This window comes from Mchenga conophoros, linkage group LG15 (genome assembly GCF_057382185.1).
Source record: "Mchenga conophoros isolate Kocher_MC1m ecotype Shallow Benthic linkage group LG15, M_conophoros_male_GT1.1, whole genome shotgun sequence".
In the NCBI taxonomy this organism is placed as follows: Eukaryota; Metazoa; Chordata; class Actinopteri; order Cichliformes; family Cichlidae; genus Mchenga; species Mchenga conophoros.
Window position 1 is genome coordinate 13,694,736 of NC_140540.1, and position 141,440 is coordinate 13,836,175.

Genomic DNA, 141,440 nt, shown 5'->3' on the forward strand with positions numbered 1-141,440 from the left:
GTTGCCCAAGTGTGCCCCACAGTGGCGGAAGTAAATAACACAAATGTCACATGAGCAGCATGTGTCCTTAATGGCTTGTACAGAAGGCTAATATGGTGATAACAAAGATTGACATGTTAAATAAGGATTCTGGGAGCTAAAGGAAAAATTGTTGCCTTAAATCTTTATGGTTACATTTTTTTTTTTTGCCTTAAGTCAAAACAACTCTGCGGAGACTTCAGTTCGAGTAGCCTATAGTAAAAATTGGACTGCTTTACTGTGAAAACTGAATCTCAAAGTTTTGTTTATCATTCTTGAGAATCCCTAATTTGCTGAGAGCTGTCTAGCTTACTCAATGAAAGAATAACAAGATCATGTTTGTCCCTTCAATATCTAGTTGTAGCTAGCAAAAAAACCCCAATCTTCCTAGCCCAGGGTTAGAGCCAAAGGCTAACTGGGAGTGGCCATGCACAGACTAAAATGTGCCTACCCCTCTGTCCACTCTGCAAAATTCATAGTGAAACCAGTTAGGTTCCACACACTATTTTGTGTATGGAGCTGCCCTAGAAAAGACTATTTCTTAAAATGCTTAACATCTGCTTTCAGCTTTAAGGTACTATACTTTCAAACTAACCCAAATGACTTTTACAGGGGTTTATTAGCTTTTTCCCTTCTTTATTGGAATGTGAAGTTAGAAATTACACAATTTGGAGATTTAATGGCACCTTGCTGCTAATTCAGAACAGAATAGGCCAAGCTAATTCAGTATAATCGAAGAAAAAGTAAAGAGTGATGATATGATAAAATGACTTAAAAGAGACCTCCTTTTACTCACATGGCTCTAAGATCGATCTGAAAACCAAGAAGTTTATAGCCTAAACTGCTCCATTAAATCCATACAGCCTAGGCTGCAAGGTGAATTATTATTAATAATGCATCAGAAATCACTGAAGAAATATTGGATGTATGCCATGATCCTAGGCAGGGAAACCTCAGCAGAAACCTCGGTTCTCATATGGTGATTCTCGTATGGAGGTTACTGATGACAGAATGAAGTTCACATACCTCATGCTGCCTTTGAAGGCTGCTCTGTGCTTTGCCTTGACAGGAGAAACAATGTGCTGTAGGGGAAGATATCATTAATAATGATTTTTTTTTACTGAACTGTATCATGTCATACTGACAGATTGAACCACTCAAGGACCTATGAATTCAACCAAGGCAGTTTAATGTAGTTGTACTGATAGCTAATGTAACATTACACAAATCTGTTTGTGCTTTTTCATTTTACATCGTGGCCAGGGGAGTCTTCTGTGCTCTTTTCTCTGGAGCACCTAGAGAGCCGTGCACTGATAGCTTTTGAATGGGGAAAAAAACATTTTATGCGCATATCACTCATTATTGTAGCCCCAATATACTGTAAGTGTACTGCCTTTTTTTATTTTTATTTCTGTGAATCTTGGATTGGATTTTTAAATATGTCTTAAATGTTTCACTTGATTTGAAAATAAACGTATTATATTGGCATTAAAATATGTATAATTTTTACTTGATACTGTGGTGATTTAATGTTTGAATATTCTTATATGTAAAATCCACACTTACACAGTGAATGAGCTGTGGCTTAGCAAAAAGGTAAGTTTAACAAAACAATTGACAAAAACTTCCATTACAAACTAGATAAAATTACAACCCATTATATTTCATACAGGACACTTGTGTTTGTCATACACATACTTTAAAAATATATAAAATATTTAAATATTCTAATGTAATTATGTTTTCAATTATTTTATGCAAAAAGCAGGCTTTGCCTCACAGCTCCACCACATCTTTACAAAATCCAGCTGTTTTTCACGCACAGAGAGCTCAGCACCAGGGATATACTAATTGGGTAACTGAGCTACAAACATGGAAAACACAGCCATTTCATTAAGTACACCTGTTTAACTGCTCAGTAATGCAAACATCCAATCAGCCAGTCACATGGCAGCGCCTCAGTGCTTTTAGGCATGTAGACATGGTCAAGATGACCTGCTGAAGTTCAAACTTTTGAATGGCATCACATCAGAATGGGGATGAATGTAGATTTAAGTATTTCAGAAAGTGTTGATTCTATTGAGAGTTTTCCACACAACCATCCCCAGGGCTTACAGAGAATGGTCTGACAAAGAGAAAATATCCAGTGAATGTCAGTTCTCTGGGTGAAAATGTCATGTTGATGCCCGATTATGACACAGTAGCTCAAAAATCACTCATTACAACATGTTGAACCTTGTAGCAGATGGGCTACAGCGGTAGAGGAGCACACCAGGTGCTTGTCCTGTCAGTTAGAAACAGGAAACAGACGCTCACTAAAATTAGACAATAGAAGATTAGAAAAACATTTCCTGGACTGATGGGCCTCAATTTCCACTGCGATAATTAGATGATAGGCCAAACTTTAGGTGTAGACAACATAAAAGTAGTGATACATCCTATCTTGTAAACCAGCCAGTGGTGTAATGGTGTGGGGGATACTTTTTGGGGCTCTTAGTACAACCTGAATATTGTTTAAACACCATAACCTACATACATATATAACCTAAATGTACCTAAATCTTCTGATAGCTACTACCAGTTGGATAACGTGCCATTTCAGAAAGCTCAAATGACCTCAGACTAGTTTCCTGAACATGATATAAAGAACTTAAATGGCCTCCAGAGGCACCAGTTGGTCCAGTAGAGCTGGTGATGTGGGGGATTCACAACATGAATGTTCAGCCAACAAATCTATAGCAACTGTGTGATGCTGTCATGTCAACATGGATAAAAATAAATAAATAAGGAGTGTTTTCAGCACCTTGTTGGACCTATGGTATGAAGATTTAACATTTAATAGCTAATGGTGTACCTAATGAAGTGGTTGATGATAGTATATTTGGCTAGGCTGATAAGTAAACCCACGTGAAGGTAACAGCTGTGTTCAAAAGAAAAAACAAGGACAGAACAGAATCTGCTACTTTTAAAGCCTGATCCAAATTAAGTATCGCATATCAGGATACCTCTGATTGTACTTCCCTGACTTTGATCTTTGTATGTTAAAGGAAAATTTTCAACCGGATATGTATTAAACAGCAAATGTAATATTATTAAGATCAAGTCAACCGTCAGCTAGCTTACTGAGTGAACTGGTAGCTTCTCAATCCCAACTAGTAGTTCGTGCTTCGGGAAAATCTCTGTAGACTTTAAACATTGGTTCTAAAATAATTACTAGAAAAATGTATTTAATTTTGAAAGCTTTATGACATTTTCACTGCTTGCCTTTGCCACAGTCCCTCAGTCCTCTCCACGCTGTCTCACTTTTCTCTCTCTCTCTCCACCTTAGTGTTTGTGTTTCTTCTCCGCTGTCTGTGTGTGGTTGGATTTTACCTGTGTTCAGGGGCGGGACTCATTCAGGCTTCACGCGCCCGGAAGTGATCCACGCACTTGTTCCTGATAAGCTCGTTACCACCTCTTCTTAAGGTAGTGCTTCAGTCTTCTTTGAAATGTTGAATTAACTTGGTTAGTAAAGTCTGGCTGCTTGATTTCATGTGAATTATTTACCCAGTGTTTCCATCTGCACAGTATTCCCAAGTGTATTGTTCGTTTGGTGTGTGGTGAGCTGAAACTTGAGTTTTTTCGAGAATATTTTATATCTGTGGAGTTCCCTGCCTTCTCGAACTTCCTTAACAGCGGCTTTGTGTTTGGATTCTGACTGTCTGCAAATACACCTGTTGAACTTTTTAAGTCAGAGTCCTGCATTGTTTCTACAGTCATGCAGGACCGGATGGCTGTTGTCTACATCGGCTCACTCTCATACCCGATACCGATGCGTTGCAAGTCACGTGTTTTTATGTTGTATGGTGTGACGATTCATGTGCTTTTGTGCTGAGGTGTTTTTTTTCCTCGGTTCTCAAACTGCTCTTCTGTCAGGAGCTCAGTCTGGGTAGAGTTTTTTTTTTCTCCTCCTCTCCCCTCATGTATTGTGTATTTCATTGTTTCTCTTACCATCCTACCTCTCTCTGACCTGTCTTCCAAAAGGGGGTCTTTGTGTAATGTATGTATGGTCCGAAGGGGTCCCGTTTCGCTGCAGGTAACATGTACGTGTAACGTTGCAAGTGAAAATTAAAGGCATAATCAATCAATCATTGGTTTGCGTCCATCCTGCCAATTTTAAACCAGACCAAATACATTAGTTGAACTTTAGATGAGATGGGTGAATGCTAGAGAAAATGAGTGACAACATAAAAGATATAAGCAGCCACACTGCTGAATACTATGTAGCTAAACATAATCCAGGGTAAGCTGGTCTCCAGTAAGGTTATAGAGAAATAAAAAGTGGTTATGTGGCCAAAGCATTTTAAAAGTAAACGAACTTTCTGTATCTCCATAAGTTGATTAATGAAATACAGTGAGTGTGTTATAATGTGTATGTCTCCAACAATTCTGAAAACCATTTAGGTCTTTTTAATGCAGGATGATGAAATGAATAAATGCCCACGATCTACAAATCAGAGGTTAGCTGCTTTTGGATTGTTTTGTAAATTGAAAATCTTAGGTTTGGGATTAAAAAGCTGGATGGATGACAGTATGTCATGGCTATTATGTCTTAAGTTTTCACAATAGAATAGAATAGAGACAGCAGTAATGTGTTGTGTTTAAAGGGGCCTCAAATGTATGCCACAAGAATAACAAGAAGCTTAGCCTGTATTGGCTGCTGGCAAAAATATCATAGGATGAACTGAGTCCAAAAATAAAACACAAAACCAAATTCTAATTAACACAATTGACACAGAGCACACAATGGAAGCATAATACATTTCTTGACAATGGACAATGGGAAGATGAGACCATATAAACGCTGAGAGCTGACTGAGGAATAAAAACAGAAAGGGTGTGGTACACAAAGCCACAAAACAGACGGAGACAATCACAGAGGCAGGACGTAAAAACTGAAACCAAAAACTGAATCTGAACCAAAGCTCAAATAAAAGCCAGGAATCGAAAACTTAAACACAGGAATAGTAAAGCAATCCAAACAGGCAACAAAGCTTCAATAAAAACTGAACAGTAACCAAATAATACCACAAGAACTAAGGTTTAACATTACTGGAGTGAGCATAAAATCAAAATAGGAATCCAAACTTGAGATGCAAACCAAAGATTTCAAGTGTTAGATCAATAGAAACCAAAGGGAACCCTGGGGACTGTGACCAACAATGCACAATAGATAGACTGGCTATCCACTTAGAGGAGGGGAATAGAAAATAAGATGACATGCTCAATAACTAGCTAGATATTCTACAGTTATAGCACATGATACAGTAAAGAGGAGAAATTAATAATTCACAACAAGGTTTGGGGTGGACCAGAGGTTAACACTGTTATCTCACAGCAAGAAGATCCTGGGGTTGAATCCACTGGGCTGCAACCAAGCATTTGCAGCAATGAGTCTTTTACATCGCTGTAGAGGAATTTTGGCACACTCTTCTTTGCGGAATTGTTTTAAGTCAGCCACATTACAGGGTTTCTCAACATGAATGGCCTGTTCAAGGTCTTGTGAAAGCAACAGGATTCAGAGGTCGGCTTTTGTGTTTTGGATCGTTGTCCTGCTCCATAACCTGAGTCTGCTTGAGCTTCAGGATACAAACATTTTCTCTCAGGATTTTCTGGTAGAGGACAGAATTCATGGTTCCATCAATTACTGCAAGTCGTCCAGGGTCCCGATTGAGCAAAGCAGCTCCAGACCGTCACATTACCTCCACCATGTTTAACTGCAGTTTATAATAGTGTGATACTTTTACATGAACTCAAACCTTCCAAAAAGTTAAACTTTTGTCTCCTCAGTCCTCAGAATATTTCCCCCCAAATCTTGTGGAAATGAGCCTTTGTGTTGGTTTTGGTCAGCATGGTTTTCTCCTTAGAGATCTCCCTTCGATGCTATTTTTGCCTAGTCTTCCTTACTGTTAACTCATGAACATGGTCCTTCGCTAAGGAAAGGGAGGTCTGCAGTTCTTTAGATGTCGTTCTGAGTTCTTTTGTGACCATCTGGCTGAGTCGTTGATGTGCTCTTGGAGTGATTTTAGGTGTGACTAATGAAATTGAAATAAGCTTTTCAAAAGAATGTGTTAATCACAGTTAACTCGTGATATAACAAAAAACAAAAATTTAAATGTAAAAACTGCATTATATATTTAATTTGGTTATAATGATGTCAAATAGTCAAACAATCAAGAAATCAGGAAGAGTGCAAATGCCTTTTCACAGCACTCTAGGTTAGTCTAACTGATGGGTTTAAATGGTTGTCTTGTGTTAGCCTGGTGACCTGTCCAGTGTATACTGTGCATCTCACCTTATAATCGTTGGGATAGGCTCCAGCCCTAGAGTGATCCTGAACTGTATATATGGACAATGGATTGTCTGGAAATAATTATTAATAATAATGATAATAAAATTAACAGGAGTTGAGGATAATTAATTGGTAGTGAAAGAACATATTATATGCACCTCTTAAAAGTGAGTTCCTGCACTGCCTGTGTGCTCTTACAAGCTTTTTCCCCCCATCCACTTTCTTACTTCCTAAAATTTTTGACCTTGAATAAAGTCACTCGTTTATAGTTCTTCCGTTATCTGACAGGAGAAACATTTAAGAGCCATAAATCACAGATTGCACAAGGCACTGAAAGTGAGGGTCAGTGATGACAAAGTTTTATGTGAAAGAAAATGAGTTTCTTTATTCTACCAGTTCACCTAGGTCTCCACAAGGGGGCAACCCAGTGCTGCTGTATCCTTGTTCCCCCTCAGGCCTGAAGGACAGCCAAAGCAGATTAATCACCTCAACACATCTGACTCACCAAAGAGACTGGTGTTTCTTCACAGCCCTCTCTCTATTCTGCTGCTCTTCTTTAATGGTCTCGCGCCTTGCTTTTTTATAACCATCCGTCTCATTCGCTTTCTCTCTACTAAGCACATCCAGGCTTGAGGGGGTCCATTAAATGAATTGTCTTTGTTTACAGTTTCTCTTTGTTACCACCATCATTTTCCTACACAGCTCCCCTTTTTCAAACACTATCTCTTAGAGATGGCTTTGTCAAGGTCAGCTATTTTTATGGCGTGCAGTACTGGAGGTATCACGGCAAGGCGATGATAAGACGAAGAAGAAGCCAGGGGAGCAAGGATGGAGCGAACCAAAGGATAAATACTGCTGGGCCTTTGCTGCAGACACTATAGCGAATGTTTTCAGGATGTCAGATGCAGTATGCAGGTCGAAGAGAGGAGAAGAGTACATATCTTGTCTGTCTTTCTCTCTATTCCTCATTCTTAAACTGGATGTTGACCTTTGTAGTACTGCCTCCAGGCTGTATGCTTTAACCTTTCCAGTTAGATAGAGGGGGCTACTACATTGGGAATACAAGATAAATCACAACTGCTGTCTGTTAATGCAACAGACAACAATACACACTTGCACGCAGGCACTGTTGAAACCTTTGTCCCTTCTCACAAAGTCCTCCTTGTCCCTACACACACACACACACACACACACACACACACACACACACACACACACACACACACACACACACACACCACACACAGCTGGTAATTCCTCCATGAAGATGTTCACAGCATCAGTGCTCTGGACTATTACATCTACAAGCACACCCTAAATTATTCATCCTTTATTAAAATGCACTATGAGTAATGATAGCTATGAGTGTGTTTTTTGGGTATTCTTTTTACTGAGTAAAACACAGGGGTCATTAGAAGTCATTTCTGGTCAATTTTGTATGATCAACCATGCTCCAGAGAAAGACAAAAAATAGAAAAGAAAAAAAAATCCCATTTACTTTCTGTGCATTGGGAATTCATGTTGAAAGAGATCAAAGGGGACAGACAAAGAGATGAGAGAATCGACATCTTCTCGTCTCCATTTGGCTCCCTATGAGAGGAGGAAAATTACTTTAAAGCCGCTGCCTTGATGAAAGAAAAAGACGTTATGCCTGATGTATTCCTCCAGAGGTGGAATCAACAGTATGAATTACTCAAAGGCAGAGAAAAAGAGGGGGGAGTTGGGGGGACATTTGTCTGAGAGAACCTAATGGGGGATTTTGGAGAGGAATGAAAGTACTATTTGACAGCAGCGAACAAAACATGATTCCCCCGTCAGGAGATGTGACTGGTTCAACACTCGACACTGTTATTTCCGGGTGCGTGCATAAAAATGCAGCAGATGTCATCAGATAGAGAGCTCATTTGCAGTATCAATCTAGGGATTTTATCAGACCGAGCGCCATCAACGCATCCATCTCAAAGTGTGATTTGGTGGTACATTCAGCCACAGCTCCCCTCTGCCCCCACACCACATTCCCCAACCCCACCTTCCCCCCCCCCCCCTCCCCCCCGTTTTTTCCTGTAGAAGAGGTCACGAAGAGGAAGTAACCTCCAAACGTCCCATTAGTTTCTCTCACCCTTTCTCGAGCAGGCAACCAGCACTGTCATTTTTCTGACAGAGCTGTCAAAGCATCTAGCCCACCATCCCAGTTACAGATAAAGCAAATAGAAATGAAAACATTGTCAGGGAAAAGACTCATGGGGTAACAGAGATGCCAGGAGCAGGGTGAATCACTTAGCAAGCTGTGCTCCTCCATTCTGCAGCTGCCACCCACCGCAACACATCTGCCACTGGGAAAAAAACACTCAGATAGAAAACCGCATCCAAACGAATTGCTACATGACACAAAAGATCACTTCTTTAAATTGAAATTCATTTGGAGTCAAAACGGGGTTCATCCCCCCAGGGCGCACGTGTGTGACTGCAGAAACCCACACACAGGTGGCAAAAGTGGAGGCTACATACAAACACACACTTTCTCACAAAGAAAATACACTTTTTTTTTTTAAGGCAAGAGCATTCTTTGTGTGAGGCTAGTGAGTCTTCCAGCTCGCTGCCCAGGTGCTGTCTCTGGGCAGACACATGCCACTGGCTGGTCTTAATGCACATCAAATATCACTTTTCTACCAACAACGCCTGCCCAACTCTAGCTGCTGCAATTCCCCTTTTATTGCATTCCCCAGGATTTCATATTGTACATGCTGAACTCCACAGAAAGGAGTCAAAGCTCATTTCTAGACCTGAAATGGAATCATTCACTGCAGACCAAATATTGCAACAAAAATTGCCACTAGCTTTGTTGATATGAGTCACATGGTAACAAATCATTAAATTACTTACACAGATGGAGAACGAGGGATGATTTGACATTGGAGGAAAGGGAAATAAAACGATGTGAAATGATTGATCTTTTGGGGGTATTTTTTCACATGAGAGCAGCATTAAACGTTGATTCATTTTTACTTTAAACATTCGCACAAAGACCCTATTGTTGGAGCTTTGTGAGGCAGACGCAGCGGCACTTGGAGCTCAGTGTAAACATGTTTAGCACTTTCACCAACATTTTATCTTCACTCATAAGCACTCAACACAAAGTACAGCCAAGACTCACGAGGATGCTTTTAGTTTTGCAGGTATTTGGTCTTTAAAGTAGGTCAGAGCTCTACCCAGTAGTGTGGAGAAATGAAAAGTAAAGTATATACAAAAGTCTGGAGTGAAGCATAAATGTGGTGCCAAATATTATGGAAATCCATGGAACATGCACTCACCAGACACTTGATCAGTTAACCCAACTAGTACCATGTTGATTCCCCTTTTGTTTTCAGAACTGCTTTAATACAGATTCTACAAGGTGCTGGAAATTTTCCTCAGATATTTTGGGCAGTATTGATGTGTTAGCATCACACAGTTGCAACAGATTTGTCGACTGCACATCAATGATGCAAATCTCCTGTTCCACCGCATCCCAAAGGTGCTTTGCTGGCTTGAGATCTGGTGACTGTCGATGGCATTTGAGTACAGCGAACTGATTGTCAAACCAGTTTAAGATTATTTGAGCTCTGGGACATGGTGCATTATCTTGCTGGAAGCAATCATGAGAAAATGGGCACACTGTGGCCATAAAGGGATGGACATGGCCAGCAACAATGCCCAAGTAGACTGTGGTGTTTAAACAATGTTCGGGATATACTAAAGGGACCAAAGTCTGTCAAGAAAATATCTCCCATTAGACCAACAGCAGCCTAAACAATTGATACAAGGCAGAATGGATCGATGCTTTAAGGTTGTTTACTCATCAGACGAGGCAACATTTTTCCAGTCTTCTATTGTCCAATTCTGGTGAATTGTAGCCTAAGTTTCCTGTTCTTAGCTGACAGGATTGGCCCCCAGTGTGGTCTTCGACATTCAGAGATGCATACCTTGATTATAATGAGTGGTTGCCTTTCTATGAAGTCTCGCCATTCCTCTCTGACCAACAAAGCATTTTACACCCACAGAAGTGCCACTCGCTATTTTCTCTTTTTCAGACTGTTCTCCGTAAAACCTAGAGATGGTTATGTGGGAAAATCCCAGTAGATCAGCAGTTTCGAAAATACTCAGCTCATCTGGCACCAACAACCATGTCACATTCAGAGTTACTAAAATCTCATTTCTTCCCTATTCTAATGGTTGATTTGAACTTTAGCAGGTCATCATGAGTATGTGCACATTCCTAAATGTATTAAACTGCTGCCATATGATGGGCTGGTTAGATAGTTGCATTAGCAAGCAGTGACCGGTGAGTGTATATCATAACCACAAATGTTAAACCTGTGGTGGCACTCGAGGAAAAGAAATCATCTGGGAGCCATGATGAGAAGTCCATATTTACAGACGAACCATGTAACAGTTGATGAGATATTTAAATCTGGACCGACTAGGCTGTCTGACAACACTACCACCCCTGGAGCCGCTCTCTAATTAGCTAATAAAACTATGAATGCATTACTACTGCATTACCCTAGTGAAAACTTCTTTAGAAAAATCTCATTTTAACATGATGCAATGCTATTTTTGGCTTGTACCATTGCACACAGTTGCCTAATGCACCCATGCTCAGTGTAAACAATCTATTTAATTATCTCTCTGACAGAGGGCATATTCCGAACATCTTGTTGCCCCACGCCCACCATATCTAATAACTTTACACATACATGTGCTGCTAGTTAAAAAAAAAATAGATTTTTAATGATTCCTAATCTGGGATCCTGAATTATTAAAAATCACTTGGAAATGAGGTGAAGAATATTCCCTACCTTAAAAAAACCTTCCTTGGCAGGCTCTGTTAGGTCATAATATCTGCACGACAAACCAAAGTCACATTCAGAAAGCAATTTTCTGTTCACAATGCAATCTTGGCCATTAATTGGCTAATGAACAAGATGTTATTCAAGGATACCTTTCCAATGAGCACTTAGGAAAAGGAGGAAGAGGACTTAATATGATGGAATAAGTGTGACAGACTAAATGGTTCGTGCTGAACGCATTGATGCATGCTCTGACCTTCCCTGTCAATCTGGAGGGCAGACAGGGTGGCCATTTATGTTGTTATGGTAGAGCTCAGGCTGCAGAAACAGTTTTCATCATTACCCCCCCCCCCCCAAAAAAAAAAAAAAACCCAAAAAAAACCCTTGTCTGAAATCCAGAGCGGCCTCACTGTCCACTGCTGCCTGTGGGAAGGAAATAACAATAAACAATAAAAAACCAGAGTGTGTGCAGTGGAACATTCCTGGGCTATTTTGTTAGACTGTGCAGCCTCCTCATAAGCTGGAGATATTTTAGAATAGTAGAATAGTAGTCAGAGAAAATTGTAAACAGACAGGCAGATGCAGTAATAGCTGGTGAGCAAGCTGGAAAAATAATTGGTTAAGCCTCCCTACAGTCCTTGCTTTGATTTGATTTGATTACATAAATCAACCCTTTTCATATTTTATATTCAGATGTTTTATAACAATACAAGACATGGCTAGAGACACACTGGGCTAGATGGCATCTGGTTCACTTGGCATATCCTGTTGCTTCCTCATTTGGGTGGAAAAGAACTGCAAAGTCTGGAGTAAAGCTAAGAGGCAAATCTACAATTATGACCATTTTTAATGACATTATTTGTAAAACCTTGCATGGATGTCAGATTCCACGAGCACACATCAGTTTCCCACAGCAATGTTCCCAAACTATTCAACCACTTGAGCTCACACTGCTAGATTTAGCCGTGTGTAGAAAAAAAAAAAAGGAAAAAAAATGACAAGCCACACTGGTAGATAGCTGACAAGTTAAAGGAGCATGTCTTCCCTGTCATTTCTCATAAAAGCGTAGATGCGGTTGTTTTAAAGAAGTCATTAAATATAGGGGAGCCACTCGTGTACAACACAGGTGTGTGGGCGTATTTGATTTTTTTTTTTCATTTTTTTGTCTTTGAAATCATCCATGGAATATCAGATCAGATGATTAACCGAATAGTGTAGGAAGACAGGGCACTGGTGGAGTAACCTATCAGATATGCTTGTCATTTCACAACACGGAACAGAGTTAACAGACACAGAAGTGTTGTGGGGCCAAATGTGATGTGTCGCTTGGCGAAGAGAACACGCATCTGGAGACAATTAGTGGATAAATGATTCGCTCGGCCCACGAGTTATCCTCGAAAATTGCGCCCCAAGGTTGATCAAGTCCCTTTTAGGCACCGTGAGTGAAGCAACACCTGGCATTTGAGCAGAGGTGAGAGATTTACTATGTAGCACACGAGTGTCTCAAAGCTCTAATTACGCCAACATCAGAATTACTGCAAATGCACAGTTTTATACATTCAAAAGCTGCCCATCAGTGAGGTTCCCCTTTGACTGAGGTCATCTTTGTCTGTTAGCGAGTCCTAAAAGTAATATTTTCTGAAAGCACTGAAAAATATCCAACAGTGCCGTGAGATTACTTCGACCAGTTTCAAAATGCAAATGGACTCATTTCAATATTTTTTTCACCTTCTGGTGCAGGAATATGCATTAATAAATCAAACTTACTGATACCAACATGAAATATTAACAAACCCTTGGAACGAATTGGAAACATGGCCATACTGAGACTGAGAATGTCATTCACGCAGTGTCAGATTATTTATAGAGCAATCAATCAATCAATCAATCAGGCCAACTCAATCAGGTTTGTAGCAGATTTACCAGTATGGATCCATACTGATAAGCTGCAAGGATTCGCAGGGAGGGGGAAAAAAAAGCTATAGTCAGTGTGAGGTAATTTAGGAACAGTCATTCCACATTATACTGCATGTCTACCAGACAGCAAAGAAAAGTGGAATTTTCAACTGTAAAATGCCTCGGTTAGTGTACACATCCAAGAGATCAATATCAAGCTTGTTTGTTTATGTTAAAGAAATTACTGCAGGGTATTTTTTCCTTTGGCTCTTCAAGATCAATATCTGTGTTACTTTTGGCTGTAAATATTTCCCCTAGTTTTGAAATAATACTTTTAGGACTTGATTCTGGTAAAAGGAAAAACAAAACAAACAAAAATTAAACAACTCATAATAAAAATAACAATTTTGCTGTATATTGGTGCTACACAACCACAGTTATGAACACCTTCTAGACGTAGAGCATTTGCATGTTTTACTACGTCTTTCATGGTGACTCATTATGGTGACTACCCAACTCTCACTGACAGCAGAACGGTTGCATTTTCTGGTTTTATTGTTTCTTACCTGCCAAAATCCACTACATCGTCTCCAGATAGTATATACAGCTGGCCCCGTGAGACTGGCAAGACAAAAGACTGAATCTCTGAAAGATGAGAATGATGAACCCTACACAGCAGAGTTTGAAGCCCCATAGCCACCAGTTGTCAGAGTTTGAGGGCTGAGTTGGTATCTGCTACATATTTTGTCCACAGAAGGGGCTACCATGATACAAAGTACTACAAAACTTTTTGTTCTTGTACAAAAACAAACATTTTTGTAGAAATCCTGCATTTTAAACAACAACTGATACAGAGTGAAAACTGCAGACTGTGCGCAAGGACCGACATGGATAAGGACTCTGACAGTATACATTTCTTGTAGAGGCTTTGAACATAATAATAGGCATGGCAGAAAGTTCTTTACAATGGCAGAACTTTGGCACGAGAAAGGCATTATAGAAGAAAACGATGGATATTTGACAAAGTCGGCATAGATGGTTCTCAAAACTAAATATCACTTTTATACATCAGTTCATAACAAACCATTTGGCACTGACTACTGTTCCCTTTGTTGGTGTAAGATTAGTGTTTGTTCAAATTATCTGAGAGAAACTCAAGCCACCGAGGAGAGGGGACCGATCGGGTCACACACACATGGAGGTAAGACGAAAGGGTATTGACATCAACAGAAAAACTACATCTGGTGTAAGTGTCACAATAGTTTTCCCTTCTGCACAGTTGTCAAGTGTGTCAGATGAGAGTGTGTGTGTGTCAGTGTGTGTCAGTGTGTGTGCATACATTTTTTTTCATTAGTTTTTTTTGTGTGTATGCGTATGTTTAAGTCCACTTCTACTGTGGACTAATCAAATGTTGTGTCATAAAATTGCTCGGCTCTTCTGTCATTTTACATATATCACCAACCAAACCCATAAGTAAGTCCTTCGATTACATCTCCCTTCAAAAAGTGAATGTCACAGTGAGGTGACACTGCTCAGGTATCTATATTTCCACAGGAAACATCTGTCTACATAAGCAAGTGGGTTCGAAAGGAATCCTGTTTGTTTCTTTGTATTTTTTTTTAATTTTTGTCCCCCCCCCCCCTGCTAAACTCAGTCTGTAACTAAGCCAGCATTAATTCAACCCTGTCTCCCCACTCGTGGTTTTTACTGAGGGGTGTAGTCCAGGTGTATTCAGTGTTCATGCCATGGTTTCCTTTCCTGGGAGTCTCCTGTCGTTAAACGTGTGCATGTTAATAACCTCCTCTGTCTTAACGATGACAGGTGGCTGAGGCTTTTGTTTGAGACGGCGTTGGCACTTTAGAGACACGCGCAGCTCGTCCATCATGGCACTGCAGAATGATCGCTGCGAGAAGGAAATAGAAAAGAAGAAGGAAAAAAAAAAGTTCAACACATTCTTGAGATATACAGTCATAGTGGATCATTTGTTCTTACTGTCTAAAAGAAAGGGGAAAGTATTTGCATTAGGAGGCGGGCAGAGTGGTTTTGGCACAATGAAACCGCTGGCTTTTAGCCAGGAGACTTGAGCGTAAGCCTGGTGTGGCAAAACGCTGATGACACCAGTGCACATTTTACATGCATTTATTTACATGGGCGATAGAGGTTAGTTAACTTTAAAGTGCAGCTGCAGGTCATTTTAACAGCTTGCACAAATGACCTACAGGGTTGTTTAATGAGGGAGGGCTGGTGATGGTTTTTGTGCCGCGTATTCTCTTTTAACCAGTGTCTTCTTAATGGTGGCATGAGGTCCTTTCTGAGTATCTCCAAGGTATTGTTGTTGTTTTTTATTTTCCACTCATGTTTTTGTAATGGACCTGTCCATTACATTTCAGTATTCTTGGGTAATTGCCACAGTGTCCTTTTTTCACCACCAGGTGGCACCATCACTGGGATATTCTAAATTTAGTGACTTTAATTCTACCAGAATCAGTCGATGTCTACATAAATTCAATTTCACTGCTTTACCATGCGCATCCTCTCACCTTAATATGTTGTGTAACATGAAAATACTTTTTTATATGCTGTACAATATGTTTCCTTTTCTGCCTTTTTCTTACTTGTGGTTCCAAAAGTACAGCAGGAGGTCTGACCTTCAGATGTAAAACCAGCTTCCAGTTTGAGTTCAAAGTCACACAGCCTTTTTACACGATTAAAAAAAACAGGTCCTCCTTGATAAAGCTTATAGGTGGGGTTGGGTCAGGTGACCCTCGCTTAGTTATACTGCTGCAGACCCCAGGCTGCTCTTCCATCATCTACTGAACTCCTCCTTTCACTTTAACTCCCCATGCATATAGATGACAACTGCGTGTGATCAACTGTGTGTCTTTTTGCCCTGGTAGTTTACCCGCTCTCCTCTCTGTCTCTGTATCCTTCGCCATCTGTCTCTGGCATTCAGATTTTGGATCTGGGGTTACTAAACCCACCAAGCAGCAATTGTTATTATTGGTTGTTTCTCAGTGTTCATTTTTTCTCTTTTTTTTCCTTTCCACTGTCACCACATACACTCAAAGGGTAATTGCTGAGCTTCTCTATTCTATTTTAAGCTTGAAAAAATTAGCCAAACTGAACAGTTTCTCCTCCTTCTTTTGTATTTATTGGCTTTATGTTGGTTTTACGACAAGCATATGTATGTACAGTACTGCGCAAAAGTCTCAAGCTGCCCCTCATTTCTTCAAAGTTTGCTACGAAAATGGGAAATAGGTGCGGTGATTTATTGAAAAATGTGAAAGTCAATATTTGGTATGATCACCGTTATTCTTCACACAGCCTGAACTCTCTTAGGCAAGCTGTTTTGTAATTTCTTTATGCAGTCTTCATGTATAGCCTCTTGAAGGACATTCTTTTTCACCGTGTAGACTGTTATTGTTCTCTCTCTACCTACTGATGTCTGAACCAAAAATTTCAAATTTGTATTCATCACTCTGTAAGACCCGTTGCCACTGATTTTCAGTCGCATTGTGTGTAATTTGGCAAACCTCAACCTTTTCTCCTTGTTTTTCTTCTTTAAGAATGGCTTCTTGACAGCTGCCCATTTACTGTGACCATTTCTGATGAGGATTTAGTGCCACATACATCTCTTAGGTACTGGTGTAGATTTTGTCCTGTTTCCTTTGGACCTTCCTTTGATATGCCAAGTTTTCAGCTAACAGTTCTTTGGGAATAACCTCATTGGTGCAAAAATACTATTTTATGCCTGTCAGACTGTGTTACGTTTTGTATTTTTCATAAATTCAACTATAGAAATGCCAAAGTGCCTAAAGATGCAATTTAAATTTGGTTCTTTGCTAAGTTATCTGTTATATGTAGACACAACACTGGTTAGGTGCCTCTTTTCTGCTTGTAGGATTCATAAGTCAGTGTTAAGTGAAAAAGCAACCACTGTCGAAAGAAAAACTTGAAAGACCTTCAGAAAGCCCAGAGTGCTATTGTTCAAGATTACTTGGAAGCCACATGAAAGTCTGGCTTCTTAGAAGCAAACTATATAAAATAAGGGGGGACTCATGACTTTTGCACAGTACTGTAACATAATTTGTGAGGTTATAAATAAATAATAAAAAAGGATCTCGTGGTACTATTCTGGGAAAACAAAGGTCAACGTGTTCAGTTTTATTTTATGTGTACATGCGATAAAATAAACCATTGAGTCAGTTGATATCGTGTAACTGCGCAACAGCTACAGAACATGAAGCATCTATTCATTTGCTTTTTTCGACAGAATATTTTGAGAAAACAAGCCTTCATTTAAAGGGTTTGATATGTCCTAGATTCCCCCTTTAAATCGTCACTGTCACACAAACGTCTAAATAGCGTTTCACAGCCATTTGCACCCTGCCAAGAACGGGATTCTGGGAGAAACATTAAACACTTGTAATTTGGCATGAAAGTGAAAAACCTAAAGAGACAGCATAAAGGACAAAGCATCCACTTCGGCAGATTAAATCCAAATATACTGCTACCCACTTTAAAACATCACAGTCTTATGCAACTTGTGTAATGTGAGCTTCTGTTGTCCCTGCATTATGTATGTGGTGTAAAATCCTATAAAATGTCAATATGCCCGGGCACCAACTTTGCCAAGTCAAATTCTCATACATTCCTTTTCTGATTATGCAAAATGTAATTCAAATTCAAAGAGTGTAGGAGGGGAGAAGATAAAAAGAGGAGGGGGAGCATTAAAGTATGAAGCTATTATTTTTCTGTTTGTGTATGTGTGTAGGTGTGCGAGATGGATATCTGTAGGTGGCTTAGGGTGTGTTTTTTTTTAGCAACATTTTTTTACATATATTTGTCTGCCATATGAATGAAATATTTTCTAGAGTCTGAAGGAAGACTGATTACAAAAGCAGACAGGCAAGAAGGATAACAGAAAATAAATTTTGAAAAACAATGAGAAGGAGGGTTTTAAAAAAAAGAGAGAGAGAAAAAGCTCGTGATGTTAGGGTGGAGGACTCTGGCAGGGAGTAAAAAAAGGAGAGGCTTGCTGTCAGCATGCAAATTACTAGCACCTTGTCAGCCTAGAGACTCTGGCATTTGCAAATTATCTGAATATTGTGACCCAGTCTTGCAGCTCTTGATTAATGATAGCTAAGATGTGCTGTGAAACTTTTGCAGCCCTTAAAAAAAGCAAGAAACTAATTACTGTTGCAATAAAGTAACACGCTGCTGCGCTGTGCTAATTCTATAGACGTAAATAATTAACAGACGCTATCAAAAGGACTCTCACAATTATTGGGAAACATCACTGCACGAGTTAAAGTGCACTAAAATACATACTCCACACTGTGTGATGAATCATGTGCGCTCAGTACGAAAATAGAGCACAAACAGAACAGCCTGAAAAATATTCAGAAACGTAACCAGGGGGATAAAGAAGCTGTGGATACAGTGCACTCTATGTATACATGGTGAATTAAAATAGATTTGTATTTGTATAATACTATTATGCTGGTGTTTGTGATGAAGGAGTTGCTGTAATTGTTAATTTATTGAAATGATGATTCAATATAATATATGACTAAAAAACAACAAACAAGTAAAACATTTTTCCCCATTTAAAATCAGCAAGAAAATTATCCATGCGTAGACAGAAGTTAGTTTCGGAAAATGCTTGCTTGGTTTAGCAAATATTGACTGCTAAAAACTCACACAGGTTAAAGCACTGGGGGATTTCTGTCTCCACACCACAGGTCTATAGCCATTATGAAGAGTGAAAGCAATTTAAGTAGCCAATTGTTAAAATAAAAACAAGCTTGGTCTGTAAAAATGCACTTTAGGGCTATAAGACAAATTTTCATTTCACTTTCATTTGATGTCTCTTGGGTTTGGTGTCTTGTTTTTACAGTTTGATTTCTAAAATGGCAGAGCAAGAGAGGTAGACCGCTTTTGAGTTTTGGTTTTGTATTTTTCTTAAATTTTTCTTTATATTTAGATTCTCAGGTTTTAGTTTCCTATCTACTTCTGTTCGTGGTTATTATTTGGGTCGTATTTAATTCTGTGAGTTCCTGTGTATTCCTGCCTCCCTTGTGTTTCTGCATGTGTTACCTCCTGTTTTTAATTCGTTAATCTTTTGTCTCATGTGCTCTATTTTTCAGTTTTACTTCCTTTTAAGTGTTAGTTGTCCTCAGCTCTGTTTCCACCCGTTCCCCATTTCTATTCTTCTGGCGTATGTTGATCTTGTCTGAGCCTCCCTCTGTTCGTTTTTGCGTCACCCCTCATGCTTGTGCGTTTCCTTGGCTCTGTGTTCCATGAGATTTGGATCTTCTTCTCTTTCTTTGTAAATTACCAGCATTAAGACTGTGTTTTGAGATCACTTATGACTCCCCGAGTCCTTCATTTAGATCCCCATCCTGCCTGCCACACAGCCATACCTTGACACAAACACGCTACAGCAGAAGCCTAAAATCTCTTCTCTAATAGCGCCTGTACCTTTTCCAGCTGGGCGTTCTGCTTAGACTTGTAAAGGACCTCCCCCACAGCCACAAACACTGACAGCACAAGTCCCGCAGCCAGCACGATGAAGATCCCACCGATGTTCTGTACTCCCAGAGCGCTGGCCTCTTTGCTCTCCTCCTCGGGACACCCGTTGCCTCTCCACCACTTCTCCTTCATCATGTGCAGCTTGCCTTCCTCTTGCAGCTGCAGAATAGCTATCGTGATCTTGTCTCTGTATGGAGATCCTGCGAATACAAAAAGCGTATCGTGAAACTGGAAAACAGATAATACTCATGTGCCTAGGATCGTCATTGTTGTGTTAGTGGGTGTAAGAAACACATTCAGGCTTGCATGTGATCATATAACCTGTCATGTTATTGTTAGCCGCTTAGAGAGAGTTTTTTTGTAAGTCCTTCTTCAAATCCCACTAATCCGCCATATTCACAGAGCTATTCCAAAATTCTCACTCCTCTCTGCAGTGTGTTTATTATAATGCACAGGGAGTTGGCAACAATAACTTGGCTTGGGGGAGCAGAGCTGCTGTCGATTCTCACAATTTAGCTGCTGTTTGCACACGCTTTCATATGACAGAAATAGTCCCTATGAACAGAGGAGCCCAGTGAGGGGTACATTATATGGATGCATATGTGTTTGGGATTATACGTGTATATTGATGATTGGGTTTCTGCATTGCTGTTTTTTGATGCATGTTGAGCAAACTCAAATCCACAGAAAGTAGGAAGGCGCCAGAATTAGCGACGAGGCATTAAGGCGCAGCGGGCGCTGGCCTGATCAAAGCGGGAATAATCGTTGCAGGGTAGCCGAGTGGGGTCATGTTCCTCTCCCATCCACAGCGTGTGCGCCACAACACACGGCTGGGTTGATCCAGGAGCAGCGCACACACACTTTGCTTCAACCGGGCCAAGAAAGATTAATTCTTACTGTGAGCCTTCATGTTTCATGTTTTCACTGCTTTAAGAGCTTGTTAGTGTATTTATGCGATTATGGGACTCATGCATAATGAAGCCTGGGTGCACATATTCATTTCAGGCATTTGCCTCGTGTGCAAATTAAGAGTGACTTAAAAGAAACAAAAGAAATGTTAAAAAAATAAAAAAAAATAAAAAAATAATTCAAGGATAATAGAAATGGTTTTAAAAAGGAAGAGAACATTTTGTGCCAGAACTCCAAAGGAAATGAACGGAGTCAGGCTCCAGGTAACAAGTACCATCATGCTGTTTGTTGATCTCATACAGTTTTGCCTGTCAGCCCCGTTAGTTGAGTCTTCCTCTGTCTCATCTATCATTAATCTAATGCCATCCATCATCCTTTCATCTCCAAATCTCTGTGTTTAGACTAACAAAAGAGACATTACTAGAAAACTGAAAATTACACAATGCCACTGACTTTGGAGCAGCATCTGTTTTTTTTTTTCTTCTCTTATTTTGTAACCTTGTGTTTTTCTCCCCGTGCTGAGCTTATGAGTACACTGACATGATAAACCAGAGCAGACTTGCAACACACGGTATATTCCGTGCATTTCATACGGTCGATATGCAAAGCGTGTAAAGCACAGCCCCTTAGATGCAATTGACTATGTATGTGGGAAACATATGCCTGCTTCATTTGAAAAATCAGAGATCTCTCTAGTATCTGGGTCCCCTGATTCAGGCTCCTCTCATATTTCAAATGATTAATGATGGCTTAACAAAACAGGCCTTGGATAAATGCTAATAGGATGGGTCCTTAGAGAGGAGGATATGGAGAGCGGGGCCTGGGCGAATGGGAAAAGCGCCGTGCTTGACACACTGTGCATACACAACTACCTGACAGATGTTCAACACCAGAGATCATCCATCACTCCTACACTGTCTGGCCTCAAGTATTAATGCGATCACAGTTTAAGTCGATAGCAGTGGATGAAGCATTTGTGATTTGGGAAACCATCTAGCACTAAAAGGTTAAAATGTTATTATGTCTTGCTCTGCTTTATTGCTGTAAAAGCCCTATAGGGAATAAGCTGCTAAACATTGTTCAGGAGGCCAAAAGGTATGAGCCGGTGGCTAACGTGATAGCTGAAGAGCTCACATGGTTTTGAAAAAGGACACAAGGAGAGGGCCACCATCAAAAATAATAATAAAAAAAAAATACTAATTTTTATATTCTGCCAAAATTACTTCTGAACTAATAAAGTCATCGAGATTCCGATCTCAAGATCTTTTTGCAGGCCATAATCGGCTTCTGAGCAAATAATATAAGGATTAGACAGAAAGAAGAAAGTGGGAAGTAATATTCTTCAGAGTGAATATTTATCTCTATATAAATGCAGAACCATTTATTGCTGAATTAAAGTGATGTGTTCCTATTTTATATATCTATCCATCTATCTATCTATCTCTCTATCTATATATATATGATATATAAAATATAAAGTATACTACTGCGTGAATAAAAAAGAAAAAAGAAGTGATCCATGCTCCAGTCTCTATGTGTCCATTTCAAGGACATCAGTCTAAGTACTTCAGCACTTAGGGAGCCACAGTGGGCCTATATTTCACAGCAGCCCCTCAGCTTTGTTATAGCCACGGCAATCACGGCATCCCTGCAGATTCATAACCGCCCCATACTCATCAGCGGCAGCCCGGTCCAGATGCGGATGGCCAAAATTAATCCTCCGTATTTTGATGGCCTTCATATCATTCATGATAGATGTGACCATTACAGCTGGTAGCAGAGTTCTCTGTGGCCTCGTCAGGACCACTCTAACCTCTGTGACACTTGAATGGGAACCATCAACGGCTTTCAGTCAGGGTCCCTGGGAACGCTAGAGCTGTGAGCTGTGCATTGATTAACCCTGACAAACAATGCTTTTAATGCACCAAACCTCTTATGATTGTACTTGTTTTTGTGATACTTTTAGCTCATCTGCCTCATTCCTGGATAATGATGGTATAAAATGTCAGTATACAAAATTTTTGATGGGAGCTGGGTCAAAGCGGCTTCTGAAAACAAGCTCCTAGAGTTTGTTTTATACTCTCTGAAGTGCTTTTTAGTTGTGGTTTAGTGCTGAAATTAATGCCGGTGTCAAGTAAGTCAAAGGGAATTGCACTGAACCGACACTCACAGTGTTGCCTTACGTGAACATAAAATAAAATGAAAACAGACCATTAAAAGTATTTGTGAAGAGAGTTTGATACACCATTCCTGCCTCTGAAACAATCTTGTGAGAAAATCACCATGAATAGAAAGATCTTGCCGAAGCAGTGAGTCATTTTAACTTCATCCATAAACTCAACCTTCTAGGCATTTCACTTTTCATTAAGCTACACCTTTTACACCTCACTGTGTCTAACCATTATACCCGTGACCTCGCTGATAAAGATCAACCTTTCCCTTTTCAAAGCTTTCCATCATTCCCACAACACACCTTAATGCGTCACACAGTATCTGCAGTATCTGCAGACTTAATCCGAGTGGCTTATAACACAGGGGGATGCAGAGGTCGTTTACCCATAGGTGTTCCCACGCCGTAGGCTCTGGAATCTATGAGGCCTCCAATCTGCGTGAGGTTGCAGTTGCGCTGGGTGACAAACTCAATGGTAGTGGACTCCATGAGGAAGGCATAATCTGAGGTAAGGACACGCTGGATGCCTTCCTCCACGTTCTTTACCATCACAGATTGCCTCCTGCTGTTCATAAACTCCCACATCTTGTCATAGGTAGAGATTTTTGTCTTCTGCAAGTAACCAGAGAGTGGGATCTGAATGAGAATCTAAGAAGTATTAGGAGAAAATATCATATCATCGTTTGCACAGTGTTTGGGACCTATTATGTTCATTTTCAGCTGCACATTTTTTCTTATTCCTAGACTATAATAGCTTTGCATGACTCACAGTTCAAAAATATACCCTATTTATTTTCTTCTGAGGCTTTGAGGAGCTGCTAAGTTCTTACGGTCCTCCCCTTTTACGGCCACCTTCTGTTTAAGGTTTTTATTGGCTTCCCGTCACAAACAGAAGACTGCAAATTGATGAGGCTGCTGTGCTCGAAGCCGGGTGCCTGAAATGACCATCAAGGGTATCTCTTCTCTGAGACATTACGCATGTCCAAGATAAAAAAAAAAAACCCTGTCTGTAGCAAAGCATGAACCTTGAGCTTTTTAGCTGTTTGTGTACAATTTTGGCCATGTTACAATGATCATCCAACACTGTCACAGAAACTCAGGAAAAGCATCATAGGTCCATTTTAATGTCTGAAAAACGATATGATGAAATGATGATATTAATATTTCTATGATGAAAAGAACTCAAAGTTTAAATCCTGGTGATTTAGATGAGCCATAAATACGACTTTTCTTTTGTTATAAATCAAGCTCTGTTTTTTATAGCTTGTATTTGTCATTCTCACATTATATAAGTACCTTTCAGAGTGTTTTTTTTTTAATGGTGGAGGCTCTTCATGCTAAATTGAAATTGCCTAGCTTTGCACAAATGATTCACTGGAGGCAATTCATATAATCTGGTTTATGTTTAATTTATTGTTACCAGACACTTCCTAATGCTGCTGCATCAGGCACTTTCAACCAGGGAATTACTGTATGTTTTTTTGCTGTGAAGCAGTCACATCTTTTTGATGAATGTTGCATTTATAATTTAAAACAGATATATGTACGAAATGGGCACAAGGACTGGGCCAACTACATGTTACCTACTGCAATGGCTCAGCCTTGGAAACCCATGTCAAGAAGCTACCGGCACACAGTTTTTGTACTGATGTTATTGCCACAGGAGGTATGGAGCTCTGCCATTACTGAGTCAGCAGGGTGTTGGCAACTTTTAAGCACTATGCGTCTTAGCACTCTGCGAGCTGTAACTTTATGTGGTCTAACACTTTGTGGCTGAGTTGCTGTGGTTCCAGAGTGCTTCCACTTTGCAATAATGCCACTTACAGTTGAATGCTGAATGTCTAGGAGAAAAGAAATTTCACAAAGGCTACTAAAGGTGACATCCTATTACACTACCACAGTCGAATTCAGTGAGCTCTTAGAACGGACCATTCTTTCACAAATGTTTGCAACGGCAAACTGTATGGCTAGGAAAGTAATTTTCCTGCATTTTTACCAGCAAATCAGTTATAAATGTGGCACTACTTCTTAGGAAGACAATAAACTCCACTGTTCTCTGCAGTTGCAACCCATGCATGATGTTTGCAGGTGCAATATTCAGTGGATTACTTTGACTACTTTAAAAAAAAAATGGCTGCACTTTCAACACCAGTTGCTCTTCTGCATTTTTCTGACAAATTAACTGCACATGGAGTGTTTGCTATTTGCACAGCAAACACAGGTGTTGGAAAATCAACCAGGAGAGAAATCTTAAAAGGATTATAAATTTGATGTGTGAGAAAATAACATTATTCACAGAGCCACTGCACAAACATCGTCGTAGATCCAGCTACCTTGAAGAATGTCATTGTGGCACCGTCCTCCACCACCCCATATGGGATTTTAGTTTGTTTGGCCAGGTCATCGGCTGAATCTATGGGCGATTCCATCCTTTCCACAGTGAGAAAAGCAGCCAAATTGGCTGTATAGGAGGAAATGATGATGAGGGTGAAGAACCACCAGATGCCTCCCACTATTCGAGTCGACAGGGCCTTGGGCATGAGCTCTGACCCTGGGGTGAAGGAGGCGGCAAGAATGAAAGTTAAACAGCAAGATGCATTCATTTCAACAAGTCATTATCATTCCAATCTTCTCATTACGTTTATTTTTAACATGCAAAAACCAGAGAGGACTAACGCCTTTAGAAACGGGCTTGTTTCGAGAACTCATCAAGTTCTCAGCGCAGGCAGATGTGCCACTCGCATCAAGATTAAATCACTCGAGAGAGCTCTCAAAACAAGCAGATTGTTGGATCTCAAACAAGTGAAATTATCTCGTCTCAGTCACAAGGGAGTGCTTTAAATAATGCAAGAGTTACCGGAAAGTGCCATTCAAAGAGAACAAGGTGTTTGCATAAATCTCATATATCAAATTAAACACATCAACATCGATGGTGCAGTACTGTGTGGAGAGGTAACAGGCTGGTTAGGCCAGAGAGTCATGTACCCAAGGTAACCTCACATCCTGACTCCACACCCCACTGATCTCTAGGTGCTGATAGGCCAGAGGCAAGAGAAGAGGACACTCGGATATTAGTGGCATTGCTACAGTAACAAACATAGCTTTACTTTTAAGCGAATGTTATTTTTAAGTCTTTTTCAGCTAATGAGCTCAACAACACGTCTGTTCGCAAACAGAATCGCTTTATGCATTTTATACAAGAATCACTCTCACTCTCATTAATTTAACTCAAGTGGACTAAAGGCTGTAAAACTGTTGTTTTTAGAAACATGTTCCTAGTTTACATATTCGGGTTTAGCCCATGCTCCCATGAGCCTAAGTCTGTTACATTTATTTTAAAATATATGCACATTTATTCTAATTTCTGTGTGGTCTTTTAGAGGTCTCTCTCTATTGCCTCTGGCTTAGTTAAAAAAAAACAAACCCAACCCTTAGGGACAGTGGGGTGTAGAGAGCTCCAGCTCCACAAAGCAACTGTAGCCACAGGCTGAGGCAACTACCTTGCTGCATGAGTGCCCCAACTCCAAACCAGAAACTATTGAGCAGCGTAAAATTGTTTTCCACTACATCTGAGTCAGGGTTGCATGGATGCGGGTTGTACCACTCATAAGGACTAAACCTATAAGGGAAAGAGCAGAAAGACACACATGTCAGCACAAAAGGACAGAACAGTGTTTTCAGTGGTACAGATTAAATGGCTGATAAGACATGAATCTGAAAACATTATCAGCAGGAAGAAGGAGTGTGAATGTGTAGAAAACCTGTTTTGTGGATCAGCGCTTCTGCGGAGACGAAAGCAAATCGTTTCAGCTTTTGCTGAGATTTTGCCGAGACTTATTGGCATATTCAAGTGGTATCAGTTTATTGTAAGAATGGATCAATAGACTGGAATAACGCTGTCACTGGTGATAATGTCCCTGTGTGTAATGATCTTTGGAGCTCATTTCAATTCACTTAGTCAGGAGCCTTTAAGTGTTTCCCCCAGCAGCTACAATTATCGTTACTCTGCGGATACCATTTTATTTTAACACCCCAACGTGGGACTTGTGCTCTTCTTTTTTTCTTCTGGTTTCCCAACAGCAATCTCTGTTCTTCTCCTTTTCCCTTTTTCTCGCAATCCCCCACATCACATCCCCTCACATCCTCCTATACCATTCTCTTCCCAGCAACCCACGCTTCATTTTTTTTCCTCCAGATTGTTTTGCTTCCCCCATGAACCTCCTCCTGCTGAACACGCTGCCCGCCTTGGCTGATTGTCAGTGTCTTCGGGTCACTTGTGGACATTTCTCATTTATTATCCTAAGCAAAAGTGGCATGGCATTAGCACAAGGTGATTGGGTTAGTGTTAAGCATCAGGAACTGATTGAGTTTGTGCTGAAGTGGCTGATAGAGGGAACATTGCTTATGCAGAGTTGAGGGGCCTGACAGGTAATGGTGTTGAGAAGCCTTTCCCAGATATACTGCATGCTAATAAGCCTGTAGGCAGAGTCTTAAGGTTTTATACTGTGTGAACATGTGACGCCATTTGTCAGCTGTGCCTCTTAGACACAGAAAGGGAATAAATGTGTTTATATAGCATATATCGTATATGTGTCAGAACAGATTTGTATAGATTTAAAGTGACCATATGCTCTCAGGGGACCCAAACTGTGCCAAAAAAATATCCCACTGTAACAGCCAAAGACTTTGGTTTTCCTACAATTTGCTTTCCGTCTGTACATATGAGTGCCATTTGGAGCACGTTAATTACTGTTCTTATTTTACAAGCACTGGGAACATGGCAACATTTTTGTCACAATGCCCTTCCTTTACAGTTATTTTCCGTTCAGTGAAAATCATCTGTGTGGACATGGCTGTGATGGCACGCTATAATTCTTCATGTCAACACCATCAGGATGCCTGATTTATTGGAATGTCAACGAGCTCTGTCTCCTTGGTATCACAGGCAACTGAAACAACACAATGGCCTTGCAGAGCTGTTCAGAATGCAGTGAGCGCGCTCGCATGTTTTTATGTGGTCGCATGCACTTATGCCTGCGTGCATCAAGCGTCTGGCGCATAAATATGCCTTTACATCTGTGTGGGTGAGTTTTTCATGTGGTAGCAACTGGGTATTTGCATTGGCTGCACCGATTGCATCTCAAAGTCAAACGTGTTTTCTGATTATTTCGTTATGTTTTTGTACACAGACAATGCACGTAATTGCTGTAGCCCGCAGCCGATCGTAGAACACAACAGATGTATGTAGGTTGCTGGTGCAGATTTGATTGGACAGTGTTTGTTTCTCCCAGTGTCTACATGTGTATTCTGTATGTACCAGGTTTGATGGCTCCTCTGTATGACCTTTGTCTGCAGCTGGCCCGTATTCCTGCAGGCCGTGTTCTGCACACCGATCAGCAGGAGGAAGAGGATGTGGAACACGAGGACGTAAGGTCACCTCCTCACATCCAGCACAGGGGACATGTCGAATTGCACACGGAATTCTAAAAAGACGCTTTCCCTCTCTCTCCCTCTCCGTTCCCCTACTCCTGTCCCTCTTCCCCTTCGCTTGTCCCTGGCCACAATAACACAAAACGCACGCCCTCCATTAGCTGTCTGTTCAATTCAATTACTTTGCCCGGCTTTATAGATCTGTTGCCTTTCTTGTCTCAGGCCAAGTGAAGAGGTTGTGTTTGGTGTCTTAAAAAATCACAGACATCTGGAAGTTGGAATGTAAAATTACAAGAGCCTGCAATTCATGTAAACACGGTCTAATACAATTTATATAATGTATTCTTGTTTGCAAGTGGACATTTTCTACCATGAAAAAGGGTTTTGCGAGCTGAAATAATACCATTTGTTTTGTTAATAAAGGGAGAAATCAATTCAACCGCAAACAGAGCTGGGAGGATGCACTGAGTGATATGTATTTCTCTGGAGCCTGAAATCCGATAGCTTATTTAGGAAAAAGAAAAAAGTGTGTTAACGTGTGGGATGCAGTTCAACGATGTACTGTTTAGTGTTTTATTGTGCAAACTTGGACTTCATAAGCTCACAACTCCTGCTATATTTGAGAAAGAAAATAATATACTCTGCATTTGGAGGATCGGCCAATCATCCGGTGGCCGCGCAATCAATACTGTAATTATGAGGGAACCAGATCAGCAAGCTGTAGAGAACACCGTGCTTAAGATTTAAACTTTGCTGGATATTTTTGTCACATAGAGTGACGCAAAGGACTCTGTATTGCTATTGTGTGCAAAAATGGCATGATGCAGATATACGCATTATAATTTCATAGAAGCAAAATTAGAAATATCAGATCTCAAGGTCATTTTTATCGCAACCAGAATAATATCAATAGGATTGCATGCTTTTTACTTACCATGAATAAATGTGGGAGCAAATAACTATGGGTTTAATTTGCATATTCTGAACTAACTTAGGTGACAGTTGCTGCTTTCCTCTCATGTGATCATTTTGCCAGTAACATTTGATGAAATGTGTGTTAAACCAAAACCTCTCAGGATCAAAGAAGAAGAAGAAAAGCCCACACACACATCATAATGCGTTGGTCATGCATCTGGGTTTTTTTTTTCTTCGGGGGATAGGTCGATTAAAATATTGTAGGAAATGTATTTGTACAGTATCAGCAGTGTACCTTAGATTACTGCACATTTCTTACAATAAATATCAGTTTGCTGGTTTTACAGTTGCTGATGCTTGTGCAAATATGCCTGAAATATTGCTCTATACTTATCAGGACCATAGTAGGATGTGGACCATGTTTAAATCCATTATTGCAATTATATTTTGGTAAAATGTGAACTTTTCCAAAACATTCGAATGTTGGCAAAAATGCTGCCATGGTCCTTTCTTATATGTTTACTGCAGATTTCATATCCTTTTGTTTCAGCACACATCTTCATATCACAGAAGTCATCAACTGCTGCATGTTAGTCAAAGGAGGCAAGCAGGAGGGGGAGAGTGAAGTCAAGCAACGGAAGCAAACAGGGGGGTTGACATGTTACCTGGCTATGACAAACAGCACACAACTGACACCCAAGCAAGCCAGCAGAATATACATCCAGATATCAGGCGAGAGGGGGTTGAGGAAGGAGAAGACCCCAGGATTGGTGCCGTTGGGCTTGCGGTACAGGATACTTATCCCCAGCGTCATGAAGGGCTTGGAGAAGTCGATGACCTTCTCTCTGACGTAAGTGATGGCCAGAGGAGCAACTGCAAGGTCTGCTTTCTGCAATGAGAAAACAGCGGCGACGTCAAATAGGGGGATGGGTGTTTGTTCACCAGTAGAAAAAAAAAATCCCAGCCAATTCAATTAAGATCTGATTTCTGTCAGCAGCTGCTCTGCTCAATATGTACAGGAGGCAGAGACATGACATGAGGGAAAAAAACGTAGCTAGGATCATTACTTCGACTAGATTATTAGGTGGGAGGCTGAGTTGGTCTGGAAATTACAGGTTATATGTCTGATCCTTTTTTATAAGGGGCAACAATCTTAGGATTAGATTAATTTTCAACAATTCAACCTCAAGTTGCCTCAGAATAGAAAATTAGCCTTCTGCACAGTTCAGCACTTGCTCTGTAGTATTTTTGCATAATTGCTCCAAGCCGTAACTTGATGTAAAAAAAAAAAAAAAAAAAAATATATATATATATATATTTTTTTTTTTTTACAGTTTCTAGATTTTTTGAAGATTCTGTTTCAAGCAGCCAAAGTCGCTTTTGCAAACTAGCAAGCGACCAATCTCAGCAGGGGGAAAGATTTCAGGGCTTTTTGCTATAATTTTTCCTCATAAGAAGTCATCTATATATCTGAGGCTTAGAAAAGCTTCCTATACAGCACCAAATGTCATAATTGTCAGATAGCTTTCTATGGTAATACACAGTGTGGAAGCAGAACTGTAATAAATAATACAAACGGTCACAATAAATAAATAAACCGTAATAAACAATGAAAATCAAGCAAGTCAATTAAACCCCAACAACTGCTAAATTGCTTCTCTGTAAACACAGATATATTTGCATATGAGGACAAAGAATCTACAAGTGAGAGACACAATTTTTGGCGCTAAAAGGCTTCTGGTTTCCATTTGTAGTTCATTTGTAGTTCGATTAGCGCTGACCAATCACAGCTTTGGCTGTAGCCAGCCTGCTTTGGCTGCATGAAGGCAAACAAAAGGACTTGCCTGATAAAATGTTAAACTCACTGGTGATAATGACATAGTCTATTGCTGGATTTTAAAAATGCATTAAAATGCACATTCCCTGGTATCAGTTATCCCTTTTCCTAATTCTTGCAGGCTGCAGTGGAAGCCGGCAAACATTGATCACTGGACCCAGAAGTTTATTCATCAAACAATAGTAGTTAACTTGTGAATATGACCTAAGGGTAGCCACTGTAGGCTACTGGTCATATCAGGCCAAGTAAAACTTTATCTTTTTATACTCCCACTGTCTAGCCTACACAAAGAGCAGACAGCATTGGAAGCATACTTGTGTGCTGGTGCGTCTTCGCTTCTCTGACATTTCTTTTTACTGTGCTGAGCTACTTTGTGTGCTTAAACAGCTCTAAGTATGTTTAACTTAGAGCTAATAAATATTGATAGTTACTGAAAGGCAGGAAGGAAAGAAGATATACCAACTGAGTCTATAAAAGGATTGGCAGCACTCCGAAAACGAGAAAACGGCACATAGCTACATTGGCAGGTTACTTGCTTTTACAGCCTATTACATTTTGTTTCACAGAGCCTTTATCTGATCAATATCCTGTCTTTCCACTAAGCAGACCAAGCACGGTTGTCGAGGTCTGTGTCGACGCAACACGTAGTTGCATTTCTGAGGAGAAGCATTTTAAGCTGTGCTGTAGCTTTGATGCAAAAGTATAAATAAATCTTGAGGCTGTAGCACCAGCAAAACCCAGGAGTTAACCTTTTTTTTACCCTTATATTTGAAACTGAAAGACTACATAATTTGGTTTCTCAAAGTTTCAGATGCCACAAAGAAACTCGACACAGTAAGAGGTCCTTTTTTGTTAACACTGTAATCTCATATTAAAGACATATGCTTGTTCAGTAGCAATATTTCAGCCTGTTTCCATTTCAGTTCGGTATTGAAGAATTTCAAAGATTTATTCATTCAGACAAAGAAGGACAAGAAGGAATATGGCAGACTGCTCTGCCTAAGTGGAAAATAAATTTTGGCTTTTAGAAATAAAATATTCCGACTGTACCAGCAGATGAAGACACAAATGACTTAATAATGAGAAGATTTAAAAAAAAAAAAAAAGTCCCATTTGAGCATTTAGAGATGCAATTCTTATTGTTTTGAATCAGCTTGCAATGTAGAGTAGCTTTATTAAAATACATGAAGAAAAAATAGTGGACCATTATAAAATATGATTAATAGAAAGCAGAAAGTGTTTCGCTTTAATTATTATAATAGTTTTTTATTCTAATGACTGAGTGTTGTCTTCTCCCTGGTGAGTGCCGACTCACGTGGTCCATGAGCTCCCGCACCATGCCGTTCCACTGGCCTGTGCTCTCATCCAGCGCACCGTACTTCCCATCTTCAACTAATCGAACCTCATAGCGGAAGCCTAGGATGGAGGAGAGTTCCCTCAGCAGGTCGATACAGTAGCCCTCAAAGCGATCGTTCCCATATAGAGGCTTGTCTGACTTCTTAAACATCACATATGGCTCCTCCTGTACAGGGAAAACAAACTGCTGTAGGAGTGCAGAAGTCTGTGATTTTTGTATTATATATTTTTCAGGTGCAATTGAGACTGTGAATGTCTGCTGTTAGTGTTTTCATTCGGCCGTGTCTACCAGTATGGTGGATACACGCAGGGATTTGTTAGCCAGAGAATCAGTGATGTTGGACGTCTTGCTTTTGTGAGTCTCTGTCATATTTAAACCGCTGGGAGGATCCCATGTTCCAATCTGTTGAAACAATTCAGAGTCAAGTTTATATCCTCTTGTCTACAGATGGGAAATGAAACACTTCAAATCACCCCCACTTACATTTGATACTTAAGGTCATACTAAAAAGAAAGTACACCCTCTTTCAGTTCTAACTTTAAAAAAAAAAAAAATATATATATATATACAGGGAGTGCAGAATTATTAGGCAAATGAGTATTTTGTCCACATCATCCTCTTCATGCATGTTGTCTTACTCCAAGCTGTATAGGCTCGAAAACCTACTACCAATTAAGCATATTAGGTGATGTGCATCTCTGTAATGAGAAGGGGTGTGGTCTAATGACATCAACACGCTATATCAGGTGTGCATAATTATTAGGCAACGTCCTTTCCTTTGGCAAAATGGGTCAAAAGAAGGACTTGACAGGCTCAGAAAAGTCAAAAATAGTGAGATATCTTGCAGAGGGATGCAGCAGTCTCAAAATTGCAAAGCTTCTGAAGCGTGATCATCGAACAATCAAGCGTTTCATTCAAAATAGTCAACAGGGTCACAAGAAGCGTGTGGAAAAACCAAGGCGCAAAATAACTGCCCATGAACTGAGAAAAGTCAAGCGTGCAGCCGCCAAGATGCCACTTGCCACCAGTTTGGCCATATTTCAGAGCTGCAACATCACTGGAGTGCCCAAGAGCACAAGGTGTGCAATACTCAGAGACATGGCCAAGGTAAGAAAGGCTGAAAGACGACCACCACTGAACAAGACACACAAGCTGAAACGTCAAGACTGGGCCAAGAAATATCTCAAGACTGGTTTTTCTAAGGTTTTATGGACTGATGAAATGAGAGTGAGTCTTGATGGGCCAGATGGATGGGCCCGTGGCTGGATTGGTAAAGGGCAGAGAGCTCCAGTCCGACTCAGACGCCAGCAAGGTGGAGGTGGAGTACTGGTTTGGGCTGGTATCATCAAAGATGAGCTTGTGGGGCCTTTTCGGGTTGAGGATGGAGTCAAGCTCAACTCCCAGTCCTACTGCCAGTTTCTGGAAGACACCTTCTTCAAGCAGTGGTACAGGAAGAAGTCTGCATCCTTCAAGAAAAACATGATTTTCATGCAGGACAATGCTCCATCACACGCGTCCAAGTACTCCACAGCGTGGCTGGCAAGAAAGGGTATAAAAGAAGAAAAACTAATGACATGGCCTCCTTGTTCACCTGATCTGAACCCCATTGAGAACCTGTGGTCCATCATCAAATGTGAGATTTACAAGGAGGGAAAACAGTACACCTCTCTGAACAGTGTCTGGGAGGCTGTGGTTGCTGCTGCACGCAATGTTGATGGTGAACAGATCAAAACACTGACAGAATCCATGGATGGCAGGCTTTTGAGTGTCCTTGCAAAGAAAGGTGGCTATATTGGTCACTGATTTGTTTTTGTTTTGTTTTTGAATGACAGAAATGTATATTTGTGAATGTGGAGATGTTATATTGGTTTCACTGGTAAAAATAAGTAATTGAAATGGGTATATATTTGCTTTTTGTTAAGTTGCCTAATAATTATGCACAGTAATAGTCACCTGCACACACAGATATCCCCCTAAAATAGCTAAAACTAAAAACAAACTAAAAACTACTTCCAAAAACATTCAGCTTTGATATTAATGAGTTTTTTGGGTTCATTGAGAACATGGTTGTTGTTCAATAATAAAATTATTCCTCAAAAATACAAGTTGCCTAATAATTCTGCACTCCCTGTATATAAAAAGGACCGAGCTATTGCAAAACCTCAGTTCTTCTCTTTTTTAGCCACTCTGGTGTAGATCTGCAGCTGTGCTTGGGATATTGGCCTGTTGGATGACCCAATTTCAACCAAGCTTTAGCTGTTGGACAGATGGCCTCACATTTGACTCTAGAATAATTTGATACACAAGGGAACTCATGGTCGACTAAGTGACTGCAAAGTGCCCAGGTCCCGTGGCTGCAAAACAAGCCCAAATCATCACCCCTCCGCTACTGGACTCGACAGCTGGTGTGAGGTGTTTGTGCTGATATGCTGTGTTTGGTTTTCAACAAACATGGAGATCTACATTATGGCCAGACATCTCCACTTTTATCTTATCTGTCCGAAGGACATCGCTCCAAAAACCTTGCAGTTTGTTCAGATGCAACTTTGTAAACCTAAGCTGTGCTGCCATGTTAATTTTAGAAAGAGGAGACTTTCCCCTGAAATCCCTTTAAACCAAGCCATTTAGTCCGTTTAGTCTTTCTCTAATTGTAACGTCACGAACTTTAGGATTTAACATGATAACTGTGGTGTGTAGAGTCTGAGATGTAGCTCTTGGGTTTTTTTATTTTCTCTGAGCATTGCATGGCGCGATCTCTCTGTGTGGATTTGTTGGAACGTTCACTCCTGGGAAGACTGGCAACTGTTTTGAATGTTTTCCACTTGCAAATAATCTCTCTCATTCAAGAATGATAGACTCCAAATCGTTTGGAAATGGCCCAGATTGATGGGCAGCACCAACTGCTTCGTTAGGATTATTCCTAATGTCTTTTCTTCACGGCGAAAGCTCCAGAACAGCAAACAGCCAAAACTTCTTCTTTTATAGAGGTGCTCACACTTACTGATGATCAATCAATCAAGTCCATTTGATTATCAGCACTTGGCTGCTCCTTACCCTTTTAATCCCTGTGGAAGCAGTAACAATGTACTTAGTTTTTCACACACCACCTTTGCATTTTGGCTTAATTTTAAAAATAAATAATGACACTGTGTAATATTTAATGTTTTGTAGATCATCTGATGTTGTATCATTTTAAGACTTTTAAGTTATTTTTTTGTAACGCGATTCCTTAGAATCGAAAGAGGGCTTACTTAATTTTTGCCATGACTGCAAGCATGAGCTACACCAACGAGTGACACACCTTTTCCAGCCCCTCCTCCTTCAGACTGATGACATCTAGGTCAAAATCAGTTCTCAGTCCATTGGTCTTGTTAAAAAGGACACGTCCTGTCAAACCATCCCAGTGTGCCTAAAGATAGAAATACACAGCACGATGAACTAAAATCCTCAGCTCTGAACGCAGTCATTCCATTAACCTTAAGACATTGCCTTTCTCAGCAATATCAATCCAACCCCTAACCATAAAAGTTTTTCTTTCCCAATTATGAATTCCATCTGGCTCTCCCCTTACTGTCTATCTCAACAACATAACAAGAAACAATGAAGCAGCGAGAACAGAAGCAGGTTTGACAGGTAAGAGTTCATTATGCATGTGGTTCATTGTGCTTGAAGTTTCACTTCAAAGCCATTGGAGGAACAGACGGGCATGGGGAGTGATAGCAGACACAGGAGGGGGAGGAAGCACCAGCTACTACAATGGCTCATTCTGAAAATTACCTGCAATGATACCATCCAGAGAATGAAAGAGCTTTGTAGAACAAAGCAAATGGCTGACCCTGACTAGAGTTAAGGAGGCATGCAGAGCCTTTGATATAAACACGGGTGGAGATATGCACTGAGAAAGTGTGGTTGAAAGACAATGGCACAAACAACAAAAAATGTAGTTACTGTGGATAATGCTGCGGATTCATTTTTTTTATAAAGATTATTTAGAATTAATGATTAGATAATAAACTTATTTAAGATGCTTATATGGTTTCTGTGATAAATGACCACAGCTTTCTGGACCAATAAAGGCTGATTGGAAAGCTGCACTGAAACTGTATCACATGTGTTAACTAAATAATTCCAGAGATGCACACATAAAATGCTTGCAAACATGACTGCGCTAATCCATATAACACAATAAGAAAGGTACAATGTTCAGTAGATCCCACAGGTCAAAGGTCAAGCTGGAGTGCACACTGAAAACAGTGACCTTATACCTCTTTGATAAGGTTGATGAAACGCCCTCCAAAGCGCCACGGCTTGTGGCGATTACACTGCAGAGAGCTCACAGTGATCTGCTGCGACTGCTGCACTGCCACCGCCACCACATGCACGGCATCATACATCAGGGCTGCATCGGTCTGCAAACAGGAGGGTAATACTATTAGACATTTTATAAGACCACTTGATACTTCTGTCCACACAACCTTTCATCTCCCCATTAATTCACCTGTGCAGGGACATAAGAAACTGTGTGAAGTCTCAGATGACTTGCTTTAGTCATAAGTCACTACAACATGAATTAGGAGTAGAGCCAGCTGTAAATGCCCCACACAAATGGCACAATGTCTCAACTTGTTAGTAAAAATATCCAACCACTGTCTGAGGCAATCAGAAAGCTCTGCCAGGGAAAGTCTCTCAGTGGAAGGGCGCCACGTCAGTGTGAAGACTAATGGTTGCTGATGGGTGTGCCTGTTCCCCCAGAGAGGGGGAGCGCAAAACGGGCACCGGTGCAGACAGGACGACTCTCTCTCTGGCACACTCAGTGTAACATGCTAAGTACAAAGGACAAAGGGTTGCACTGAAAAACACCTAAGACAGCTATGCATATAACCCTCATAATAAGTCATCAAAGGGCGTAAACGCTGGAGCTGAAATTTCTCACACACTGACAAGCTGTGATTTATCTCCACCGCTCCAGTTGGCACACATGAATTCTTTTCATGCCGTCAGTCCACACAGTTTGACACACTCCACGCTCAGCTCATCGCAGATCCACTTTCCACGGTCCCACACAGGCTGAAATACACTATGGTGATCTTATTTGACAAGTCGTGGATGACCAAACTGCAAGGAAGTGAGAGGAGTTACTCTGAGACCGCAAAGTATTTGCAGCTATAGAATCTTTGTGAATGTGCTTGCTGCCAGAGAAAATGAGCTGGCCTTCAGTGCAGCTCGACACGTAGCAGGAGGCTGCCGAGCTGCTGGTTCCCTATATTTGCTCTATAGGCGCTGTGAAGCATCCACTTCATACATGAGGGCAAGAAGCAGGAGAAAGCGTGTGCTCTCTGTGCACTTTATACCAAGCCTTATAAATGATGAGAGGTCAGGTAAAGGAATGCATCTTACTTCTAACAGCAAAGAAAAAAAAAAGAGAGAGAGAGTTTCCTGGTAGCAGAAACGGAATGAAAAATAGACAGAGTTGATGGAGTTCATGTGTGGTTGCAGTGAAGGGAAGATTGATGATTTTTTTCTTTCCCCCCTTTTCTCCTCTTCTTTTGGAGTTGATGACTGCTGATGTCAAAGGCAGCAGTAGATCAGAGAATGGGAGACCTATCTCTGCGCTCTTTCATCCCCAATGCTTTCCTGGAAAAGGGAACAGCTAGGGCCATATCTGCTCTCCCAGTGGCAGCAGTGTGCGTGTGTGTGTGTGTGTGTGTGTGTGTGTGTGTGGTGTTCGTGACAAATACTCACTAGGAAAAGACTCTGTCACTGCACTACTCTATTTCTTGAATAGCGAGGAGGAGTTTTAAACACAGTCAGTACTATTTTCTTTCCTTTGAACGGAAAGTTTGTCACGTCCAATCATTCGTTTGCTGGCCGACTAAGACTTGCTGTTGGACTGAATCAAGTTATTTTAGCAATTTATGTAAAAAAAAAAAAAGAAGTTATATAAGTATTATTCACATTCAATCCCCGTCCACTGCACTGAATTTCAAAAGTATGTAACACATTCTGAATGCATTTATTCCATGGATAATATTCTTTGATTGATTTTAGTTTGGCTGTGGCATTGCAGAATTTATGAAATTCAAATTAAATCTCCGAGCCTGCTATTTCTTTTTTAAATACCTTTTCATTTAAATTTTGCCACTGACCTTTTAACTTTCCTCTAAACTACTTGATTTTTTCCCCCATTCCAAAATCAGTCAATATCACATTCCAACTCCTCCATTGACAAACTCTTTATTCTATTGGGTCAAACTGCGGTGCGCACTGTCTTTTCAGTTAATCGTCTTGGCTACAAAGATGTTCTGTGAAATACACTTCTGGGAATAACAGCCTTACATCTTGTTTACAAAAATCTATCAACATTCTCTACTTGGAAGTCTATTTTTAGTTCACTTTTCATAGCTTTGCATGTGAAGTGAAATTGGAGTGCTTAAGCACAAGCTTGATGTGTGACAGGAGAGTGATGATTCATTTTTAGAAAAGCTTAACAGATGAACTTGTGCCTTTACCTTCAAGAAATGCCAGATTTTGAGCTGTTTGTTTATTCCTAAGCTATTTGTAGCATAAAGAGGAAGACTTTTCTATTAGAGCTTGGTAATAATGTGGTAATATTGAATTAAGGACACAAGAAGGTACTATATGGAAACAGAATGTTATAACACTAAATTATGAAGTAATATCTAAATAATTACCAAATGACATCTTGACTCAACAATGGTTATAGCTAAGTAACATTGGACTATATTTAACTGTGCAATAAGGGCCAGAAAGTAGGCTTAATAATGATCAATAAAATTCAATTTAATTAAATTTTATTTAAATAGCACCAAATCACAACAGCAATTACCTCAAGGTGCTTTATATTGTAAGGCAAAGATCCCACAATTATACAAAGAACATTTCAACAATTAAACTTTGCGGAAGCACTTGATAACAATAGGAAGAAAAAAAAAAAGGCTCATTTAACAGGAAGAAGCCTCTGGCAGAAGCAGCCATCTGCCATGACCGGTTGGGGGTGACGGAAGGAAGGAAAACAGGCCTGGAAGAGAGCCAGAGATTAATAGTAACTAATGATTAAATGCAGAGTGGTGTGTAAGCACACAGTGATTACAAAAGGTGAGTGAAGAAGAAACACTCAATGCATCATGGGAAGGCCCTCAGCAGCCTAGACCTATCGCAGCACATCAGGTTACGACCACTTGAAAGTCAGTATATTTAAAAACAAGCCAACAAACAAACAAACAAACACGCAAGAAAACCCCCAGCTAGACATATATAACCACAATAGCCACTGTCGATACAAGCTATTACAGTACTTGGTTATTAGTACTTTGTAACTAAGTGGTAATAACACATTATTTCATTATTATTACCTTCTGTCCATCTGATTACCAAGCTGTCTTAGAAAGCGCTACCCATAAAGATTTTATTCTCGTCCAAATTATTTATTTCCTTTTAAAAAAATATGGAGAGTTTCTTAAGCACAAATACATAAATATGCACTGGAGACAAGCAGGGTATCTTCCTCAGTGGCAAATATTTTCTAAGCTTTGAAATATGAAAGGTTTTAAACCTGCATAAACAGTAAAAGACTCTTTGCTGACTTACGGGGCAGCTGAAATGAGCTGTGAAATTGTGCCCCATTTCCAGTTGATATCATAAACCTTTAGTAAACAGTTGCATTTTATACCTCCTGCTGATACAGAGCAGCAGTGTCAGTCAATGCTGCGACGAGGGGGGTGAGACTGAACCAAAAGAGTACAGTTGCTCTGTTTTGCTGTTTTACTGAGCTGAAACTCTCTATAAAGCTCCGCACAGCCGAGTGGAGTCGCACATTCACATGATAATTACTATGACTGACCTCTGAATTTACATAGGGCTTTTGATTGTTATTTGTGATGTTATTATGTCTGCTTTACAAGTAAATGTGATAATAGAGTGGCAAGGAAGACATGCTACGGTGAAATCCATGTAGTATGAGTACAATTGACAAACAGCAGCTAGGATAGTAGAATAAATGCCAGACTACTTTATGATGAGCTGTCTGTACACATCCATGGCAAAATTAGATTAAAAAAAAAAAACATTATCGGCAACAGGTATTTATTTGTGGTCACAGAAGACAGGTTTGTCTACATGAGGTATTGTTTAAGTAACAATGGGATATTTCATGTATTATAGTATAAACACAGTTCTGCATACTGCTGTGTTTGCACTTTTGACTTCTCCATCCACCCCTTTATTTGAACCACTTTATTAGGTAGATTTTTTCTAGTACCAGTTGGATCCCCTTTGCTTTCAGAACTCCCTTAATTCTTTGTGGCAACAGAATGCTTGAAACAGTCAGTGCCATGATAGCATCACACAGTTGCTGCAGATTTGTCCCCTGCACACCCGTGTCGTGAATCTTTTGTTCTTCTTCCCTGTTGGATTTAGGTCTGGTGACTGTGGAGGCTATTTGAGTACAGTGAAGTCATTGTCATGTTCGAGAAACCAGTTTGAGATGATTAGAGTTTTGTGCCATGGTACATTATCCTGCTGCAGGCAGCCATCAACATATAGATACACTGTGGTTATAAAGGGGTGGACACAGTAAGCAACAACACTCATGTAGGCTGTGGTGTTTAAACAGTGCTCAATTGGCCTGAGCCAAGGAAATATTCAACATACTATTACACCACCTCCAGCAGCCTGAAGTGTTGATTCAAGATGGATTGATGCTTTCATGTTGTTTAGACCAAATTCTGACGCTACTATCCGAATGCTGCAGCAGAAACTGAGACCAGGCAACATTTCTTTTCCCATGTTATCTAGTTTTGGTCCGTGTGAAGCCTTAGTTTAAAGCTCCTAAATGCCCAGAGTGACACCTAAGTGTGATCTTCTGCTGCTGTAGCCCATTAATGCTTCAGTGCTTCAACTCTTCTGCATACCTTGGTTGTAATGAGTGGTTATTTAAGTTGCTGTTGCCTTCAAGCAGTGAGAACTGCTGCTTCCAGGATATCTTCTATTTTTTAGACCATTCTCTGTTAACCCCGGAGATAGTTGTGTGGGAAAAAAATCCACTAGATCAGTAGTTCTGCAGATACTCAGATAAGCCCATCTGGCACCATCAACTATGCCATGTTCAAAGTCACTTTAATCGCCCCCTCCTCTTTTTTATTTTAGCTTGGACTTTAACAGGTCATCTTGACCATGTCTACAATCCTCAGTGTATTTAGTTGCTGCCAGATGATTGGCTAATTAGGTATTTGCACTAATGAGCAGTTGAATAGGTGTACCTAATGAATGGGTAGCATTCTTAAAATCATTTGTGGAGATATTTCCCACATCTCTTAACTTTTGATCTCTGTGATATATCAGATATTTTCTGGCTCAAATGATTTATAAGTCAAAGATCTTTTTCTGACTCTGAAACAGAACTATTCCTGAAAATCCCTTTATGATGGAAGCAAAACGAGGCTGGCATCAAGTGGAAGCAAAGATCAAGGAGGAAAAAATATGAAATGATGGCTCATAGTTCTGGCAGATTGCATTCAATTTAAAAACAATCCAAGAGCGATCTTGATATTTATTACAGAGCCAAGCACAGGTCCTGTGGGGTGTTTTAAGTGCTTTAAGTGGAACCAATCTCAAACCCCTGGGACACTCAGATACAGCAGAGAAAGGGTTTCAAAGAAGATGCCCAAAACCTTTGTTTCCTTGTCCTTCTCTTTTCTCTCCCCACTCCTCTCTCTCTCGCTCTCTTTCACTCAAACACCCACATAACCATTTGAAATCAAACACTGCTCATTACCATCACTAAATGTACCAGTCCAGAAACAATTGTCTTTCAATTTACAACTTGCATTTTACCTCTGCACAGTACATCTTCCTTTCCAGTCCTTTATATCTTAATTCATCTCTGCATATCCCCCCCTCTCAAACTTGATACGTGAGTAACATGCAAATATATTAAGATGCATGCGAGAACCAATTAGTGAGACGTGCGGACACTGAATACACGCACATGAAGGAGATCGCTCTCAGACAGTGACCGACCTCAATGTGCAAGCTTCCTACAGGCAAGCCTGGTTTGCCGTAGTTTCATGCAGTTTCCTCATTTCAATCAGGTGGACTGCAAACTCCACCGAGCAAGCTGCTGAGTGCATGTCTGTCTCTGTGTGTGTGTTTATACAAATATATTCATTTTCGCTGCATCAGTATTCACACCGGCTCTCCACCTGTGCATAATGCCATAATTCCTCTGATAATGTAGCGCCATGAAAAACGACATCTCTCTTTCTCTTCTCACCTCAGCTATCAGCTATCCTCTTTGCAGCATTCCTATAAACAAAACACACATAAACACACACACACGTGCTCACAATCACCACGGCTGCTTATGGACAGTGAAACTCCACTATTTATATATATCATATACATCTGATTAGGCTTAATGAGATTTGGAATGACCTGTTATTTATCATGCATCACTGCACTGCAGATGCCAGGTACAGATCAACAACACACACGCACACAACATGTAAAAATATGCACCCCAACAAACACACATCCCCACAGCATTGCCGTCAGCATCAGAGTCCCAATGTCAGCAGGAGAGAGGGAAGCTCTTTGTTTTCTTGGAGCTGAAGTCACTCTGCCCTCGGATCACACGCGGACCCATGGGGTTTGATGATTTGATAGAAGAAGGAGGTAATTATTCATTTCTTTCATTTTTTTATATGTATTTGTGCTGCTTGACTGCACCGTCTGTGGAAGCATTAGAGTCTCAGATTCTGCTGTCAGATAAATGGCGGCATTTCTAAACTTTTTAACAATTACGTCTCCACATCGTCTCTTGATTTTTCTTTTGTTATTAAAAAAATCCCCGGAATGGTTTATAATTTAAACTTCAATCAGGGCGTGCGATCTCACTCACAGGCCCGCTCACAGAGATATTGCATTTATTTTTAATCTGCCGAGATTTAAATTCTCGTGTAAAGTATGGACACTGATGGGAAATGTCTGTACATAATTGTTCGTTGAATTCCAACCAGTGTGGAAAACAAAAGCGAGCTGCCTGCTCAGACAAATATGAGCTCACTGACAATGGCTGAGCATCTCTGTCACTTCCAGCTCCATTACTTAGAATAACAATTTAGAAAAATATACTTAATTGCTCGATGTTTAATTACTCGATGAGACTCAGAAGATCAATACCACTTTCCACCGTTTGTTGATTGAAACACTGGAGCAAGCACTTTTCCTTTTCGAAAACAAGACACAAAAGGAGACTCCTCTAGGCATGTTTACTCAGAACCACGCAGTTAAACCCCGTAGCCACAATCTTTCAACATGTTCATGCTTAGTGGCTTAAACATACAAAGCGCTTTTTTAAGGTACACTTTGTACTGGATTGATCCCTCTTGTGCCTTCAGAGGAGATTAATTCTTCATGGCATAAATTCAGCAAGGTGCTACTAAGAAATCTTGTCCATATTGATATGACAGCATCACAGAGTTGTTGCAGATTTGTCAGCTGCACATCCATGAATTGAATTGTGGGTCCACCACAACCTAAAGCTGCCCTATTGGATTTAAATCTGGTGACTGTGGAGGCCATTTGAGTACAGTCAACTCACTGCCACAGTTTGAGATGATCCGAGCATTGTGACATGCCGTTTTATCCTTCTGGTAGCGGTCATCTGAAGATGGGTACACTGTGGTCGTAAAGGGATGCACGTGGTCAGCAACAACACCCAGGTAGGCTGTGGCATTTAACCACTGTTCAGTTGGTATTAAAGGGCCCAAACTCTGCCAAGAAAATACCCCCCACCAGCAGCAGCAGCAGACTGAAGCACTGAGGCAAGGCAGAATGGATCCATGCTTTCATGTTTGCCCAGAGAACTGGCACTTACTGGATTTTTTTCTTTTTCAGACTATTCTATCATTCCTAGAAATGGTTGTATGAGAAAATCCCAGTAGATCATTAGTTTCTAAAATAGTCAGACCAGCCCGTCTGGCACCAACACCTATGATGCATTCAGCTAGCAGATAGAAGAGGTAATAAAAACTGTGGTTTTGCACAAAAATAACCAACTGGTCATATTTTGACGAGCTGGTGTGAAGATAATGCTGGAGACGGGCTAACTAGATCTCCCTGTTAAAGCTAAAGTTTCATATTAGAAACTTTTTTGTTTTTACAAATTCTTTTTCTGTGTTTTTGCACAAAAGCAGAGACACATTAGCCAGATTTTGGAGTTAAAATAATGCAAATGTATTCCAACAAGTGACAAATAACAGACGATTCCAACATTTCCAAGAAGAAAACAGTTTACAGATGTTTCTGATGCCTAAGAAAATCTGTCTACATTGTCATGTTTTTGCTAGTTTTAGTACACTGACAAATAAATTGCAATATAGCATGTGCTGCAGTTCTGCTCTCATTCATCATGCGCTACCATTAGGTAGACGCCTGATATTAATTTAATATTATAACACTAAACATGCAGCCAGACTTGATGGGAGTATTTTCAGCAATAAGAATAACAAGGAATCCCAGAGCAGATGGTATGGGTCCCACAGAGCCCAGATTTCAGCATCTTTGAGTCAGCGTGAGACTGCATGAAGTGAGGAAAAAAGACACTAATGCTGCCTAAATCCACAAGAAACTGTGGTAAGTTGCTATTAACAACCTAAATGCCAAGTTCAGTGAGAAATTCTCAGCAAGTGTACTCGAGAAAGGTGATCCTGTGAAACAGTGGCCACTAAAACACTGAGTAAGTGTTTAGTGTTTTTGAATATGAAAAAATCCCAGTAGCATTTGAAACCAGCTTTCCAAAAGTTGGTGCCAAAAACTTTTGCACTGTGCTGTATTTCTTGCAGTGGCGTCTTACATGAGACCCTGGGTGATGAAAGTCACTGCACTGAGAATTGTGCAAATGTTCGGTTCTTGAAAGAAAAAGACTAGAGTGGAAAAAACACAGAAATGTGACATATGTGATTTATGGGGCATATTATGGCTTTTCTGGGTTTCCTAGCAGAGAGGGAAGAGCAGGCATTCACATCATTTTGGGAAGGAAAAAAAACCCTTGGGTGACTGCGACTCAGTGTACTGCCGTCGCTCTCTCCGTCCGTAACTTTTCCACTCCGTGTCTCTTCCTCGCTTTCTGCCTGCCTGTTCTCTGCCCCGATCCCTCCCCCCTTCAGCCTGGCTCTTCCTCCCTTTCATCCCCTTTGTCGTCCCTCTGCCTTCCCCAGTTGCTCTCTTAAGTATTTCACAGAGCCGTGTGTGAGTATTGCTCAGAGTATGAATGTATGAGGGCTTTGCCAGTGCCGTCACTGCTATTTTTTTCCCCCTTTTTCTTTTGTGCATTAGAGGTTTAATCCCTTTCTCACATTGCATTTCCACATGCTGAAGCAACAGAGCAGCAGCCGTGTGGAATTTTTTTTTTTTTAAATGAGGTTTTTGTCACAGGGAAGTAAAACTCGCTTCTTCCAACAAGGACCCCTGGGTAACTGATTCATTGATGGTGGCTGGATTTATGTGAAAGCACATTCATGGTTTTATTGTAGATTTAAGCACACTTTAAAGGGGAATAAAGGACTACACTGCAGAGGTTTTTGGTTTGAAAGAGAGGGTCCACTGGGAATCATGAGAATGCGAGCAGAACTCTGTTTGATGTCTATATATATTGATTTAGTACTGATGTAAAATTATTAAGGTGCCCTTATCATACATTGACAGATGCTTTAATGTTGACAAAACCTCCATTTTGACCTTACATAGTGCTTTTATTAATGTCTAAGTGATCTTTTTGCTTCAAATACTTCTTTTATTGCTAACCTCCGCTCATGCTATTTTCTTGTTTAACCCTTTAATGCTGATGAATTGTAATCTCAAGGCAGAAGGGGAGAGAGCAAGAGGTTTATATCTCAGTCAGATTTTGTAAACAGTTGGTTTACACAGCTAAATTGGTGAAGCAGTTCAAATATGCCCAGGCAGCGCGTGCCAACTATCTAGTCCATCTTCTGTTTGCTCCAAACAAACTACTGGTGTTGCTGCCAGAATGCTAGGGTTTACCTACAAAGATTTGTTTTACTTTCCCCTCCATTTTTAAAAATTCAGCACATAACAAGACCAAGAACCTAAATTGGAAATGACTGTAGCAAAAAATGTCTGACAGTCCCATCCAAAAAAATGTTCACTCAAAACCACAACGCGACATACCAGCCAAGTGACACACTGCCCGCCATCTCTGGAGCCAAGATACGAGCATGGTTAAAAATATCACAGCTTGCGACTGCACGAAATATCAAATATGATGCCGTGCCTGACTACTTTATCAAGTCTGACAAAAAGAGACCGTGATTGCTCAGAGCAGTGGTGTCCCACCAGACCCTTCAGGCAACAGCATGCTTCTGGCAGCACGGTCCATTTCAGAGTCCGCCTTAATTAACACCATGCAGCCTAACCCTCACCTGATTAAGTGCCTGTTTAATATGATGGCCTTTTCTCGTATTTAATCAGCATCCAGCCAGGTTTTGCTAAAGAGGCTAGTAGGTGCCTGTTCTGAAGATTTTTATCTCCCTCAGTTCATGTCAAATGCCTTCCAAAATTTCCAGAGTGACAAAGCTTTTACTATTCAACCTCTCGGAAAGAAGAAAAAACATGTTTTATGATTAAATGAGGGGGTCATTTAAAGCTGCGCTTCAGCTATGACAGAATGCTAGATCTAAACGGCAGTGTGGTGAAGGAGGAGAGGAGGGTTGTTAAAGGACTGAACAGTCCTTCTTAATTCCCTACCATCTGTTGGACTCGCATGCCCAGAGAGGAGAGAAGAGTGAAAATGGAGGATGTAGGAGTCCACACTTGATCCACTGTCTAAACAACACAGGCAGTGTTAATTACATCTGGGTTAATGCTAACAGTGGCCATTTTACTGTTAGGGGGTCTTTCCCCAGATTACCAGAGTAGCAAGATGGTATCAATTAAAAAAAAAACAACAACAACAACAAGAAACTCTGTTGTTTATGCGATGCAGTTTTTTTGTGTATGAACTGCAATAACTGGTTTGCAGAATGACATGAAATACTCCTTGGTTTTCATGGGTGCATACGAGAGACATACTTTTATCAAAAGTTTTCACACGCATTATATTTACACAAGAATTTTAATCGTCTGGACAAACATTAAAAGTTGTCCAATTATGCACATTGGAAATTAGAAACTAAATTAGTAACTGGTATTTGGAAATAAAGTAAAGTAGAAGTAAACAGCACAACATCCAAAATATGTTCATATTTAATGAAAGAAAAAACCTGAGCCTTTTTCAGGTTCTTACCCTGCACTCGGGGTTGCCAGAATGCTGTGGGTTATTTTTCTCGCGTCACTGCAAATCAATACGAAATCTGAGTGATCAGCTTTATCCTGAGGAGGTCTTTGAATGTTATGATTAGAATGAAAATGATCTGAATCATATTCTTTGTTAGTAGTCAACCAAATAAACAGCTATGTGTCAGAATCATTGCTGACGCTACAGTGACCTGTGGTCGATGTTTTTTCTTTAGTTTTTTTCTTTAATATCTCATTTGTATACATCTGTGTATGTTTGTGTGTTTATGTGTCTGAAAGCTCTTGCTTATAGAAGATTACTGGATTCCTCTCTTATTTTTTAGGATATTTATTTTTACCTTAATATAGTTATTAGTAAGAAATGGCAATTTATACATTTTTGCAAAAGAATTATGTATATATGTATATTGAGTATCCATGTGATTGTGATTGTGAGTGTAGGTGGGTGGGATGGCTTCTTGAAAGATGATAGCTTGCCAAGTGATCCCAAGGCCACCCAATATTCCTGAGCTTAAGTGCAACCATAATACACAGCTTCTTTTGCTTGCACTGGCCTCCAGGGGCTATTTGGATGATAGGGATCTGATGATGGTTGCAGTCTCTGATTGCAAATTCCCTTATTGTCCTATACATAACACCAGCGGGGGTGTGCTTACATTACTGCAGAGGAATCTCTGCCTTGCATGTGTAGTGTGGTCTGCGTTTAATCTTTACGCATGTATATAAAGGTAAAAACGTGTCCGTACTGTGCTTAATTTGATTTGCTTTATTAACACAAAGGTAAACACAACAAGCAAACAAGACAGTGAAGTAAAATGTGTTTGAGAAAGTAAAACCAAAGGAAAGCAGGATAATAAATCTGCCTTTTAATTCCCCCTGGCTGTTCTCACTCACAAAAGGCTTCTATGGACCAAGGGAGCACTGGTGCTAATAATGTTGATACTGTGCCAAGCCCAGCTGGTGGTGCCCGGCACAGGGCATCGAGTGTCTGCTCTCCACAGTCGCTGTCTTTAAAAGGCTCTCTCCTCTGCCAACCGGGATCAGAGGAAGGGGGATCACATTGCTCTAATGGACGCAACCAACCTGCGAACCTATGTGGCATTTGTTCTGCTAGCTCTGTCTGTACTATATCAAATACAATAACTAAGCGCCTTGTGATTCCGCGCAAAGAAAAGCGGTTTGTCGATATAAAGCAGACCAGGTTGTAATGACGACTGATTAGAAAATGACTGATACTGGAGGAGGTTTGAGAAAATCTATAAATGCTGTTATCAGAGATGGTAAGAAGGAGATATTTTACATTTCAAAATAATATGTATCAGCTGAATTCTGTACAAAACAGAATTCTAAAAAAAATCCCACTAAATAATAAACGATGAAACAAATATGTGAATATTTATGCTACTGCTGAACTTTCAGCTGTGGGGTAGAAGTCAGTTTGAACAAATAAAAGGATTCCCTCAACTGCTCAGTTTAATTTCAAGCAAGTTTTTTTTGTGTGTGACTCATATCAAGCAAAATTACAGTATGCATTCAATAGTATTCTCACTGGGGAGCACCACATTTGGCTCAACACCCACACCAAGGACCTTCATTTGGCTGGAATATTGTATGAATGAAGCTCACTGGGAGAGGGATTCGTGTGTCAATATTGTCTTCCTATTGTCAGTTTCCAGGCAGTCATGCTCTGTATCAAACCCAGTAGTGATGCCAAATCTGAGCCAAGTCCTCCCCTCTTGGAACAGGCAACCGAATCCTCCTGTAGGTGTTTCGAACATACATGCTGTGCGCCACAAACACACATTTAAATGTAAACATCCATGGTAAACCCATTGTTAATGGCATGTAGCAGCCACCTAGCAAGCTCCTTCATTCTGCTCTCGCTGTGTGGGTGTCTCCCACTTTACTCCCAGCAGTGCTCGTTAATGCAGCTAGGTATCTGTTCTCATCTCTCTCCCTGCTGCTCTTTACCCCCTGTGCACCATTTCTGGGCAAAACTGCTTCCTCCTCTTTCTCTTCCTAATTCATTTTCTGCTCCCATTATCCCTAATTTGAACCCAAACAGAAATGAAGTATACTTATCACAAATTATTTTAAAAGGCACAATCTGTGACACACACAAACACTGCATTTAAATCCGCTGATAGAATTTGAGTCGTTGTTGATCTGGTAGTTACTGGTGGTAATGACGAGATCATTCCAATAATACGCATGCAATTATTTCGTTTAAACGCGTTAACCACCGGAGAAAGCAAACACGTCTCGACTGGAACTGGGGCACAGAGGATTCATCGTGTCATGCGGCATTAAGAGAGAAGTCTAATGAAGAAAACGATTAAATGTTGCATTTCGCATTGTTTAAATGCATGCGTGCTCCAGATTTGCTTTTCAGAATAGCATCCAGAGGCACGTGTTACAAAAACAACTGGTGTGTGCACTTGGCAGCGCCGCGTTTCACAAGTCAATTTTACTCACTAGTACATGTGCGAGTGCTAAAGGGCTCTCACATGCTCAGGCACGACGTGCGAGCCGTTTGTTTAGCCTAATGAAATGTGTTAAAATTAGGATGCAGGAGATCATCTCATATTACAAATCACAGCTTGCAAGTTGCAAATCTGGCAAATGGGACCCGGTATATGCATGTAACGTTTTCTGTTAGGCGTGTAATTTTTATCCCACGGGGGAACACCAGGCTGCCACTAACAATTACACATCAAAGCAGTAATGCAATGCAATTACACTGAATAGCTAAAAATGATCACCATATACACTGTTAAATATGAACAGCTTCAGGATTTCCAAAGATTTAGCACTTTCTTGTGTACTACCTACCTAAAAGGTAGCTATCCAACAACTCTGTGCATATTAATTACAAATCTAACTCTAACACCTTTATCCTTATTATTATTATTATTATTATAATGGTTACAGTGGCCTTTGTTGAGGAGCATTTCTGTGTAGTGTTTGTTGTTTTCAATTAATTTCACCCATGTGTCTTATTTTTGTCCCATGTGATCGAAAGGAGCAGCAACACCCATGTCATAGCCAACATATTATCCAAACAACTGCTCTCTACTAATAAGAGAGTGATAATTATGAGCTATTACACCAGAATTTTCAATTGTTTTGATGACACTGGAGAACATCCAGCTCTCTGTGGTGGTAATTATAGCTCAATGAAATGCAGACATAAATGAAATGGTGGAGATGCAGAAAATATCCAGGCCTAAAACCTCAGCGAGGCGTACAACTGGGAAGATCTTTTTTTTCCCTCTTTTCCTTCTCCTTAGTTAAATTCTGGTATATACTTAGCTCAGCGATCGGGGATTTAAAATAATTCAAATTAAAACAAAGCATTAAAAGCAAATATCTCATTAGCTGAAGGCAATAATTAGAAACAGATGGGACAAAATAATAATCAGATTAGACACGAGATATCTAATAAATCTGCTGGGTGCATTTCTCAGTACACGGGCTGCGGGTCTTTAGTTGCTGTAAATTCACCTCACGACGCAGGGTTAAAACAACTTGAGCTTCACTTTACTTGGGGGATATTGTCAAAGAGTCAACACAAACAAGCAAGATCAACAGCGCACGCACACACGCACGCAAAAATAACTGGACTAATTAGCCCTGCTACTTTGATTATGTGTCCTTCCATGTCAGAGATACCTCTGCCAAACAGGGTTAGGAGGCAGGGGCTCAGTGTGTCTGCGGCTTCGAGCTTGCCTAGTCTGAGGAAGGGCTTCTCATTATGCGTCCTTTCCTCAGACACTTGGCCTCACCCAAAGCACCAAGTGTCTGTGTGATTATTCACTACCCTGCAACACCGGGCTAGTGGCGTAAGCAAACATCAGATGCACCTCTCAATATTTGTAACACCCTCTCCCCCATCTTTCCTGTCCAATCTTCTCTCGCCCCTCCTCCTCATCACCCCCCCCCCCCCACCACCACCACCCCCTTTTGCCGCAACCCATTTCACCTCACCCCTCCCCTTCCCTACCTCCTCTCATCTCAGTCAATCACAAGGTGACACAGATGGCGTTGTCCTGGTAACCATCTCTACACAACTGTTGCCTGGTCACCGAGCACAAACAAGCCCAGAGCCCAGCAAGGCTTCTGTACTGCACAGAAAAGGAACACGGCACCAGAGAGGAGAAATAAAAGGCTAGAGGCAAGGTCGGGGGCGGAAGGTCACACGCTGGCCGCTGCAGCACTCTACCACTTTATTTAATGACACCCTTATAGGTGTCACCTTTAACCCGAGGCGGTATAGCTGAAGTATCAGGAAAATCTATGGAATGACTTAAAAAAAAGAAAAAAAGAATTGTATTTGCGTTACGGAAAAGCAGATTGTTATTTAAAACGCGTTCATATTCCGTCTAAGTACAGAATCATTTTATATGAGCAGCAAAACCGTTTCTCCATTATGTATTTAATATAACATCAAAATGGCAGTGTTTGTACATTCAGGCTGCACTCTCTGCATTCGCTCATTACAAAGACCTGTCTTAAGGTGAAACGAAAATACCCAAGACTAGCATGCACTCCGTCAAGCATGCTATTGGATGCATTATTTATTATTCAGCCCAGTGATTCTAATCCAATGAGATACGTCAATACATAGGATAGAATCTGACAAAATGATTCATGCAATGCTAATTAATCACTTCAGCCATCTCCACTGAAATCAATTAATTTCCATTGGTGTAAAAAAACAAAAAAAAAAAAATCAAGTGCATCATGCCGATGCTTGAGGGAAATAGAATATTACATTTCTGTTTTAAAGCCGTGCATGCTGAATGTTTCTGACACAACTTAGGCTGTAATATATGTAGATACATAAAAAAACCCCACACATTTAAATTCATCACAAACTGTGTGTGTTCATATTTGATCATGTGTAAGCTTGAATTAAGGCTGTGATTGATATGAATAGACACCATGCACTGTGGCTAATTCAAAGGCTTGTCTTTAAAGTCTCTAATGAAAAGATTCTTCTTTCATTGCACAGATTTTAGAAACCATATCTTAAGTCTGCCAAGAACAAAGAGAGGCAGGCTAAAAGAAGAAAAAAAAAGGTGTTTGTCTCAAAGGAAGGTGTTGTGAGGGAGGTGGAGTAAATTGACTGTTTACAACAACAGACCCAGAAAGGGACCTTGAATGTCCATGACGAGCTCCATTCCCGTTTTCACTTTCAAATCACCTTATCCCATGCTTTTTTGGATGCCATCCTAAAAAACCAGGGCCATAATTTCCATCCAATTTGCTCCCTCTCTCTGCATGAACACTGACAGATTGTCATATTTTGGCCACGCTCCCAGAGGAGAGTTGTGAGAGGCAGGAGGGCAGATAAACGGCTATTACCATTCACACCAGCTCATTACGGAGCATTTAGACCCAGGAGCACCAACGCAAAAGCTCCACGTGGTACCCACCCCAGGAGCCCCTCACAATTGAGTTTGTGATTGACAACTGGTACTCAGTTACAGTTCTTTTCCTCCACAGCTACGCTCTATTTCAAAACACTCATTTTGTTTCATCAATCAAAAAAAACCAACAAAAAACAAAAACAAAAAACTTTATGTATGACATCCAAATTATTTGGGCAGTTTTTATTTTTATGTGGACAGTAAGATGTACACATCTTAGATAAAAAGGTTTGGGCCTACCGTCATGAATCCATCCAGCAGGCCCGAGTCTGGCTTGGGTGGGGCTTGTAATCTCTCCATTGACCACTTCTCGATGATCGACGACACCTGAGAGTTTTCTGTGTTGAGTATGCGGAAACCGGTCATGTTGACTCCACTGTAGCGATATGGTTCCATGTTAAGGGCGAAAAGGTCCTAGAGGCACAAAGATCAAAATGTAACTGAAAAAAAAAATCATGATTTCCTCATCTTCCCTCCTCCACTGCTATACATCGCTCATTTTCATAATTACAAGTCGACGTTTGAGCGGCAGCCACTGCCAAATGAGGGAGCGCAAAAGGGTGCAGTTGAAGGGATTTCAGGAGCTATTTCATCTTACGCTGAGACAGTAGCCTTGATAAAGGCAAGCCTTTCAAGGTTACCGGCATGCTTTTGGTGGACTGCCATCTATCATGTGGACGGAAAAGGACGACTCAATTGTCCCGCATGCAGCATGTCTGGCATCTCACCAGGCAGATGTCTCTGGGATGCAACAACACAGTTGACAGAGAAACAGCGGGTGATGGACGCAGAATGGGGCTGCCGTGGTCAATGTTTGCTGTCCTATTCCGAGAGCAGCATGAATGGCTTGGTACCAGTGTGCAGCATCTCGGGCCAGCACACTGGCTTCCAATTCTGCCAAACACTGACTGATGTTAAAGTAGGCATGCTTCCATCCCGGCAAGAAACAGCATGCCACCGAAAGAGGCCTATAATCACTATTCTCTTCCCTTTCCCAATGACATACCTGCTGTCACTCACTCCCCTTTCATCTAGTCAGGTTCTTACTGTATGTGGATGCACTAGGGATAGTTACATGTCCTCTGCAATGGTAAATGTCTTTTCAGGTCAGTTTTCTCTAACCTTTTCTTCACCCTTTCCAACTGTGTTCCAAACAACACAGCGGGCTATTTGTTTGTTAGAGCTATAATGGACCAAATGGGTGACAGTCTCATCTGCTCAGGGCTATTATCTAAGCTCTCAGTCTTCTGTTCTCTGGGCTCAGTGAAGATGTGCTGCTTTTCATCTGGAGTGTGAGAAGCAATCTTTGTAGTGGCTAGATCAAAGAAATTTAGCAAACTTCAATCGCTGCTGGAGTGAGAATAAAATACCTCCAACTGCTTTTGTTTCCTAAACTCTGGGTAGTGGTCAGCCAGGTGAGGTGAGAAGGTTGTTCAGAATTTAGAAAATAAATTCAAGTTAAACTTTCTCAGCAGACGCAGTGGAATGCAAAGGGTATATTTATAATAGACTGCATAACAATGACTCAGCCTTTCAAGGGCATCGGTTTCTGTGATCGCAAAGTCAGCTTGCACTTCGGGTTCAAAACACCTCACATAAAATGAAAATAATGGGATGTTTTTCTTTGACTAGTTCTCGGTTAGCGGTATTAAATTGTATTCTCAGAAATGAAAAAGTGACAGGTAATTTTTCATTGCAACAAGGAAAAAAAAAACAGATTAATGTTTGCACTACAATAGGCTCAGAAGACGAAATATCTCCAAACAGCATGTTATCAAGTGGACGGGGCTGTGCAAAAAGAAAAAAAGTAACAAAACACAGTCTATCATCACATCTTGTCAACAACAAAAAAGTCCCAGGGTACTCACCAGGGTTGTAAATATATAATGATAGTACTCCGTCATCATACCCATTGCCAGGGCCTACAGGGAGAAATAAAAAGCAAGCAGTAACTAAAAGTCAATTACAAATAGCTTAATGAATTGTGGTATTAGAATTACTAATTGACCTGTTATTTAATACATATTGCCACCCTGACACCTGTCAGAAAGGCACCTGAGACTGGAAAAAATGTGAAAGCGGGGGCCTGCCAAGGCATTTTTAATTGTCCTGATGACTGATGAACAGACTTATTCGGTTATTATTACACTCAGAGCCGAGACGGTATCATGACACTGACAGTAATTTTGCTTGAAAAAATCAGTCTATGCGTCCACATTGCTCACGTTTCTCCCAATACGTTGTACATTATATCCTAAGTCCATGCGGGCTCGGCACTGCATTGTGCATGCAACGATAAATAGCAAACAAAATATGCGCCACAATAAAGAATCATTAGTTTTGACACACAGCTATAGAGAGAACTCCAACTGTGCAATATGCTTGTGAGAAGACTTGAGCTCAACAACAACCCCCACGGTTCTCATTAATAATGCGCCTCTGCTAAATGAATTGAACATGCCTGTGAGCAGAATTAGACTTTATAATTTAAAAGAAAAAAAATATGTACAATGGAAAGCATCCATTATGACGGGCCACGAGTAGATATCTAACACACAAGGATTAAAGATGTACAGATCTGCAGCAGTTCTTAAAGAGAGAAAGAATAAGATAGGGATCACGAATGGACTTATGTTGATTATTTAGCACATATATATGTGTATATATATGAGTCTGGGTACTCAGTAACATGTGAACATTTCTTTAAGGGGAAATTATGTAAATTTTATACAGTAGCTAACTTACTTTTAACTAAATTCAGGAAACAGTGTGATAAAATTACTTATGCTGTTCACAAATGCTGCAGACATCTGTGAGTCTAAGAGAGTATCAGGGCTCATTAAGGTGAGTTGATACCTGTTTCAGGATCCAGGCAGCCATCTCATGTCCACAATCAAATATGACATGGAACTCCTTTGCCTTCTTCATCTCCTTCAGAAGTGGCTTGGCGTCCTTGGTCTCTGTGGGCAGCTGTCGGATCTTCAAACGAATGTTGTATCGTGAAGGTGCCTTGATCAGCTCCTGCAGTCGAATGAGACCTGCAGACAAAGAGGATACATATATAGTGTGAAAGGACCATTTTAAAGATGCAGCAATATGGTGTGTTTGATGTGCCACCATTTTGAAGTAACTCTGATTCTAAGGAGGCCATGAAGACCAATTGGAGTCATGTATTCTCAGCAGAAAAAATATGCTCATATGCATGTCTTCTTAATCCGCAGTCTATTGATCCTCCTACTCATGCTTGGCAAGCAAACAGACAGCTACAGACTTATCAAGAGAATGTTACACCAAGCCAGCACATTGCACTCTTTCATAACAAAAACCACAATACAGAGAGCGCCTCATTTTGCAACCTCCTACAGAAAGTCCCATCCTGAAAGAAGCTTCCCAAATGGTGATTTGCTCTTGTCTTCCATGATACCATAGAATAGCGCGGAATAGGTTCAATTTTTATCCAGATGGAAAGCCGTGGTCAATCCTGCCTCTTCTGCCTCTCTCACATACACTTCAGACGTGTTCTGATGAGAGAGGCTCTGTTTGCCCAGCTTGTACTTGCCCCCAGGGAGCCCGGCGCCTTCGTCACACATTGAGCTACAATCTTCACCTTTCATTTCTCGACCACACGCTCAGGTAGAAAGCTCTCCGGGAGATACTGTGATGAGATTACAATGAGTTTCTCCCTCAGTAAAGAACTTCAGAGTCCAGGGATGAAAGAGGCTGGATTGATGGGAGAGATGATTACTTGTCATGGGTATAAAAATGGATGGAGCAGCAAGGATAGTTTGAGAGGGAACTGGAGAGAGATAGGATTTTTTTTTTCAACCACTTTAAGATAGCTCAGCCTATTTTTTATTTTGAAATGAAGTGCTGTGTGAGCAGTTTAATGGTCTTACTGTGAGTGGGGCTGGGTCTCCCTGAGGCCTATAGAAAGATTGGTGTGAAATAGGAACATGCAGGTCTCGCCTTGAAAAGTACCATTGTAGGGAGGAATACTGAACCTATACAGCTTTCCTCAGGTAATCCCAATAGATCCCTACTCTAGGGCATGTCTGCGTCTCCCTGTTTTTGTTCGAACTGACACTTTGGGAGGTGTTAAGCTAGGAAAAAAAATCTGTCAAGGGAGCTCAACGTTTGGGAAACACTGTCATTGTAGATGTTTGTGGGCTCTGGCTAATTCCTTCAGACTTTCCCCCTGGATCTTCTAACGGCTGTGTGTGAATATTTTATCCCCTCTGATAGTTTTTCCTGTCAGCCGTCAGATAGGCTCCAATCAGCAGCGCGGGGCTCTGGAGCATGAAGCTGTGTGATTACAGCCTGAGACCGGGTGGAAACGGAGGGGGTAAACAACATGGCTGTGCAGCTGTCACACTTTTCAGGGCGTCAGGTGCGTTACAGCCTATACGTACCACAGAGGAGGCCCAAGCAGCTCCTATCTGATGCAGAGAGAGGTGAGAGATCACCCCGTTTGGCATCTCTCCGGGACAGTTTGCAGGAGAGTGAGGGTGTTAACATACTGAGCTCCAAGGTAGGAAGAGAGGGGAGGTCAAGGAGATGAGTCAAAATAATGTGGCAAGCGGGACGAGCCAATGGGATATCAGCTGAGGTTAATGTATGAGTGCTAGAACGCTGCAGGATTGGCTATTTACAATATATCACAGATGTGGAAGAAGAGACACTTGAAGAAGTCAAATGGCTGTAAAGGTGATGCTTTCAAAAGGAACAAAAGGGCTCTCGTATCTATTTAGAGGCGCTGCATAGGATGTCAACTACAAGACTATATAGACTGGTGGAGAGAAGAAATTGAATTCATTAGGCAACCTGAAAATTTAATCCTCCTCTCTGCTCTGTAATTTACTTACATTTACTTGTCAACCACGTCATGCCAAAAAGCTCATAACTTGTGAATACGCATTTGAATATTGTTATCTTCTCTAGAGTGATTATACTTTACCTTGTAAAACTCTCACTGTACTCCAGCTAAAATACGACTCGCCTTTTAAAAAGCACGTTACGAGGCACTCCGCAAAGTCACAGGATAGACAAAATGGCTCAGAGACTCATTTGATTGCCACCCTCAGAGATCAAGTGTCTCTGTGTGTTATTAATGGCTGTTGTCAGCGCCCACATACTACAATTCTGCATTGCATTAATCTGAAGAGACACAGGGTCATTCTGGGTAATGTGGTTCTCGTTTTTTTTCTGTGCTGCTGCTCACTCTCCTGGAAGACTGACACGGGCAGCACCTGGAGGACTAAGGCAGAACAGTAAGCTATTGATTTCTGAATTAACTTGACAGGTTACAAAGCACTCTCTGAACTCTGAGCAGCACTGCTGCTTTTTGTAGATCACCTGGTACTTCTTTCTTACTGGACATTGTTTTTTGGTTGGTTTTAAGAATTGTCACATCCATCATCACACAAAACACGCACCAGTGGAAAATGAAGACAGACACCGACTGTACCTGTACCTGTGCTGTCGTCATAGACCACGGTGACTGTTCTCCACTTGAAGAAGTGCACCAGGTCGAGAATGGCTCTGCTAAGGGAGGAGAAGTCAGGGTATAGGCTGACATAGTACGAGTCCCTGTTGTCTGACACCTGATGCTTCCACTTGGTCTGGATGTGGGGCACTCCCAAAGCATTGCAGATGGACTGGACCGCGTTAGCTGACGAGCTGTGTGAGGGGCCAAAAATGGCCGCCACACCTAAGGAAAGCTGGTCACATGCTGACGGGGTAGCAAGGAAAAATAAAACAAAAGAAAACAAAAAGACAGTTAGTTTCATGTTTCGGTTATGCTTTTAAGTTTCACTATATCTCATATTCTCTGCTCAATTTTTTTCTTTTTTTTGTCCACATGTCACCTGAAGCAACCAAAACATAAACAGAACCGGTGCTTAATAATTTCCTCAGCCCAGCGGATAATCTTAATTCCGACTGTGGAATTTTCTTTTATAGCCGCTAGCGGTTCGGAGCGTTGTTTATACAAGCTGGACCTCTGTTTGAGTAGGAAGGAGAACATCTTTCACACTGTTCCACTGTGGTTGTGATTGATGTGGGCAAACAAAGAGAGGGGGGAAAAAAAAGATGGGAACACTCGGGGAAAAAAATAGCAAATTAATAAGCCTCGCAACTGTGAGGACTTCACAAGGTATCTTTGGTCATTTTTCTCCCCTTCGTTAGCTCAACTCTCTTTAAACTCTGTCAATTAGTAGCCCATTTTAACAAATAAATGTCAAGTCGTTTGTGGATGTAAACTGCATTAGTGGTTAGATGGGGCGAATAACAGAAAATATTCTACGATGTACTCTGTGGTTTTATCTCGAATCACTGCCCGGTTTACACGTTCATAATAATAATAATGATGCAATAATCTTCTTTACTGTGAGCAGTAAATTGAGATTTCAGACACCATGAACACAAATGCTTGTCCATCATCAGCGACCAACAGGGCAGGTTTTAGGTTTCCTTTACAAAAGGTTAATGCATTACACATGGGCTTTACAGCATAAAAATACAAGCTATACATGGACATTACTTTTATCCTTTTAACTGATAAAACATGAATCGATTTGACACTCAAATAGGAAAGTAGAGTGTGCAGCGTTTGTCTGAATGGCTACCTGTAAAATACAAATTCATGTAAGAACAAAAAGCACTCACAGTGAGATTCAGCTAAACGTCCTTTCCATTCCTCTTGACTCACCTTTCCGGGAAGCCTCAAAGCTGTCAAAGATGTTTATTCTCTGGATGTCATAGGTCAGCGTGGTGTTGGGGAGCAATGTGCGGTTCCTGTTGATTGTGTTCAAGGCAAATTTAAAGGCTAGTTCCTCTGCTCCCGAGGGGCCGCTCTCAATGGATTCAAATATTCCTCCTGAGGGATAAAAAGCAGGAGAGAACAAAACGTTTGAATGGCGAGTCCAGCCTCCTATAATTGCCATAGATTCCTTAACACAAGAAACCTTCAAGTAAATGATGGATATGATGCAGGCAATTACAGCTCAAGCAGTGCATCATTTTTTAAGTATTTGTACTCATATTATTGATGCTGCTGTGTTCAATGCTTTTCACAGCTCAGTTTCATGCTGACATGAAACAGATTTACAATGCGGAGTAGGCATTTGGATCCCTGCTGATTTGCATTCTGTGGCAGTCGTCGGCGTAATTATAGGCAATTAGTTGCATTGGGAGGTGAGTTCAGGGGTGGTTGCCCTTCTTTAACTCCCTCGCTCAGCCTTGACAGAAAGGTTCACTCTACCAGTTGTCCCATTGATTTAAATGATTCTCAAATGAGATGCGAGCAAAGAAAGCCGGGCAAGAGCAGAGGGAAATTAAAGTGAAAAGGTAGACGAGAGAATAAGAGCCACGGGGGAAATCAGAAACATATTTAAAGTGGGTATAAATAGAGGCAAGTCAGAAAGACAGATAACGAGAAGGTCAATCAAATCAGAAATTAAGATGCCATTGGGGCATTTTTAACAATACTAATTAAAAACATATGAACCTAACTGTATATCTCACTGTTTACTCGGTTGGTTCTGTTGCTGTCTGGCAAATCTTGTTACCTTTTTGGTGTCTGTAACTGATGAAATAAAAACTTTTACATAACCAGACACTATAATTACTGCTGCAAAGAAAGGTGTTGTCAGTTTAAAATAGCATCCTTCAGAACTGTCAGTTATTCTGAGCACAACAGGGACAATTAATGCTCCAGCTGGTCTATTTATGCACTTCAGGATCCGAGACAAAGAATATCAATGTTTAAAGTGAGCCACTACAAATGTGTCTTGTTTTCTGATTATGTCAAGCATAATTTATCTGCATGTATTTACACTGGACTTGGTATGCTTTCTCCTATTTTCTGTCTTTGGGATCCTTTTGAAATTGTAGATGGTCCCACAGGTGATGCAAGTCATTCTTAGACTGCTATAAACACCCATCTCACACAAGTCTTGGATCTTTAGGATGTCAATTAGAGCAGCTATCCCTACAGTAGTTGCTCTGGCTTTGACCCAACCTTCTGTTTGCAAGCCATTTCGAGGAACGCTGGTTTAAAGGAAGAGGAGCTTGATTCACAAAGTGGATAAACTAAGGGAATGCACCAAAGAGGAGAATAAAAAAGGATCATTTTGAACTTTGAATCATAGGAAGTTTTAAAATGTTTTCCTGGAATTGGGTATAAAAAATTGCACCAAATTTGCATGTTCTGTTTTGTTTTGTTTTTAATGGGTTTTAGGAACATTTATGAAAATATATCAGTGTTCACATCATCTAATCCACAAGCCAGCCACTCAGCACATATGCAATTTCAGGTGTAACTGGGGTCAGAGAGAATTTTCACACATCCATCAACAGGATGAGGTAAAACCGCGTGAAAGGGGGTCTGATATGCAGCATTATGTAGCATATTACTCTGTGTTTGCATGTATAAATATGGACACTTGCTTTTAATGTGTTTTTATCCCAACTGCAAAGCACTTTGTCACTGTGTGTTGTTTTTTTAAGTGCTATACATATACAGTTATTATTCTTCTTAATATATTAAATCACACCAACAATATTTGAATGTGAAACAGCTTTGGAGTTAATCAGCCACTTTCAGCTATGAAAATAAAAACATAGGAAGACAACACATTTCAACAGCTGATACACCTTTGAAAGTGGTCTAAATCCCATGAAGGCTATACAAAAATCAAACTTAAAAGAGAATGCATGAGGGGGGAAAGATGAAAGGGTGTTGTGAAAGGAGCTCTGAGAAACACTCCAGAAGACGAGAGCAGAGTTCACGAGTCCTTCTATGGATCCCATCCTCTTGGAGGACAGAGAGTCAGTTTGACTGAATCCAAAATGAAAAACTTTAAAGCCTGTTTATTGATTCAATTATACGGAGCAAAGGGGGAAGTAAAACTGAAAGAGTGGCACATTTTTTGAAAGAATACAGAAAGAAAGAGGGCTTTACAGTAACAGATAGCGGCTATAAATAGCATCTGGCCATGGCAGGCAGTGATAGAAAATGAGAGCAGGAGGGCAAAGAAGATGTCATTAACCCGGGGAAGGGAGCTTTGTCACTGTCACCACAGTACAGCCATATATTGGGGGTTCTTACTTTATTTTATGGAATTTTCATTTATATATAGCCCAGTCCAGCATTGCAGTTTGTGATAAGAGATATGTACAAAGTTAAGAAGGCAATGAAGCACACATTCTGAGCGTCACTGTGTCACTCAGTGAGCTGAGTTAATGATTTTTTCATGTGTAAATCCTCCTCCTATACAGCGATGTGATGCGAACATGTTGCTATTCATGGCTTTTCATTTTACTGAAATGACACATTAATCTTCAAAGGAGCGAATACCCAAAAATCACCATTAAAGATGATAGAAATCATGTCAGTCTGACCTAATAGATAATTATTACAGTATAGCCCTGAGGGAGCAGGCTGAGCTCCACTGGGCTGTTGAAAATTAGCATAAGGACTTTAGGTTATGCACATCTGATTTCCCTGGCAAGCTGTATGTCTTGGGCATGCTGGTTTGATAGAAATCATGTACCTTAAGAACTCAGAGAAGAAACATTAAATAAAAGTCTGCAGAGGATAACATAAAATATTTACAGTTAAATTTCAAAATGCTAATAAATGGAATAGCAGTGGTTATCGTTTGCGTTAGTGCTCCTTTGAATCTAATGTGCTACATGAATCCTTGGTTTTCATTTGCACTATTGATTATAGAGACTAATCCATCTCGTGCTCCTTCCCAAAGTAGATGTTATGCATCTTTCAAGAGACATAAGTGACATTAAAACCCATACGAGTTAATGTATATTTACCTTGTTTAAAGTCTAATAACACTCTACCTATTATATTTGCATTTATCTTCTCCTTTCTCTTGTTTTTGTGGTCCGTGTGACTGCAGGTGTGTGAGTTGCAGCTGAGATAATCAGCCTGTGTGTGTGCGTGTGTGTGTGCATGTAAGAATTATAGAGCTTCCATCACTGGGATTGGTTTGAATTATGGTGCAAATGAAAGCTCTGAGTGAGTTATGAGCTGGATAATCACTCTGACGAGAAAACAGGGCCCGCTGATCGGAGTGTTTCAGTGTGCCTGGATATGTGTGTGCCTGTGTGTCACTGAAAGAAAGAGAGAAAGACTGAGCGGAAAGTCAAGACCAAAGCGTAATGCGGGAGGGTGTCTGTATACTTTCCTCCCTTTTAATGTTTTATCACTGTTAATGAAGTGTATTTTGGATTACAATTCATGCAATAACTTGCTCACTGGCTTAATATCTCTCAGAAGTTAAGTTTGTTCTAAATTAACTTCTGTACACAGAAAAAGTACATCTCTGAAGGGCATACTTGAAAAACACTAGTAACAGACAACCTTGAAAATCACATTCAGTAAAGTCTATCTGCTGATCACATGCTGTTTGGAACAAAGATTAAAGCTAAGACTTTTTTTTTTATTACTTTGTTGAATTGTGAGCACTTGCGAAGCATTGCAAACTGTGAATGAAAATACATTTAGCACAATTAGCTCTCTCTACTGAAGGATGCTCTTGTACAATGAGAGATGGGAGTTAGATATGTTGCCATGGCGACTCATGCAGCTATGCTATGGCTGAGAGGCACCGGCACTTTTGGCATGTGAGGAGCTGATTGGTGGAGGAAGGGCATTGTGATAGTGTGTACGACCTGTCTCTGTGACTAATGACCAGCAGTGCAGCTGCAGGATGGCAGTGGGCAGTCGGGTGGCTGCCATGGCAACATGCGAGCAACCGCGTTGCTAAGGCAAATGGCCCAGGTATGCGCATGAAAGCCTTCAGTCTGGCTGCAAGACCTCCACCCACCACACCCCAACATCTACCACACCCTAACCCGCTGGCCCGTTTCTTCCTTCCTCCATCTTTCAGCCAGAGAGGATCAGTGCAACAGGCAGGAGGCAAAAGTGATGGAAACGCTCCATAAATATCCCTGAAATTCCCAGTGGGAGCGCACCCTGACATGTTTGGCGGTGAATGGGACATGATGCATGAAGGCCTGCAGAGATTCGCCGCCCCTGGTCGTTAATCTGAAGCTCCCCTTCTTAGAGCTGATGACTGACCTTCCTATGCCACACAAGAGCCAATTCTATCTCGACCTGAAGATCCCTGAAAATCTGACCAGCACACAGGATGCTCAAACTCTGCTGGAAGCGCTCTCGTGTTATGACAGCCAATCATACAAAAAATCTTCTGCAGTCTGTACAAAAATTATAACTATTTGGATCACTGCAGGATGTTGGCTTATTTGTCAAATACTTCTTGTAAATATTCATTGCTTTTGGAGGTGTGACATTCTTCACTATTTTAGTCTGTGTGTACGATAAGACATGCATGCTGTGTTTAAACATTTTGTAGCCAAGACTATACATGCCAATGCATTGTTTGGCAACTACATCCTTTATGGTCTTATTATCTTGATGAGCATTAATACTGAAAGAGCAAGACAGAGGAAACTGTAAAACTAGCAAATAAAACAATATTGTGTTTAGAAAGATGCTCAATACATTTTTGGTTGTGTCTAGTGAGCCCAAGAGTAGCACTTTAGAGTGTGATGCAGGCAACATGTGAAATGTAGCTGAAGAACAAATGAGGAAGGAATCAGCAGCGACCTGATAATTAACGGGCTGTTAATGAGCAGCTCCTAAATATAACTCCGAATCAAGGACTGGATGATGAGGGGTTGCCAGAGATTGATAAGTCAATACGTTTAGGTGAATCAAAATAACTGCGACGTTCGTCACTGGTGGCACAAAATCAGGAATGCACATTTGCTGCAAAAGTACCAAGCATAGTTAAAACAGAATATGATATACAGCATGAAAAATAAGGGAAAAAAACAAGTACTACCAATCAATAAAAAACAAATCTATAATCAGCTAACCCGTTCGAAGCTGAAGATGAAACCCATAGGAGCTATTGTGTGTGAACAACAGTTTTTATCTAGCTTGTCTGGCTTGTTGCTGTTTTCTCCAGAATAGAATCACTCCTGTCACCTTAAAGCCTCTTGACACTGGGCTGGACTGTCACCTGCCACTGCTGGATGCTAAGACTCAGAGTGAGTCACACACTTGAACATACAAGTGCAAACAGACACAATCACGCACTTCGAAGATTGAAACTAAACAAAGCTGTCATGCAAGAATCCACTGAGTACAAGGAAAATGTGGCTGATGAGAGAATTTATAGCTCCCGCCTGCAGCATTTAAAGATGCCTAACTTGAGCTGAACTCAGAGTAATAATGAGCTTATCCATTGCAAAAAGATCAATTTCATCAATCTCTTATAATGAGCACATACTGTCTTCATTTAGAATGTGTGCCATGGCCCTCATCCCTGACCCGGCTCCAAGTGGGAAACCAGTGATCATATAACATGTATTAATTCCAGGCGCTGGCAACAGATGTGCTAATTTGCTAGGCTCTCTCTATTCATAATAATGTGCCAGCTCCCTCCTCAAAGTATGTGCTAATTTGCAAGGGCTTATTGTGGATGTGCTAAACTACCGGCTGACATTTTGTGTGCTAATTTGTCAAGCAGGGACCCCTTTTGGTACTAATTGTGCCAAACTGTGAGTACACTTCCACAGGCCTTGAATTGCTGAATTCCTAAATGACTTCTGTCTGCTAGCGGTTTCCAGCCTCTTCACTGCTCTCGAATTGTGAAAGCAACTGAAAAGAAATACCAACTACTGTGAAAATAAGATGTATAAGCACTAAGTGCTCACACTCGCCTGCACACATAGGCATATAAGGGTGCACACACACATTCTGACTATTCACAGAAAATATGTGCCTGCACTTGAGATTGCACAACCTCCCTAAAGAAACACGTTCTGTGGTTGTTTTGCTGTATGACCAAACACGCTCACATAGATACATGCTACAAAGCTTGTTAAAAAGCTCCTTATAAACCCATAAAAAGGTCACAAAGGAGTTTAATACTAATAAGGGTTACTTTATTTTTTTTAAATTGCTTTAAAATTTCAGTTAGTATCACAAATCTGTTTCCCACATTGCACACTGCACACCCCCAGTGAGAATCTCTTCCCAAACAGGCATGCAGAGAAATCATTTTTTACCCCAAAATGATTTATTAACATTACAGAACAAGTGGAGATAATTACATTTTGGGCTACATTAATATTTTATATATTATCAGAACTGTATGTATATTAGAACGTATTAAAAATGGTTTAAAACAATCTAATGACAATTCCCTATTTTCCATGGGGGTGGTTAGATGAGAGGTATTTTAGAAAATATCTGCTGACACTTCTGCTACACACAAATCATCAGAGGTACACAACAAAAGACATTATGGTTGTTGTAATATGAGATGTACACAGGTGGTAACACCTTTGAGCTCTTGCTGAGGCATCATTCAGTGGTGCCTCGGGAAGAGGAGTCATTTTCACTCTTCGCAGGCAAATAGCTTTCAGTTGTCTTTATGTTGTTTCTCTGTGGGGAACATTGAAAGGCTTTTTTTTTTCTCGCCTCTGTGACAGATACAGAGACTGGGAGTTTATTGGGTGACAGGCAACAGTGCTTTGGATTAAATTGGGCTTCTACGTTTTCTTATGTACATGATCACATCTTCCTCTTTTTCTGCCATTGGAGTCAGTTCTGTCATGGCAAAACATTGTGAAACTCACCATCCTGACTGGGAACTGTCTACTATCTTAACGTCTGTGCTTTGAGGGCCATGAACAAGCCAAAGTTGGAGGTGCACTTATGCACATAACTTTGGTTACCTATGCTAAATTGACAAAATATGGTCACTGGTCTCCTTGGATTTTTTTTAAATGGAGTATCTGGATTTAAACATTACATTACCAAAGCATTACAGCCAATCAAAATCTGTAAAGATATGTAGGGATGCACCAATGAGAAGCTTTAATTACACTGGTAATTTTCTTTTGTAACTTTTCATTGGCTTGTGTAATTTAGCATTTCACTAATGAATACCAATTCAGTAAATTTACATTCTTTGACGTACTTATTTGTCGTATTTTATTTTATTATATTTTATAAAGTTTGCAAAGCAATCTTCATGTTGAGCTCGGATGCTGCCTTACATATAAAAGATTCCCGGCCTCACAGTGAGGAGAAAAGCTTACTAATTTAACACTGGTTCCGGAGCAGTACGTGGTATCAGCAGCTACCTGAAGCCAAGGTTTCTGTATCGTATCAGAAATGGAAAAAATCGGAGCAGTACATCCCAAGAAAGAAGATCATATCTCAGCAAGTGTGTTAACACCAAACTTGGTGTACAGACTCGGCAACCCTTACCAAGGTTGTGAAAACTATGTCTCGGTGAGGTGCTTGGCCCCCTCATTGCTGCAGCATGATTTTTTAATGCATTCTTCCCACCTGCCCAACTGTTCCAGGGTATACCATGAAATATTCACGATACTATGGAAATAAGATTTATTTATTTATTTGTGGGGAAAAAAAAGTCTATGTGCATTGTTTCCACATTTTGTGGTGAGGTATGTAAATGTCTTTGGTTCATCATCATCAGAACAAATATACACTTTGCAGTTGTGATGTACTTTATATTACAGCTGCAGCATTGTATTTTTATTCTGTATTTTAGAGGGGGGTAAAACAAAAAGTCTTATTTGACTAATGCACATGCATTTGGGGAAAAATACAGTGGCTTTCACACACTGTAGGTTTTATGAGCCTTAGAGCTCTCAGACTTCCCATCTGAATTCCATGTATAAACATGAGCATTCCTAAAACTGCAGTCACAAGGTTATGCAGTTCACGTAAATAATACAAATCTCAAAAGTGCAGTCAGACACTTTTTCTGCCCACACAGAAAATATGTGATTTGTGTCTAATATACAGGCCATAGGGACTGAGCAGCGCAACTTATTTAATAGAATGTTTCCTGCTGCTTCATGCCTCACCTGTCTTTGCCATTTCTCTTCGTATGCCTCATCTTTTTCTCTACTCTATGAAACAAACCCACACAAACACACACACAGGGTCTTTCTCACTCCCTCAGACTAGAGTACATCTCATGGTGGCCTCGGCAGGTGACAGATGGCGACCTCACAGCACTGCTCACTGTAAACTGAGTTTTAATCAAGCCTAAGCACGTGTGAGAGATGCTAATTATCCACTGCAGGCTAAAGGAGTCCAGCCTGGAGAACATTGTGACCATGCATGTGCATCCTTGGTTTATATTAATTTTCCCCACTGTGATAATATCGCCATTTACGGCATCGCAACTGGGAAGCGTAATGCAGGATGGATTTGGTGTGTTGAGCATCCCTGGATACTTCAGCCCTCAAGCACTCAACAAAATAAATATAGATAAGAACTTGACTAACAGTAATCTCACAGTCTTAAAAGTTAAGCATAGGGATTTCTAACTGTCTCCAGCATACTTGCCAAAAAGCAGGGTGTTAAGACACTCATCTCACTATCGCACCATTTCTTAACATTTCATTTCAGGCGCTAAAAACACTCCGATATAGGGAGAATATTTTAACAGGATAGCCTTAACTTACAACACATATAACATTTATCATATGTATCCAGCCCTGGTGCAGAGCCAAAAAGAAGTTCAATTTATAATGCTGCAATTAAGTCTCGGCAAATTATATGAGAGTCTATTGTCCTCCTTGCTCCTTTTGCTGCACTCATTCTAATTCGCACTGTTCTCTTGTTCATCAAAATGGCCCTGTATTACACCCTTACCAATGTAATTTTGAACAAAATGGCTAGTAAATTAGACTTTCTTTCTTGTAGAAGGGCAGATGTTATCTCCCGTTAGAGGCAAAGGTCAAGAATTAATTCAGGAGGCAGCTCTTTAATTCTAACAGTTGGGCTTTCACAGGGCGATGGAGAAGGGTAGAAAAATGAGCCCGTTCGCTGGATTTACTGAATCTAATTATAATAATTTTTAATCTTCATAAATTTAGAGATCTTTGCAAAGAAGGGCATTATTGTTTTCAGGGAGATAATGACATGGATGCCTGGAAACTTTAACAAGCCAAAAAGATATTGAGGGAAAAAAAGAAAGAAAAACATATGTGCAGTGGATAAGTGGATAAGATTGCATTAACAGCACTAACAGCTAGTGGGTTGCAATGCGTTAAAACAAGGGTGTTTTTCCTCTGCAGTAAATCTATATTAGTTAACCAGAGCTATTTCTGCTGTGAAAATGAAATGGAGAGTGTAGAGGTAATAATGATAGCATATGCTCTATATGTTGGGCACAATTTAAATGGTGATAAAAGCCCAAATACAATGTTCCTTTTCCAGACTGGGTGTACGAAAATGAAAATATTCGACTGAAAAGGTATTCCTTGCTTTGAAATTGAGATTTCGACTTTGTATGCCAAAGTACGGGGATTTTCATCATTGTGTGCAAGGACGCTGAGATCAGGAGACAGGGAGAAGTAAGGTTTGATCGCAGTGAGACAGAACAAAGTAGAGGAATGACAAGCAGACAAGCTGAAAGCCAAAGGGGAAACAAAGACGACATGGAGAGGAAGGGCAGTGAAGGACAAAGGCAAAGAAATGGAGAAAATAAGAGGAAAATGGACAGAAAAGTCTATTTTCTGGATATTAATTCGATGCTGAAAGTGCACCTCAGCATGATACTGTCTCCTCACAGCCCATCAGATTGGTTTAGAAAACAGCAGGCCATTATGTCTAAAGTCAGAGCTAGATGCAGGTAGATGGGTGTGCTGTCAAACAAGCAAAAAGAGGAATTTTGACTTGGGAAGAAAAGAGAGAGACAGAAGAAGAGAGAGCTGGGTGGGGCACAGAAAAAATAGATGAGGGAAGGAAACGAAGAGGGAGAAATTGAGAATAAAAGAGGTCACCGGAGGCAGATAAAAGACACTCAATTAAACGACTGAATGGATGGTGCATTAGACCCGAACGGACACCTGCACCCCTCCTCTCTCCCTCAGCCACAGGGCAGGAAAATGTCAGCTCCTAGTTTGGGTTCATCAGCCTCCCATCAGCCACTGTTGTACACAAGCTAGCTGATAATCAGAGCTACAGGTACACTTTGCTGCAAAGGTGTGTCAATTTGTCTTGCTTGTTCTGCAAACACAGGCAGCTGCGCAGTAGCAAAGAGAGAAAGAAATGAAAGAGACTCGCACACTGACTTTAGCAGGAAAATAGCCAGAGGGCAAGTGATAAAAAAAAAAGCAGATTAAAAAGCAAAGCTCCTCAAATATGTGCAGTTGTGTAGTTTTTCAAACTAAATAAGAAAACATCTTTTCAGGATAAATGCAAAAAGGCTAAAGAGGTGAAATGGGTGAAAAATGAAGGCTCCTGCTTTAATCTTTCTCCTGATCTGCTGCTTCTTATTTTTTAAGGTAATTTCACCATTTCCCACATTCAATCGAACTCTGTTGGGTAGCAAATTCAGGGTTCTTTGTCATTTTTAAAAAGCTGTGGGTATATCTCATGGGAAGCTGTGTAAGAGAAATGGAAGCAATTGGCTTCATTATGTCTCTTCAGGCTCTTAAAATAAATTGTGCAAGATGGGAATATCAAACCAAGCCTATTCCAGTCCACTGTTATGTTTGGAGAAGGGCCAGATTTAGTAGGTCATTTCAATTGGATTGTCTCTGAGCGTGGATGACAAACAGCAGAACACAATCAAAACCTACTGCAGCCAAGCCAGGTAGCATTAAAGCCTTATCTTATCTTATTAAAGCTTCAAAAAATGCTTTTGCAAACTCTGTGGTTTATTTTGCTTTATTTAATAATTCTTAGGCTTTCCTATACTGTTGCGGTTTTTCCCCCCCTCACATATGTCTAATCTCATCTTTTCATTCAAAACTGTCATCAAAACAACATCAGAAAGCTACCCAAACACTTACAAACCCTCTGAGTGAAAGCAGAGAAAAAATAAATTCAACATTGCAGGGGGAGGCATTTTGCATAGCCCTTGTGCAGCCTTGACAATGGAGCGTCATGCTGGTTCAAAGAACATGATTTTAAGTAAGCCTGCCTCAATATGTCCTCCCACAGAGCCCATTTCCCCCTGTGTCCTTGGTTCACACAGAGAAATGTTCATACATCTGACATTCTATGCTGTCAATGGGAGCCCGAATTTTGCTTTCTCTCCTTCAACCCATAGCTCTGCTCCTTCTTTTATTTCTTTATTCAGCTGGCTGGAAATGAAGGTGAATCACCACATCCTGACCTGTTCGGTGCCTTGCATCATAGCCAACACAGCTGGAGGGCTTTCTGCAATCGATTGACTTCAGAATCCCATGTAGTTTGGACATCAATGCTATCATTTATGGCATATATGCCTTCAGAAATGTTTACCTGATCTGTGTGTTTGAAATTTACATCTGACTGCCTCAACTTAAGGCACATCTTTAAAACACTAAAACTATGAGTACATATTGGTAAACAAGCCCTTCAGCAAAAAACAAAAACAAAAAAAACAACCCACGACCAACAAAAGCAATCAGAGACTGTCTTAATGCATTAATCATACAACAAATACACTGTAAACATTTACTAACAATTAGCCCCGTTGCCATCTTACCGTAATAAACAGGTGACAAGCCAGGTTTTATTTTCTTTCTATTAAGCAATCACTTAAAAGGCAATTAGTGCACTTGAGCTAGTATAAAGTTAAAGATCTTGCACCTTTTACCTCCTGTTACAGTAAAACACAAAACATGACATGTTGTTCCTGCTCCTGAGTGGTCTCCTGTGACAACACTGGAAGTACAGTGTGGAACACTTCAAAACCATGTGGTCCTGCTCAAGCTGCTGCTGCTTGTGGCTGTTTAAGTCATTAATTCACAGCACAATGCAATATTAGCACAATCCTTCATATTCTGCTTTGAGCACACATTTGCTTTTTATTTTGTAATATTCATGTTTGTATTCTCACAGATGGTAACCTGTGATACACGAAAAGGGGACATCCGGGATTTGGCACTCCTTATTTGCTATGCTGCCAGTTTTCCTTCCTTTATCAATATTCAACGAAGCAACCCAGCATGCTGATTTTTATTGATTCACACTATTTTATAGTCTATTTGAAGTGGAGACAAACCCAACATGTCCACACGACTGGCTAATGAAAACACATTTTGGGTTTTAGTTCTTCTAAGGAACTACAAGGACATTTGTGTTACCAACCTATTTTCAGTTTTTCACTCCTATAAAAGCTATTTCATGCATATCTGCAGTCCCAGGCAAATTTTCAACTTGCTAATATGATACTGCTGACATTTATTCAGAGATGCAGTGCATGACTCCTGGCCTCCCACTACATTTCCACATACTCTACTGTCCTTTCCGTCTCTCTTCATAGAAGCCATCAAAAAACCGTAATAAAAGACCACAACTGAGAGTGGGCTGAGAGTGGACCGCTCTGAGGCAAACTAATCTATCTTTACTCTGTATACGACTCAACACTCACTGTTTTTTCATCTCACTCACACTTTACACAGACTCTCTCTTTCTCTCTCTTTTCCTCTCTAACAAACACTCTTGTTTTTCTTACACCTCTCAGTGACTTCAAATTTACTTCCAGCTCCCTTGGTGAGATAGCGAGAAGGACAGTCCCACATGTATTAAAAGATGCAAAGGAAAAAAGGAAAAGAAAAAAATTATTCCCTGTGAGTGCTTTCAGCTCCGACCTTCAGTCGGCTCCGAGCCACAGCAGCAACGCAGCAAGACGTGCTGTAGGCTCTTCTCAAGGGACAGTTTCACAGAGCAATTGCACATATAACCTCTAACCCTTCTGATACCCGGCAAAATCCCTGAGTGACAACGACAAAGAGTGACAGACTGTGAATAATGAAAGCCGATACATAAGGCAAGCCTTGCGCTGGGAAGTAAAGGAGCACAGGTCTCAGATTTATTCTGTTTGATTTTCAACAAAAAAATAAATAAATAAAAGCAGACTGTGTTAAAAGAGGCTGTTATGCAAGAAAGGATTACATTGCAAACAAGGTCAATCAGCTAAAGCCTCCTTCAATGTAAATAATCTTTTCAAAAGTTGCTGGTAAACCTCAAAAAAAAAAAAGAAAAGAAAAAAAGAAAAGAAAAAGACTTAATGCTAAGAAAAAAAAACTAATTTCATACCTCAAAGATATTTGCCATTTCAAAATGGCAAGAAATATGTACCCTGAATTAATCACCATTGAGCCTTTTGTAACTGAGGCATGACAGCTAGACCTTCAAAGACTCTGGACTGTAAACATGTTTTAGAAATCCATCTAGATAGTTCTCTGCTTCAAGCCCATGTGTGGTGCTGCATGCTAATGTAAGACAGATCTCCTCTTTGTTCTTGAAACCCACGGTGGGTATTTTTATACCATGGAAATCATTTGCGAGCAGAGATAGTTTCATATTTCTATAAGCTTTGATTGGGTCAAGTGACACGTGAATATTTTAAGCAGCTTTGTGCCCATTTTAAATATGTTTGCTGTGAACATGCTGGCAGTGGGCCAGGGCACAGGGTGTTAGCCATAATTCCTGCAATCCTAAACTAAACTCCAGCATGCTGATAATTCAGGCTGGCAGAAAGCAAAAGCAAATAAAGTCAATTAACCACAAACTCCCATTGAATGTGTTCCCTCTATCCTTGCTCGTTTTCAACAACCTTCTAATTTTACCACCACGAGGGGATAAAGCGGTTTAAATATTAGACACCCAAAAGAGAGCCTATATTCTGGCACAGCATTGTGGAAGGAGTTAGATAAACTTCTCTTCTACCCGAGGGGATTGTGTCTTTTGCCAGTGGACTGAGAAAAAAAAAGCTTGATTTCCTTTCCAAAATGAAAAAGAATGTTGTGTTTTAGTCATAAATATTCCCACACGTCTGTACTGGGGAAATATAAGTATAAGCAGGAAATAAACAAATGAAATGAGTATCTCTGAGTCAACAATGCTTTCAGCAGGAGTTGACAGCCCAGGGACACACTGCATCTGCCAGCGCTGCTTCCAAATGGCAGTGATAAGGTTATCACTCAACCTCACAGTCACAGACCGACTACGGACATCAGAATTAAAAGGCGGTCTCAGTTTCACTGTTGATATTTCTCCAACTGAATTTCTTTATTTTTAGAGTAACATGCGGGTCTGTAAGTCAAAGTCATCTGGGTTGGAATAGCAGATGTGATGACTCACTGCTTGTGTGACAGAACATTTGGGGGCAGCTAAATAGGATCATGCACAAAATGTTATTTGCATGGAAAAAATAAAAAAATAAAATGAGATCCTTCAGGTTATGGGACAGATTTGAAAGAAAACATTGAATTTCCACTTCACTGAATTTTAACAGGCCATCTGTGAGTGAGAAAAACTGAGCTTTAGAAGCGTCTGACACTAAGCTATTTAATTATTTCAGGAAGCTAGTTCAGATGTTTCTACACAATTGGAATTTTATGTATTTTAAGCAGTTGTGTTTCAGATTATATTCAAAACGGGCATTTTGCATATTTATGTGTGCAGCCTTCATTGTAAGGGTGGGAAAAGAAAATTAAACGACAGAAACATTTTGTTCTCTATCCCAAAGACCCTTAGCAACATCAGTAGCTAAAAAAAGTGTAATTCAGTGCTCCCAGAAGGCAAATGTGAAGTAGTAATGAAGAGAGAATCTTTTCTCAAGAGGTTTTTTATTACAACTTGTATGGGCTGGCTCTATTTTCTGCATCTAACTAAATAAATTACCTGTAAGATTTATAAATGAGGAACACTGAACATAATAACTCAACTCAGTATGGGAATGGGCTCAGCATATTTGCCTGCAGCTGGTGGCCTGAACACTGTTTTTCTTTTCCTTTCTCCTCCGACACTTGTCGCTCTACATGGTGAGACTGGAGCTATGAATGCAAAAGGTTGACTATGCCGTAGTGTTACAGTGTGTCTTTGTGTAGAGGTCTCAGCCTGACAGGAGAACAGTGGTTTTTACAATGTGAGCCGCCTGTCTGGGCAAAAGGGATCTTGGGGCAGGAAAGGAACAGACGGACCCAGGGGAGCTGACCTCCTCATTTAGCCAGCCTTCTGCAGGAGCAGCTGGGATTATCTGATGAGTAAGCACATCCTCCAGGACAAGAAATGTACTGGATGGACTCTAATGTCTTTAAAGGGATTTGTAATTCTCCCGTGTGCATGCATGACTGACATGTTGTGTTATTTTTTATATAAGCTGATACATAAATCTCTAATTTAACTATATTTCTCTTTAGGAAACTCGGCTCTTTCAGAAGCAAATACAGACACATAAACTTATTTTTCTAAGGAGAATGAATTACAGTGCAGAAAATGGAGCCATTTTACAATAGAGCGTGTGTGGCGCTTGAATGACAGATATTATAGTGCATAAAAAAACAAACAAAAAAACAAAAAACAAAGACTAAGTCGTTTATAGAAGGTGTATCAGTGTGTTGTGAAAAGGAAGAGTTGTTCAGCAACAGGCGGCCGTGCTGCCAAGTCCGTGCGACTAAACAAGCTCTTGTTCAGGACCACGGACAGAGCCCCGGCTCGTAGACGCGTGCCAGGCGCTCTGACTGTCACTTCCACCAGAAGAAGGAGAAAATATCAAGCATGGGTTCACCCAGGGCAAAAGATCTCAGTGACACGAAACACCTCTTATCTTACATGGTTCTGTCTGTCTTGCTGATACCAGATGCCTTACAGATCCAGCTTGTTAGCACAGGCGACATCTTTGGTATGGGGAGGTACACGTCTAACCTTTGCACTGATAAAACACGCACACACGAACAATAAATATGCATAAAGCGGTAACCATGGTCAGAATGATATCTGGATTTTGTCTCTTGGGAATGTTCGATATCATTTGCCGCCTTGAAAACTTTGCTATTAGCCAGTGCAAGGACTTTACCGTCCTCCGAGGATTACTGAATAGACGCCCGGCGTCTGTCAGGGAACACGCGAGACGGGAAATCGCGCGTCTTGCTGAGGAAGAAGCAGGAAGACAAGCACATCCCGTTGCCATAGTGGCGGCTCTTGCGGACGCGGCCTGACTCTTAAACAGGACCCTCAGGAGAACTGGGGATTGTAAGGATGTGTTGTCAACACTTGATGACATCCGCTGTCGTGGCGGCTCCCCTGTCACTCCAAGATGTTCTCTGTAAATGCAACAGAGAGCGGCAGAAAGAGCCACCCTGAGACGGATCTAATTAAGCATCAGAGGAAGCCACGGGAGGCTGCGATTTAGTGACTTTCAGACAGGAACACGGGCGTTAATGGCACTGTTTTGAAGTTATGTACCGGGGAAAATTCGCCGTAGTGGCAAGTGTTGAAGAATTACTTCTTTAATCCTTTTAAAGTGTCTAATTAACTCACCAGGATATTTTTTAAAGGAGTGCCTCAACTTTTAGACTACCGAATTACACAGCTAATCTGAGACACAGTGTTGGGTAAGGGCACATCCAGTGAGCACTGGAAACAAGCAAGTATCTGTTTAAACGGCAACAACCGTGTGAATTAAGCAAAATCGTGGGAATTCCCTGATGGGAAGCTCTTCGCTCTGATTTCGGATATAAAGTAGCCCGTTGCCCGGCGCATTGATCGACACTTTTCACAGATCAATAATTGATCCACTCTCGGAAAGCAAGCTAATGGTTACATGTAAACATTCACTGCAGAGGATGTGCTGGAGAGTCAGCAGTTTAAAAGACCTACGGGATGATTCAGGTTGCAGGGTGAGGAGATTTAAGCGGCGGCTCTGGTGGTGAGCTTCATAGCCGTGAACTGTTGCATAGACTACTCCTGCCTTTAAGCGTCCAGAGTTACTGTAACGGTGATTTCAAGTTCACTGGAAAGCGTCATTCGTCGCTGATCGTATGAAGCACTAAGTAAAACCCCACGAAGACACTGTTACGAAATACAGTGACATTATAAAGGCACACTATGAAATATTCGCCGGGCTAAACGCTATTTTAAAAGTGCAGACGATATTATTTGCAAACTCTTAACGGAAAACGTGACAAAAGTGGGACAAAAATATCTCCACAGCCTGCATCCCGCCAGTGTGTCGTGCCGCTGTGGCCAATCTTATGAGTAGTTGTTGTGATTAGACATCGTAACGTCGATGATACATTGTTATAAACAGATTACTTACCAAATCTTAAAACGTGTGGCATCCCGCGAGAGTAACCAAGAAACAGCAGCAGAAGCGGGATCAGCCTGAGGTTGGACCTGAAAGCAAGACTGGTTATCATCAGATGATGGGAGGTAATCTTCATGTTGTTTTAAAAAAATGCACAGTGGTTATTCCCCTCGGTGCGCGGGTTCGATTCCCTCGTAATTCTTCTACGGTTGTTGGGCAAGGCAGGGTAACGGCGGCCCTGGATGCGCAAGATCACGGCATGGTCACTTGCGCTTTCCCTAAATCCATTAGCAGTCCCGGCATGATTCCTTCCCCTTCCCGTTCTCCTCTTCCTTCTTCACTGCGCCAAGAAACAGCAATCCTCGGGGTCGCGGGACGGCGGGACATCCATGTCGAAGGGTACGGATCCAGTGGGGAGGAGGGAGCCCAAGCATGGGCTATAGGTGAGGAACTGGAGTGGGTTGGAAAGGAGCTAGACAGCGCCAAGCAGAGGATACAGCAGCGATATGCACCCCCCTATGAGGCGCTCTGGGTTCCTTGCGCTCCCATTATACTGCACTGCTGCACAGGCTCTGACGTCGAGCCAAGGTTAGTATTGTGAACGCGCAACAGAGAGCGAGAGAGAGTGAGCGCGACTGAGAGAGAAGGGGAGAAAGGGGAGATGGAGATAGACTACAGATAGAAAGACGGAGAGACATGCCGAGCAGGGAGGAGGGAAATAGAGGGATGGAATGGCGGAATAAGGGAGAAAAATAATTGAAAGCTAGCAGTGTAAAACTTTAATTCTCTCTTCGTACCACGTTTCTAGGAAGCTGTTTCCCAGTTTCCTCTCATAACTTGCCCACCAAGTTCGCAGGCATTTATAGGTGTGTCTATAAATGTGCAATCGTTAAAGTGCACACGGTAATGGTAGCTAACTTTTGCAACCAGTTCAAATCACTACCAGGTTTGAATGCACCCATGAAGGCAAAGTAAATCTGAGACAGGAGGCTCTGGACTATATAATTATCAAACAAAGTTATGCCACTGATCAAATTAAATTATCTTGTAACCGAAGTGGCATGTGATAAAGGGCAAATGTTAACTCTATTTAACACTCGATTAGTACGTTTCCGCTTGATCTCTCTTCAGCACCACGGCCAGAGACAGTCTAGTCAAAGAAATAAGCAGCAATCTCACTCAGGGTTCAAACAACCAGCAGTGATTTAGCACTTCAGGTATTTTTGCTGAATTCGGCAGATAAAGAAAACACTGTAAAGCTTATACACCGCTCTAAATGGCCATGCACCGTGCACAAGCGATGTGATGTCAGCAGGATAGCTTTGCACTGATCCCCCCCCCCCCCCCTCCTCCTTTGCACCCCAGTGGGATATGTGGGCCCACTTTGTGTTTTGTCATTCGTGACTTCCCTTTCAGAAGCTCTTTTACGGGATTTCAAGCATCAACCTTCCGACAATTTTCACCATCATTCCAGAAATGTGGGAGGAGTGGAATGAAAGGAATTAAAATTGGCAGAACAGCAAATCCGTAATATCGACAGAAGCTGCTGAAAGGCACGAATATTTAACCTATGCAAATAACTCCACTTTAGACTTGAAAGCCTTCCAGCAACAGACTGTTCTCAAGTGCGAGCCATCCTCCGAAGTGAAGGTGTGTGCGTCATACACACAAAGACTCCACCGCTGGTTAAATTTCACGGGGAAAGACATCCAATATCTGCTGAGCATATCGCGTTTCTATCTGATTAACGGGTTCAAAAACAGCCTCTATCCTATGCTATGCATTGCACCGAGAAGATGGATATCTGCCGCTCTTGCGTATAGGCCTGTGCTATTGATTTAACACTACATGCACCTTATCAGCATCCGCCCTAAATGGGCAGTTCTTCATGGGCCAGTGCATCAGCTGGAGGTATAGGTAGAACGGCGCACAGCCGCCCAGAAAGGGTGGAGGTCCCATTTAATCCCCACGGAGATGTGAAAGGAGCTCTTTGATGGGCGCCACCAGAGTCCAAGCCTGGATGAACACAGTTATTGTGTGGCTCGAGTGAGTGAATGGCTGGCCTGTGCGCGCGTATGTGTATGTTTGTGCGCGAGTGTGTGGTTAAAGGGGGGGGGGACTCTAAAATAAAATTCGCTGGAATATTTATTCATGGCCTTACAGTGTATGACCTTGGCATGCTTTTTTTTTTCAACCTTCAAAAATGTCACTGAAATGTTCTTGAAGTGCACTCACATCGCCGTTTATTGTTCTTTTTATTAGACTGTAAAAGTCGTAGTAAATCATGAGCAAATGTGTAGATAAATAAAGGATACTGACACCTACACCCGCCTTTTGTTGAAGTGCGACTCTATTGTACTTTACAAGAATTGCCAAATCCCCAAAACAAATACAAGCACATGCATTTAATAGTGACGAGTGGGCTTTTTTCAGCTAAAGGATCCGCGAATTAATTTACATGGGCTCAAGTAGGTGGTGTGAACACTGACTTTGAGCGTGTGTTGGTTTGCGTGGGTCTGCACACCAGCCCTCTGCAGTGTGAGAATATCAAAGAGAATGGCACTCGTGATGCTACCATCTGGACCATTAGCATAATTATGGAGAAATTCAGGGTTTCCATATAAGTCAGCAGAGCTTCACACAGCATGAAAGGAATGCTTATTGAGCTCCGAGAGAAGACATCAACTGACAGGCACGCTGTTTTCCTTTTAAAATTAAAGCGCCCTCTGGCCTAATACTAAGGCATTGCAAATGCGTTAAGTCCTCAGGTACCTCCTCACTCAATGCATGCAAATTAATGCAGCAAGAAATGATTGCGACTTAATTTTCTAATCAAGAATCTAAATAATATTTTAAGCCCGAACACAGGGAATGCATGGGCAAACATACAATTTCCACTGCACTAGATTAATGCTTTCTGTGTTGATCTTGATCTTCGTTTTCAATTAGATGTCTCAGGTTAACACCCTTTTTCACTTCCCTGAAAGCCGCTCAGGTGGAGATAACTGTGTGTGAACCAGTTATAAAAGGGGAAAGGAGATGGGAATATCAAATAATTGCCACATTATGATGTTAAATGACTCTTGCGCCTTTAGCTTGTTGTGACTAATAGGAAAATACCCTTGTGCCATTTGGGAAATGTACTTTCTTCCATCTATGATCAAACCTTGTCATTTTTGAAGAAGACCACAAATTAGATGAGTTTATACACACCCACTCGCTTGTAACCCGTGGAGGGTTCCATATGAGCTGGCTGGTGTGTTTATTCAAACGCCATTCATGCACTGAGTAATGCAAAGGGGACTTTATGCAAAGGAGAGATAACCACTGCTGAAAGCCCTCTGTCCTTCTCTCTCTCTTTCTCTCTCTCTCTCTCCCTCGCTTTCTCTCTCCCCCTCTCGCTCTCTCCCGCGCAGGCATAGTGGTGGAAAGATAGCATTGGCGCAGAGAGGGGAAACCATGGAAACGAGAAGCTGATGCACTTTGAATGGTAAGACCTTGAAAGAGAAGACATTCATTCAGTTTAGTAGCCCAGCACTAAAGACTCATCTCTACAGCATTATTTTGAATACCCCAAGTTATTTTAACATGGTTGGCTCCAGAAAGGCAACAATGGTCTCAATTCATCAGCACATTGTTCCGTGATGACTGTAACTAACACTTTGGTGAGCCACACAAGGGCCCCTACAAGGAACACATACTCTTTCTTCATTGGAACTCACAAAGATGATTTGAACCTGTTCTTTTTTGTCAGCGACAGTAGCACTGAGTTCGCAGTGTACTGTGTTTACATTTCCCATTTGTGGACACTTCCTTTGAGCGCGGGGAAGGCAGCCCTGGTCTATATGTCTTGAGCAGTATTGTCAATGAGGTGGGATCTCAGTGGGGAATACATTCTTCAGAGGCGACAATTAGTCAAGTGAGACAGTAATTAGGACCTCTCTGCACACTGTCACTTCCAGTTAGTGCTGATGGATGCCCACAAATCCCCCCCACGGCAACTAGACTCAGGCAGACTTACTTCTGGTACTGCGCTCTGACTTTATAATGTGACAGCCATCTGTAACTTCTATCTGCCATATTACTTTCAATAATGGCATGGTAATTTACTCAGTGCAACTATAGTTGAGAACTATGGTAAATTTGTGCCCATTGTGGTAATGTGCCATGATAGATCGTCACAAATAACTAAATGCTCTGTACCCTGTAGAATAACTAATGATACAGCAGCTCAGAATAATTTGAAAATCAAATTTGTACTCATCCGCCACTCTATTCAATACCTTTATAGAAACTAAAATTAATGCACCCTAATGAAGTTCGACTGCATGAATTTTCATGCAGTTAGACTGTGTGAGTAGTGCCTTCATGAATTATATATTGTATGCTCAATTTTTGCTCAAAATATTTTAAATAGGCAGCGTTAATTAAATTTTGATTCCATTAAACTGAACTGCACACAGAGCAGTGATCCTGACATTAGCCCGCCTGCCCTGTTGGGTGCACTTCATGAAGGTGATGCGCACCCTAAGGTGTTCAGTTTCAGTCGCAGTTTCGTTAGAATAAGAGACAAAACTGCTGCATGACTAGTTTAACTTTAGAGCATGATCATTTAAAAATGTTATTGTTCAAACTGTCTGGCAAAAACCTGGGAGGCAAGCTTCTTCTATTTGCAGGTAATTGATTGCAAAGGTAGGCGATTTCATAAGTAGCATATGCCATGCATAATATATAATAAACTATTTAATTTAATAAGCTGATAATCATGTAAGGATTATATGAAATGCAAAATCAGTTGTCAAAGGTATCACGTAACAACATAGACAACTGCCAAAGCTATTTGTATGAAGCTAGATAACATTTGTAAACAAAAGCACACAGCACTTGGGTTATAACCCAAAGGCTTGATGATATATTTGAGCCTATTTAAGACACAATTTTATTGTGCAAGTACTGAAGCTAAAACCAAGTAACATTTAATGTCCAATTATGAGTTATATTACATATTATCTGTGAGTCAACATTAAAGTTATTTCATTATTGGTTAATGAAAATAAAGTAGGCATGAGGAAGTCTCCTTATTTAGTCACAGTAGGTGCTGCAGTGTAGCAGACAGTGCCACTACCCAGTCAGGTTATTATACGCAGGCCATTTAGCGTCTTATTTTGTAACCACTGGACCCCAAAACTGTCTTGGTATAGTATGGATACTTGACTATCTTAGGTGAGAATAGTGGTTCTGTTATTAAATTGATAAAAGAAGCTAACAGCTTAACAATATTTGTAGACACGTGGCAAATTGAAGGAAAAATCAAGTGTCTAATCGATGTGTTAGGTCACCACATGCCACCACCACAGTTTAGGTAGAGCTTCACAGGAGGAATAGAATACCATTTTTCTAAGTCACTGGTGTTTCTATGAAGGTGGTGGAGAGAGGGCTGTCTAACATGTCTGTCCGAAATCACCCTTAAAGCTTTTCACTGAGCTGAGACCTGATGAGGGTGAAGACCACAGCATACGATTCACATCATTTTCCAACTCATCAAACCCTTCTGTTACTCCCCCTCTTATCCTATGAATGAGCACTGTGTCATCCTAGTACAGACCCCTCTTATCAGAATGGAAACGTTTCCTTTCAGGATGAAGGTGATCACTCAGAACAACTTTGTACTGAGTGACTAGTGGACCCCAAACATGTCAGCACGGTGCTCCCTCCAGCATAACAGAATAAGTGAATCACCTCACTGTGGGTTTTAAGCACTCAGGCTTTCCCTTGAATTTGTTACCCGTCCATAAATGCTGAATTACCAGGCACAAAATGGTAGTCTGTGTTAGAAGTTACCCTAATGATGGTGTGATCAATAATAATTATTTGGTGCTGTTCAACCTTAAAAGTAGTTTGAAGAAATGTCAAATACCCAATAAGCACTGAGTGCACCACTCTTAAAGAGTCCTGGTAGAGGTTAAGAAACACATTATCTGGGTCCTTTCGGCTGCGCCCTTATTTCCCAAGGGGTCGCCACAGTGGATGGATATGCATATTTGATTTGGCACAGATGCCTTTCCTGACACAGCTCTCCCATTTATCCAAACTTGGGATTGGCACAAGGAGTATAGTAGCTTAAATCCTCTGAATCTTGGTTTGTGTGTCATTCTGGTCTCAAACCAGAGACGAGACAAAGCGTAAGGTGAATCTGTTAACTACCACCCCAAGAAACCCATTAGAATGAAAGTCACAATATCTAAGAGCTGCTGTTGCTGAAATATAAACAATAAACAGACATTTTAAAATCAAAGCTCCATTTCTGCATTTGTTTTTCTCAGTTCTGGTGTATGATGCTATGTTTTGAATCATGCATTTTTTTCTATTTATTGATTTATTTTTACAGTGGTTCAAATGCAATGATTTAAACAGTGCTTTTGTAGTAATGCAGTCCTACCATATTAGTGCATTTATACTGCAATGTAAAATGACAGTCGTAATCAATAGAGGTTATTGCCACAGTAATTTCAGCCTCTACACCTCCATTGTGATTGTAACCTTGATTTTCACAATATGGGTCTTTTATAGAGAAGATGACTTAAGATAAGGAAAAGCGCAGGTGTAATCAGAAATATTAACAGAAACGTTTTTGTTTAGCTCAGCAGCTCCGGGGCTGTGCTCTCGTGCACACTGGTTCACAGTCACGGCCTACTGAGTCACTTAATTGTGACTGAGGCATTATAAATGTTCTTACTTTCTTTTAAAGTAACTTAAAATATAATGTACACATTCACCAGCATACATTCACTGTGGTGTATACATCTAACAGTCACTTTATTAGGTACACCATGGTACTACTGGGTTGGACCTCTTTTTGCCTTCAGATGTTTTTTTATTTTATTTGGGGCTTTGTTTTTTTTGTTTTTTTTGTAGATTATACAAAGATGCTGGAAACATTCCTCAGAGATTTTGCTCCATATTGATATTATAACATCACAAAGTTACTGCAGATGTGTCGACTACACATCCAGGATGTCAATCTTCCCATTCTACCACATCCCAAATGTGCTCTAGTGGATTGAGATCTGATGACTGCGGAGACGATCTGAGTACCAGTGTCATTTTGAGATGATCCCACTGTGGTTATAAAGGGAAAGACATCTTCAGCAGCAATAGTCAGGTAGGCTATGGTATATAAACAATGCTCATTTTGTACTAAGTGTGCCAAGAAAATATCCCCAACTCCATTACATCAACACTAGTACCTTGAACCATTGAGAAAAGGCAGGATGGAGCCATCCTTTCACATAGTTTACATCAAATTCTGACCCTACCATCTAAATGTTGCTGTAGAAATCAAGACTCATCAGACCAAGCAATGGTTTTCCAATCTTCTGTTGGCCAGTTTTGGTGAGTCAGTGTGAATTGTAGTCTCAGTTTCCTGTTCTTAGCTGACAGGAACAGCACCCAGTGTTTACTTTCTGCTCCAAGGTTTGATGTTTTTAGCTCTTCTGAATGCCTTGGTTGTAATGAATGGTTATTTGAGTTACTGTTGCCTTCTTATTAGCTCCAAGCAGCCTGGCCATTCTCCACTGACCTTTGACATCATCAGGACATTTTCTCACAGAAAACTGCTACTCGCTGAATAGATTCTCTTTTTCACACCACTCCCTGGCTGTGTGGAACAATCCCAGTAGATGAGCAGTTTTTATAATACTTAGACCAGCCTGTCTAGCACTATCAAGCATGTCCCATTCACAGTTAATTAAATCCCAGTTCATTCTAATGCTCAGCTCCTTCCTTCAGAAGATCCTCTTGACCATGTCTACATGCCCGAATCCACTGAGCCGGTTCCACGTTTGATTAGATGTTTGGATTAATGAGCACCTGACTGTAGTCTTCCAGTGCACACCCAGTTTTGAATCATATGTGCCTGATTAGACCTTTAAAGAGGCTTAAAACATAATATGTTAAATATAACTCTGGATCCATATGCTTCACATGTTTTTTTGTTTTTTTAAAAAAACATCATAAGTGCAGAAAAGATTCATCAAGGCTATACTAATGAAACATTATAGTTCATATTGCCATAGAGATTTAATATCCATTGAAACATTACAGATTATGATTCATTGTGCCACTTAAAATGAATGCTTCATTAATAACTCAAATACAGTTTATTTAACACATTTTTGGTTTGAAATATTGGTCTGAAAGGTTTGTAGCAGTTGTAGTCAGCTTGGATTCATCCCATAATTAGTGGAAAAGATGCCCCACTTTTTCCAGAGCAAGAAAGTCCAAATGTCCACAGAAAATTCTCAGACTTCTCCTGCTGCATAATCCACCTCTATCCATCCTTGTGCTCACCATGGACTGTTTTTTAATGTATCATTGTGGTAATATTTATGGTTCTCAGCTGAAATTCCTCACACAGTAGCCTCTATCCGACCACAAACAATTGTAAATGAATAAATATTTTCCTTTTTAAAATTGATTTTGTATGAGTTGTTTATATCTTGTCAGGAAAAATAAATCCTTCTGTGCGCTGTGGTTTCAGATCTTAGGGAGAGAAAAAAAATCATGCATATTCACAGACACACGCGCGCACCCACAGCAGTGAGCCTGGCTGATTGGATGGTGGATGGCTGGAGTTGTTATTATATAGCATCCAGCAGAGTCTGGTTTGCAGGATAAGGACATCCTTACAGGGCATTTCTCAGTGTGAACGATGAGGAAACAGCCCCCTGTGTGAGCGAGTGGATGTGTGTGCATATGCATGTGTGTGAGAGAGAGAGAGATAGTGAGAGCCAATGAGGAAAGTTTGAAAGAGAGGAACAGACAGAATGTGGACAGATGCATCTGTCTGCCTACACTTTTTGGCTTTCAAATAGAAATCTTGGCAATGCTTGCAAAAAGTGACTTTCCCTATTGGGCTAGCCAGTGCCAAGGGTTTGCCTGCAGAGAAGGAGACTGGAGAATATGAGAGGAACTCATAAGGCTTTGCATTCTGTTACAGGAAAGCCTCCAATAAACTTCCCTTTCTCCAAAGACATCTCCATCTCTGATGCCCATGAATGGGTGTAAGTGGAGGGCCTTTCAAAGCCAAATGTGATAGTGTAAACAAAGATTGGACACACATTGGTGATTTGTGTGCATCTGGGCCTTTGTTAATGGGCTCTCTTGGTGCCTAGTCGTAACTCATTGGGGAGCGGTGTAATTCTTGCCATTTTATAAGCCATTGACAAAAGAGACACGGAAACCACCCATGAACATGAATGCCACCAAGCTAACATTATGTCACCACATAATATAAATCTGTTTCAGGCCATAGGGTGTGATGCGGGGGAAAAAAACAACTTTTACAAAGACCGTTTGCTGTCTTAAAGATACTGCAGTGAAAGTTGGGTAACAATGCATCTATTTCCTCATTAGAAATCAGCTTACACACCAGAATTTTTCTTTTTTTTTTTTTCAGCGAAGGGTTATGACAGGCAAACACTTCTGGCATGTTTTGACTTCCACCTCAGTAATGCAATCCACTCTGCGTCCTTAAAGTTCCTGGGATCAGCTGTTGCCGCTGGGGATGAGAAAGCCCAGCAGTCGCCTGAGACACCCAGGATCAGAAACTCCAAACAGGGATAACACGCTCTCAGCATTCAATGTTTTTAATCAAGGGATCAGTTACTGTGACTGGAAACAAAATGTCCCAGACAGCTATCACGTCGGAGTTGCCAGCAGGCAAAAGCTGGCACGACTAATATGGCTTGTCAGAGTGAAAATAGCCTGGTATTGTTCGCACCTTACGTGGAGGTACAGGCATAACGCTTTTGTCTTGTTCATCTCTCAGGAGTCATGCTCTAATAGCTTTTCAGGCTCATATTGCTTTGGTGAGAGGGATTTAAAGTTGGGGTCTGACATCCCAAGGAGTCTAGGGATGGAGGCAGAGCTATTCATTTATACATAATTCAGGACTAATCAAATTTACACCGCCATGAATGTGATAAATTTGTGTCTTTAAATTAAATGCTATTTGACAGATGGATTTGGGAATTATCAAATTGCCTGGTTAAGGATTTATTAAAAATAACTCAACGTACATGGACTGCCTTGTACAGCTAAAGTGTTTTCATGGGTTGCCAAGACTGCAGCTATACCAAAATATATTAGACAAATAAACAGAAATTCTAAATAGTGTAACAAATTGGTCTTTAAATACAAGCTCCGGCTGTTAGGTGATTGCAAAGAGCTGTTCTAGATTTAAGGATGCTGAGATGCTTTCAGATGCATTAAATGTTGCTATTTTCAGTCCCAAACTCTTGCAGTTAGTGAGAAAAAAGACATTTCTGATGAGGACAAATATGGTGACTTATTTCTGTCACATAAGCTTTGATATTCAGTATGTATGATATAAACGACTGCACTTTTTATGGTTAATTTCTAACACAGAATCCATTTTTTATTGCATTAAAAATAAATCTACTTCTGGCATAATAAGTATCATTTCAGCATATTCAAATAGTCCATTTTCACCTCCTTCTACAAATATTTTGAGTGGTTTTAATAGGCAAATGGGTGTTATTGAGGTCATCAGTATTTACAGCTCTGCACTAAGCCCACTCTTCACAAAAATGCTGTTATCCAAGCCTTTGTAAATGCAGGGAAAAATCTGGATATGGACCAGTAGCTGGAGTGTGTGGAAGCACGGAGGAGGGTTTGAGCTCATTTATGTCCTTGCTCTTCTGGAAACGATGAAACGAGGCTGGTCCTAAACTGGGTGAGGTCCTTTCCTTTCCTTTCCTTTCCTTTCCTTTCCTTTCCTTTCCTTTCCTTTCCTTTCCTTTCCTTTCCTTTCCTTTCCTTTCCTTTCCTTTCCTTTCCTTTCCTTTCCTTTCCTTTCCTTTCCTCTCCTCTCCTCTCCTCTCCTCTCTTCTCTTCTCCTCTCCTCTCCTCCATTAATCATGTCTGCACACATGAAAATGAGCTTAACCCTTTACCCTGTGCATTGCTCCACTTCCACTCAAGGACACCTTGCAAGCAGCTCTCTGCACAAATGTTCTTCCTCTACTTTTAACTAAAAACACTTTTCATTCTTGAGCCAGCTTGCCTTAGCAATGGAAACATATAGAACTGAGCTCCATCCTCTCTTGTTAAGCCTGTCAGTCTTTGCTGTGAAGCCTCATAACAATTAACACTGCTGTAAATCCTTTTGTCAAATGCCTAATGAAAAAAAAAAAGAAATTAAAGGACTTATCCTTACCCCTTGAGTCTAACATAATTTTAATGACAGCTAAACTAAAGTATATGAATGAAAGTTGGGTATATAATATATAAGCTCATGGAAAAGAGGAGCGCAGAGAGAAAGAGTGAGACGATAGGAAAGAAGACTCGGGCACAGAGGGATAGAAAGAGAGAGGGAGAAGTAGGAAGAGAATACACAAAGAAGAGAGAGGAAGGAAAAAGAAAATGAGCTTGGTTCCCTTTGTGGCACAGAGCTTCACCACTTAATCATCCCCTGGTCTATAAATAGGCCTTCACAGCCATGGAATATTGGTAGATTAATGGAAGAGAATGGAATGCCATAGTGCTGCAAAGCTTCGACACTTATGTTGCACTTCAATAATGCAAATTTCATTTTATTTTGCCACCAGTGTCAGAATTTTTCCTCTTTAGTTTTATCATGAGAAGTTAAGAGGAAAAATTTAACAGATTGCATCCGTCCTTCTCGGTTGTTTTTTTTTCTTTTTCGTCTTTTGATATGTTGCCTATTTCAACACAGTCTTCAGCCTTCTGGAAGACAGGCGTTCATGCTCAAAGCCAAATGGCACCAAGTACAGAACTGTTGATGCAATGCAAACATGCAAGCATTAGCAAAACCCTCCAAAGAACAGATTCGTTTCCAAGAGCAGACTGTGGAAAAGTTCCTTATTTTATATTCCGTACAGTGCCCTGCAGTTTCTTTTCAGCACCTATCACAAGTGCTCATCTCCCGAGGAATTGTTGGCGGTGTTATGGAATCACCTTGTATCTCCCTGCTCTCCTTAGTGCCTGTGTGTATGTGTGTGCATGTATATATGTATCTGTGTGCCTATATGTGTACATTCTGGGTTTGCAGGGGGTTATGTGCACGTACAGGCTTGCATCAAGAATACTTGATTTTAAAGGAAATGTGGCGAAGGCCTTATGTAGGTCAGCGAGAAAGGGAAGCTGTAAATACACTAATCCTGCACTAAAAAAACAAACTGTCTTTTTTTCTATAAATAGACATTAGTTCTACCTGTGTGTTTGCTTGTTAGTGTTGCCAATTATTTTGATATAAAATTCAGATTTACTGAGTTGCGCTTTTCCACATTTTCACTTTCCTGTCAAACAACACAGCATGCGTATCACATTAGTCCCCACCATCTGCTGAAAACATATACTGTACATCTGCATAACTCACATCAAGTCATAGCTTCATGTAAGCTCAAGAGAAGAAACCGACTTGCTGTTCGTTAGTGGTTTTATTCGTTTTAGTATTTTGGTTCATTAGTCAAACAATGTCATGCTTTCATAATCACTGAAAAGAAAAGAAAGTTAAAGCAGAAAAACTTCCTCCTGTACCACTGAAAACATTTGCGTACATATTTAACACTAAATCTTCATTTTTAGCTGCTTTTGTGTCGTTCACATCACCATGGTCGTTTCAGTGAAACAAGATCATCTTTAATTTAGCAACACCTGTGCTTTTGCAACGCCACTAAGTGAAGATGTCTGCGAAGGGGGCCCATTACAAATTCCTCCCGATATTACGCCCAGTAAAAAATGAATTATTAAACAAAAGAAATAGCAGAGGAAAATTAAAGTGATATGAAGAGGAACTTCTTTTCTCCCCACAATTCTAAGCGTGGTGGACTCAATCGGGGCTCAGTTGTTACATGGGCATCCAAAGCGAACTTTGTAGTCACTGCACTTGCCAGTAGTCTGGTCCTTATTGCGGCAAACAAATCCGTCAGTTGGATTGTACCTGAAAAAAATGAGCACAAAGTAAGCTACAAATATGCTTAATGTTCTTATTTTATTATTATGACGATAATAATCTAAAACAGGAACTTGTGTTTATTGTACAAAGACATACATATCTAGTTAGTAGGTCTAATTTGCCCACCATAAAATAATTAAAGTGCACAGAGTAAAGCAGAGTAAACATGTATGGTTAAATCTACCTTCTATTCTCCAGCACTATACTCCACAGTCAACAAGACTGGTAAAGTAATATGTAAATGTCAGTTCATTTCCACTGTTTAATGAGGCATTTTGGTTAAACCATACTTACTTTTGTTGTTGCAGTTGTCTTTTTTTTAATGATAAAAATAGATGACCTGGTTTCGCAATAGTGCTGTTGGCAGGTCCAATAAAAATGAATTTTACTCTTCAAAATGTCTTGTGTAATTTGTTTTTTTATAAGTGTAAATGTGAAATGTCTCAAACATCCAATTTAAATAAGATAAAATAATCACATGTAAATCATTTCATGTCATGTATTACTTTTTCTTTCTCATAACACACATATTGTTCTAGTCAAACCCAGTAATACAAGAATGAATTTTGACATTATTTTGAAATCCCTCAGGAAAAATGATCACCCTTACAAATATAACTGAATTCCCATTCGTTGTTTAAGAAATATCTTCAGGCAGAACATATCTAAAATTTGGAAACTTGAGGCAAGAGGCGTTGTTGCTGAACACTGTGTTTGATCATTGGGTTGTTTGTACTACACGTGAAGCTTTTATTGTTTTCTTAGGAGGCAGCTTACATGTAAAAGGTCTCCCCTGTGTAGATGGCTGGGGTCATTGTGTCAGTGGTAACAGCGTCCACATACAGAGGGTTGTCACAAATTTTTTTTTGTTTCTTCAGTTCACTTAAAACCTCCCAGTCTCCTGTTGTACCAGGATCATCGCGATTAAACCAGCTGGTCCAACACACTGCAGTGAGTAAATACAGACAAAGCATGCCTGTTAGAAAACTACAGAACCAAAGCAACATTTTAAATGACTGTCTATTCTTTATGCAATAAAAAAAGCAAGAAATCAGTTTGCATTAGGAGCTTAATATTCCACATGCAGAATGTAGTGATACCTCCTCTTTCACAAAACGGGGGATAGCAGCTGAAGCGAACATGATAATCGTTGCACTTCTTATTGTTGATCTGGTCTTTGTTTCTGCAGATAAATCCTGAAGTTATGTCATTTCTAAAAAAGAAAAAAGAAAAGGAGACCAGCATGACACTGACTAAGAGCAGCCTAATAGCTGTAACCACTTAAGTGTATTTGCATTTTTTAGACATGTTAATGCATGGTTAAAGGCATGGCAATCAAACTCTGTCAGCCCATCTGTCTGTCTGTTGATTTGTCACCACTGTGGTACAGGCTGCAGTATCTCCAAAACACTGGATGGATTGCTGTGGCATATGGTTCATGTCACACTTTGGTGAATCCTCAAACTGTGTCCAACTTAAACAGTGAAGATGCAAATGCTGCCAATTCCATAGAATATATCACTCACACACACTTTTTCACATATTTTTTCTTGTACTGTTCTTACTTGTAAATCACGTCCCCTGCTGCAGCCACAGTGAGCCCAGATAGAGTCTTGGCTTCGATAGCTGCTGGTCTAGGGCAGATCTTTCCAGGGTTCTCTTTGCGGAGCCTGCAAAGAGTTTCCCAGTCTCCAGATGCAGAAGGGTCGTCTCTATCGAACCATTCTGTCCAGCATCCTGGAAAAGGGTCAAATTCAGATAATTTAGCAACTTTGAAAGCTTTTCTGTAAATGTTTTCATTTGACTAAGACAAATTGTGAATGTTAAAAAAGATGGCTGTGATGTACAGTGGTGTGAAAAAGTATTAGGTTTCAGATCATCAAAGAAACTTAAATATTAGACAAAGATAACATAAGTAAACACAAAATGCCGTTTCTAAATGAAGGTGTTTATGATTTAAGGGAAATAAATCCAAACCTACATGGCTCTGTGTGAAAACGTGATTGCCCCCTAAACCTAATAACTGGTTGGGCCAACCCTTAGCAGCAAAAACTGGAATCAATAGTAGAGGGATTTTGGACCAATCATCTTTGCATAATTGTTGCAATTTTGCCACATTGTAGGGTTTTCAAGCATGAAACAGCTTTTTAAGGTCATACCACAGCATCTCCTTCGGATTCAGGTCCGGACTTTGATTAGGCCGCTCCAAAGTCTTCATTTTGTTTTTCTTAAGCTGTCATCAATGTGCTCTTAGAGTAATTTTGGTCACTCTTGGGAAGCTTTACCGTTGTTCCTGGCTGCTACTTTGGTTCACTGGAGTCCCAAAGCCTTACTTTCTCCTTTAATCACTGAAATCCTCATTTAAAAACTGAATTTCATATTAACTTTGGTTATCTTTGTCTAATATTAACAATTGTTTGATGATCTGAAATATGTAAGTGTGAAAAACATGCAAAACACCAGGAAATCAGGGGGGCAAACACTTTTTCACACTGTAACTGCAAATGAGAAAATAAAATGTGATCTCCTTACGAATGTTGGTGGGATAGTAGCAGGGCTTTACTGAAATGCAGAAAATGAAAAAACAGCAGAAAGTGAGACTTTAAAAATTGCACAAACTGATCAATTAAAATGCATTGATTGTTTTTCAAATACAATGAATTCGATACTTTAGTTGGTGAGAAAATGAGAGTTAATACTGTGTGATTGCCAAAAAAAAGAGGAAAGTCCTATTTTATCAGGAAACTGATAAAAAGGATAAAATAGCTACTCCTGTGTGACAAATGAAACATTAAATTTTCCACCTTAGGAACTTAGAAACTTCACTTCACTTTGGGTTATATTAAAGTGAAGGGTCCTCTTTTGTTCCTTAAAATCAGACAGACAGTCAGTAGGTTGCTTTCTGGTAAATATAAATGCTATAATGTTATTTTATTTGTGATGGTGTACAGTGCTAATGGCTTTGTGTACCTGCCAAAGTTATTTAATTAAATGTATTTAATTAAATTAAATACACCTTAAAAGATAAGATAAGATAAGATAAGATAAGATAAGACAAGACAAGATAAGATAAGATAAGATAAGATAAGATAAGAAAAAATCTGAATTTCCACTGTCACATCAACACATTTAACTCATATTCCAGTAAACAGTTTAATGTGCATTTAGCAACCAAGCTTTAGCAACCAATTAAAAAATGTAGAATATAGATGTAAATGTATAGAATAATACATCATCATTTTGGGGGCATTGTTTGACATCACAATATAAGCAAATATTTCTCTCATTTCAAAGTATGCCACTGACTACACGTTGGGTGTGACACATAGTGAAGGGTCTTACCATTTTCATCCTTTTCTTCCTTTGAACTAGATTCACTGGAGTCCTGCTGTTTCCTTTCTAGTAAACAGAAGAAGAATAACAGTCCTTACAGTTTATGGAGTTCCAAGACGTTACAAAGTTCTTCCACCGTGATTAAAATACACCACACTGTATGTGATACTGATACACAGTGTTGAAGGCTCTTACCGTCCTTTTCTTCCTTTGAACTAGATTCACTGGAGTCCTGCAATTTGCTTCCTATTAAGTGGAATAATGTTGTACTTTGTTACAGTGTACAATTCTTGTCAAATTTGAATAATTTTACAAGAAGATGCAAAGCTCTTCAACAGAGACTGAAGATGTACACATTTTACATGGTGTTAATCAAGTTACAATGAAGGATCTCACCATTTTTATCTTTTTGTTTCTTAGAACTGGAGCCACTTGACTTTTCTAGTTAAAATGAATAAAAAGATCTTTTGTGATTGTGTACAGTTCTGGGAGTTTACAAAATTGTCAAAATTTAATACATTTACAAGAAGCTGAAAAGTCCTTCAGCACATTTTATGTGCATACACGTTTGTGACATAAATCAAGTTGTAATGAAGGATCTGACCTTTTTTATCCTTTTGGTCCTTAGGACTGGAGTCAATGGAGTTTTCTAGTAAATATAGTAAGAAAATGATGTCTGTTGTGATTGTGCACAGTGATTGTGCAAAATTGTCAAAAATGAGTAACTTTTACTAAACTCTTCTGCAGTGATTGAAATGATACACACTGTACTGGCATTAATCAAATTCTCATTAAGGATCTACCTTTTTTATCCTTTTGATCCTTAGGACTGGTTTGAGGGGAGTTTTCTAGTAAATATAATCAAAAAATGATGTCTGTTGTGATTGTGCACAGTTATGATGGCACAGCTGTCAAAACTGAATAACTTTACAAAATGCTACGAAGCTCTTCTGCAGTGATTGAAATAATATGATTTTATGTGACACTAATCATATTACAATGAAGGATCTATCATTTTTAATCCTATGGAGCCTTAGGACTAGATCCACTGGGAGCCTGCTGGTGGCTTCCTAGTAAGAAGAATAATGTTGTGATGTTGTACAGTTCTACCAGTGACTGAAATAATACACACTGTATTGACATTAATGAAATTTTTATGAAGGATCTCAATATTTCTATTTTTACAGTTCTGCCAATTTAGGTAATTTTCAAAAATGAGCAACTTTACACGAAGATACAAAGCTTTTCAGCACCGACTGAAAATATCCATATTTTATGTGACATTCATTAGGTTGTAATGAAGGATCGCACCATTTTTATCCTTTTGGTCTTTAGGACTGGAGTCCGTGGAGTTTTCTAGTAAATATAATCAAAAAATGATGTCTGTTGTGATTGTGCACAGTTATGATGGCACAGCTGTCAAAACTGAATAACTTTACAAAATGCTACAAAGCTCTTCTGCAGTGATTGAAATAATACGCATTTTATGTGACATTAATCATATTGCAATACCTTTTTTATCCTTTGGGTCCTTAGGACTGGAGCCACTGGGAGCCTGCTGGTCGCTTCCTACTAAGAAGAATAATGTTGTGATTTTGACTGAAATAATACACAATGTATTGACATTAATGAAATTGTTATGAAAGATCGAACTATTTCTATTGTTTTTTGTGACTGTATACAGTTCTGCCAGTTGACATAATTGCCAAAAAACAACTTTACAAGAAGATACAAAGCTCTTCAGAAGAAAATATAAACCTTTTATGTACACACATAAAACTAATTACAACATTATTCAAGTTGTAATGAAGGATCTCACCATTTTTATCCTTTGGGTTCTTAGAACTGGAGCCACTGGAAGCCTGATTTTCACTTCCTAGTAAGAAGAATAATGTTGTATTTTTGCAATTGCCAACACTTTTGAGATATTATAGTCTTGTCAGAAACTATTAACTTTAGAAGTAGATACAAAGTTCTTCATCTGAGACTGAAATAACATACATTGTATGTAACATTAATCAACTTGTGATGAAGGATGTTACTATTTTAAGATTGTCAAATTTGAATATACAATTAACATGTTACAATGTTTTTCTACATTAGCTAAGATACAGGACATTGGTCATGAAATGTAGCATCCTACTGGGAAGGGTCTTACCATTTTTATCTTTTTGTTTTTCAGAGCTGGGCGCACTGTCCACCTTGTATGTGTTTTCTGGTAAACACAATCATAACATTTTGTTTTGCTAATAATGCTTTAATTGCATATTTTTTGATTAAATGCACTGCTTATAAATTGCAGAATTGTTCAAATTTAATAGTTATTGAGAACAACCCACCAAAAAGTAATGCCAGTAATGGCAACAACCAACTGCAAGAAAAAATAGAAAAAATAATTATGTTGGAATCACATAAAACTGCATTCTGCTTATACATATTGTCTTGAATGTATAAAATCAATTCTGATAATGTTGGGAAATTCTGTAAAATGTAACTGAAACCGGAATACAATGATTTGCAAATTTCATAAACTGACACTTTATTCTCAGTAGAACATTAAAAACATTTAAACTGAGTCATTTTGCTATTTCATGAAATATATCAGTGTGGTGGTGGCGTGGTCCCTGGCTCAGCTGCAAGGGAGGAGTGGTGCAGTGAGCTCAAGGGGGCGGCACCGGGAGGCAGGTGAGCCACAGGCGATTGTCTGATGACGGTGTCTCTTTTCCGTGTCTCTATAGTGAAGGCAGAGTCGAGCGGGGAGGAGGAGAGAGCTAGACTGAAACGGACTGCCTTCTTTGTGTGCATAACTCTCAATAAAAAACAATAACAGTGTGCAGAACCATCGTTTCTGGCGTGTACTTCTACAGTCAGATCATTTTAAATCTCCCACATCTGGAAAAGCACCATCAGTGCTGAAAGCTGTGAACAGGTTTTAGAGCAACATGTGCTCCCATCCATATTATGTTTCTTTTGGTCAAGGCCTTACATATTTCAAATCAAATCAAATCAAATCAAATCACTTTTATTGTCACATCACATGTGCAGGCACACTGGCACAGCACATGCGAGTGAAATTCTTGTGTGCGAGCCCCACAAGCAACAGAGATGTGCAAACACAACAACACAAACGAGCAAAATACAAGAATGGCCAACCTGAAACTAATAAATATATGTACAATATATAATAGTGTATGCATTTCTGGATGTGTATACTAAATATTTTCCTACGTGTGTGTGTGTGTGTGTGTGTGTGTGTGTGTGTGTGTGTGTGTGTGTGTGTGTGTGTGTGTGTGTGTATACACATTTTTACAAATTAAATAGTAAAAAAATAAAATAAAATAATAATAATAATAATAATAATAAAATATATAAAATATACAGAGTTGAATATGTGCAAAACAAGTGGCATTTATATACAGTGTGGAGTGCATAATGTTGAAGTTCCAGTAGTGAAGCTGAGGTGTCTATGACGTGTTCAGCAGTCTGATGGCCTGATGGAAAAAGCTGTCTCTCAGTCTGCTGGTACGGGACCGGATGCTGCAGAACCTCCTTCCTGATGGAAGCAGTCTGAACAGTTTGTGGCTGGGGTGACTGGAGTCCTTGATGATCCTCCCCGCTTTCCTCAGGCAGCGCTTCCTGTAGATGTCTTGGAGGGAGGGAAGCTCACCTCCAATTATCCGTTCAGAGCACCGCACTACTCGCTGGAGAGCTTTGCAGTTGTAGGCGGTGCTGTTGCCATACCAGGTGGTGATGCATCCAGTGAGGATGCTCTCAATGGCACAGTGATAGAAGGTCCTGAGGATGCGGGGGCTCATGCCGAATCTTTTCAGTCTCCTGAGAAAGAAGAGGCGCTGCTGCGCCTTCTTCACTGTTTTGTTTGTGTGTACTGACCACGTAAGATCCTCAGCCAGATGTACGCCAAGGAACCGGAAGCTGCTCACTCTCTCCACAGCAGCGCCGTTGATGGTGATGGGGGTGTTGATGGTGATGACAAGACAATATTAAAGTTGAAGTGTATAGATGCTGAACTTGTTTCCCTGCAGGCCAGAACTTTTACTATTTGATACTATTTTAAATCAGCCACTAATAAGTTTAAACTTATTTCACGTATTTTATATTGTGAATAAAATGTTAGTTTGCAAAATTTGCAAATCATATCATTCTGTTTTTATTTAGATTTTATGCAGAATCCCAACATTTTCGGAATTGAGCTTGTAATGTGAAAACATGTGTATTACAGAACAGAAGGAAATTCAATTTTAATTGAACTTAAAATGTATTTAAAGTTATACATTACCAGTCGCATCATGATTGTAGAGGAACCTTAAAACAAAATGACAATGAGATCAATATTTTAGTTTTTAATACAGTGATGTGAAAAAGTGTTTGCCCCCTTCCTGATTTTCCAGTCTTTTGCATATTTTTCACACTTACATGTTTGGGACTCCAGTGAACCAAAGTGAGAGCCATTATACACCAATGGAGTAAATCTGGAACAGTGGTGAAGCTTTCCAGGCTTGACTGGCTTACCAAAGTTACTCCAAGAGCACATCAACAACTCATCCAAGAGTTCATAAAATAACCCAGAAAACATTAAAGAACCTCAGGATTCACATGTCTCAGTTAAGATCAGACTTCATGATCCAACAATAAGAAAAGGAATGAGCAAAAATGGGAGATTTCTAGGAGAAAACCTCTGCTGACCAAAAATAACTCAAAGGCTCATCTCACAATTGCCAAAAACATCTCCCCAAGACATCTGGTAAAACATTCTTTTATGCAGACGAGATAGAAGTTGAACTTTTTGGAAGGTTTGAGTCCTGTTACATCTGGCATAAAAACTAACAGCGTTGCAGACAAGGAACATCATACCAGCAGTAAAATATGGTCATGGTAGTGTGTTGGCCTGGGGCTGTTTTGCTTCCTCGGGACCTGGAAGACTTGGTGCGGTAAATGGAATCAAGAATTCTGCTGTCTACCAAAACATCCCGAAGGAGAATGTCCAGTCCAGTTTTTGACCTCAAGCTGAAGCGCACTTGGTTTTTACAGCAGGGCAATGTTCCAAAACACACCAGCAAGTCCACCTCTGAATGACTTAAGAAAAACCAAATGAAGACTTACTCAGTGACCTAGTCAAGGTCCTGACCTGAATCCCATGGATATGCTGTGGCATGACCATAAAAAGGTGTTTCATGCTTGTAAACCCTCCAATGTGGCTGGATTACAAAAATTATGCAAAAATGAATGGACAGGGGACAAACAATTTTTCACACCACTGTATATCGATTGAAGTTAGCTGTATTAAAAACATAATGCCACATCAAAATGCTACTAAATTATAGTACTACGTATATTAAATGTATTTTTTGCAAGGTTTCTTAAGTATTGTTTTAAATATAAGTACCAAGAAGCATCACGCTCAAAACCAAACAAATTTAAAAGAGAAAATCCTTTACCCTGCCAAACCAGAAGAGACCCAGGACAGGGGTTCTCAGTCGTCAGTTTGTTTGTATGAAGTACTGTTTGGCTAAATGAGCAACCTTTCTGACAGCTTCTCCTCTTATATACGGCCCACAATCAGGAACATATCTAGTTACCTGTAGGGGGTAAAGAAAACCACTTACTGCAATTACGTCATCCAGAACACACCCAAGGAAACTAATTCTCAAATGTAATTTGAGAATATTTGCCAATAGTTATTTCACTTATTTCCTCATTCCATAAATCCCAATAGAAGGAAATTAGAATATATTGGTTAGAGGTCGACAGCTTCACCATTCTTCTCATAGTCATGTTAAAACAAATTTTGCTGCTGTTTCATGTAGACAAATTCAAGGGGGTTTAAGCATCGTATATTGTAAAAAAACAAAGTAACGTAGGCTCAAATTCACATAACCTAAGTGCCATTGATTAATAATTAACTGTTTGCTATCCTCCATTATAGATAGAACGTTTTATTTACCTTCTTGTCCTTTAGAGAAGGTTGTGTGGCATCTTAAACTGCACAGCTGCACTGAATCCCATAATCCAGACAGAAATTTGGCTCACTCTTACAGTTAAAGGCAGCTGTCATGCTATCTTTGCAAATATAAAAGGATGATTCAGGTGCAAGTGGCTGATAGGAATTTGTGCATAGCACCTGTACCCTAAGTCAGAAGCAGTAATAGTGTTATTTTGGATACAGTTTCACTGTTGTGGGTATTTAAGGTTGGTAATCTTTCTCAGGAACTGTGTGGGAACATTAAGTTTTATTCTAAATGAGGTTAAACTAAACTGTTTTGGAAAGCTCTCCCATGTACTCCAAGTGCATTCCCCAGATTTACGTCAAACTAGCCTAGCTCTTTATGAAATTATACTGAGCAAGCCAACAAAGTTGAACAATTTGAGAGATATTAAGGACAATCTAACTTTCATTTTTTCATACAAAACTAGCTGTGGCTAAAGTTGCAGATCTAAAAGCAATTCAACAAGTTAAAAGATTTGATGCTGAAAGAATCCACATAGGCTGAAGGAAATGCGTACGAAAAGATTTTATTTAGATTTGTGGCAAGCGACACATTATGCGCTATTAATATGAAATATTGTTAATGCAGAACTCTCTTGCTTAAAAAATGAAAATAAAAGTTGCGGAAAAAGGAACACACATGATATTTTCATCATGTCACAAATCATTAAGTTCTTCTACAAGATAATTATTAAGATGGATGTTCTTCACATTTATGTGATAATCTCTAAGTTGATGAACAAAATTTAAAAGATAGTTTTTGTGTAAATAGTATTCTCTGAAATAGCTGAAAGGCAGTGCATGAAGACATAAAGCAGCAAAGAATAATATGAGTCACTTTTAAGGAAATGGGAACAATTTCTAAAAAACAACAACAACAAAAGAAAGATTTTAAATCTATTAATATGTGACACATCTATGAAGAGCAACAAACCTGTTTACCTTACCTGTTTTATTTTCTAGCCATGTTTGTTTGTTGCACTTAAGGACCAGAGTATGACTGGCCTTTTTTCAGTATTCACCCTCTGCAGTGGCTGTGTGTACGCTAATTAAATGCCCTTTGAGAAGAATATCTACCTCCCACTGTTCAATAGCAGCTGGGGATGGTTTCTGTCTATTCATACATCAGCATTACACTTTGTCATCTGAAGGGGCTGGTGCAATATTTTACACTAAATTGTGCTTTGGACTGGATGCCAAAGTACAAATGACAGCATGGTGTACACTCATTCATCATCCCCCCCACCCCCATCAAACATGCACATACCACCCTCTCTATCTCTCTACCCCCCAAACTCCTTGTCTCCATGGTGTCTCCATGCTCCTCTAATGAAGGAGGGTTTGTGTTGACCATCAGCCCCATTTGCCCATTTACATATTTGACTTTCACCACCATGTGGGAAGTAATGTGGTGATGATATGACGCACTGAGCAACACATCTCGAGGATAAATGATTGATGAGGGTATACTTCGGTAGTCTGCATTTATTTGCTTAATAAAAACATTTTATTTTGACAACTCAAGCCAGATGACGGAGGTAGCTGTGATTAAATCGGGGGGAAACCCCAATTTTGGTTTCATGTCACGTTGCCTATCAGGGTGTGTTATCTTATATTTTGCTTTCACTGGGCCATCTGACCTCTCGCAGAAAAGTTCCAGGAAACTGTGTAAAATTTCAGTTTGCAAACAACACAGACTTGATTCTTAAGCCGTCACTTGATCGCAGAGAGTCAGCTGAACACCTGTCATGTAAATGTAAAATTGAAAATAAGGTATTTATATGTATTCATTATTTAAGAACCACTTAAACCACCACTTACTCCTTAGAAGCGTATAGGCCCTGAGCACATTTGACAAATTTATTCATTGCATCCTATCTGAATGAAGCTAAAGCACAAAGGCCTCACACCTTTGTATCTATATAAATATTACTGAGAATCTCAGCTCCTTCAGTGCAAAATGCATTAGTACAGTCATCTGTAGTGGCTCGATGCTGTGATGCAATGTTCACACTGACACAGTGCATAAAGTGTAACTGCTGTATGCCTGTTTTTTAATGAAACAGATGGTCAAAGGGGGCATGAAATGACATATAAATGTAACTATAACAAAGGAAATTAGTCCTGCTATTGGCAGGAGCTTTTGCTGCTCCCAGCTCCTCCCTAATGCTACACATCTTTGGTTGATATAGGAATATCTGTTAATTTAAAATCTTGCAATTCTGAGATACAAGCAGAAAGTGAGAGAGGGAGAGAGAGAATGTTTTCCTGTATACACATTATATCCTTTGGGATTATCTTTGCCTTCTATATCTAGCAGTTAATATCTCCTGCAAGAGAAAGTGGCCTGAGGATAATTATGTAAAGTAGAGGTAAGAAGATGAAAATGTGCTAAGGGTTTAATTATCACTGGGAATGAACTTCACATCGCATGAAGGCAGGGAAGACACAGCACTTATGAAATGCAGATTTTGGTAATGTTCCTTTCGAATGCAGCTCCCAGTGACTGCGACACTTTCAGGTCACACGAAATGTTGGGCTACTGATATCTTGCTGGTTATTTGTTGGTGCTGCTTATTAGTGAGTGCAAGGAAGAAGCAGGAAAGAAACAGGATAATGGTGCAGACTATTACCACAAATTGCATCAATCCTTTTCCAATCTGTAGAATGTAGAATGTAGTTTTTGGAACCTTTGCACGGTATTGGTAAAATATGCTACTGTGTCTCCTGCATGTCAGTTAGTGCTGCAGTAAATATGTATTACACGTACTGCCCATACTCTGCTGGGTTATTTTACGGTTGAAGTCATTAATTCTAACAGAATTTAAGAGATAAGAAAAGACATTGTTTTCAAGGATGAGCAGTGAGTGAAAAGTTTTGGGGCTCATTTATATTTTTCTCAGGCCTTCAAAAATCCTTTCAGACCTTCCACTGACCCGCTATTTAATACATGCTGTAAAAACACTTACACACTTACACTGCCCGAACACACGCACGCACACACACACACACACACACATGTGCATACACACAAACCTTGTATTGCTCTTAAGTGTGCCTCTGTGTGAAGTGTGTCTGTCAGCGGGGCTCTTACACGTCATCATTCATCTTGCTTCCTGACAACCATTCAATCAAACACTGGCCTCCAGGATTGAGCCAAAACCCTTTTCCACAGGGACGGCTGTTACTATGGTAACTGTGGAGGTGTGCGACCCACCAGCAAGCCAGAGAATGCAGTGTTGTTTTGTTTGGGTTTGTTTTTCGCTGAGAAAACACCAACTTTGTGTTTGTGTATCTGTCTCCTCCTGTTTCCTTCTCTCTTGCTTTTTCCCATGTGGGAGAAGCACATACCTCCCCGCTCTTAGTTACAGCCCTGAAGCTTGTGGGTAATTGTGATATGCCATAGGTGTCAGGATACTTGGATTTCCCCATCAGTTGTCAGCCTGGAAAATCTGAAACTAGTTTTCCTTCACAACACTGGTACAGCATCATGTCAAGATGGAGCTAGGCAGCACGGTAATGACATTTTAGAGATAATAAATTCATGCTACATTTCGTATTAAGTTTGCACCTGGCTTAATATGAGAGTGCCTGCGATTCTCAAGAAGGTAGCTTAAGGTTGAATTAGTCACTATGTTTATGACTAATTTAAACAGAAAAGGCGGCACCAGTTTCTATATCAGTTTTTGCTACCTGGCTTAAATTTTTAGTTTAATTAGGTTAGTTTATGTTGTGTTTTTCACAGGTTACAGACTTATCATTTGAGTACCATTAATGTTTATACTAAATCAATCAGCCACAATATTAAAAACACTCACAGGTGAAGTGAGAAACATTAATCATCTAATTATAAAACAGTGTTCTGGAAACACTGACTCCAGGCAAATTTGCAGAGGTTTTGACATGCACAGTTTTACCCATTTGCAAACCACGTGGTCCTCCATCCCAATGGTGTTCCCCCACTGGCAGCATCCTTCCCTGTCAGGACAATGTGCCCCACCAGACTGCTCAAGAATGGGTTGACGAACACAAAAAAAGAGCTCAAAGCTATGACTTGGCCTCCAAACACTTTGCATCCAAATCCAGCTGAGCATCTTGGTGATGTGTCACTACAAACCCCATGCACAGAGGCCCCACCCAAGTACCCTGAGGACCAAAAGTAACCAGACACCACAGAGTATGTGCATGTCCTGTTTCCAGGCTGCAACAGAGTTATTTTTGCAGCATGCCCACACATAATGAGGCAGGTGGTTTCAACAATGTGGCTAATTTCCTTGTAGGTATGCCATAGGCTGAAATATCTTGCAACATGTCAGCCTATGTGTTACCTAACTAAGATTGGTATCCAAGAATCTCATAAAATAAAATAAATAACATTAAAATAATTCATTGTTAAAGTTGCAAGCTGTTGCTTAATATACTTCTTGGGTTTTAAAGCCATTTCAACATATATATCGTTTCAGTCTGCATTTTGTGCTTTGTGATTGATTGAGTGTCTAAAGAATTTATGCCAACTCTGAATCTCTGCTACCCCACAGCAGAAATCATACAGAATGTCTTACATGGAGCCGATTTTGCTATTTTCACTTGACATCCTCTTTTGTCTCTGTGTAATTAAAGAGAGGGTTAGAGCACAAGCAGTGACAGTAAGTCTGCAGAGATGGCTACTGTTCTAATTGGAACCACATGTCTCCATTCTTTTCTTTAAAAAATCCACTAGTCCCCTATTCTTTTAAACCAGCTGGGATTTAACTAACCTGCTGCAAAATGAGTGTTTGTCGAAAGCTTTTGGTTGCATAAGTTTCACAGGTGCTGAACAGCAAATAACACTCCTGAGAATTAGGAGTTATTCACTTTAGGGATATGTCTGAAATTATGATTAATCACCTTGGAAGAAGAGACTTGTAGTACACAGGTTGCGCCTCACACCGAACTCACAAACGGTGAACAACAAATGTGGAACAGCATATGGTCATGGCTCGGATGGATGCTGGTTCATCACAATGTGGTGTTTCATGTAAAAGCTGGGCTGGTGTAGCTGATAAAATATTAACTAGGGAGAATATTTATGCATGTGTTTTCGTTTAAACCCGACAGGCTTCTGTTGTCAAGGAAGTGCTATGAGCTGATTCATTACACTGGAGTATCATGTTTACTCAGCTTGGCTCTGTATTATTTCTCATTCACAGCCCCTATGGTGCCTATGCTTGTTCATGTTGAACGCTGTTACAGTCAACTGCCAATCTGTACTCTGTTGTGCAAAGCCTGCCTGCTGACAAATGACCTGGAGTAGAGGTCCAAGGAGAGTCCTGTCAGAGCCAGTCAGCACTGTGCTGCTGCATCAATCTGAGTAAAGGCAGGCTGGGCTACTGGAGGGTAGTGTCACAAAGAAACATAACTATGGTTTGTAGTGAACTGCTTGCACAAACAACCTGTGGGATTTGTTTGTTTCTGACAGTCTCCCAACCCTCCAGGTGTCTCTGAAGGATTTGCAAAAAAACTGTCTAAAACATAAGCTGATAAACTGGGAAGAAGGGATGCGGCATCACCATGCAGCAGAAAGCCATATGTGCAATGACCGTGACAGCTCGCGAAACTCTGGCTTCATTATAAGCTATGTGTAAGGTATCTGCTTTAGGGAAAAGCAGTGTGCAATTGAAAATCCATCCACAATGCCTTGATATAGAGTTTTATTGGCTAATTATTCACTTTAAAACTGCTGAGTCTGGTTATGATTCACAGGGAGAGAAGGCGAAGAGGGAGAGCGAGCAAATGGAGACCTCATGCTAGACATAAGGCATCTGAAGAATAATACCATAACATGAATGTGAGCTGAATTCTTCACTGGTTGATTTCAGTCTGGGGAGTAATAGAAAAAGAACATAACATTATGAGCTTGGGTACAGAAACAGGAGGTTCTGCAGCCATGACAAAGCACAGCTTTCAGTGGCAGTTGTTGTTGTTTACCAAAATAGCAATAAATGAAACAGTATATTTTCCAGACCTATTCGTAGTCTGGTGCCAAATTATAGCATTTATTCATACAAAAAATGCAACAGTGGTGGATATGAAAAAAGGTGAGTAGAGCCCAAAAGCAAAGCTAAAAAAGAATGAATGTTGTGCATGTACCAGGTGAACAAACATAGAATATCCATAGCTCCATATCTGATTTAAGTTCCTACTCCATATGTGTCCTTAAGCAAGACACTGTATCCAGGTAAGGTGGAGTCTAAATCTGAAAGTCACACAAAAATGACTATCTCATCTGATAATCAAGAGCCTGTCAGTGACTAGGAAGTTGCAAGAAAACTTCGGGGACGCGTCTGAGCTCTGTGGGGAAGAAAATAGGACAGGGGGCTGGGACATCCTGCAGCAAAGATTCACATTTATATCTATGATGTTCTGGGTTCATTTTTTTTTTTACCCTAATGTTACTTCTCCGCAAACAAATCATTGCAAAGATCCCAGAGTAGTGGTTCAAATTTCAGTTTTGGTGCAACAATCTTAGGTAGTCTGTGTGCTGAAAGTTCCTCCTTTGTGCAGAACTGTTGCTATACTGGTAGGGAAAAGCACATACGCCTTTAGCAATATCACCATTGGTGTTTTATAATAGGAACAAGACAGAAGAATTGCCAAATTCATAACCCCATCCCAGCTCTCCTTCAAACAAAATTACACAGGGACACATGCATATAAACACTAACGTGCACACTTGAGTGCCCCTCTTGGCTTGCGTTGCAACTCTGATAGAAAGATGTCTCACTCCAGGGGTGCAGTATTGCATTGTCAGAGGTGTGTGACAGATATTAATGTCATGGAAGAACATGATGGATGAATTTCCTTTATGATGTTGCTTTCTATCTCCGGCTCTGTCTCCCAGAGCCTGGTATGCTGCAGACAGCTATTTAATGAGCTCTGGAAGCATCCATATCCGCTGACAGTCCTTTCTTAGCGGCCTCGTTGCCTAAAAACGGTCAGACGGGTCCTGAGTCCTAGGGGATCGAGGGAAGTCTGTGACAGAACACCCGGGCGCTTTTTAGTCAATAGCTGGAAACATGGCTTAAATGAGGGAAGCTCTTTGAGATATGAATGAAAATATAATTGTGGCAGTTCAATATGTTAATGCAGTATTTAAATGACCTCATTAATATTTGGTAAAGTGTTTTGTAAACTTATGAGTGGCTATTATATTGTTGGAGTGAATGCTTTTATTTTGAAAGTCACAGAGCGACAAGGTGCCGTAAATCAAGTGGCGTAAACCATATGGCAGAAGCGCGAGTTTTAATGCACAGAGAGAAGGTGTGCTCTATGGTTAATGGACGGGAATGGGAAAAAGAACGGCTATTAAGGTGCAACACTGAGTCGAAAGCAGTTTCTTAGCACCTGGTTGATGAGGGAACAAGGTTTGTAACAAAGTTTGTCCTGTAGATATGTATTTTGTTGTTTTACGGAGCATATAGCTGCTGACCGCTACTAAGCATAAAGGCTAAGTTTTCACCCACTAGAGGGCATGTCGTCATGTTTAGGCAGCGATGCAACGATTTCCCTGTTATATGCAATAATTTACAAGTTTTAGTGTTATTTGTTATGTAAGGTAAGGAGAATTAATTTGTGATTAATGAATAAGTCAAAAGGTTAAAGGTAACACACTGTTTGATTTACTAATAGTCTTTTATTCTGTATGTTGTAGCTCTTATGGTGTGTTCACATACACGGCTGTTTAATAAAAGGATTGTGAACCATCAGTTTGAGAGACCATCTTTTCAACCGGGGATGCTACAGTAAGAGCTTGACCCCAGCTGAGAAGAGCTCCATCCCACGCTCAGCATCGAGGTCCCAGTTCCACAGCTCCACACAAAGTCTTCTGGGATCTGATGGTCAACTAAATTGCCCCGTCCTCAGCATGGAAGCATCTGAAGAAGAGACAGAGTTTGCGGAGGATCCCAAGGCCAATGAGGAAGAGGAGCCTCCACACTCTGTTCGTCGAAGGAGGCCTACTGAAAAAATGCAAGCGTATCAGGAGGAGGAGGCCCACAAGAAAGAAAAACGGCTTCTCAAAGTTTATGATGAATGGAAAAAACAAGTACGTAAAACACGAGAGCAATTAAAAGGAGACTTAACAAACAATCAAATTGCTTCACTCATGGACATGTTAGAGAATGAAAAGGAGAATGTCATAAAGTTGTATATGGAAATTAGAGAAAACATTACTCCCTCGAGTGGCACAAGGCGACTCATAGACGCATGTGAAGCAGTCACCAGAGACATTATCAAGATTGCTCATGAAAGACTCTCAGGCATAGATGACTATGATAGGGACAAGGTAAAGATACGTCTCCGTGAGCTTCTTGAGCCAGACTATGCTCAGTCCATTTACAGTTCCTCAGTCACGCACTCAAGTAAAAACTCTTCTGCCAGTAAGTCATACTCTGCAATGTCAGTAGTAGCTGTTAAAAGAGCAGAGGCTGCAGCAGAGTTAGCAGCTAAAGAAGCAGAGTATGAGGTGTTATTAGAGGAGGAAAAACAAAAGGAAAAGATTCAGCTTTTAGAAGAAAGGCAAAGAAAGGAGCTCGAATCTCAAAGGCGTGAGCTAGAGAAACTGAAGGCTGAAAAGGAGTTAAAGGCTGCACGAGCTAGACTAAGGACCTATGACACTGAGATAAAGAGTGAAATCAGTGCCTCTGATGTTGACTATAGTAACACTGCTCAGAAAGCCCCCACAGTTTCTAATCTCAGTAAAGTCCCTGACAACAATGTAGTGTCTACCTCACTTCCACAAACAGATGTCCTCTACTTAGCACACGCAGTACTGGATAGTGTTGCATTGAACAGACTGCCAGTGCCAGAGCCCTCCACGTTCACAGGTGACCCAATACAATTCATAGAGTGGAAAGCTTCCTTTACTGCTCTCATTGATAAAAGGAACATCTCACCTGCTGACAAACTGCACTACTTAAAGAAATACATAGGAGGTCCAGTTCGACAAACGCTTGATGGCATCTTCTATAGAAACGACAGTGAAGCATACAGAGATGCATGGGAGCGTCTCAACCACAGGTATGGACATCCATTTGTGGTACAGAGGGCTTTCAGAGAAAGACTGGCAAAATGGCCAAAGATCCAAACAAATGACTCCACAGGATTCAGGGCATTTGCTGATTTCATTCAAACATGTCACGAGGCCATGCCCCACATTGAAGGCTTAAGCATTCTCAACGATTGTGAGGAGAACCAAAAACTCGTTCAAAAGTTACCAAACTGGGCGGCTGCAAGTTGGAATCGTCAGGCCACTCAGTTTATGAAAGAAAGTGGGAAGTTTCCAGGTTTAAAGGACTTTGCCAAGTTCATGTCTTCTGAAGCAGAGATCATGTGCAACCCGATTACATCATTTCAGGCTCTCCACTCTGTAAACTTCACCACAGACACTGGTAAGGGCTGCCAAAAGGACAAAAGGCCCACATCTAGTGTTCTCCATACCCAGGCGATAACTGAGACTGAAAATAAAGGTCCAAATGTTAAGGCCCCATGCATGTTCTGTCAAAACAACGGACATAAACTTCACAGTTGTCCACAGTTCAATGGAATATTGCTTGAGGAACGAAGGAAATGTATAAAGGAGAAAAAACTCTGTTATGGTTGTCTTAAACCCGGACACAGCGCAAAGAACTGTAATTACAGACTTGTATGTGAAGTGTGTAAGAAAAAACATCCTACCTGTCTGCACGACTTCAACTATAACAATGATAAATCAGCCTCAAACCAGCCACAAACTCAGATCAGCACAGAACAGGCTGCAACCACCCTGTCTCTGAATGCAGAAGCCAGTGAACAGTGCGTGAGCACCTCCATGATTCTACCAGTATGGGTTTCTTCAGAGCAACATCCAGGTACAGAAAGGCTTGTTTATGCCCTCCTAGACACGCAAAGTGACACCGTGTTCATTGACCAAGATGTGTCTAATAACCTCCAAGCTAAGGCTATCCCAATAAGGTTGAAGCTCACTACACTGCTTGGTAAGGATGTTGTTGTGCCAAGCGAACGCATCTCAGGTCTCAAGGTAAGAGGCTATAACTCCTCAGAAATGATTGAACTCCCTCCTGCTTACACTAAAGAATGTATACCAGTTAACCGCTCTCACATTCCTACCTGTGAAACGGCAAGGCGGTGGAATCATCTCAAGGAAATAAGGAACGAGATTCCTCCACAGCTAGAATGTGAAGTCGGCCTTTTAATTGGCTACAGTTGCTCTAAGGCATTAGCTCCAAAGCAGGTAATCTTAGGAGGCGAGAACGAACCCTATGCAGTTCACACAGCATTGGGCTGGAATATTGTAGGCCCGACATCATCTTATGGTGACTCTTCTAGCATGTCTACTGTGTGTCACAGAGTTGCAGTTAAAGAGCTTCCCCTAGTGACTCCAGCTGATGTAATCAAGGTCCTTGAGTCTGACTTTAAGGATAACGACAAGGATAACAAGTCAGTGTCTCAAGATGACATTCTCTTTCTCAACATGTTAAAGGAAGGCATTTACAAAAACACTGAAGGACATTATGAAATGCCACTTCCATTTAAGGAGAGACCCCTCCTACCAGACAATAAGCAAATGGCCACTGTGCGGCTTCAAAGCCTCAAAACCAAACTGTCAAAAGACCAAAGGTACAAGGAACAGTATATAAAGTTCATGAGTGAAATATTGGAAAGGGGTGATGCAGAGGAAGTGCAGAATGAAGCTAAAGAAGGAGAAAGATGGTATATTCCTCACCACGGGATATATCACCCCCAAAAACCAGACAAACTCAGAGTAGTGTTTGACGCCTCCGCAAAATACAGAGGTACCAGTCTTAATGATCATTTGCTGTCAGGCCCAGATTTGCTGAATAGCCTTAATGGTGTTCTCATCAGGTTTAGAAGGCATCAAGTTGCATTATTATGTGACATTGAAAAAATGTTCCACCAATTTCACGTGTATGAAGCAGACAGAGACTATTTAAGATTTTTATGGTGGAAAAATGGCGCAATGAACACTGAGCCCCAAGAGTTTCGGATGAAGGTGCACCTTTTCGGTGCTACGTCCTCACCAGGGTGTGCAAATTATGGATTAAAGTATCTTGCTAAAGAAAACGAGACACAGTTTCCTCTTGCATCTCAATTTATAATGAAGGATTTCTATGTGGACGATGGTGTGACGAGCACTCCAAGTGTCAAAGAAGCAATACAGCTCGCTCAGGAGGCTCAGACACTCTGTGCGTCAGGTGGCCTCAGACTACACAAGTTTGTAAGTAATGACAAAACTGTGTTAGAAAGCATTCCAGCATCTGAACGTGCCTCCCCACAGCAAGCATGTGACCTGGCGTTTAATGACTCTAAACTTGAAAGAGCACTAGGCATTCACTGGCACATTGGCTCAGACACACTCAGGTTTCGTTTTCACCCCAATGTTCAACCTGCTACAAGGCGTGGCATCCTATCTATGGTTGCATCCCTTTATGACCCATTAGGATTCATCTCTCCTTTTGTACTAACAGGCAAAAGAGTGCTTCAAGAGACATGCAAACAAGGCACAGGCTGGGATGATCCCCTTCCAAGCGAATTAAGGCCAATGTGGGATAACTGGAACAGTGACTTGAAGAACTTAGAGAAAATCGTAATACCACGCTGTTATGTCCCTAAAGACTTTGGCCCAATTGTAAAAACAGAGTTGCATCACTTTTCTGATGCAAGTTCATACGGCTATGGTCAGTGTTCGTACTTAAGACATGTAAACAAAGATGATAAAGTGCATTGTGCTTTAGTCACAGCAAAGACCAGAGTTGCTCCCATCAAGGTAACAACAATACCAAGACTCGAACTGACCGCTGCTGTTGTCTCCATTACTGTAAGTAGCATGTTAAAAGATGAGCTTGGATTGACACAGAGGAGTATTTCTGGACGGACTCTAAGGTAGTTTTAGGCTACATTAATAATGATGCAAGACGTTTTCACACATTTGTCTCCAATAGAGTTCAGAGAATAAGGCTCAACAGCTCTCCCCAGCAGTGGAGATATGTCCCTTCTGAGGAAAATCCTGCAGACATTGCCTCTAGAGGTTCAGGTGCAAGTGAGCTCATCATATCCAACTGGTTCAAAGGGCCACAGCTTCTATGGGAAAAGGAAATACCTCCACCTGCTGACATCGACATGAACATACCACTTGGAGACCCAGAGGTTAAGAAGGTGCAGGCACTGAACACGCTCAAAACAGAGAAAAAAGGTTTATCAGACAAGTTAACAACGTTTTCCTCATGGTACAAAGCCACCCAAGCCATAGCTCGACTCATTCGCTGTGCCAAGGGAGACAAAACAACAGGCCACAGTACAGTACAAGAAAGACAAAATGCACAATGTGTTATTCTAAGAGACACACAAGCAAGTGAATATGCAGAGGAGATAAGGTTGCTAAAGAACGGGAAACCACTTCCACACAAAAGTAAACTGTTTCAAATGGACACTTTTCTTGATACTGATGGACTCCTTAAGGTGGGAGGAAGACTTAAAGATGCTTCATTCTCCTCAATACTGAAACACCCAGTGATAGTTCCAAAAGGTCACCATGTCACTCAACTAATAATAGATCATTTCCACAGTAAGGTGCAGCACCAAGGGAAAGGTTTTATAATCAATGAGATCAGAGTGAATGGATTTTGGATTCCAGGCATCAACAAGGCCGTAGCAAATTTTATACACCACTGTGTGAAGTGTCGCAAACTCAGAAGAGGCACAGAGGAACAAAAGATGTCTGATCTCCCAACGCAGCGCTTAGATCCATCTCCACCCTTTACATTCTGTGGAATGGACTGTTTTGGTCCTTTTCTAACCAAACAAGCTCGCAAAGAGCACAAGCGTTATGGACTTCTTTTTACATGCCTTTGCTGCAGAGCAGTGCACATAGAAATGTTGGACAACATGACTACAGACGCCTTTATCAATGCGCTCCGCTGTTTTATAGCCATAAGAGGAGCAGTCAGTGAGATTAGATGCGATCAAGGAAGCAACTTTGTCGGAGCCAAAAATGAGCTACAAGAAGCTTTAAAACAAGTGGACTCCAACCGCATTACCACATTTCTTGCAGAGAAGCAGTGTGACTTCAAAATGCACACTCCTCATTCAAGCCATACAGGAGGTGTATGGGAAAGACAAATCAGGACAGTTCGAAACATTCTGCGCTTCACAATTTCACTTTCATCTGGCAGAATGGATGACGCATCGTTAAGGACATTCTTTTATGAGGCAATGGCGATTGTCAACAGCAGGCCTCTAACGGTGGACAACCTAAGTGACCCAAGCAGCCCAGAGCCCTTGACGCCAAATCACCTGCTTACTATGAAATCAAAGATATCCCTGCCCCCTCCAGGCACATTCATCAAAGAGGATATTTACGCACGTAAAAGGTGGCGGCAGGTGCAGTACTTATCAGAACAGTTTTGGTCACGTTGGAAAAGGGAGTATCTATCCAACATCGCAACAAGACAGAAATGGTACACTCCAAGGAGAAACTTGAAAGTTGGAGATGTTGTCATGGAGAAGATGGATGATCTACCCCGCAATGAATGGAGATTAGCACGTGTAGTGGACACAGTAACTGACAAAGACGGACTTGTAAGAAAAGTAAGGATTTGCTTCGGAGAAAGGAAGACTGAGAAGGGACAATGTTCAAGTAAACGTTCTATAGTGGAACGCCCAGTGCAGAAACTGGTTTTGCTATTAGAGACTGTTTAACTGTATTCTAAAGTTTAAGGTTCAATGGAACTATGTGTTATCATACAGTTTAATGGTTACGGGTCATTTCTTCATTAGGAAATCATTATCGCTTCAGTTAATTCCCAGTTAAGCTCTTAATGATTTGGTGGGAGTGTAAATGACCTCATTAATATTTGGTAAAGTGTTTTGTAAACTTATGAGTGGCTATTATATTGTTGGAGTGAATGCTTTTATTTTGAAAGTCACAGAGCGACAAGGTGCCGTAAATCAAGTGGCGTAAACCATATGGCAGAAGCGCGAGTTTTAATGCACAGAGAGAAGGTGTGCTCTATGGTTAATGGACGGGAATGGGAAAAAGAACGGCTATTAAGGTGCAACACTGAGTCGAAAGCAGTTTCTTAGCACCTGGTTGATGAGGGAACAAGGTTTGTAACAAAGTTTGTCCTGTAGATATGTATTTTGTTGTTTTACGGAGCATATAGCTGCTGACCGCTACTAAGCATAAAGGCTAAGTTTTCACCCACTAGAGGGCGCTAACGTACCTCGTCATGTTTAGGCAGCGATGCAACAATTTCCCTGTTATATGCAATAATTTACAAGTTTTAGTGTTATTTGTTATGTAAGGTAAGGAGAATTAATTTGTGATTAATGAATAAGTCAAAAGGTTAAAGGTAACACACTGTTTGATTTACTAATAGTCTTTTATTCTGTATGTTGTAGCTCTTATGGTGTGTTCACATACACGGCTGTTTAATAAAAGGATTGTGAACCATCAGTTTGAGAGACCATCTTTTCAACCGGGGATGCTACACAGTAGACGATGCAGAAGAAAAGCATTCAGAATATGTTATTTTAAGCTCAGCTTATCCCAACTTTTGTTCGATGAGAAGAGGGTGTATCCCAGACAGGTCGCTGGGGAGGATCGTCATGCTTGTCTTAATTCCTGTCATTCAATCTTGCCTTCTTTTTTTGCTAACAGTAATAGTAGTCATGCAGTATTGGTTATGTATAGTTTCTTGTAAGTTTTTCTCTGAAGGCCAAAGTTAATACACACAATTTGTTCTTTTTTGTTGCATGCCAAAAGCAGTCAATTAAATTAACTGTGAATGGGAGAGTATAAATTCAAATTAAGTCACGTAGCAATCAGTAGCTGAGCATTTCCTGTTTATTCTAATGAGTTACCATTTATCTTTCAAATGCTAAAGACTGAATAAAGACTACATGACATAACATGGAATATTATACACAGATTAACTGAGGACACAGAGAAGCAAAGAGAGAAAGATGAAAGGAGGACGTGAGGGAAAGAAGCAAATGAAAGTGAGAACTCATAAAAAGTGAAAATGTTATTTGAGCTGTATAAACAAACAACTAATGTCTGTGCATTATTGCACTGGGTGCAACTCTTTATTCACTCTGTATCTCAGAGAGCAACAATTTTATGACTCATGTTTACGCCTCTGCAGTTTTACGGTAAAACTAAACTGACACCTAGTGGAGGAAATGGCTTTCACCTACTGATAGTACTGCTTTTACCTTAAGGTTTTTTTATTGATCCCAGTAGAGTAGTTCTGCTATTGTTTGCCATCCTCAAGGGTGATCAGTGGTCAGGATTAATCACAGAGCAGCCTCTTTGCAGCTAACAAGCTTCTAGTGGAAAGATAAATGAGCACAGCTCAGTGATGTAAACACTGAGACAATAAAACACAGGCCCAGGAATCCAGATTAAATTCAAAAATCCCTTTACACATACTATACAAATTGATACTGGAACTTATTTTTTAATTTAAAAGGTCTAAGTATGTGTTTAGAAATGATTGAAATGTGTCTTGTGAAGAATCCAAGCAGAATACAATAACTAGTTGTCTTTAGTTTTAAAAGTTCCAGAACACTAGAGTCCCCTCCCGATGACACCAAAGGGACTTCTGACGCCTCCCAGGATCAAACCCAGGGTCTTTCGCTTTGGTGATTATGTTAACCACTACATTATGGAGCCACTCTAGAATTCTGTGACCTTCCCAAATTTATGTGGGTGTCCCAAATGAATATGGGAGAGCTAGAAACAATAAAAACAGACTGACAAAAAGATAAAACAGATGTTATTTATTTATTTAGGCCAGCTCCTTTCTGTGTGGAGTTTGCATGTTCTCCCTATGTTCTATGGGTTTTTTCAGGCTACTCTGGCTTCCTGCCTCAGCCTCAAAACATGCATGGGGTAATAATTGATTCTAAATTGGCCGTAGGTGTGAATGTCAGTGTGGATGACTGCCCTGCGATGGACTGGTAGTCTGTCCAAGGTGAACACCACCTTTTACCTTTTGGCGGCTGGGGTAGGCTCCATATGTCTGGATCCTGTCTATTTAATGAGCCACTTATTGATCCATTGATTCATTTCATTTACCTTTATATAACCAACAGATAGTGAGATCTGAGTGAGATTTTAAATGTATTTTGCAGAAGTGTCCTAGCCAGGAGCAGCATTTTAAGCACCAGTGGTAACAGAACTACACACATATAATGATTTACACACAATAAGCACACATATAAATAATGACATGGTTAGCTCTGTTGCCTTGCTGGAAGAAGGCCCTGGGTTCTGGGTCTCCACTGGCCTGTGTGGGTGGAAGTACTCCAGCTTACCTCCCACAGTCCAAAATTATGCATATCAGGTTAACCGATGATTCTAAATTATCCGTAGGTGTGTTGCTTTCTGTGACATTGCTTTCTGTGTCACTGTGTTAGCCCTGTCATATACTGCAGACCTATCCATGGCATACCCTGTTTCACTATCTATGACAGCTGGGATAGGCTGCAGCACCCCCCATTGGGAATTGGAGAAAATTTATAGATATACATAAAATCACATAGAATGAAGCAAAGCAAGCTATGACAACTTCAGGAGTAAAGAAATTAAATGCCTAAAACCAAACAGAGACATTTATATTTTAACATCTTTTACAACTTGCCTATATTGTCAAAGCAACTCCTTGAGATTTAATTTGGGTTTTTTGTTTGTTTGTTTTGTTTGGTTTTTGCTCTGGACTCAAAGTGGAGGGATGAGTTCATTAAAATGTCCTTTTTCCCAATTCAGCCTGGCTTATATAGTTTCCCACCCTGCAAAAAATATGTCTTATTTTATCAGTTTTTGATAACTGTTGTTTAAGCTTTGTAGCCCTGGTAGGGTCGGTCAACTACACACAGATTTTCTTCAGTCAGTAGGCGATTCTTTACATTTCTGTCTAAATACTTTTCTTAAATCCTTCTGTCTGCCTGCATGTTTTCAATGTGCTCAATCTGCCGGCAGCTAGTAAAAAAATGATGAATAATATGTAACACAAGGGGGCACTACAGTCCTATGGATAATCTTGTTAATAGTCCACACTGTCCATGCTGCTGAACATAAACAAAGGAGTATATCTGTAAAGGTATTGCAAGGGAAGTTCTGTAAATATGCTAACTGTAATATGTATATTTATTTTCTTCTTTTTTTCAAAATTAAAGCATATGGACCGATTTCTCTAAATCTACCTACATCTAAGAATGTAGTCAGCACTTTCAATGGAGCTGGACTGAATGACCAGACATTATGAATTCTGTACCCAGCCTGAGGACAGTCCCATGCTCACTAAAGGTTAGTGAAGCTTACAACTATTTCCTTTCTACAGAATATTAACACCTGCATATCTGTCCAACACAGGCCTCTCTCTCTCTCTCTCTCTCTCTCTTCAGCAGGTTGAATGAGCCACTTCCTGTGGACGCCCTCTTTCTCACCTTCTGTTTTATTGTTCATCTTAGATGTGTGACAGCATGCTGACACATGATTGGGAGAGCAGTGTCTGCTGTGCTGTCTCCTCCAGGAAGTAGGTATTTCTGCTCAGTTCCTGTCTCCTTCACTGACCCCACAGTCAAACATGTACATATTTACTGGCAGAAGAGTGACAGGAGAGACATTTTAAATTCAGATAGAGGCTGGACTTAATGGGTGCATTGGAGGGACAGTGATGTCTGTTGATTTGAGTTTGATGGTACCGGGAAAGCACAAAGAGAGTGGAGATTATAAGGGGAGAGTAGGAGCAATGCACAACTGGCAAAGAGGCATCACTGAAGGAGAAGCGTTAGGCTGTGATAAACTACAGTCTGAACCTAGTGATGGGCAACAGATTTCAGATCCACGTGTGTAACAGTGGAAATGCAAGTTTGGTTTGTACGGTCGTACAATTATTACACGCTGAGTTTAGCATTAACTCTCAATTATTAATCTGAGCGACCAATGACAGCCCATAAATCAAGAGTCAAATCTTTATTTAACACTGAACCACATCTCTTTTTCTCTTCAGAACCAAAAGTGGGTCCATCCTCTTGTTTGTCATCCAAGGAGGAAAGGAAAGGGCCCAGGCGCTGGAGGCAGGAGGGTAAATATTTGTTTTGTGGTCTCTCCGTTCAGCTCCAGACCTCTGTGTGCCTCTTAAGAAAACTTTCGCCCGCACGGGAGCAACCAAAGCAAACAATCCCTCATCACGCCGTCTGGCTCGCCATGGACCCTTGTGTGTTTGTTTGTTCAGACAGCCGCCATGACAGACGGAGGAACACTGCGAAGGAAGAAAACTAAGGAATGAGCGAGAGAGAGAAACAAGAATCTGAGAGGAGGGGAAGGAGGAGGTCATGCTTTTTCATGAGCTGCAGGACGGATGGAGGTTTACATCACAGATGGTGTGCTTGTCCTGTTCCCAAAAGCTTTACTCTCCACAGAGATGGGTCAAACAGTATTTAAAAATAATTCTAAGCATATGTTGTAACCTGCCTACATTAAAAAAAAAAAAGACTACACGAAATACCTACATCACTAAGAAGTTTATAACATTATTATAAGGGTCCTTATGTGGAACATTTACCTTCAAATTGCTCAGGTTTAAAAAAAATATGTTTTGGAAATAGTAACATCTATTAAATTTCAGCGCTTAATTTAATAGGTGCTGAGTTTTAACTTAATTGACATATTTCATTCTGAAGCGTTTCAGGAGAATATTTTGGTAAAAATGAACTTAAGGCAGCTATCCATCTGTTTCTGTGTGTTTGCATCTTAAACCATTTGCTGCGTGTGTGTGCGTGTGTGTGTGTGTGTGTGTGTGTGTGTGTGTGTGTGTGTGTGTGTGTGTGTGTGTGTGAGAGAGAGAGAGAGACACTCCCCTCCTCTCCCCTCAGCTCAAGCCCATTCTGTTGTGTGTGTGGGGAGCAAGGGGTTTGAAGGAGCAGATCAGAGGATGCTGTAGAGGCTCACTGAGCACTGGGGTGAGATTAGCTCTCTCACAGAGGAATCAAACTGACCTGGGAGGCATGCCATCAGAAGGACAGATGGATAAGAACTATTGACCTGGTGACCTGCATCAGAGTCTCACTAACTCATCCTAATTTGGATGCAAATGGGTACAAATGCCTGCTCTGACTTTTTTTTTTCTGTTTTTGTTTCGCTTGTTCCGTTGATTTCTTTCCCTTTCTCTCACTCTCTTTTCATTTTTCATGTTTTTACTACTTTCACTCAAACTCCACAGTACACACTGTGCATGAACACAGACTTATATACGTGCAAAGACTCAAACACACACACACACACACAAAACACATTCTCCCTTGTGGCGTGCCCTCATGGTGGTCGGTTGCACTTCTAAAGGCTTAATCTGTTGGTCCCACCTCCCTGGTTAAGAGAACAAAGGCCCCTCTCCCCTGACACAAAGGGAGCTCACACACCCCTACACATACGTCCGACTTGAGTCCCAGACGGACCACCCATCCTTGAAGACCATTGCCTCACACAGCGAAGGGACACAGCAGCAGCGGGTGTGTATCAATGACAAGAGTGTCGAGCGACTCACGTTGTTTCAGACATTAAAGTCTCTTTTTTCACTTTTCTCAGAGTGGGTAGTTCACACACTCTTTGTTGGAATTTAGTTTTTGTAGTAGAAAAGGCGATCAAGGGATACCATGTTGAGGAGTCCCTGGCATGCTTTGATCTAAAGGTTTACTGGGATACATGGTCTCAGTGGAGAAGAGATTAGATGATCTCACGACTAAAAAGAATTATTGCCTTTCTTACAAAGAAAAAGATCAGATAACCAGTTCTTTAAAGAGCAGCTACTTACAACAGCCACTTTAAAGGTTAATAGATGCTGCGCTGGAGGATGTCAGTCATACTTAAAATGACAAAGTTTGTATAAGCAGCACATCACAGACTGTTGAATTTTCCCTGTGGTATTTTTTTGTTTTTTTATGCCATTGCATTTTTAAAGCACCCTTTTCTGCAGGCTGATGTCACTGGAAAGTTTGTTCCCATTTCTGCTAAACTCTTGGCCATGACCCGTTCATAATAAATCCCATGGAGCGTTACAAGGCCCCAGCACTCAGATGACATGTCTGGGAAAACGTTATTAGGGTACAATTCTTCCAGTGTGTTGCAGAGTATATTCACCACAAAACTGCTTTGCCCACATTCTGTAGCTAAAATAGAAATGCACAAGTGCCGGTTGGGTGACGCTGCAACTTCCCTTCCAGCTGGCAAATTTGCATGTGGTATTTTGTATGCTTTGCTTCTTACACTACCCTTGACAGCAGACACAAAAGAGGCGGAATGACGAATATTAAAAATAAACTTAAGTGAGATGCAAGAAATACAATTTAGTCAAAAGAGCAAGAAATAGACCCTAAGAACACACTGGTAGCAGGTCCAACTCAGTTTTATCCTTCATCATGTTCCAAATCACTCCAGGGAACACATCTGAAGTCCTGCTGTTGGTATTATTCTTACAACATCATGATTGATATTCTCCTGCAAACATCATTACTAAATCATATTGTTGTGATGCCATAACTTTGAAACTTGATGGGAAAATTGCTGGGTACTGGGTGTCATACATTACAAAGCAACATGTTACTGCAATCACAATAATGTAACCTGTTACTATACTAAATTCAATAGTTACATTACAGTTACAGTTATATGGTTACTTGCATTACAAAGGTTCATCACTTCTCTGGATGCTGGGTGGATAGAAAGAAATCAAAATGCATTTGCTGAGGAGGATGGTTGAGAAATGGTGGAGTGGTACAGCAATACAACTGAAGAGTGATGATATGGACATTACTTTTACTTTTATTGCATGTGATAGTAAAATGGGAACTGCATCCAGGACAGAAACAACCAGATTATACTGCTAACACAAGTTCAACTCTTTGCAAGGATCTGCAAAAACAGCATGCTAATGCAAAGCTAGCCAAGAACCCAGAGTGATTTTAAAGCTAAGTGAATGGTGACCTTACCCTAGAATCCAGAAACTGAACACCAGCAGTTACAAAGGCAGTGATGAGCAGTCAGGCTTATAGCTTCAATTTCTACCTGTTCATGTTTCTAAAGTAGAGTAACTGTGGTGATCGCTCTGAAGTCTTTTTGAGCTGGTTTGAATCTTCGCTTTGTGATGTCAGCTTTGTGTTCATATGTAAACGCTAAAATAAAGATCTTAGGTATGCCCTTATTAGAATAGGGATTTGTGTTGTTGTGTGGAGCTGTGGCCTGTGATTTACATTTTTAACTGGTAAGTATGAGACAATATGTTTTTAAGGTAATTTTATGTACTAATGAGAAAGTACTGCAAGGAGTACTGTAACAAACTACTTAACGACTAATTAAGTAATGTACTGCATTACTTTTGAGAAAAGTAACAAGTAATATATAATACATCTCTTGCTACGATGGGGGACTGTATAGAGAGATGTAATACTCAACAAATAGATGGCTGATTAACAACTGGATTATGGAATCAATGGAGAAAATCTTTTAAAAAAATTAAATAAAATTTAAAAAAATAAACCTTTTTTTGAGAAATAGTAAGCAAACCTTTATAAGATTGGCTGGTGATTACATATACATGCCCTTATCATGTTCATTTAAATAAATAAATACAATAAGGAGGACTTTGACACAGAGCAGGGGAATAGAAAGAACCTTTTTCTCTTTCCCATTGTGAACTATCCATCCATTGCAACTAATGAACAAAAAAAAAGGCGAGCTGCTCTTTATAAAACTTATTTACATGTTTTAGGATATATTGTCTTTTTTTTCCTGACATTGATATTGATATGATTGTCTGTATACTTGTTAAATAAGTTATAATTCTATAATTCTACCTGCCTGGTAACATTTTGACATCATTATAGCAATGACAGTGGCAGCTTTTAGATGAATATAATGTTTATCAGGGTATAAAGGTGTATTTGTGTCATATTAAAAAATTATATTGGAAGGATTTTTTTATTATTATTTTGGATTTTCAAGAACAATGTTTTAAAAACAAGGTTTCCTTTCTTAGTCCATCAAGTGAAGCTAGGGAAGTGATCGCTTGCTGCTACAGCAGGGACATCCTTGGAGCTTAAGATGAGTTTCTGAAATGGTCAAGCTAAATTCTTATGTTCTGGCTCTGCCATTTAAATGGAAGCTACTGAGTAGCTTGAGTAGTAGCTTTAAAGCCCTTAAACTGATTAGGATGGTGTGTTCATAAAGGCAGAGAAACACAGAAATACATTCTCCAGCCACTTTATTAGGTACACCCATTAGACTGGTTGTAATTCAAATATCTATTCATCGATCACATGGCAGTCACTCAGTGCATTTAGGCATGTTCAAGACAACCTGCTAAAGTTCAAAGTGAGAAACTGTAAATGGTTGATTTAAGTTACTCTGAATGTGGTATAGTTATTGGTGCGAGGCAGGCTGCTTTAAATATTCCAGAAATTGTTGATCTACTGGATTTCTGGATTCTAGCATGACTATCTCTAGGGTTTACAGAGAACAGTGTGAAAAGCAGGAAACATCCAGTGAGCAGCAGTTCTCAGGGTGAAAATGCTTTGTTGATGCCAGAGGTCAGAGGCCAATAGATAGAGTGCTTTGGGCTGATAGGAAAGCAACAGTAACTCAAATAACCAGTCGTTGCAACCAAGGTATGCAGAAGAGCATCTCTGAATAGAGAACACACTGAACCTAGAAACAAATGGACTACAGCACACTGGGTGCCACTGCTGTCAGCTAAAAACAGGAAACTGAGGCATCAACTCACACAGGGTCACCAAAACTCGACAGCTGAAGGTGGAAAAGGTTGCCTGATCTGATGAGCGTTGACTTCTGATATAATGTTCTGATGCTAGGCTCAGAATTTACATAAAGAACATGAAAGCATGGATCTATCCTGCCTCCTATCACAGGTTCAGGCTGCTGGTGGTGGTATAACCATGTGGGGGATATTTTCTTGACAAACATTTGGCACCTTAGTGCAAACTATAAAACATTTAAACATCACGGCATATCTGAGTATCTGGTGTTGTCTATGTCCATCCATTTATAACCTCAGCGTACCCATTATCTGATGGCTACTTCCAGTAGAGTAACACACTATGTCCCAAAGCTCAAATCATCTCAGACTAGTTTCTTAAACATTACAATAAGTTCACTGTATTCACATCATCTCCACAGTCAGCCGGTCTGCAGCTGCAACTTATGCTATCATATCAATATGGATCAAAATCTCTGAGGAATGGTTCCGTGGGCTACAGCAGCAGAAGACCACACCAGGTGCTGCCCCCGTTAGCTAACAACAGGAACCCAAGGTTGCAACTCACATGAGTCATCAAAATTGGACAACAGAAGATTGGAAAAATGTTTTTGGTCTCATGAGTTTTGATTTATCCTCCAACATTCAGATGATGGGGTTGGAATGAAGAATTAAAGCGATTCCGAAGGTAAAAATGGCTTCATCACAGTACAAAATGACTACTCGTGTAATTTCCTTGTTAGTAAAGCCAAAAGGAAAATACATATTCATTTGTTTTTCTTTCATTCTTTTCCTAATGTAGCATTTATACTCCTTTGTGTGACTGAGACTTAAAGGTACATTTTAAGGTAGCTTTTAACCCGCTTTCTCTCTCCCCCCAAAAAAATCTGTTGCACAAAACAACAGCAATTGTTGAATATCTCCTTCATTTCATAGGCGCTGCTAGTGTCTAATAGAAACATAGCTTAATATGGAAAGTGGAAGGGTTTTTGCTGTGCTTTAAAGTTGTAACATATGTTGAAGGGACCAAACAGAATCCAGTTATTTCTAGATGTTCATGTGTGTTTTACTGATTGAACCAATCTTCCAAGCAGAAACCCTCCTGGGTCCACAGGCTGGATATTCCCATGTGGATCATGCCGGACTGACTGAGTAAGTGCATTTGTTTGAGCTGAGCTTTCTTCTCGTTTACTCACAGCCTCTGCCGAGTTGCCAGCCAGATCTCCATAATCCACAAACAATTATCATATTTGCCTCAGCAGACGACTCAGGTTTTTTGTTTACTGATTCAAAATTAACAATTTACACAGCTGGGTTTGTAGCGAACACCTTTCTTGTCTGGCAGTGGTCCATTTGTGATAGTAAAAAATAAATAAATACAAAGAAATGAAGCAGCCATACACACAAATGTTTGACAAATTAAAATAAAAAAAAGTGGGCTTATTTATTTTAATCAAAAACAAAATGAAAATCCAAATAAATTTAGTGGCCAGTTTATGTTTAAAAAATCTATCAGCAGCATCAAAATTATAGTGCAATTAAAAAATGGATGGTGTTAATTATTCTAAAAACTGGAGCATAAATGTTTTTGAGAGTGATTAAATTGCTCGCAGTCATTTCAAAACGTTTAAATGACATTCTCCTACGTTTTAGTAAGTAGTCGGAAAACTTTTGCAAATGGGTTTGATTTTGCTTTATTTATATTCATGAGCTGGCCTTTTCTGTGTCAGCTAGTGAGCAATAATGACTTCCTTGTGTAAACGATGTTAAATGAGGCATAGTCCCTAAGGTCATAAAACTGCCAAAGCACAGAGGGGAAGTACAAAATTACTTTTTAAGTTCAAGCAAGAAAAAAAAAAAGAACCCTTTGTTTACTCGCAATGTAAACACACAAATTGAAGAGGAAGATGTAGATTTAAGTCGTCAGTTGCATATTACCCTGCAGCATGTCTGCCCATTTATTTTCAGAACATAAAAGTCAAGGTTTACAAAGATGTCTAAATTAGATCAGTTGATTTCAACTGAAATGAGTCTGGTGATACCATTGCCACTGCTGAGCGAGAGAGAGGACCGAACTGTCAACACCAACCGTAAACAAGATAAAGAATGAACGTGAATCTGATTTTAAAGTAAACAGCTGTGACTGACAGTGTCACAGTCAGATACCTTAAAAATGTAGCATTTAAACATTTTTGTTCTAATAAAAAGTGCCAAATTTAGTTATATGTATTTTTTTAAGCAAACCGCTGTTTAAAACGGTCAAGAAAACAGCAAAAGACAGAATAAACAAGGATAGATTATTTCATTTAAAGCCAACATTTAGTAGTCAAAGGAGCTTGCAAAGAAAAGCGTTTACGCTTTTCTTTGCAAGCTCCTTTGACTACGATGACCTGGATGACTGAGAACCTTCACAGACCAACATTTAGTACTTGTATTTTTATACATTGTCATTGGAAAGTTCATTACTCAGTTAATTAGAGAATCTTTGAGATTTTTAGAAGATGTATAATCTTTAGTGCTTTAATAATGCCTTTTCTGTTAACATGAGTTTAATATTACTAAGATTTCCTATAATTTCCCTTTACATATTCTTCAAACGTCATCTGTACTTTTTAAAAAATTTCCGTATATGTTTTTGTTATTCCGTGGAGGTAAAACTACCAAAACAAATCACTGTCATATTTGCCAATACTATTTGGCCAACTGTGAAAGGAAAGGGAAGGATTTGGATGCTGGATGCATTGGGCAACAAGTACTAGATTGCCAGCTCTGTTAATTGTGCCAAGTCATAAATCTGGGTAGAATTGTTTGGCTTGCAGCTCCTTGTATCAACCAGGAGATCTGTTGCTTAGGCTTTGAGATTATGTAAAAACATGCACTCACTCTGGTCGACTGAGCTGCCACTATCTAAAGTTTGGGAAAGAAGGAAGGAATGATGGAAAGAGTAAAAGAAAGAGAAGACAAAAAGAGGAATTATAGAAAATGGAGCTGGAGAGAATATTAGATATAATCTATTTCTTTTGTAAAACCAAATAGCACTCAGTTTTTACACATTAACACTCCTGATTCTCTCGTGTTGCCCATTAGTGCACCAGCAAGCTAATCTCTAGTAAGTAGCACTGAGATCTGCTTGATTGCACCATAGAACCCATTCACCCTAAAGTGTTCATGACTGGTCATTTTAAATGACCACTAGCTTCTCCGACTCTCATATTTTCCCCCATTCTTTAGTTTCTCTTTTCTTTTGGGTCTTTCCAATTGAGTGTGCTGTTAAAGCTCTGTTTTGAAAAATATTGAAAATTACACTCTAGTATCTGACAGTGTGACACCACAGCCATTTGTGAACTCAAATGTTGTTCATGGTGCAGGAATGCCTTCAGAAAGCACTTGGATTACTTAAAAATATTACTGAATTTGTAGAACATCTTAAGGCGAGGGCTAGTATCTAATAAAGAAAGACTAGAAAAAAAGCTTTATTTCTTGTAGGTGTGTAGGTTGTAGGTTTATCGCTCTTACACTACATTCAGTTGATTCTGGAAAAATGTTTATGTTAATTTTGCTGCCTGAAAAAAATGGACAACTTGTAAGAGAAGGTTGTAACCTTCAGTTATTTGCCAAATAAATTGACATAAGTCCTGATCGAAATTTAGGTAAAGCAGTATTTACTTAATTACTTATTATCTGTCAGAGTGACCCAGAGTGTCTACTAAAACCTCTTGAGGATTGTTGTCATCAGTAGATTATGGTTTTATAAGCCAATTCCCCAAAAATTCCCAAATTTTTTGGAATTGAGGTTGAACAATTTTATGTTTTTGGGAGGCTGATAATTGTAATTGGGCGAGTGACAGATAAGCAATTCCATGGTTGTTTCTTTCTTATTTCATGACAAATTAAGCAGATAGAAGATGTGGATTTGATTCCACATATTAAACATCACTGGAGCTATAAATATGAGGTTCAAGAAGATGTTGATTGAAGTGAGGGAGGCCATAATTTGACTGAAAAACAAAATAAACCTATCAGAGAGATAAAGCCCTACGAGTGTCAAAATCAGCAATCTGCTACATTCCTAAAAAGAATCAATGCATTGGTCAGCTCAGCAACAGCCAAAAGGCCAGAAGGACCACATTAGGATGATAGCATGGTTAAGAAAAACCTCGTCACGTCTCGCCAAATGTAGAAAACTCTCAAGGAAGCAGACATACCAGTATCAAAGTCTACAATGAAGAAAAACCTTCATGAATTGAAATAAAGAGGCTTTACAACAAGATAAAAACCAGTTTACTGTCAAAAACAGCAAGGCCAGATAAAAATTTACCAGAAAACATCAAAAAGAGCCCGAAGAGTTCAGGACAAATAAAACCAAGACACCAAACTTTCTGCCAAACCTACTGGAAGCTGTGATATAGAATGGGTATGACTGAGTGGAACAGTGGAACTGAGTCACTAGTGTTGTTTCATAGCGCAAACAGATAAGGACCCAAAGCAAAAGCAACCCAAGAGTTTTTCATGGCAAAGAAATTAGATATTCTTCAATGGCCAACTCAGTAAACTCACCTCAGTCCAACAGAGCATGCGTCTCAGTTACTGAAGACAAAACTGAACACAGAAACAAGCAGGCAGCAACTGGAGGTGGCTCCAGAAAAAGCCTGACAGATCATCTCAAGAGGGGTTTGATGATGTGTATGGGTTCTAGACTGCAAGTGATTTTAATCCATGTGTTAAAAACAAATCTTATAATTACACACTTTTTGTTTATCCAGTTAAAATACATATATATATTTTAAAACCTCTTAAATTAAAGCTGAAGTGACATTGCCAAATGCTTATAGTCCTAACTGTATTTGGCCTAAAGCATTGCCCTGTTCCTTCCAACAACTCCACCTGCATTATTTTACATTATGCATTATTCTTTTGCATTTATGTGTGTAAATGGTTGTGTTGTGTTTTTTTGTTTTGTTTTTTTAAAGGAAATTTTCATATTGGAACTTTCTCCTGAATCATAACAGCTGGACCCAGTGATTGCTTTAGTCCTCTGCAGAGTAATGTTGGTGTCAAATGAAAAAAAGAAATAGAACCTTCATAAATCTAACACTGAAAGAAGAAAGAAGACAAAGCCTACAAATAAAACAAATTTAACATTCTTCATAGTTGTTGCAAGTTGCCAAATTTTGGGATGGAATCTGTATTCCCATTCCAATTCTGTTTACCTCTGTGGATGCTGAGATGAGATGGAAATCTTGCCATATGACTGTGGGAAAGATGGCAAACATATCTCCCATAATACCAGCATGGGCATATTTTAATGTTTAGTATGACACTGCAGGAAAAGATTCACAGTTCTGTGGATAAATAAGGACTTTAAATAGACAGCTGGCAAAGATTCATGCTGTTTACCATGACTTCCATCCCACACACTGATTCTTGGCTGAGTCTGCACCCTGAGAGATTGCAAGATTGATTATGGAGGCCTGTGTGGGTGTCTCATGTAAATACATGCTTGTCTTCTTCCTCATCACAGCCATTCCTAAATCCAAACCAATGAGCAACTCTTTCCAGGAGCATAGTCTATTATTTTCTGGCCCAATTGCAGGGTTTCATGCCTTTTACTTTTGCATTCTGGGAAGAAACGAGGTGACACTGACATCCCGATGTCTTCTATAAGTCTGTCTTTGAAATGAAGCGTGTGAACTTGGGACCACACAACTCTGGTCTCACTTAAAAGGACTTGTCAAAGTATTGTTTTAATGTGGTTTTTAGCATTTACATTTGGCATGTTCTAAACAATTGAAGGAATGAATGCAGTCAAATGCAGAAATACTTTCCCTAAAACGTTTGGAAACGATCTTTGCAAGACAAGCATTACTGTAAAGTAAAACACTGACTCTTTGTAATTCCATATTTGCACTATAGTGTGCTTCTTAAGATGTATACTAGTCAACCTAAAGTCTTCATATTCTTATGCTGATCAACCCATTATGAAAGGAAAAAGAATGAGATGCATGAGGAGGGCCAGTAAGCAGCATGAAATGTGGTAGTAAGAATCATCAGTAGTTAGTTTGTGTGTTTGTGGAGTGAACCGTATCCTTTGGGTGTGTTGAATGACACAGAGACAGACATTTAGCATTTCAGCTGGTTGATTTAGGTGAAGAAACACCAGGTCTAACACCAGCTACCCTAATGCCCTGATCCCACTCTCACTAAAGTGACAGGAAGGCAGACCATCATAAAAACACATTGGTTATTTTAAGCATGAATATGGCAGTGACAAGTTAAGTTAAAGAAGCAGCTGCTTCAAAGCCAGAGTTTTGAAATCAGATCATTCAACAATACTGTAGTTACTACCCTTATAGTAGTGTTGATATTAACCTCAAATGGACATATACAATACACGATTGGTACAATTCATTCATTTATCTCCTGCAAACAATACAAGTTTCACAGGCTTGATTTTAAGCATTTGTCCTTTCACAAAGACAAAAAAGCAGGAATTTTTTAATATCATCCTAAATATTTTTACGAAGTATGCGAGACAGAACTGGCTACTAAAGTGGATCTAATTTTAATATTGAATATATTATGTGGTGGCGTGAAATGCAGTGGTTAGATTACTATCATGGTGTTGCAGAAAATACAAGTAGCAAACAAGCAAAATGTATTTCTTTTATATTATATAAGTTTATTAACAATTTTTACACATTTTCTATGTGATTTGTTTTACTCAGAAATCTTTCTTTGGCTAAGCTCAGTTGAATACTTTGGCTGAATAATGCTGACTCTTTTGCAGGACAAACAAAATTAAGGTGTGACTAGAGGCCAATGTTAGCTTTTCCAGGCAAACTGTAAGCTGGACTGTGTGTGTTCCAGTGATTTATTCCGTTCCCCCGCTGAACGCCATGTAGTGGCTGAACACCCTGCTGCTCGCAATGACAGGCTCCATAGCAATCTGCCAGACACACAGCAGGACAAGACAAGCTCCCAGCTTCTGTTCTGCCTCTGGAGCTGCATATCCATCCTATTGCTTTTCTTTCCAACATCATCATCTTTTCTCTCTCTCTCTCTCTCTCTCTCTCTCTCTCTCTCTCTCTCTCTCTCTCTCTCTTTCTTTCTTGCTCTCTCCCCATGAGACAGCATTTGCATTTTTAGTTACAATGTTTGACTTTTTGATCAGAGATACAGTTTATCACCCTTGGCATGAGTTGCCCCATGAATGATTATAAGGTAATATAGGTGCTGACTATAATCTGAAAAAAATACACAAACACAAACATCAAATTCCAGGTAATATCCAAGTAACACAGCTGCTTTTGATGAAGTAGAAACCATAAACATATCCATCTCCAGTATTGAAGTGTTAAATGATAAGTGTTCAGGCACTTTTTCTTCACTTGCCTTGTAAATGCATTCTGGTTAGTACCTTTCCTTCATAAATAAAACTCATTTAGTATCTTTTGCTAAATAAAAACTCAGAATGTTATGAGAAATGCAGACACAATGCACCATTTCAAGGGAGAGAAACACAAATGAACTCCAAACAGGCAAAGATGAAACAAACAAAAAAAAAAAAACAAGTATGAAATGAAGACCATCCATGTCGGTTTCTTTCTCTCCCACACGCAATCAATTTAAAACAGCCTGACCATTGACACATTCATCCTCTTGACTGTATGAGATTTGCCATGGAAAACATTACACTGGCACTTTGCTGTTGCTCTGTGCATATCCCTTCCCCATTCCCTCCTCTAAGCCAGCCATCGCTCTCTAACGACAGATCAATCACAGCAACCATATGTGGGGATGTCATCTTCTTTGAGAGTGAAAGGGAGGGGTTTTGTCATGTCCATCTGCTCTGGTTTGTGGAACATTCCAGCGCTTTAACATTTGCATGGCTGTCAGACCGTCAAGAAAAGCTAATTTCGTTCCGCTGAATAGGAAAAAAAGAAGCTGTTGTGAAACAAATCTATTTTCTTAACAAATCTATTCTCTTTAATTTGCAATATGTCATGATAATATGTCTTAATTTGCTGTTTACACACTTCAATAAGCATCAGCCTTTTTTCCCCTATAAATGAGCTCAGAGATTTGAGGCTCATTTTGGATTATAATAAAATGGTCAAACTTTTAAAAACTATATAACAAGAGTTACTTTTACAGTGATTATTTTTAACAATGAAACAAGTATTTATTCACCTGTTCTCAATAAAAACTCAACTTTTCTGTCCACAGATTTCAAGCAGTAAAAACATCATTACTGAAGAATATTAAGACACATAAGTGCTGACAGTGAACCATATTATTACACACATGCGCAGATTTATCATGGGGCGCGTGATCACAGGAATGGGACAGCCCAAAGCGACATAATTCTTTACACCTCCTCTTCCTTTACGCATGCAATGAGTAATCACCGCAATTAAGCTGCTCGCAACCTGTTAACAGCCTTGTAAATATAAATTTTCAGCGAGGAGAGCAATTCAGCAAGCAACCTCCTTGGAAATGACTGGTGCAGAGCATCAGTCAATGCTCAGGGACGAACAAAAGGTGAGCGAGTTTATGAAATGTAAATGTTACCACATAAAAACAAAGCATGGAGGGGAGCAACTCCCCAGATTTGCATCAGATATGGAAAAGGCTGTGTGAATTGTTGTCATTGTTATGGTTTGCCACTTGCCTATAAATACAGATTTGAAAATAGCATGTTTACATGTGTGTGTGTGTGCGTGTGTGTGTGTGTGTGTGTGTGTACCCTGCGCTAGGCTCCACACTAATACAGCTAATAATGAGAAGCATTACTTTCCTCTGAGAGTAAAGTCTCATGTGGAAGCATTTACCAAACGGTGAATTAAAATGTAAATGGGAGCCATATTTGCTTTAGCACAAGCTGCATGTTTAGAGTGCCTGGTTACTGCTATATTTAAAAATGGGGAAAGGTTAGTTGTTCTTTTTTTCCGTGTTTTTTTGTTTTGTTTTGTTCTTTTTAGGATAGAAGGAAAGAAGAACTTAAGCTCTAAAGTTAAGTATGTTAAATCTCATCTGCGTGGTGCACATGAGATTTAACATAATGAGTATGTAACGTTTCCATGCTACATTTATATTTTTATATTTCTACATAATTGTAGGAATTTTGTCAATAAACATTTAAGTAACATTTTAGGTCAGGCAAAAGAATGGAAATTATTTTCTATTTATTAGTTCTCCGGGTCTTTAAAGACACTTAAAATGACTAGAATCATGAATATAAATAACTACCTAGACAATTATAAAAAAATCAAACCACTTTAAATAAGTTGCAAAACTTTTTTGATTATTTTTGTGCTTATTGCGGTGATTAAATGTTGCCTAATTACTTCACTTGAATTATTGTCCATTTGCTGAATTAAGCAATAAGTAATTTTTCCTCCTGGCACTGATTAATCAACTCTGGTGTATAAAAGTATAATGAATGTAAATTACACACAGGTGTAATCTGTGTTTTTAGAGAAAAGGTTGTAACTGTTGACTGATATTCATTAATAAATATCCCATATCTCCTATGGTGGCATTACATTTTTGCTTTTCTGCACTTATACCTCATTCTGCTCAAAAAAAGTGTTGCACTGTTTGATAAACAACAGCGACTTTATAGTATAATGCTGCAAAATAAACACATATGAGGAGATATTATCTTGAAAAAGAAGCTTTCTGTAAGACGTTGTATAGTTTTTATACTTATCACACTCAGCTTTACAATAACATTGTATAAATAATGGATTATATCCTAAGGTAAAGGATAATGAGTGTAACTGGTATTATTTCATTCAAATTAAACAATTTTAAAAAAATATTTTCGCAAATATATAATTTAAAGTCTCATTTGGTGACATTTTGCATGGTTTTCTTTCTGAAACAACTGCATTCGCCATTCTTGTAAATCACGTTTCAATTTTTTGTGCTTGTTTGCTACAATTGTTTGGCAGCAAATGCTGGTGTTGGCAAAGATATTCATCTATTCCAGACAAAAATCTGATATTTTAATAAATAAAGAACATTTGCAAGGCTGTCTATGAACAAAATCAAAGTAAAAAGAACAATTCCCAGTTGGCATATACAAGTAGTGCTCTTTAAAAAAAAAAACATTTTAACTTTGACATTGACTCCAGCAACACATTAACTGTCTGAAACCAGTTAATTATTATAATTTCTCCCTGCTGTATACCCGATTATCACAGCTTTGTGGTGTGAGGTCAAAGCACAAAAAATAATTTTGCATAATTGTTGTTTAATAGTGCTAATTAACACAAGCTTGAAAAATACCTGGATGTCACCAGTGAATAGACACATTAGGGGCTAAGAGATCCTTACAGTTCTCCCAATGCTCTGTGCAGGCTGCAACTGTATAAAAAATACATATATTCATATATAAATATCATAATAATAGTTATGTTGAAACGAAATAAAACAAAATAGCACTCCAACTCTTTTAATACCCAAACTGCATGGTTAGCAGCACGTCTTCACAAATTGTTGCTTTACTTCACTGCTTTAAATGTCTGTGTAATGTTTTGTCCTACTCCACCGTCCATGCTTTCATGGTGTAACCGTCTAGACGCGAGGACACTTAAAACGTGTGCATGTGGCTCTGAAAACTTTCACTGCCTCATGTGCAATGGCTCTAATTCAGCACCCAGCTTGATTCGCTTGGGGTTGCAAGTAATGACCCGTGACTAGGAGGTGTTTTAACTTGTGGTTTGTAAATCAATATTACATTAAAAGGACCTGCTTTTATGTCTCTCACAACTCTCCAGCTCATGTTTTATAGTCTTTGTGGTGTTTAGTGCTAAAGCTAACCTCTTAGGTAAAGCTTTCAGTTTCATAGATGAAAAAGATTGGTGTGGATGTTTCGCGGATTTGATTTCACTTTGTGCAACTGGATATTATCAGCCAGCAATGCCATAAAACAGAGAAAGACGATTTGTTATATTTGAGTATGCGCGCCATTTACATGCTTTGCTTCCTTTTCGCTCATAACATCCTGGAAGTACGTTACTTTGAGAAATGTCCTGCCCTGCTATGATCCTGAGGTCTTGCCCTAATAATTTTTTATCCTCCGTCTTTCAGGGATGAGCCCACATCTGTCTCCGGTCACTATTTACACGCTCTTTCACCATAAAGTACTCCAAGTCACACATGTACCCAAAGACAAACACACACGCACACACACACATCCTCCTTCTATCTCATGCCTAATTCAAACCTCCCTTATGAGTCCCTTGACAGATCCACACAGAGTCAGCTCAACACATGCACACAGACATTCAATCACTGGAAAGCAGCGCAGGCCACATATAAATCCATCTAGTAAAGCATCTTCCAGACCGTTCCCAATGCGAATGAGATGTCCCAAAGCCTTTTGGTGTTATCTGGCCTCTGCAAAGGCAATAATGTGATCTATACCCTCTAATTGTTGCAGGGGGAGGTTTTAAAAGCACATTCTGGATAGGCTAAAAGGACAAATAAATCCTACAGCTTGCGGTTTGCTTATAAATCCTCACATTCTATCCTGTTTCCTGGATTGCAATCTTGCTGCAGGATAGGGACAACTTTGAAGATAACTCTTTGTGGCTTCTTTATAGGACAAAAAACCTATATTTACATTTCACGAAGGAATGCACAATGAACATCAAAAAGCATAATTTTGCAGAATACAAAGCGTAAGAATTCACAAGTGCTGTTTGACCTCTGTCTGAACGGCTGGCAATTATTTATTAGTTTTCCCTCTCTCTTTCTCGCTTTCTTGATGTCAGTATAGAATATGTAGCTCCCTATCAAGTCTGACCAGTCTGGGCAGGTCTGGCGTTCGTGTCTGCTCTCTACAATAGCTGGTTAGCCATGTCTGACATCTGTGGCACCCCACGGTCAGGTTGAATGCAAGGTTGAATAATGTACCAGAGCTACTCGGCTGCAGGAGCCACTCTGCTCTGCCTCTTCTGGTTTCTGAATCTGTGACGTATTGAAATCACCAAAACACAAATTTTCTCAAAGCTCACCTATGAAAAAACTATTTGGTAATCAAAGCAGACATAATTAATGTGTAACATTAACACTGAAACAGTCACATGTGTGGTGAGAAGCTACTACTCGGATCTAGATCTTCTTTGCTATATGAGGTGCATCTTTTGAATACTTTGCTAGAATTTTAGTGTTTCGGTTCACTCTTATGGTAAACATTAGCATTGTTTTTGATAACAGGAAACAGCTGTTAAAAGAAAAAAACTCTATAAGCAGACAGCAAAAGTAAGTGTCAGAGTATATGTAAACAAAGCAGTGCAACTGTCACTCTCAGAGCTTTGTGAAGTCGGGCTTAAATTCATCAGGTGGCAAGAAACAAGATGCTAATTTTGAGCCTTACTTACTGAAGATAGGCAGCTTTTGTGGAAGTTTATGGTGTCAGAAGATCATATGCAAAAGGTGGGACTGTCTTACAATGTAAAGCATATGACACCATGCTGCTTCACTGTCAGTCTGGAAGAATCATTTCCATCTTTCCCTCCACCACAGGGTGCTGACCTCAAGCTGACCTCCGAGCCAGCGGCTGGGGTGTTAATGTTCACCCTTGCTAGGGTCACATCCAGCATGTTTATTTTATGACATGGTAGAGGGGACCTCAGAAGGGAGTGTGGCCTCAGCACATTGACCCCCAAGCGCATTACAAAGGAGGCTACTGAGCTGTAAAGGCCCTGTTCTTATGCCCAATCATGTAGTTTAACTGGTCTAGGCCAGAGCAGCAGAGGACTTCTGTCTAGTGCAGTAGCATGATAATAAAAAGCCATTAAGAATGCTCAGGTGAATCAAATAAAATCAGTGTTATGATGTAAAATGAATAAAAGTGCCCACTAGGTTGTACTCAACATGACTCACCTCTTGTAAAAGAAAAAAAATACTTACAGACTTTCTATTTTTATTTCATTTTATTTAATAGAGGGGTTGCTTAAAAACAAAATCCCTATTTTTTTATCCATAATTTTTGCTATGGCTATAACACAGACTCAAGAATTCAGTGTGTAATTTCTGTTGAAGATTCGGTTCAGCACATTTAAATGCAATTCAAATATTTATTGTCCGGTATAAAAATTTGGTTTGCAAGCAAGGTTAAAAAAAACAGAACAAACCACCATATTTTATACTATGCAAACATGCATCAAAGACAGCAGTGACTGCTGAGGTATGCACCAGTGCTGCTTTGCATTTGTTGTCATGCTGTGAGAAGAAATCAAAAGACAAGAAAGACTAGAAATGTCATCGCTGATTGCAGAAAGTTGACTGTACGCTTTCCTTTCACGCAAGCTTCAACGTCAGAATCCCACCTGTAGCAAAATGTTTCCTTAAATGTACATTTGCATTTGTTTGAACATGAATGTAAGGCTGTGTGCCTGCACGAGTGCCAGCTACGTGCACGCATCACTCAGAAGAGAATCCTTTGGCCATATTTCCAATTCTGCTCAATTTCAGCAAGAATCTCAGTAATCCCACTGAAGAGCTGCAGTTCTCCCACAGTGACATCCCATAATGGCACTAACACCAGAGTGGTGGGCACCCAGTTACGACTCCCAGGCTCCATTCGGTGCACGTTCCCAATCTCCCAACCTGTCTGTATGCAAACAGAGCCCCCTCAGAGGAGAAAACTGATCTGGCAGCCTTTCACTGAGCCCTGTGTAGACATATTTAATGCCTCAATAACCACTGCTTAAGACAGAGTGATGAACGCCAGGGGCTTTCATTACTCCGAGAGGCTTTTTTTCCCTGTGTCTGTGTATGTGCGTGTGTGTGTGAGAGTGAGAGTGAAAGAGAGACTACAGTGTGTAGCTAAATAAATGTTTTGCCTTCATTTACTGATTGAGAAATTCAAGCTGCTTTTGTTTAAGGAAAAAAATACAAATGGCACTGCCTTTGATGTACCAGAACCATATGTCTTGCTGATGAATTAGCACAACTAACCCGATAAAGCTGCTACTAATCTGTCTTTCTGCATTACAAATTTACTCTGCGCTTAACATTTTACAGGTTGCAGACAGCAGATACACGAGTGAAGGCTCAGGCCTTGTGCAAGATAATCAAGAAACAAAACCGAAGCAGATTCAAAATTTGAGATCATGTGAATTTTGATTGGGATAAAAATAGAATGTGCTTGTTAAGTGAAGTTATTCAACCACCTAAGGGCTTGTTTCCATGTGGTGTCAGTGTCAGGGAGGTGTAGAGGCAGGCAGTTAAATTCGGTGAGCTGTGTCACAGCATCAGAGCTGCAGCTTATTCATTCCTCGCATGCAGCATGTGCACACTGTGAGGCAAAGCAGGCGCGTTCCCTTAGGTACAGTTCCTGTACAAAAACAAATATAGATTCATATGAATGCAAACTACTGAAATCCAATTCAATTCAGGTTTATTTATATAGTGTCAAACCACAACAACAGTTGCCTCGTGGCACTTTATACTGTAAGGTAAAGACCCTACAGTATTTGGGAGATAACTCCAACAATCCAGTGACCCCCTATGAGCAAGCTCTTTGCGACGGTGGGAAGGAAAAACTCCCTTTTAACAGGAAAAAACCTGCAGCAGAAACAGGCTCAGGGAGGGGCAGCCATCTGCCGCAACTGGTTAGGAGATGACGACCAGGGGGAAAAGAAGAAAGAGAAGTAAAAACAAAGAGAGAGCACATAGAGAGACAGGACAAAACACAGACTAAGGGACAGAGAAGAAAATTGTAATGGCATGCCGCAGTGGTATACTGTAGAAACACATGAGGAGTGACAAGAGGTGAGTGGAGAAGAAGAAGTGGTGCTTACCTGAGCCTTTGGTCTCAATGTGCTCCATGGAGCTGAAGCATGCGATTAGGCAGCCCAGTCTCAGAGAGTCCAGGAGATGTTTGTCCTTCTTTAATCTGATGAAAGGTGGAGATCCTTTGTTGTAATTCAACATAGCCTAGCCATCAAGCTAAGAACAAAAATAAAAACAAGTTAAGTTGCTTCACAGACTGTCTCATAGTCAAATTACTAATTTCCCAGTTTTAACAGTTTAATAAAAACACAATAGTTTAATAAAAAAGCTTAAAGAAGTGTTCAGAACCGATTAAAAAAGGTAGTAAAATTAACTTTTGCCAAAACTTAGTAAAACAATAAATCCAGAACCTGCTGCCAAGAGAACGCCAAAAGAAAGCTAGCATATGCACAGATAAGATGGAGATAGGGCAAAACGATGGGAAAGCATAGCTCCCATAAGACAGAATGGAATAATTTGTTTATTTATTCTATAAAGAAAGTTGTTTTCATTTAGATCAAATCCTAGTCACACTCCATTAGCTCCATCTGTGGGTTGTTTCTGTTTTTCTTCCACTTTGGCAATGATGACAAGAACGCCCAAGAGGAAAGTCTTTCTTTCCCCAGACACTCATCACCTAGAGAAAGAGAGTGAGAGCTCATGGAAGGATCAATGTGTCTGCACAGGAAACTGTGTAATGTTAATCACAACTTTAATTTGGGCTGAATTAGCATTTTGATGAACTTGTGGGGCTGACTCGTGTACTCTAAGCACCTTCAAATGCAACACGCATGGAGGAAATGGCAGTATGGTTAATTAATGCTCGCACACAGCAGATGGGCTCAGTGAAGGGCCTGGCAGAAAGAGACACGGAGAGGGAGAATTGATCAGAAAAAGTCACTGTTAATGGGAGAAAAAGAATCAAATATAAGATTTGCCACCATCTATCTCCAAATAAAATGGCTGCTTCAGAACCAACAGCTAGAGATGGTGGGGAGTACTAAATAACATTTCAGTCTTTTAAGGAAAACAGAACACAAAGAGTCAGTAATAGCTTACAGAAAACACAACTGGCAAATCTTGGTCAAACATGCAGCCTGTTTACATATGCCCAGCCGTTTCAATCTCTGAGCACAGAGTGTAACTCAACATGGTGCCCAAGTCTCATTGCCTTGCACTCATTCTGTGAAGTCTTTTACTAACACATTTAGAATTGACTATTTTGAGCTCTCCTTTTTCTTTTTAACGTCTCGTTGCCATGGTTCCTATTTCTTATCAGTTTCATATAATTTCCTGAATTTTCTTTGTATTTTTTTTTTTATGTCTCCCACAAATAGATGTTAGCTCTTCTATCATTTTCATTCCCTATAAATAATCCAAACTCTGGCTCTACAGTGTCAGTTATATATCAATCAAACTGCTGCGGATGGGAGAAATGTGTAAGTTACAGTTGTTGTCAGCATAAAGCTGCTATTAGATTACCGTACTAGGTTCTGAATAATAATTTGTTGGAGTTTCGAATGTTTAAACGAGCATTTTTAAAAAATATTATTGTAGATTATTTTTCGAGGCAAACGTTTTAGATATTTTTGACTGGTGTAAACTTTTAGGTTCATATTTTTGAAAATATTGTCTATCTACACAATTACCATTCATTTAAAGAGAAATCACAACATTTAAAACTCAAGACTAAGCAACGTTTTGACCAAATTGAAATTAATGAATTCATTTTCTCCCGGTGGTTACTAACTGTTTGTCTTCCAGGTTTGATTTAGGTTATTTTCTCGCTTGATTTGAAAATCAATTTTCAGAAAGCTGTTAAAAGGAAGAAAAAAAAGTCCCCAGTGAAATCCATCTATTATCCAGACCAGTAAGTTTTTCTCAGAAGATATGTTGATGTAAATCTGAAGACTTTTAAGGAGCATGCCAAAGTGTATTTTCAGGGGGTAGGGGGGCAGATAACCACACCTACAGCCAATTTGGAATAACCTAACCCCACAAACTGCATGTCTTTCCACTGTGGGAAGAAGTATCTGTTGATAATCCATGCAGACAACACAGAATGGCCCTGGCCAGATGGTGGATTTGAACCCAGGACCTACCTTTATATAAACTATATCACATCATACATATGAAACCTTATTAACCTAAGAAGCTCTGTATCACATAATACAAAGTCTTTCCTTCTTCGTCATAAATATTTGTGTATAAATATTGGAACTTTTTTCTCAAAGTAATGAGTTATGTTTTCATAATTTTGACTTGTAATCCAATAAAAAGCTTTAATATTATAAATAATAATAAATAAATATCATGTCAGTAATTACTATGTGAATTCATTTTTTTGTCGGTTGACAAAAACAGGCTTCTATACCAAAAGCATCTGTGCAAACTTTAATAAATTGTCTCAATAGATGTCACTTGGGTCAGGATCGGTTGTGATAAAGTAGATTATATTGAAGAGATAGTGGAGGATCGCATGGTAAATCTATACCTGCATGGCTACAGGTATCTCAAGAGCTGAGTGAGAGAGTGCTTTGCATTGACAATAGTTTATGATGCCCTACTCAAAAACTGATCCCAATCGTGAAAGTGAAACTGTTCTCAGTGTCATTAGATTTGACTACATGAAATGAAGCACCAAAGCCCTCACTGAGAAACACTGACAGGTAGCACTTGTCTAGTCACCTTCTTCCCACCTTTTCCTGGAATCCTTTTTCCAAAACAACCTTCACTAACCTGCCCTCCCTCTCTCAGTTTTTTTTTCCTGCAGTGGAGAACTTCAAGGCCTGGCTTCCCACAGAGAAGAATGATTTGTAAAATCACAATAAAAATGGAAAGGCGAGTGAGACTTGGGTGGCAGTGAGGAGGGGTTGGAAGGACAGCAAAGCGAGATCCCCTGTTGTGATGGCCTGTGGTGGGGCATTAACAGGATGTCCAGGCTGGGTAAATCTTCTACCAGCCGCTCAGAACTCATACACTCGGAGAAATTCCCAATCCCTGACAGGTTGTCACTGCACAGGAGCATACAGAGAGGTGCCTTGTGTTTGATTTGTAGAATATTTTTTGAATGTTTTCAGTTTGTAACAATGTGTTTAAACACCAAATTAGACAACTGTGGAATTCACATAATTTCCATGGAAGTGTGAAGAGATTACACCATGGTGATCTCTGTCCTTTGATATCCAAATAATGGGGGGAAAAAATGAAAAGCCAATGATGGGGGTATTTTGAAGGAACGCCTCATTTTTATTATTATAAGATGGACAGGATGCAGTGAAATGGTGTTTAGTTTAAAGAGATGCGCCATAATGAGAGGGAAATAGAATAGGTATGGCCTTGTAGGGATGATAATGAGATCGGGAGAAGCCAGGTAGATAGAAACACCATCCTCTGTTGTCACCCTCCAAGCACCCACTCACCCATCCCCACGCACAAAAGCAAGGAGACAGATATATCTGTTCCCAGGCAGCAGGAGAGTCTCCAATTACGGCAGGATGCAGCATCAATTTGAGGGCTAATTATGTGCGTAATGAGCTCACCGTCATGCGTCCGCGCCCCCGACACCGAGCTCGCTGCTCTAACATACCTCCCCCCATCCACACGCTCCTTCCTTTCACACCCCCATCTCTCCTTCCTCCATGTGAGCGCCCGGTAACTAATTAAAAAACTACATGCGCCGCGGCGTCTTCATCTGATTCACACCATGGAAATTAATCCTCAGATAAACGTGTTTGACGGACACCCAACCACTGCACGAGCCCTGGACGCGTCGCACCGCTCTCTCAGCCGGGTGTAAACTGTTTTGTATCTGTCTTTTTGTCTTTTTTTTTTTTTTTAAATAATAATAATCTTGCCTCTGAAATAACTCACGAAACAACTGGTTAACAGATCATAACTAACATCCAGTCCACTGGTTTATGTGCAAAAACTCGAACTCATGCAAAAGACTTAAAATTTAGAATCTAGAGTACACGACTGACTACACCGAGGGACATGCAGACTACTTTGCTTATTTTTTATTTTTTTGTAGCCGATGCCTGTGTTAATATTGCAAGTATACCTCTTAAAGCAGAGAACTAAAAAAAATCTGCATCCGCGGGGAAACAATCCAGCAGACAGCTAGGGGGAAATTAGTCAAAAACAAAACCTGAAGAGAGAGGGCATAATTTAGCCTGTTGATTTAAATATAACTAAGAATATATTATATATCAAGAGCATTCATATGATGCTAAAACAAAAAAAAGGTCGATGGTAAGAATGTGGGGTCTATTTATTAGACAGCGTGATGAGCACAAGCAGAACATGAAGTGATTCTGTCAAACAGCAAAACCGTGATGTTTGTTTATTGTTTTCTGCCGTGGCTCC

General features: G+C 40.0%; 2 protein-coding genes and 2 long non-coding RNA genes across 6 annotated transcripts; 2 read left to right on the plus strand and 2 right to left on the minus strand.

Moving 5' to 3' along the window:
• Positions 1–12,007: 12,007 nt before the first annotated feature.
• Positions 12,008–77,680, minus strand: LOC146558014 (glutamate receptor ionotropic, kainate 2-like). 2 transcript variants are annotated; one of them, XM_085248217.1, is made up of 16 exons: positions 77,129–77,680; positions 59,698–59,865; positions 58,462–58,719; positions 55,848–56,029; positions 54,860–54,913; positions 53,232–53,405; positions 36,492–36,635; positions 35,528–35,635; positions 32,515–32,628; positions 32,185–32,391; positions 29,698–29,921; positions 26,188–26,306; positions 25,021–25,238; positions 23,074–23,299; positions 19,558–19,808; positions 12,008–14,977 (listed from the first exon to the last, which is right to left on the minus strand). In XM_085248217.1, the coding sequence occupies exons 1-16, from the start codon at positions 77,250–77,252 to the stop codon at positions 14,813–14,815; spliced, it is 2,736 nt and encodes a 911-aa protein (XP_085104343.1). In that variant the 5' UTR covers positions 77,253–77,680; the 3' UTR covers positions 12,008–14,812. The 2 variants fall into 2 exon arrangements, with proteins under 2 accessions (XP_085104343.1, XP_085104342.1); XM_085248216.1 differs by having other exon boundaries at positions 58,456–58,719.
• On the plus strand, positions 77,176–95,094 carry LOC146558015 (uncharacterized). The gene is made up of 3 exons (XR_014888764.1): positions 77,176–77,241; positions 80,533–80,606; positions 94,986–95,094. It is a non-coding gene; the product is annotated as an uncharacterized LOC146558015 (long non-coding RNA).
• muc5.7 (mucin5.7) lies at positions 90,002–92,477 on the minus strand. The gene is made up of 5 exons (XM_085247665.1): positions 92,450–92,477; positions 91,682–91,853; positions 91,217–91,329; positions 90,894–91,062; positions 90,002–90,101 (listed from the first exon to the last, which is right to left on the minus strand). Exons 1-5 carry the CDS (start codon positions 92,475–92,477, stop codon positions 90,002–90,004), a joined length of 582 nt encoding a protein of 193 aa, XP_085103791.1.
• A 21,612-nt stretch (positions 95,095–116,706) lies between the features above and the next one.
• LOC146558017 (uncharacterized) lies at positions 116,707–117,940 on the plus strand. 2 transcript variants are annotated; one of them, XR_014888586.1, is made up of 4 exons: positions 116,707–116,821; positions 116,920–117,050; positions 117,528–117,602; positions 117,753–117,940. It is a non-coding gene; the product is annotated as an uncharacterized LOC146558017 (long non-coding RNA). The 2 variants fall into 2 exon arrangements; XR_014888585.1 differs by having other exon boundaries at positions 116,714–116,821; positions 116,986–117,050.
• Positions 117,941–141,440: the final 23,500 nt, after the last annotated feature.

Coding starts and splice junctions, on each gene's coding strand:
- muc5.7 (XM_085247665.1), bottom strand. CDS start 92,477: ATGAGGATTTCAGTGATTAAAGGAGAAA. Junction 91,854..92,449: donor TTCAGTGATTAAAGGAGAAA/GTAAGGCTTTGG, acceptor ACCCTTTTCCAG/GATGCTGGACAGAATGGTTC. Junction 91,063..91,216: donor CCCGTTTTGTGAAAGAGGAG/GTATCACTACAT, acceptor TACTCACTGCAG/TGTGTTGGACCAGCTGGTTT.
- LOC146558014 (XM_085248216.1), bottom strand. CDS start 77,252: ATGAAGATTACCTCCCATCATCTGATGATAACCAGTCTTGCTTTCAGG. Junction 54,914..55,847: donor CTGCCTGGATCCTGAAACAG/GTATCAACTCAC, acceptor TTCTCCCTGTAG/GCCCTGGCAATGGGTATGAT. Junction 23,300..25,020: donor CCACAATGACATTCTTCAAG/GTAGCTGGATCT, acceptor GGTTACTTGCAG/AAGACAAAAATCTCTACCTA.